This window comes from Xenopus laevis, chromosome 6L, assembly GCF_017654675.1.
Source record: "Xenopus laevis strain J_2021 chromosome 6L, Xenopus_laevis_v10.1, whole genome shotgun sequence".
Lineage (NCBI taxonomy): Eukaryota > Metazoa > Chordata > Amphibia > Anura > Pipidae > Xenopus > Xenopus laevis.
In genome coordinates, this window is record NC_054381.1 from 38,197,899 (window position 1) to 38,342,077 (window position 144,179).

Genomic DNA, 144,179 nt, shown 5'->3' on the forward strand with positions numbered 1-144,179 from the left:
AAAGTCATAGAAGCAGAATATATCCCTCCCAGAATCCTATAGTCAGAAAGAAAGTATATCCTTCCCAGAATCCTCCATGAAGCAGCAGAGAGGGCAGCAAGAATCCTGGGGAACTGTGGCTGTTTGAGCAGCAAAGAAAAGTTAATAATTTTCATTTTAGTAATGTTCGATTTATTTACTGTGGCTGTTGGTCCTTTAGAAAAGGGCTAAGCTTCTCTGGTATCCAGGACTGTCTATTTGCTACCCCAGAGACTTGGGAGTGAGGTGCAAGCTGCTACTACTGCTACTAAAAGAAGAATCTCAAAGAACTGTGAGCACAAGTGACACTTGTTTCTGTTGAACTTTTGTTTGCTACAACATTAATTGGTGCCCTCCCCAGGGCAATGTCCCTGATTTATGAAAAAGGCAAGCTGTTGAGCCGACTGTGAGGTCAGATAGGCAAACCTGTATTTGTTTTTTGTATGTAAAGAACAAAGGCACAGATTGCGTGTCAACCAATCCGCTGGATTTTGTCATTAAAAATGGGGCCTATTTACTAACATTCTGAATTCTTTTTTGTCACGAATCATATTTTCCCTCTAAATATTTGTGTTTTTAAACTGTAAAAATTTGAGAGTTTTATGAAAAACTCTAATACAAAACGTTGCCAAGTAAAAGCAGTCCACATAATATAGAAGTTAATGGGAGCTGTGCTGATCCTATTGGACCTTTTTTTGTAGCCATTCTGACTTTTAGAGGTTTTTGGATATTTTGTCTGAAAAACTAAAATGTTTAGAGGTTTTACAGGTTTTTTTTTATTACATAAAGCATTGTTCAGCTTTTTTTTCCCATTACCGTATATACTCGAGTATAAGCCGACCCGAGTATAAGCCGAGGTACCTAATTTTACCTATGAAAACTGGGAAAACTTATTGACTCTAGTATAAGCCTAGACACAACTACAGCCCTGTCTCCTAGCAGCGCACATTCTGCCAAAGCGACCCCCCCAGCGATCAACCGGACTTCTTTGCAAAGTTGATGGTGACAGAGAATTGCCAAACGGTTTACTGTGTGCATTGTCCCACTGTCCCACTACCATGTGCAGAGGGTGCTGTTTGATATTGCCATCACTGTTAATCTTTCGTATAACCAACAGAGGGCGCTGTGTGATATTTCAGTCACTGTTATTCTTTCATACAACCAACAGAGGGCGCTGTGTGATATTGCAGTCACTGTTATTCTTCCATATAACTAACAGATGGCGCTGTGTGATATTGCAGTCACTGTTATTCTTTAATATAACCAACAGAGGGCGCTGTGTGATATTGCAGTCACTGTTAATCTTTCATATAACCAACAGAGGGCGCACTGTTAATCTTTCATATAACCAACAGATGGCGCTGTGTGATATTGCAGTCACTGTTATTCTTTCATATAACCAACAGATGGCGCTGTGTGATATTGCAGTCACTGTTATTCTTTCATATAACCAACAGAGGGCGCACTGTTATTCTTTCATATAACCAACAAAGAGCATTGTGGGATATTGCAGTCTCTCCCCAAGTGTACTGTTGGTATAGGAATGATTAAAAGTGACTGCAATCTCAGCTACTCGGGTCGGGTACCGCTGACCCGAGTATAAGCCGAGGTAGACTTTTTCAGCACATTTTGGATGCTGAAAAACTCGGCTTATACTCGGATACGGATCTTTTAATTAATTTAATGGCATTTGTGATTTTAGAGAAAATGAGTATAATTGTGCTTTCAGAAACCTCTAATGCCACTAACATACGATATTTCATAAATGGGCCTCTATGTGTGTACCAAATCCCATGCAGTGCCTCCCAGTGCAATCACAGGAATGAGCAGTCGCCAGCGGATCTGCTCATTCTCCAACAGAATCAGCCCCATTTTGCAGTTGCGATTCCACCACAATATGTTCTTACCGAAAACTAAAGGAGTTGAAAACTAAAGGAGGTTCAAACTAGGTCAAAAGTTTGTTCTAAACCCCCATTTTTATTTTATATATTTATTTTTATTTTTTCCTGTTTTGATCTGTAACTGGGATAATGAGTGCTAGCAAGATTGAAGGTCTGACTCAGTGCACAGTCTGCCATATGTATGCAGATTTGGAACAAGAGATCCAAAATGCTTACCTCTGTGGTGGTTGTGAGCAAATTGCCACTTTGGAGGCTCAAGTTAGAGCACTAGAGCAACAAATTGCAACACTGTCTACCTGGTGCCAGGGTTCGGCATGTGGTTGATCGGATAGACAAATTATTGGGTGGGGCTGGGCATGACCCAGCTGTCTTAGTGCATATCGGTACTAATGACAAAATAAATGGTAGATGGAAGACCTTAAAGAATGATTTCAGGGATCTAGGCTCTAAGATCAATGAAAGGTCTTCCAATGTAATCTTTTCTGAAATTTTGCCTGTGCCACGTGCAAGTTTAGGAAAACAGCGGGAGTTTAGGGAGCTAAATGCGTGGCTCAAGTCCTGGTGCAGGAAGGAAGGGTTTGGGTTCCTAGAGCACTGGGCTGATTTTTCGTTGGGGTACAACCTATACAGCCGTGACGGTTTGCACCTCAATGGAAGGGGGTCCGCGGTGCTAGGGGAAAGAATGGCTAAGAGGTTGGAGGAGTGTTTAAACTAGGCAAGGGGGGGTGGGTGAGATAAAGGATTATGGGGAAGCTAGTGTACACGGGGCAGTGGGGTTAGTAAGGGGTCATGGGGGAGGAGTGAGGGGGGCATACAGTTTACCAGCTAAGGAGGTCCCTCTGTTACAAGGAAAACAGAATAATACTAACTTAACGTATAATTCTTCACTAAGTAATGCACATTTCAAAAGTAAAAGTAGTAACCTCCGCTGTATGCTGGTAAATGCACGGAGTTTGTCAGGCAAAATTGGAGACCTAGAATTAATTGCATGCTCTAAAAAGTATGATATAATTGGTATCACTGAGACCTGGTGGGATGAAACATGTGACTGGATTGTGAATTTAAATGGTTACACCCTTTTTAGGAGGGACAGAGGGATTAAAAAGGGTGGAGGAGTGTGTTTGTATGTAAAGCCTGAATTAAAGCCATGCGCTAAAGAAATATAAATAGCTGGCACTGGTGAGGGTGTAGAATCACTCTGGGTAGAGATTTTGACTGGGCAAAAGGTAACAAAAAGAATTATCATTGGTGTATGCTATAAACCACCTCGTATAAGTGTCGAGTATGAAGCCCAGCTACTCTTGCAGATACAAGCGGCTTCACAGCTGGGTCAAGTTGTTGCTATGGGTGACTTCAATTATCCAGACATTGACTGGGGTAATGGGGTTGCTAAGACAGAAAAAGCTAGTAGGTTTGTAAATATGCTGAATGACAACTTTTTATTCCAGCTCGTTCAAGAACCTACTAGGAATAACTCTCTTTTGGACCTTGTAATAACTAACAATACTGAACTCATCTCTAACATTTGTGTGGGTGAGCATTTAGGGAATAGTGATCATAACATGGTCTCTTTTGAGATTCTGTTGCAAAAGCAATTCTATAAGGGAGTAACTAAAACACTAAATTTCAGACGTGCAAACTTTGACAGTATAAGGGCATCTCTGCAACATATTAAGTGGGAAATGCTTTTCACAGGGTTAAACACAGAACAAAAATGGGAAGTCTTTAAAATGCTGCTTAATAAATATACTTGTCAGTATATTCCACTTGTAAGCAAGGAACGTCGTTGCAAAGCAAAACCTTTTTGGTTCAATAGAAGCGTTGGTGTTGAGGTGGGTAAGAAAAGACGTGCTTTTAAGGCTTTCAAGTTAGCTGGTACAGCCGAAACATTTATAAGGTACAAGGAGGCCAATAAATCATGCAAAGAAGCTATAAGGCAAGCTAAAATTGCTATAGAAAAGGATATTGCAGCAAGCAGTAAAAAAAATCCAAAATTATTTTTTAAATATGTTAATAGTAAAAAAATGAAGCAGGGAGGGGTGGGACCCTTACTATCAGAGGGGGGTCAGCTGGTTGATGAAAACAAAATAAAAGCGCAGATTCTGAACTCATATTTTTCATCTGTCTACACAAATGAGGAACCAGTAAGTGAAGGTTTCCTTCTTAACAGTCCCAATTCTAGTAATACAACTAATGATGCATGGTTCACACATGAAGAAATTCAAAAGAGACTTGAACATGTTAAGATTAACAAAGGTCCAGGGCCAGAAGGTATTCATCCCAGGATAATTAGCGATCTTAGCTCTGTGATTGCCAAACCTCTTTACTTAATTTTTCAGGATTCATTGAGATCTGGCATAGTGCCGAGAGACTGGCGAATTGCTAATGTGGTGCCTCTATTCAAAAAAGGATCCCGTTCTCAGCCTCAAAACTATAGGCCAGTTAGTCTAACGTCAGTGGTAGGAAAGCTTTTCGAAGGGTTAATAAAGGATAAGATACTGGACTTCATAGCAAATCATAATACTATGAGTTTGTGCCAGCATGGTTTTATGCGTAATAGATCTTGCCAGACTAACTTAATTTCTTTTTATGAGAATGTAAGTAGAGACCTCGATTCTGGGATGGCAGTGGATGTGATTTACTTAGACTTTGCTAAAGCATTTGATACAGTGCCACACAAAAGGTTACTGGTTAAATTAAGGAATGTTGGCCTGGAACATAGTATTTGTACCTGGATAGAGAACTGGCTAAAAGATAGACTACAAAGAGTGGTGGTAAATGGAACATTTTCTAATTGGACCAGTGTTGTTAGTGGAGTACCGCAGGGCTCTGTACTAGGTCCCTTGCTTTTCAACTTGTTTATTAATGACCTGGAGGTGGGCATTGAAAGTACTGTTTCTATTTTTGCAGATGATACTAAATTGTGCAGAACTATAGGTTCCATGCAGGATGCTGCCACTTTGCAAAGTGATTTGTCTAAACTGGAAAACTGGGCAGCAAACTGGAAAATGAGGTTCAATGTTGATAAATGCAAGGTTATGCACTTTGGCAAAAATAATATAAATGCAAGTTATACACTAAATGGCAATGTGTTGGGAGTTTCCTTAAATGAAAAGGATCTAGGGGTCTTTGTAGATAACACGTTGTCTAATTCTGGGCAGTGTCATTCTGTGGCTACTAAAGCAAATAAAGTTCTGTCTTGCATAAAAAAGGGCATTAACTCAAGGGATGAAAACATAATTATGCCTCTTTATAGGTCCCTGGTAAGGCCTCATCTGGAGTATGCAGTGCAGTTTTGGACTCCAGTCCTTAAGAGGGATATAAATTAGCTGGAGAGAGTGCAGAGACGTGCAACTAAATTGGTTAGAGGGATGGAAGACTTAAATTATGAGGGTAGACTGTCAAGGTTGGGGTTGTTTTCTCTGGATAAAAGGCGCTTGCGAGGGGACATGATTACACTTTACAAGTACATTAGAGGACATTATAGACAAATGGCAGGGGACCTTTCTACCCATAAAGAGGATCACCGTACCAGAGGCCGCCCCTTTAGACTAGAAGAAAAGAACTTTCATTTGAAGCAACGTAGGGGGTTCTTCACAGTCAGGACAGTGAGGTTGTGGAATGCACTGCCGGGTGATGTTGTGATGGCTGATTCAGTTAATGCCTTTAAGAATGGCTTGGATGATTTTTTGGACAGACATAATATCAAAGGCTATTGTGATACTAAACTCTATAGTTAGTATAGGTATGGGTATATAGAATTTTAATTAAAAGTAGGGAGGGGTGTGTGTATGGATGCTGGGTTTTCATTTGGAGGGGTTGAACTTGATGGACTTTGTCTTTTTTCAACCCAATTTAACTATGTAACTATGTAAATGATCACACAGGATTGCATCTAGAGTGGACACACAGGACTATAGAGTGCTGTGTGTGTGTTATTGCTCTCTGAAAACCAAATTTGGGAATTTTAGGTTAATATCTATTCTTAAACATGACATGCATCCAGATTAAAAAAACCATACAATATACAGTAAAAATAAACTAGCAATTTAAACCTAAATGTGCAATAAATTATATAGGGATGGCGTTATTCCCCTGTGTAGTAGATGTTCACTTGTTATGCAAGAATATAACTCCATCCCTATATAATTTATTGCACATTTATGTTTAAGTTGCTAATTTATTTTATATATTGTATGGTTTTTAAATCCGAACGCATATCATGATTAAGAATACATACAGTATTAACCTAAAATACCCAAATTTGGTTTTCAGAGAGCAATAACACACACACAGCACTGTATAAGCAAGACAACAGATGTACTCTCTGTTGAGCAAAAATGAAAAAGCTCTTTAATTGGCTTAATTTCCTAAAGCATTAGATGGTTTAGACTTCCAGGAACAATACATTACTGTTACCAAGCAGACAGAAATTCTGAGTATTAGATTACTATTCCTGCATTTTAGTTGACAGTAAACTCTATCCACAAAATTTCTCAATACATTGTTAAAATGTAGTACAACAGGAATGATAGTTGTTTGGAAAAAAAAACATATTTCTTTAACTTTTCTTACTTTGAAAGGGTCAGGTTGAAGGAGGCTAGTAAGAGGGGAAAAAAGTATTTTCAGTAAAAAAGCCTTCTTCCTTGAGTGAGAGTTATTTTTGATTTATGGTTACGATATGTGGATAGCAAGAGACTTCCAAACACTTTCTATTGTAAGAAGACTGCATTTAAAGGGTCCAGAAACTCTTGAAGCATCATTAAAACATTTGCTTTTAAGAAATGTGTTTATGAGACTATAAGACTAATGCAACTGGACTTGCCAATTAATCTTAAAAATGTTTCATTGATGGTTGATGAAAGAGGATGATTAATGGCAGTCTTATGTGGGTGCTAGAATGGATGGGGGAGTAAAGTGGGTGCTGGATTACAAGACAGAGGGCTGGGCAGGAGAGAGAACCATAATATTATGAATAACATCAGACTTTTCTGTTAAAAACAGGTAACAACATGCTCAGAAAAAAAAACAGGCATCAAGAGCCCAAAGGAAAGAACAGAAAGAACAGGGTACAAAGGAAACGAAAACTAAGGAGCAAGAATTAAAAACAAGCATTGCTGGCAGAACACACACAGGGGAATGTAATAAAAGTTGTTAACCAAAAAAATATGTGTAATGTGAACAATATTTCCTTTGTGCCAACAATTTTTCCATTAAGTGAATGTTTGGTGAACCTGTAGTGCCTCATCTGTCAATGGAAAAATACTGCATACTGTATATCGAGGAAGACGTCTTACTGAGAATTTTTTTTGCATTAAAAATGTTGCCACCTTTAAAGTATAAGGAAAGGTACAAACACATTATTGTGCACAAAGACTAAACTCATCCCATTGGCCTGAACCGTCATATTTTTTTATTATGAAATCCGTAAACTTCAGTGCGCCTGATATCTTACAGCAATGTCACTTCCTTCTGCTACTTGATTATCTCAGGCTTGCTCCAGCAGAAACAAATAATTGTAGGCATGCACTGGGCACAGGCAGATATTTGTGAGCATGTTCTTGATACATAATAGAGTTCAGGGGATGTAACATTGAGGTTTCACTGTATATAGGTTTAAAGTCTATGGGGCAGATTAACTAAAGGGCAAAGTGGCTAATGCTATAGTCAATTCGCTAGCTTTACCACTCAAAGGGACATCGCCAATTTACTAATGGGCACAGACGCCAATTTTCTTGCTAAAGAGACAGGCGCTAGCGGTCATTCGCACTCTATCGCCAGGCGACAATTCGCTCTGGCGAATGGATGTTACTCTGCAAATTCACTAAAATGCGGATTTTACGTTACCTCTTTTGCCAGACTTGCCTTCGCCAGTTAAGACCAGGCAAAGTGCACTGGAGTACATAGATCTTCCTCAATCTTATGTTACTTACATCATATTCTGTGAGTGGAACATGCATCAAAGTTCAAAAAATGCTGGTGGCTTACAAATTTATTTTTTGGTAACCTGTTTTTTACATTCATTTTCTAACATATAGAACATTAAGGGGCACATTTACTATTGGTCGAATATCGAGGGTTAATTCGAAGTCGTTGTCGAAGGTCAAAGTAGCCAATTCGATGTTTGAAGTAGCCGAAAAATCCTTCACTCGAGCTAAGTAAATGTGCCCCCTACTATACTATACAGCGGGCTCATGTGTAGGGCATTAAACAACTCTGTTGTCTTTATTAAGGTTCCCTGGACTTGTGTAATAAACAGTGTAAATGTAAAGTATTTGCTGCAACATATAACATAAAGAAGTCCATTCAACTTTAAATTTCCCACCCTATGCAAATTAACCTGGGCGCAAGATATCTAGCGAATTTCCGCTAGGCAGTAATGAACGCTAGCATATCTTCGCTTTGAAATGCTCACATTACTGAAGTACAGCTAGTGAAAAGTCACCAGCTTCTGCGCCCAGTATGAAACCCTGCATGTTATTGAATTGCCATTGTCTGACCGAATTTTCGCCTGACGATGTGTTGCGCTGGGTGCGAAGTGGATGCTGTAGAATTTTCGCAGGTTAGTAAATCTGCCCCTAAGACTGTAGCCCTTTCAGGTAGTACAACTATAAATACTGCCTAATGCTAGCTCTGCTTCACAGATTATTTTAGTAAAGGTTAGGTCAATTAAGGATAGAGTTCTGAAGACAACAACATACCTGCAATTCTATTCTTCAGTTCTGTGACAAAGGCCAATACATTTCCTTCTGAATTCTAGTTCATACAGGCCATGAAAACATTGTAATAAGTGGAAATGAGAAAGCATCATTAAATAGCATAGAACAAAAAGCCACAGTAATCAGTGTTTTGTTTGCTACCTCAGAATAGAATGTTGTTAATTTGCTTTGACTGGCAAGGCATTGTTGCCAAGTTGTCTTATAATATTAACAAAAGCTGTATTTTAGGGAGCTTAATACAAGCTTTCAATTACTATGTTCAACTCAGCGATCAGTAGTTTCCTTTCTGTTCTTATTAAGAGCTAGTGTAATGGTGCACAGTAGGATTAATGAGAAAGAAAAATTATCTAAATTAGTAGTGACAAAGCAGCTTTTATGCCAAAATGAAATTTTTGTACCAAGTCTAAGCTAATTGGTTTAATTATAGAGAAACAGGTGCAATATGAACTACCATAATGATGATTGTACAAAACAAGATAACACTGATGTCTAAATATGGATTTAATCTCATTTTCAATTAAAGACAGCAGATCAGACTGTCCAGACAGATAGATATTGTAGACACACATATCGTGCAGGATTAATGCATGTCTATTTACATGTATTTATGTGTGCTGCTCAACATAACAAAGAAATGACAAAGGACTGGCTATTTATGGACATTTTAGATTTCTCCTTCATTTCAGAGATTGCTGGATGTGTGGAGCCTTGTAAAGTGCTGTGTAAGCTCCAAACATTATTATTCTATTTAGGATAAAAGGGGAGGGAGAGAAAGGGGAGGATTGTGTCTCCTTCATAGCGTTGCAGCCGTTGTTTACTTTCAATCACGCAAGCCTAGTGAATGAGTCTAGAGTTGTTTCACAAACTGTGTTGGCAAATGGGAAGCAATCCTGGTTCCTCTTTACATTTGCTTCTTATGCATTGCTCACAAGTGTCATAGAATTATGGCTCGCTCAGGCATTTCTTTCTTCTTAGCTGAGAGCGTCTACTTCATTGTGTTACATTTATTTTAAAATTATTGACATGCCTATTGTGTTTCACATCCAGAAGTTTAAAATGGACTGCAAATTTAAATGATGTTACTTAAATGTTCCTAAATTTCTCTTTTTTAAATACTGTATTTGTTTAATTACTTTTTAAATTCTAAAATTCTAAATAGCACGGTGCAGTTGTATGTTATTAAATATATCCTGGTTTCCTATGATTAGCTTGAATAGCTTTCTTATCTCACTCTGAAACTATCAGTATTACAGAAAATACTCTAAACCAGAGATCCCCAACCTTTTGTAGCTATGAGATACATTTAGGGCCAGAAACACACGCTCAGATTCTGGAAAATAAGTCACCCAGCAACAAATCTCCTCTTCTTGGGGGCACTACTCTCCCCGAATTGCCTCCCACCAGCTAGAACAGTGATCCCCAACCAATAGCTCATGAGCAACATGTTGCTCTCCAACCCCTTGGATGTTGCTCACAGTGGCTTCAAAGCAGGTGATTATTTTTGAATTCCAGGCTTGGAGGCAAGTTTTGGTTGTATAAAACCAGTTGCACTGCCAAACAAAGCCTCAATGTAGGTTGACAATCCACATACGGGCTACTAAATGGCCAATCACAGCCCTTATTTGGCACCCCAAGAACATTTTTCATGCTAGTGTTGCTCCACAACTCCTTTTACTTCTGAATGTTGCTCATGGGTTCTAAAGGTTGGGGATCCCTGGGCTAGAATGTTAATTGCTGGAGGTATGGCAATCGGTGCTCTTCGTTTTCTGAAGTTGCCTCATGAGAAAACTTCGGCCAACTTCAGAAAACAAAGTGCTCCGAGTGCCATACCACTGGCGATTCAGATTCTAGCCGGCGGGAGGATGTTTGGAGAGATTAGTTGCCCCGAAGAAGAGACTAAATCTCCCAGAATCTGAGCATGTCTCTGCCCTTAAATGTAAATAAAGGTGGAGAGCACCAAAAGCATGCAAAAGTTCCAGGAGGTGCCAATTATGATCTAGTTTATGTCTGTTATCCTTCTATACCTTCTAACATATCAGCATTGCCCAATGAGGAGAATTAGAGGAGAAATGGATGTGCAAACAACTTCAATTAATCAATTATAGATAAAGAACTATCAAAAGAGTTATATTGTCTCACACCATCCATATACCATGATTAAAGTGTAATGAAAAGGAGAAGGAAAATTAATGAATACAATTCATAGTGAAAAATTGTTGTTGAACTTACGGAAAAAATTCATTGTGCATCAATTGCAAAAAATTAATTTGTATCAAGCTTGTCTGTATCATTCATGTCATTAAAATTTGATATAAATTCATTGTGTAAGTAAAAAAATAAATATAAATAAAGTACTTGCAGTGAATAAATTGCCCTGTATTATTGTGTTTCAATAAACAATTAGATCTTAACATCTGACCAAAAATGGGTTGTGATTGACTATTAATAGCCCCTATGTGGACTGACAGCCTACAGGAGGCTCTGTTTGGCAGTGCACCTGGTTTTTATACAACTAAAACTTGCCTCCAAGCCAGGAATTCAAAAACAAGTGCCTGCCTTGAGGCCACTAGGAGCAAAATCCAAGGGTTTGGTGAGCAACATTATGCTCAAGAGCCACTGGTTGGGGACCTCTGCTCTAAACGGTAATGTAGAACCTTCTGAGTGTGTGTCAGTAGTAAATTGCAAATTGCTATCTCATGCTGGAATCAGCCAGTTAGAGAAGGTTGAATTTGTCACTGATTCATAGCATTAGTGTGTTGGTTGCAGCCATGGGGAAAAGATCAGGCTGAGAAACCCATAAATAAATTGTTGGATATAAAAAGTATATAGACAATTCTAAAAAAATATATATTAAAAAATAAACAACTATATTAAATATATTGATGCAAACAGTGATGTAAACAAATTGATTCAGATAAGATGTTATACCACTGTGGTCTGAATGTTCTGTTATAAAGACAGAACAACAGAACTCTCTCATTATGAGAAAAAGGAGAATAAACCATTGGCTCTGACTTTCCTATTAAAGCACAACTGACTGAGTAACTTGCATGACAGTAGAATAGGTTTTTCAAATCTAATATAATAAATAAAAACCCAAACACAAAGTAAATGAATGTACTCACTGTCCACACTGATTTTCTCTTTCCTTTGGACATGATATTCCTGAACTACAACATTAATAAATCTATCCAGATGCACAAGCCCACAGTTAACAATGCTGAGCTATATTTCACAATACTCAAACAGGAAATACAGGTTTCCCAGTGCATCAACAGATATGGCACAAAAGAAAGCCTGATCATTATATTCTGCTGCATAACAGTGATGAATGAACTGACTTTTACTTGCCTGGAAGTGCTGAGTGATTAGAATTTTGCACTTGGACATTTTAAACAGTGTGAAAATTCAATAGCTCAGATGACATGACATTGTTGAGTACTGAACATTGTTTACTACATTATTATGGCATCAGTTGACAAGGCTTGCAAACAGGCTATGTTTCAACAGCAGCATTGATGAAAATCGTATTTTAATATTATGAGCAAAAAAAGTTCTATTTTTATTAAAGGAGACATATACCATAATTGTACCAATAGGCAGTATTGAATAATATATGGTGTTGCTGTTAATCTGGGCTAAAAATTATAATTATCTTTAACAAATGGCCCCTTTATTGGAGTTCCCTTTCTCCTATTGTCCCTTTGCATTTTTGAAATGAGGGGTGGGCGTGTCCTAATGGTCCCTCCCAGAAGCAGAGTAAAAGGGGGATAGCCAATCACAGCCCTGCATTCACACAATCAAAGACAGGCTTCAGTTCTTTGTCATAACCGTCTAATTGCTGATTGGTTCCTATCCTACAGTGCAGTGTGCTGAGTTCCGCTGGTTCCCCTGCCCAACCTGGGAAAGGAGGCAACAGGAAGTGGAACAGTTCCATTGGACTAGAAGGGTTTTGAAGAAATTTTAAATAAAGCAGTCTGAAACCACAATTCCTTCTATATTTAGAGGAGTATAACATACTTATGGTGCAGGGAGCTACCCTTCATACAGCTCACAACAGAGCAGATACAATGGGGGTCATTTATCAACACTGGGCAAATTTGCCCATGGGCAGTAACCCATGGCAACCAATCAGATTGCTGAATTCATTGTTCTACTTGCAGCTGGCTTCAAAAAGCTAAGCACTGATTGGTTGCTATAGGTAACTGCCCAAGGGCAAATTTGCCCAGTGTTGATAAATGAGCCCCAATGTGTTCATTGAAATACTGTTGTCCTTTAAATGTATAATTTTTGCATTTGGCCATACAGAATCCTCCGCAAAACATCTGGAAGAATATTCAACGAAATACAAACCTTAATGAGGAAAATCTCTGATGAAGTTTTTGGTCAACTCACTTATAAGGGTTGGATTCGGTTTTGCAAACTCCACTAGATATGGATCCTGTCTGATTCAAAAATTTAATGATGGGCTAATCTGTGCTGTTTCAATTTCGCCAGAAGATTCGGGAAATTGACCAATATAAGAGGTAAAGAGGTCTATGTACACAGGATCAGACTGGGGGGCCCACTGGGACCGCTGTCCAGGGCCCCCCTTCGGTCTCCCCACCTGCCCCCTACTGAGGCGGCGCTCGGCGTGCACACATGCATCAAGGCGCGGACGGCGCATGCGCGAACTGGGGATATGAGGTCTGTCCCGGTTGGGGGCCCACCTGTTTTTTTTCCGGTGTCCCGCTGGGCCAGTCCAACACTGTATGTACATCAGAGCTTACAATCTAAAGGAAGGATCTGTTTTAACACTTGATAAACATTGTGTAAAAGACATATGTTTATATTTTAAAGAGTTGTTTCAGATAATAACTTTGAACTCATCCTGTGGTTATGACAACCATAATTGTAGTCTAGAAGCAATCAAAAAACATGCAATAACTTTGTTTTTCAAAGTGATAAGTAACTGGGCAGACTAGATGTGCTGGTTTCCTTCTGCTGTAAAACGTCTGCCCTTTTCTGTCCAGTATGTTTTACATCTCTAGAAACAGATGTGAAAGGACTAAAGGACCATTCATTCTAGAGACTTATTACAGTTATTTTAGAATGGGCATAGATAGGTTGCTGGGAAGGCTATAAGGATTTTTTAAATTAATACCCTAAAAAAACACAGTTTAACTGAATTGTAGTAAGTGTTAAGTGTTGGAGCATAGTCCATCTCAGGACAAAGAATTAACTGAGGACTGTGGGTGTTATTAAAATGTCTTTGAGGTTGTACAATAAAAAACAAATAAGCTTCTACTTTGCATCTCATTTTCAGCACAGGTTTTAATTTTTATTTAATTGAAAAACATTTTCAATTAATTTTATTTTTAATAAAGTTACCAAAGTTCTGGAAATTATTTTACTTTTTTCTCTAAATCAGGCTTCTTAGCGTAAAAGATTATATTGTTTCTCAGAGTATCTAAGTCTACAATTGTTTCGTGGGTAGTGCCCAAGTCATAAAATTCCCGAATATAAAAGGACGCCAAAGAAAAACTGTCAGGTCACCTAGAAGTCAATGGAAGCTGCCCTTCTTTTCTTGCAAAGATCTGTCTTTCATTTGTGGTTTTAGAGACTTTCAGAGATCAATTCATTCGTTGCCGTATTAACGTTCATTCGATCACGAAAAATGAATGGCTTTCGGATCCCTCATTGGCTATTTTCGTTCATGCTTTTCATAATAAGGATCTTTTAATAACTTTCATGTCATTTGTGCTTTTAGAGGAAATTAGTTTAATCTTCATTAACAGCTTTAATACAATTAAAATTCAACCTTTAATAAATGGGCCTCACAGTTATAATATAATCGGAAAATTGATAGAAATCAGAAAAAGTTTTTCATTACTGAAACTGGAAGCATGGCCTAGTTATTAAAATATGTTTAAATAGTTTCCCGAAGTTGTGCCAAAGTTTTCTTGTGAGGCTACTTTGGGTGAATTTGGAAAATCGAAACGGCATTTTCGGGAGATAAGTCATCTGCAGTACCGTGTGCCACCACCCTTAAGGTGACTGGGGCTAATTAGTCTCAGCCACAACATTTCAAATTGTTAATTATTTAAAGCTAATGTGATTTTTTTTCGTCACCATGTCTTGTTCCATGCCTTATTGCATGATTTTGGTGGCATTTGCTTCGATTCTGTCCTATAAATGCATGCTTGAGTGTTTGGGCTGAAATAAGCAAAGTTACAGGCAGATGCCACTGGAGTCAATTACATGAGGCATGGGCAGTATTTGGGCATGTTCCTGTTGTTGTTTCCATGATACAATAGAACAAATATTTCTAAAATGCAAATATCAAAAAATATAAATAAGGCTGACCCAGAGAACAGAACAAACCTGTCATTACTTGCCACAGTCAGTGTGGTTGTTAAAGCTTGTTATTCCGCCATGCAGGTATTTAACTTAAAAACATTGTTTACATTGGTAGTTCCAGCCTCTATCGTTCAAATAATTTCCGTTTGGGAAGAAGGACAAGCTTTCGGCTCATATATCAAACACTAGGAGACACATGAAAACTGAAGGTGGTGTGTCATGCTTAGCAACCTCCAGTAGAATTCATGTAACTTACAAACAGTTCTATTTCTTTCATGCAGTAGAATCCATATAACTTGCAAAGATTTCTGTTTTTTTCTCCAGGTTTTTCTCCACTCTGCTGTGTGAAACAACATAGCAAATTCTACTTTATTTTAAACGGTGTCATATATGCTAGGATTACAAAAGAAAATCAGTCTTTTGGTGCTGTCATGAAAGAAATAGCTAGGATTTTGATCAGGGGGTGGGTGTAAGTTAATTTGGGGAGCTTTCTGGGAGAACTGGTAGTTAAGCACAGGTTGAGGACATAGGGTGAAGGAGAACTGTCAAATGTGGGGTTGATGGCTCATCTGTAGAACGAGAATATCTTATTCTTACATCATGCATTACCTTGAAAGAATGAAAATGTGAATTTTTTTAACTGCTGAGAAATGTTATTAAAATTACAGTCTATTACAGTCCTAAATAACTGTCATTTCAAGGCAGAGGGAGGAAGAGAGGATGTTCATTATACAGAGCTCATTATACTATTAAAACAAACAGGGGGATGAGTTAGCAAGGGTAAAAATAACATTTTTTTTAGCTAATAATAAAAAGCAGAACACATTTTAAATACAACTTCTATTTAGTTTGTAAATGCTGACCAAATGTGTACATAGGTGTATATTACCCCTTTAAAGGAGAAGGAAAGGCTTCGTGCACTTGGGGGTGCCAAATGTTAGGCACCCCCAACCCCCAAGTGATTGTATTTACTTACCTGAAACCCTGGGCCGGTGCTCCTATCAGCAGAAAACTGGACTGGCCCGGGGTTATACCAGTGAGCACCACGGAGCGATCCTCTTCTGGCTTCTTCTTTCTTCCGATTTCCCCGGGCAAACGCATGTGCAGTTAAACGAAATAGCCGACTTTTTAGTTAAAGTTCTTCTCTTCGCTCTACTGCGCATGTGCAGCCACGTGAAGAAAGAGGAAGACTGAAGAGGATCGGTCCGCTGCGGTTTCTGCTGATAGGAGTACCAGCCCGGGGTGCACAAAGCCTTTCCTTCTCCTTTAAGTGAACCAGTTTACTTTTTCTTTGAATCGAAATAGTCAAGCACATCCATTTCCTTGCAGAATGGTGTTTAATACAAATGAATGCCTATGCTAACATAGTTTCATGACACAGGCTATGAGTCATTCATTAAAGCATGGAGGCTTCCACAAAGCTAAAATCATTTTAAAGTGACACGCTCTTCCCAAATAATTACTTTTTTATACATGCAAACAATTTGTAATGTTTACTTAGGGGCACATTTACAAAGCTCGAGTGAAGGATTCGAATTAAAAAAACTTTGAATTTCGAAGTGTTTTTTGGGCTACTTCGACCATCGAATGGGCTACTTCGACCTTCGACTACTACTTCGACTTCGAATCGAACGATTCGAACTAAAAATCGTTCGACTATTCGACCATTCGATAGTCGAAGTACTGTCTTTTTAAGAAAAACTTCGACCCCCTACTTCGGCAGCTAAAAGCTACCGAAGTCAATGTTAGCCTATGGGGAAGGTCCCCATAGGCTTGCCTGAGATTTTTTGATCGAACGATATTCCTTCGATCGTTGGATTAAAATCCTTCGAATCGTTCGATTCGAAGGATTTAATCGTTCGATCTAACGAATAATCTTTCGATCGTTCGATCGCAGGATTTGCGCTAAATCGTTCGACTTCGATATTCGAAGTCGAACGATTTTAGTTCCTAGTCGAATATCGAGGGTTAATTAACCCTCGATATTCGACCCTTCATACATCTGCCCCTAAATTTCATTAGTATTGAAAAACTAATAATTTTAAATATTTCTATGAAAGTATAGCTATATTTCTAGTTGCACAAGAATTCTAGTTTAGAAAAAAATATAAAAACTCAGCACCTCTGCACAGTAAATACAATGGAGTGAAAACATGCAGTGAATGATTGCATAATGCCTACAGTAAGTGCAAAATAAACACTTTGTAAAATAATATGTTTTTCCTGAAAATCTGTACTGTAAAACAACAATATAGTTAAACTTCTTTGTTAGCACTGTTGTAGGACTGGTAAGCCATAAATCTCCCTGTGCTTCAGGCACCAAGCACTACAGCTGACCACACACATTGCTTAATAGTCATTGACCATTTTTGACAAATTTGCTGAGGGCCCTTGTACTCTTAGATACCACTTATCAAGTCTTACTGAACTCTGGGAACTGAAATTCTTTCTCCTTATAAACTCTGTGTACATGTGCAATGCTGCTTATTGCTCAGATATACTAGGTAAGAATGCCCAACAACCAATGGAAACTGTAAAATTGTTTTTCCACCACTACTGAGCAAAAAGCATCCACACCTTCATTTCTCCATGTTTCCCATTTAAATCAATGTAAATGGTGGGAAGTGGTCCCATTGGCCTTAGGCAAAGGTTAAATGGTCTTGCACTGAGATATTATGTAACTTTCATTTTCTTGATGGAAATTTGAAACAATCCTGTGACATCCCTGTTTGTTAGAAAGTAAAGTAAAGGGCTGCATCATTTTCTGCACAAATAAATGATGATGTTGATGACAAAGTATTTTTTTTAAGCAAACTAAAACAATAGCGCAAAAATGTCTCTTATAAATGAATAACACCTATCGGGGCTGATTGAAGTGTGAAATTTGAGCTCACCATAGGAAAAATTAAACCACATACTATTCATTCCTATGAGAAGAGTATTAATGAAATGGTGGACATTCACTTATTAATAAACACACTTTTAAAAATCCCATAGGAATGAATAGAAAGTCGGTGAGTTTTCTGTGTAGGTAATAATGTTTTATACATTATCTTCAGTATATATTTCTCAAGATACATACATACATATCTTGACAAAGGCTCTAGACACGAGCCGAAACGTTTATACTGGCATGAGATCAATGAAATATTTTTTATATGAATGTAACCCTAATTTGGTTACTGTCTCTTTAAATCAGAATTAACCCTTGGCAATCCAGGGGCCCGAGTCCCTTTTGCGTATGAAAAAGTACTGGGGACTAGGATTTACAGCGCTGTGCCTCCACCTAGGGAACACTGAGGAACACACCTCAGGGAACTTCCACTAGGACAAATAAAAAAACACAGTTTGCAAATGAAACAGATATAAACTTTATATAAACACAATAGTGAACTTGGGCCACCTAATACACAATGCACTTCTGCACTGGGGACATGTGGGACCTACCTAACTCACTATTAGTTACCTGACTGTTTCTCCAACAAAATCCTTTTTATTATCAAAGTCCCAATCCTCTGGAAGGGGTTAATAGCCACACAGTTCAAATAGAACGTCCCTTCCCCAGAGCTCTTATACCCCAGGTTGCGCTACTGTCCCCAAAAGTACCTCTCCCTTTGGAACTTAACAGCCGCTCCCATATAGTAGGTAAATGCACAAGACCTGTCTTCAAATTGGGGCCCGCATGTGTATCCTTGCCAGTATCCTCCCTTGGGTGGCTCACTCACCAGGGTGCTCTCAGAGGCAGTCATACTGGAAATTACAGGCAGCTCTGCAGTCTCTAGCAGCTTAGAAGGGAACAGGATGGGCTCTTTCTATATTCCCACAGATTCAACAGTTTGGACAGTCAGGCCCGGATTTGTGGAAAGGCCATCTAGGCTAGGGTGGCAGGATTTTAGGGGTGCGGCATGCTGTCCAACCACACCCACATTGGTTCAAAAACACTTGGGATGCGCTGGAGATACAATCATTTTTTTAATTTCCTATGCGCCAATCCCCATTGATGATGAAAATTTGCAAGAATAAAGGGGAGGGGAGATGAACGGCAGTGGGCCTAGGGGTGCCTACTATGTAAATCCGGCCCTGTGGACAGTTTCACAAGACTTGGTTCTGGCTGGATCTTAACCACGCAACCCCTGTTAAACTCTGTCAGAGACAGAGTACAAAAAGCTCCAAAGTCAGAAACTCTCTCTCTCCCAAGTATGCACTGGGTCGCCCAGCCAATCGGACGGCTCTCCAGCCTGTAACTGGGCTGGATGATGTCACAGATAGAAAAACAGGAGAAGGATTTCTCTGGTCTCCTACATGAGGACCCAGGAGTGTGCTTATATCCTTCTATGTTTGTATGATACCTCATTAAGCAGCACCCGGGCACAGTGATCCTTTGGATATCTGGATTGCAGATCATATAAAATTTGTCTTTTTGGAATATATGTTGTATTCTTATGTGAAACATGTGTGTGTAAAAATAATCTTGTGCTGTGAATTTTGGAAGATGTCCAAAAACCCAATATTAGAAGAATCAGATCAGTAAGAAATTAATAAATTCCAAGTCTGATCGATGATTGTCTGCAGTATCATTAGGAATCCAGCTCTGATGGGGTTATATTTATCAAAGAGTGAAAATACCGACTCCACAGTCCGCAGAGTGAAATCGATTCTCTCCATTCATTTCTATGGGATTTTTAAAGGTGTATTTATCAAAGGGTGATAGTGAAAGTTCACCATTTGTTAAATACACCTTTAAAACCCCCATAGAAATGAATGGAGAGAGGTGATTTCACTCTAGTGGACTGTGGCGAACTCTCACTTCACTCTTTGATAAATATACCCCCATACAGCTTAGGATTTAAAGAGGCAGTTCACTTTTAAAGGGAAACTATACCCCACATTTTGACATGAGTTAATTCAGTATGGCGTATGCAGAAAAGGTGCATAAACACTACCTGAACTTCCAGACATCAATATAAATGTATTTTACACAAAACCCAGCACAGACCACAAAAACTTCAAATTGAGATAGGTGCCTCTCCCATTGACTTATACAGGACCTCGACAGGTCTGAGGTGGTGGATTTTCAGATTCAGGCATTTTGCAGCATCGGGGTATAATTAATCGTAAAAAATTTGATTTATTTCCTCTAAAAATTCAAGTTTTCTAGTGAAAAAAATTATTTTTTGCGATTTTAACATTAGGACTTTAATAAATAACTGTAATGTGAATCTTCCCTTACCTTTCATTGTGAAGTGATGTATTCTGGGATATGGAAAGCAGCAGAACTTCAAGTCCCTGAATTTATCACTTTACAATGGAACTAATTCAAGGAAAGGTTGCATTACACTCAGCACAAGGGATCTCAGGAAATAGCTTGTTCTAGTTATCATTGTTATATATACATCAATGGTTGCTTTGCTGCATCACCGCCCTTTATAATGGCATACTATAGGCAACAAATGTTTTCTCAATATAATTATAACTCATTATGAAATACAAAGAGAGAAGGCCAGGGTGATACTTTAAAAGCGACCTGACAGCAGACAAACTCTGTACAGTATTATAAAAGCTCTTTTCAAATTAATTATGTACCTGTATTTTTGGTTGTCAATCATACATTGCCTTGAATTATATATATTGTTTATTTGTTGCACTAGACTAAATATGGGGGTTGTTTTAATAAATGCATAGGTAGCAGAAGATGTTTTTGCTTTCGGGGACAGGATATGAGGATGTGTGGTGTGCTACGTGCACCGCAATAAAAAAAGTTATACAGGTATGGGACCTGTTATCCAGAATGCTCTGGACCTGGGGTTTTCTGGATAATGGATCTTTAAAGTGGACCTGTCAGGCAGACATAAAAAGCTGTATAATAAAAGTCCTTTTCAAATTAAACATGAAATCCAAATACATTTTTTTTATTAAAGCATTCATAGCTGTTGTAAACTCATTTAAAAAGCTCAGCTGTCAATCAAATATTGCTTGCCCCTCCTCTATGCCTTAGGCATAGAGGCAGGGCAAGCAATTGCTTTCACTTCCCATTCAGCACTTCCTAGTTCTCACTGCTCTCCCCATATTCACCCAGTTCTCTTAACCATTTAACTGTGTAGCCAGGGCATGGGGATGGACATTGGGTCCCCAATCTGGAGCACAAACAAGATTCTGAACTGATGCAAGACTTGCCTTAATAACAGTGTCCACAAAATGGCTTATGGAAACGAGATTCAAATAATTTATACAGTGTAATTAAAGTTAATTTTGATTGACTAAAATGATAAAATAGGATTGTAATATTTTTTTTAGGTGACGTAAGTAGTTTGTATCTTTATACCTTAAGTCTACTAGAAAATCATTTAAACATTAAATAAACCCAATAGGCTGGTTTTGGTTCCAACAAGGATTAATTATATCCAGGGTCAGACTGGGGGGCCCTGGGCCCACCGTGGCTGCTTACTCAGGGCCCCCCTCCCAGCAGTCCCTGGTGGCCCTCTCCTGAACTACAGACCTCTGCCCACGATGCACGCCTCAACAAACACTCCGCAAGCATGTAAAAGACGCGTCACGTACGTACATGCGGAAAAGACGTGGTGCACCACAGCGTTAAGAACTTTACTTTATGGGGCAGCTGGGGAGCAGGTCTGGCCCAGCGGGGACCCATGAAGGCCAGGGCCCAGCCCAACATTTTTCCTGTCCATTCTTATTCATTGTCGTTTCCCCTTATTTTTTCTCTACTATTTCCTAGTTAGCTGCTAAACTAAACAGTAAATTGTAGAACACAGATGTTGTAAAACATATCAAAACAACAGTGTCTGACACTGCATTTCACATTTGCTTAAACTTCTCATCATTTGTTCCCCTTAATACTGTGCTTTCATCTAATCTGTTGTCTCCCCTATTTCATATCTTTTCTTCCCTTTTTTACTTTTCTACTCAAATTCTCTGCTTTGCACCATCACCCCCACATCTTTTCCATTTTTAATTTCCTCACTCCCCACTTTTTCTGCCCTTTTCTCCTCTCCCATTTTGTAGCTGCTATTTAAATTTTTTTCTCCCTCCACCGTTTGGGTCACTAGCAACCCTTTCCTCTTCCACCTTTATTTTGTAAATGTACACTATCCACTCCCATAACTATATCCTGCTTTAAACCCTTCTCCCTAGCTTCTCCTTATTTCCGGAATTCTGTCCTTTTGTATCCGCTGCAGCTCTTCTCCATGCTGCACTTGAAGACATATTCAGACCTTATTGTCCCTATCATTCTCTAAAACATCCCCCAAAAAAAACAGAAAGTGTGTGCACTACAGGGCTAATTAAACATAAGCCAATATACTGCCTAGATATTGTGCCTGGGACCTTACTCCTTAAGTTTGGATTACCTACTTTTCTTTGTCAACCTCTGCATAAACAATGTAGCACCATATAAAATGTATTTATATGTACATGAATACTGTTAAAGTAATTTCTCTGTAGACAGACCTTGTAAATTACTAAAGGCTGCATGGTGCTGTCCTAGTGTGTCTATGGTGGCAGATTATTGCAGGTTATATTATGGCATTTTGACTTAACATATGGGTTAGTGGTATAATAGTCACAGAAAGGAGAAGGAGTGCATTCTCATGATCACCTCAACTTCTAGCTTCTAGAATATATACATCAACGTTTATAAGATCAACGTTTCGGTCTACACAGGGACCTTTATCAATATAAAGGTCCCTGTGTGGACCCAAACGTCGATCTTATAAAATAAAATAAGTTTTATCTTTTTCTTTGTGCTTCATCTTTCTACATGGATATATAACTTTTTCTGAATAGCACCTGGGTCCTTGCTCCAGTAAATGTGTGCCACAGCCTCTCTACATATATAAAATCCTACTTCAGCAAGAAGTTTTCTGGATAAAAAAATTGAATACGATGGCCCCTTTAGGGTTAAATGAACACTGTTCCTTTACGTGTTTTTTGAATCAAAGGTGAAGTATTAGAATGTGCAATATATTTTAGCTGGGGTAACACCATATCTCTGTAATTGTGGGTTGTTCTTTTAGAGCTATTTATATTTGTGTACATGTAACCTGATCTGTTGATATAATTTCTCTGCTTATCAGTGGTTTTTTGAAACATTGTTATATGCTTGGTTTTTAACTTTGTTTCTTTTTACTTCCTGTCTATCTTTGGTTCAGGTTTTCTCCTTTTTCGTTTTCACACGTTTGGGCTATTCAGGTGATTGGGTTCTGTCACATGACTTGTCTCAACACACGTGATTGGATGAGTGCTTATGCATTTTATCTATATTGAGCTAATTCCCTATGACAATTCGGGTCTTGATAATAGTCTGAGAAGGAGACCGAAACGTTGGCCTGTTTTTAATATTTCAATAAAGTATGTTTAATTTTTAGTAACCTTGCCTTAAATGTTCCTGGTGTGCACCCATTTATCTCTACATTTATCTACTCCATTACGGGTAGCACCTGGGTCATTTGCCCTTTTTGGAGTGTGGAGAAAACACATAAACACATGGACTATATATATATATATATATATATATATATATATATATATATATATATATATAATATATATATATATATTATATATATATATATATACTCTTATAAATAAATTAGTGATTTCAACTTCTAGTGCTACGCAATATGTTGGCGCTATATAAATACATGTTAATAATAATAATAATAATAATAATAGTACTAAAGAACTCTCAAAAATTACAGTAGGATGCAAGAATTTAGTAACTATGGGTTTCCAAAGATATTTCTAAAGAGAAGCAGGCTTAGACATGCAGTTGTTTCCTCTAATGAATATAGCTCCAAAGGACATTGCTTTGCAGTCAAGGGAGACAGAACCAAAATGTTAAAAAAAAGTTATTTTTTTAATATAAAACAATACATATGAATTTCCAGGTATTTGAAAAGGCAAGCTATTGATAAAAGTAGCATGCATAATATTGCAATCACACATGTAACATGTAAATACCGCAGACGATGCTATGCCTAATCTTGCAAATTGGATTGTAAGCTATATGGCACAGTGATCTCCTTCCCATTGTGTCTCTTTTCTCCCTATTGTTATACTTATTTTATTTATTTATTTATTATAGTAATGCTTGTCCACCCTGTGTGTACTTTCTAAAGACTTGTACACTTTCTACATTGCATGATTTTTCAGCACTATGTATCCATGCAGTGCTTTATAAATTAAGTTTTACATACATACACAAAGACATACATACTTCTCCTTATAAGCAGGTCTGGATTTGCGGCGAGGCTGCAAAGGCCCGGGCATAGGGCTGCAAAAATTAAGGGGCAGCATGCTGCCCAGCCGTAGGTGTATTTGCCTTGATTCTGGAGCACTAAGCGCGCTAGACACAGTGCTCCACTAAGAAAATATGTGCATTCGAGCAGACTTGCACAATCTTGCAGGAGAGAGGGGGTGCTGGAGGTCGCTGGCCTCTGGGCGCCCTCTTCAGAAAGGAGTTGAGGGTTAAAAATGTGGCGAACTTGTTATGTTTTGGGTAGCCGAGGATGAGTAGAGTATAACAGTTCTTTATTAGCAGGCTCATGCAGGCATTACATAACAGTAACTTTCACTTTTAAGCTGTCAGGAAGTATGCACAGTATGAGTCTGGGCAGAGTGACATCTACAGGCCATTTGTTTAAACATCCCCCCTATAGTAGGAAAGCATTTGGGCAAATGTAATAAACAACAACAATGCATCTTAAAGTAATAATATACATTATTCACAACACATAGTCCTGGGTCCATGCAGGTAGTTTTCTGATTCTCTCAGTATGCCTTATAGGTTCACTTTCTTCAGTATTGCATTTTACATCAGAAGTAGGAAAATGTCCTTCATCAAATGGAGCTTCTACAAAGTCATATCTAAGAGGAGCAAGATGACCATCAGACAGTTCATATGTGTATGGTCCTCGCTGGTGTCTCATTTCAAGTGGTGTAGTAAATTTAGATTGTCCTTGTTTCAGTATTCCTGGTTTCTTAATTCTGACTAAAGATCCAGCCTGAAAGTGAACTTCTCTGGCACCAAGTTTTCTGTCAGTATAAGCCTTGCATTTGTCTTGGTGATGTGACATTTCACAATGTTAGTAGTAGATGATTTTGTAGGCACAGTATTTTGTGGAAGTTTGATGTCTGCAACATGTAACTTAATGTGCATCTGTCTGCCATGCAATAATTCAGCTGGAGATGATTGGGTTGTTGCATGCCATGTTGCTCTGTAGTTATGTAGGAACTCTGTTGTAAATAATTTCCAAGACTTCCCAGTAAGATTTGCTGTCTGTAGTGCTTCTTTCTGACTTCTGTTGAATCGCTCGATTTCTCCATTTGCTTGTGGGTAATACACTGAAGATTTCCTATGTACAATATTCCTCTCTCTCAGAAAGAATTCAAACTCAGATGAGAAAAATTGTGGTCCATTGTCTGATATTAACTCCTTTGGATTACCTTCTCTGCTGAAGACTGTAGACAGAAATGTTATCACTGTAGCTGATGTTATATGAGAAACAAATGCAATTTCAGGCCATTTACTGTAATAGTCTATCAAGGTTATAGCAAATCTGCAGTCCATAGGAGCATCTGTAAAAGGACCGACAATATCAAAAGCAAGTTTTTCCCATGCTGAATCAGGGAATGGTAATGGTTTTATATCTGGTCTCAACATAACTTTATGTACAAAGTTCTTTGCACTTGCTGTGTGGAGACACTGGTGCTGTAGTAATGAGACCATCAACTAACTGTAGGTTTAATGCAGCAAAGAGATCCCTTCCAAGTATAGCAGTACCCTTATTCACATTGTAAAAGTCACATTTTGCAGTATTTGATTCAAATTGTACAGTCACTGGCAAGCAACCAAGCACAAGGATTGGATCCTTTAAGTAACTGACCAGTTTCAGGGCAGGTGCAACAAGCGGATCTTTTGCAAAGAATTTCAAGAAAATATCCTTTGGTAGTATAGAAACAGCTGAACCTGTATCAAGCATCAGGTTAATGGAGTGTCCCTTGTCAGCAGAAGCAGTACTGACACTGACAGTGCATATAAACGTGTCTGGAATAAATGTACCAGCTTTATCCACACTTAATAATGTGACATTTGTAGTAGTGACTTCATGAACATCTTTAGCAGAACTAGGGCAGATCTTCACAAAATGTCCAACCTTTGTGCATTTGTGGTACCGTTTAGGACATGTAACATGATTTGCAGTGTGTTGTGTTGAACCACAGCGAAAGCATTATTTTCTATTTGTATTTGCTGTACGGTTTTGCAGTGTAGGTGAATCCCTTTCCTTAGCACTGTATTTTGCCTGTGACTGTGCATTATTAGCAGCGCCGTTTCTGTATCCATTGCCGCCTGAGGCGGCTCCAGTAATGCCGCCCCCCCAGCCCGATTCACGCTAGTGCGGAGAGCGCAATTGCGCTCTCTCGCCCTAGTAAAGCCGAATTTCCAGTTCAAAAACCGGAAATTCGGCTCTTAAAGGCACCAGGAGCGGCTTTTTGCCGCCCCTGGAAACCTAGCTGGCGATGCCGCCTGAGGCGAGCGCCTCAGCTCGCCTCATTGGCGGATCGCCCCTGATTATTAGGCTACAGTGTTGAATTCACAATCTGTACATTTCCAGCAGTTCCATGACTGAGAGTTTTAGCATCTGCCACTGCTGTTTCAATTTGGCTAGCAACTGTAATTAGCCTTTGCAAGGGTTAAATCCTAGAGCAGTCTCTCTCTACTGTGAGGTGAGTTTGTTTTATCCACTATTTGGTCTCTTAGCATTTCATCTGTTATATTCCCAAAGTCACAGGTAACAACCAGCTCTCTCGGAGCTGCTATATATTGTTCTGTGGATTCGCCATTACGTTGTCCACGTTGGTGGAATTTATATCTTTCAGCAACCACATTTACTCTTGGCACAAAAAAGTTCTTTATAGCAGTAAGAGCATTTTCATAAGTATCATCAGGTAATGGTAATGTATAGAATATACGCTGTCCCTCTGCTCCCAGGCAGTGAATAAGTAAAGCACGCTTTCTAGCAGCAGAAATCTCCCCTTGGTCAGCAGCAATAATGTAATTTTCAAACATACGGATCCAAGCAGTAAAAGGAATGGTAGGCTCACCAGGATTTGGAAGAAAAGGTGCAGGCTGCTGCAGAGGTAGAAGAGCCATCCTTGTCGCCATTTGTTATGTTTTGGGTAGCCGAGGATGAGTAGAGTATGTGCATACATCACAGAACTGAGTATAATTTACATCGAAATGTTGAACTAAACCCTTTCAAGAAGTCCCTCCCCAATAATTAAGATGGTCACTCAAACATTGCTCCTTGGTACACTTTTTAAGCATAACAAAAAAAAGACATTAGTGTACATCTTGAAAAATGTTGGCACAAGCATTTTATGACTTGCATATTTATCGTTTATTACTCAGTTTTCTCAATAGTGAAAAGGTTCAAGACGTTTTCTAATGACTTGGTAAAAAGAATACAGCGTGGAGTGAAAGAAGAGTTCACTAAAATTAAATGATGTTCTCATTGGTTTGATGGATCTCAACAGGGTGCAGCTTCAATTCAGCTTCAGTTTTTTTTAAGAAATCGGCTGTGACAATATCACAGAATACTGATAAATACTAAAATAGTTGAGACTATTGCTATTTTCTTTATGAACAAGCATCTCATTTGATAAAACTATACCATGGAGGCCTATTTTTCAACATTCTTATTTTAAACCATGAATACTCACTTTCTCTAAAACCCTGAATAATCTCACTTTCTATAAAAACATGAATAAACTCACTTTCTCTAAAACCACGAATGCCATGAAAGCTGTTAAAAGATAAAGAGTTTTTTTCTTTGAAAAATCGTTTTTTTTTTGGAAAAACTGAGAATCGAATTCGATCGAATGTACTATCCCTTCGATTCTTACGATTCAAATTCGGCCGAATATGGACCTATTCGATTGAAAACTGACCTATTCGTTAAAAAAAAAAAACAGACTTAATTTCAGTTGGTCTTTTTGATTTCAAATTTCGAAGTTTTTTCAATTCAAAATTAGACCCTTGATAAAAATGCCCCACCGTGTCATTGTTCAGATCATTTATCAGAGAAAAATTAGCAGATGTTTTTAATGTAAATTTCACAATCTTAGCCATTTAAATGTTATTACTTTATAGTTAGTAACACTTTTCAGACAGATGTGAGAGCACTGAACGAAGTGACACATTTATCAAAGCAGATCAATATATTCATTCATCAGAATGTGTTTAAATGCTTTGAACAGTCAAACACCATTGTGTGCTATGGGGCGTAAGAGCTCAGTAGCAGCTGAGAGTAACCAAAAAGAAGGAGACAATTAAGGGAGGCCAACAAGAGACATGTGGGAGACTCTGGAATCAGCTGGAACAAGGTTCCGTGTTTGGTGTAACCAAACACTGTATATTATCAAAAACACACCATCCCAACTGTGTAGCATGGTGGTGGAAGCATCATGTGGTGGCAATGCTTCTTTGCAGCTGACACTGGAAAGCATATGAGGGTTGAATGAATGAGGCAAAATACAGTAAATATTCTGGAGAAAAACTGATGCAAGCCTTAGTAGACAATATGTCTTGCAACAAGACAATGACTAAAAGCAAGAAGCTACTACTACACAAGAATGAATTCAAAACAACAATGTTAATGCCCAGAAATGGCAGGGTCAGAACCTGATGGCAATTTTTCTGATTGGGGGGAAATTGGCAACACTGGCCAGCATTGAGAAGTGAGAGCGAATTGGGGAATGCTGCAGGCATATATTTCATATATTTGTAATACCGGGCCCGGTGGCACCAGGTAGGCCAGTAAAATACTGGCAAGGTGGCAACCGTAGTCCAGATTTGTTCAAACAAAGGCAGGACACTGAAGGAGGGAGGTTGTCCATCCAATCCCATAGGGTTCTTGAAGATCCATGATCATAGTATCACAATAGCATTGTCTGTAACAAGTTAGGGGCATTTGCCCGGGGGGTGGGAGGTAGGTCGGGGAACAGAGGACAGAGACACATCCATCTGCTAAACACTGACTAGTTTATATATATGGTCACTGAATTCTGGGGTCTTCCAATATCTACATATCACACACACAAATTGGATATATCAGGGCACTGCTCCAGATGATTAATGAGTGTATGTAGGGATGCAATGAATCCAGGATTCGGCCGGGATTTGGCCTTTTTCAGCAGGATTCGGCAGAATCCTTCTGCCCGGCCGAACCGGCAGGCAGGAAATTGTGTGACTTTTTGTCAGAAAACAAGGAAGTAAAAAATGTTTTCCCCTTCCCACCCCTAATTTGTGTTCGATATTCGGTTCAATGTTCTGCTGAATTCAAAATAGTGGATTCAGTGTGCATCCCTAATGTGAAGTCAGGGTTATACTCCTCCAGGGCTGCCATCATCAGAGGCCATTGGGTTACTGCTGCCAGGGGCTTTATGGCAGAGGGCGACACAAGAAAGTAAAAATGTGATTGTGGTTTGCTGGAGAATGGGCGGATTACTGGCACAATTTTCCAGTGTGTCTACTGGGTTAGATCATCAGCATAGTCACACACCAGCAGATCATTTTTATTATTGTCTTTTTTTTTTTTATTCCGTCCCACAAACTGCGTATATAACTCATCCAGCCACATGAGCAGCAAATTCCGCCAAAAGTTAATATAAATTGCGCGCGCACGTCGCTTTCTTCCGCGCGCTCCAGTCGCAGCGCAGGCGCACGCCGACGTGGGCGTACTTCACTCAGCCTGACGTCACACCCTGCTATGCGCATGCGTGGGCTCGCATACGCTTCAAGTGACTTGAGGAAAAGTAGAATTCGCGGAAACTCCTGTTTTTTTTTTTTTCTCCCCCCCTCTCCTTACCGGAACTTTAAAACTATTTACGGATACGGCGCAATATTTCAGGGATTGGTTCTATTTAATCGGAAAGATTTAGCCCGAGGATCGCCTCTTCGCTCCCGAGGATTATTTTTACCCATGATTCCACAGCCGGGCAAAGCACTCGTGGATCCAGGCGTCTCTGCGGAGCGGTAGTAGTAGATGAAGATGTCAGAAAGTGGTTTGCGTTGCGCCTCTTGCCGAGTATCAGCAGCAGCAGGGAATTGGTAGGAAGTGAAAGAAGCCAGCGAATATTGTGCGTATATCCCGTCATCCCTCTCGCACGACGCTTCTCCACTGTGTGAAACTTTGCCACTAGCTGAGCCGGGCTTTACTTTCGCCTGCGCTGTTGAGCCCTAGTTGCATTCGCTCCGTGCGCCTCACAGCGTTTTGGCCTGACAGCAGCGAGGAGAGCCATTAAATATTTAGCTTCTACTTGGATCCCTTGGCGTGTCTCTGCGGCGGACGAGTAAAGGAGTAGGATGAACACGAACATCATGTACGCCAGCAGGAAGAGGAGAAAGCCCGTCCAGAAAACGTAAGAAAGCCCTTTTCTTTAGATCAAGCCTCCATCCCTTCTCTTCGGGCAATGAAATCCCTGCACTGTCCCTTTAACAACTACGGGCAATAGGGCAGAAGGGACATTGAAACAAGTGCAAAGCATTTGGTTGTACTTTCCCCCCGTAGATGGAGGGCTCCCTGTCTTTTTACACTTCCCCAGAACCCCTGTCCCTCTAGGGGAACTGATCGAAAAATCACCAGCAGCACAGCACACTGTTAGATTTGCAGAAAGTGCGCAAGTGTAACGTTTATTTAGCCCATAGCATACAAAAAGGCAACGTTTCGGGCCCTTTATCTAGGGGAACTCAGGCTTGATCATTCCTGCCATTGGATGTATTTGATGGGAAAAATAGCATATATATATATATATATATATATATATATATATATATATATATATATATATATATATATATATTAGCTCATGATTTCCCCCCCTAAAATTGTATTCTAAAACTTGACAATATTCTTCATTGTGAGATTTATCTGTGGATTAGTCTTTTCCTGTAGGTGGTGAAACCTGACATACTGCTGCCCCTGTCCAGGACAAAAATATTATGTATAGACGGCTAAACCAGCGCTCATCAGACACATCGAATCCTTGCCTAGCTTTGATCAATGTGACATTTGCCTGGTGCAGCTTTAAATGTCTTTGCAATGCTTTGTTTTGTTTACCAGCAGAAGGTTTATTGAATCAACCGTGAACATTGTTTAACCCGTCCAAGATCAATACACCGCAATATGAAATAGAATGCATTGCTGGTCCATATGTTGCCCGTGCCCATGCAAAGTATTTAATCTGTAGACTATTTAATTTTAGGATCTTTAACCAGTTTGTCTTCATGCTTGGCAGGTTCATCCATTTCCCCAGTGCCCACTGGGTAGCCCACCTATGTTGACAGAATGTATGAAGGGGAGATTTCTAGGTTTTGGCCCCAAAACTGCTGTTAAGCTTCAACTTGCATAACTGAAGGCTGTGTGTGTGTGTTTTGCGGGGGAGAGGGGGGGGGGGGGAAATGGGCAGCTGTATTAGTAGGCTACATTTAATACTTTCCTGGTTATAGGTGTCTGTATTCTGTTTAGTCCCAATGGTAGTAGTGTTTCTGGAGATGCTTTATGTTGTGCCAGGAGATCAAATAGTGAAAAAGCTCTGCTGTTATGTAACCTTTGCACAAACCACTGGTCTTTGGAAGAAATAAGTGTCTGGTTGGATCTGCATTGAAATCTACTAAATATACAATTTCGAAGATTATTTTAAGTCTGAAAACATATTAATTAATAAATTAAGCTAGGATTGTGTTTTGAGAAAGATTAAGATAAAAAAAAAGGCATGCAAGGGAAAATGATGCTTAAAATAAGCAAAAACTTGCTAATCACAATGACATTCAGTATCTCGGGCCAATTATTCCGCTTTAGTCAATCAATTGATTGCAATTAAGTATTTGTGGAATTTCTGTTCATAGTCCTATCACTTGTTGGTATCTGCTTTATTTCTATACCTTTTTTTTTTTTGTGTGTGTATGTGACTGGAATCATTAGAGTAATATGTATCTTGTGTAATTGTATTGGTTAACTAGATTAACCCGGAGCTGGACAAATCCTAGGAGCCAGAGAGGGTCTTAAATGACCTTCCTTTTTCCCTGCTTTGTGCCGTTGTACGTGATCTTTCTGTGCAGAAAAATTCTAGCTCTGGCAGACAAATCTTTTACTCCTCCAGTAGTATGACAGGGTCAAATCCACCTATAGTTCTGTTTAAACTGGACTTTTTTAAAAAAAATTGTAGTTATTTTATCTCCTATTGTTAAACTTTTTCTTTTGTAACGTTTAAAGAACATTTTGTGATTGAAAAATTACATATTTTGGGACGTAAAACCATGAATCCATGGTTAAAAAATATTTTGGAAGTTGTAATTTTTAAGAGAGCGCTGTAACCAATTGGGAGTTTTACAAGTCCCCCCCCCCCCCATCTATAGGCAGAGATAGAGTAGAGCTGTAAATGAAAACAATAAAAGCTGTATATGACAATAATAAATGTGACTGAGACACAAAGGAAAATGATTTTGTTGAGTTAATGCCAGCAGAGCTTGACTTGAATATGTGTGTATATGGCTTGTTCTGTTTCTTGTTTGGGAATGTGGATTCATAACTGCCACGCTCTTTCATGTTTGTGTTGTCCACTACAAGATTTTTGAGTTCCCATAATGTATTGTTTTTCTTAGAAAAGACCTGAACATTTTGTGTGCTTTTTGTGAAATCTTGCTCCACCCCTCATTGTTTCCTACCTTCTGCTTTTCTCCTGTATAATGTAATGTTCCTTCCTCCTATCCTTTAACTGGCTGTGTTGCATTATTTACTATGTTGTGTTCTGCTATCCGTAAACTCATAAGTGACTGACTTGTTTTGTTTTACCCCACACCTCGGCTTTCCTTACACGTTACTTGGATTGGGCTGCAGTCTTCATAAATGTATTGCATGAAGCTAATGGAATCCCTCATTACAGATTTTTTTTATTCCGTTTTTTTTATAGGCTAGACATATTGTCAGTTTCCCAGCTGCCCTTAGTCGTGTGACTTGTGCATGCATTTTATGATGGAACTGCTTTCTGGCAGGCTGTTGGTTCTCCTACTCAATATAACTGAATGTGACGCAGTGGGACTTGGCTTCTACTATTGAGTGCTGTTCTTATATCTACCAGGCAACTGTTATCTTGTGTTAGGGAGCTGCTGTCGCATTACCTTTCCATTGTTCTGTTGTTAGGCTGCTGGAGGGAGGGGGTGATATCACTCCAACTTGCAGTAAAGAGTGACTGAAGTTTATCAGAGCACAAGTCACATGACTTGGGGCAGTTGGGAAGCTGATAATATGTCTAGCCACATGTCAAATTTCAAAATTAAATATAAAAAAAACCTGTTTTCTCTTTTGAGAAATGAATTTCAGTGCAGAATTCTGCTGGAACAACACTATTAGCTAATGCATTTTGATTTTTTTTTCCCATGACAGTATCCCTTTTAGATTAAACTGCAAATATACATAGGTTGATTAAGTTCCACCTGTTTTCAACAAACTACAGTAACTTCGAGGCCCATTTATAAATGGTTGAATTTCGAATGCATGTGAATTTTTTTTTTTTTAATTTGAATATACTCACAATTCGACTGGAAGGTTATTTAAGAAAAAAATGTGAATGTCTAATATTCGATCTAATGCTTCTGACCCGAAAATTCTAATCGTATTCGATTCGTACGAATCAAGTTTTTCTCCCCAAAAAAAAAACGACTGTCAAGGCTATTAACATCTCCAACGGACCTCTGCCATTGACTTGTACATTAACTCTGCAGGTTTTAGGTGGTAAATTTACGAATTAGGACTGTTTCCATGGTTGAGGTGTGATAAATCTCACATTCGAAATAGGTGGTTAAAATTCAAAAGTGTGTATTTTGATACTTGAAAATTCGAACTTGAATTTACGATTTGACCCTTGATAAATCTGCCCTCTAGTGTTCCTGTTAATATAGGATGAATATTTTAAACTGTTTATCTATCCATTTTGTCTTAAGGTGGCCATACACAAGCAGAATAAAGCTGCCGATATCGGTCCTTTAGACAGATTCGGCAAATTATTTGCCGGTTTGTGGGGCGAAGGGCATCCAACTGGTTTCTCCAATCTATATCTGGCCAAAAACTGGCCTGATATCGATCAGACAGGTTTGATGTTTTTTCCTGTGATCGAGGGCCACATCGAATAGTTGATGTATAATCCGATCGTTTGGCCCTAGGGCCGAAAATTCAGATTAACCCGATATCGCCCAGCCGTTGGTGGGCATATCTGGGAAAGATCCACTTGTTTGTCGACCTCACCAAACAAGCGGATGTTATCGTGTATGGCCACCTTAAGTGATTCAATTTACAAAGATGTATCTGCTCTAATTGAAACGAAACTCTGTAGCCTTGGGACAGCTACTAAACAGTTAAGCCTAAAATGAACACGTGAGCTGTTAATATTAAGGGATGTCTGTTCCAACTGTTTCAGATAATTCAGCGTGATGCTGAACTTTCTGGTGAGATGTCCGAGAATAAGTTATTATGGAAAGTTGCTTTTTTTTTTATAATTCATTGTGCAAATGTAAAAAAAAAAAAAAAAACTTTCTGAAATTGGCAAATGCCTTTTACACTGAAGTTTTATGTATATTTAGCAAGTCATAGTTCATTTATTTACCTACAATTACTCTGCAAACAGAATATCCAAGTTGATCACCATGCATGTTAGAACAGTTTAAAAGGTAATATCTAGTACATGTATGGGACCTGTTATCTGGAAAGCCCCAGGTACCTGGATAACGATATTTCTGTAATTTGGGTCTTTATAACTTGTCTATTACAAAATCATGAAACATTAAATAAACCCCATAGGCATATTCTGCTTCCAATAAGGATTAATTATATCATAGTTTGGATCACGTACAAGGTACTGTTTTATTATTACAGAGAAAAAGGAAAATTTGGATTATTTGGATAAAATGCAGTCTACAGGAGACTGCATTTCTGTAAATCTGAGCTTTCTGGATAGCGGGTTTCCGGATAACGGATCCCATACCTGTACGTTGGAATGTCTTATAATAGAACGAAAGCAAATTGGTTAAAAATAAAAGATTGTTTAAATAGGACATTGTGGGTATATTACGTAATTTCCCCATGCAGTTCCGGGTTGTCCAGTAAACTCATATACACACAAATGAGATTTGTCCAGTTTTATGTTCATTTAGCAGTTGTGCAGTTGCAAATTGGTGTTAGTGGGACTCACATATTAAACTATAATTAGAGTTTGAGAAGTAGTTACTTCATTTTATAAAACAGACTCTGCTTTTCACTCCTCTTCTAATAAATATTTTTTTTTTTTTTCTTTTTTTAAAATGAAATCACTCAGGCTTGCTGTGTAATAGTGTCTCTAGTATTTGTAGGGGTTAATTATTTTCAATGAATGAAGAGTTTACTTGCTGCCAAAACATACCTGGGAGAGAATTGGTCTATTTCTTTTTGAACAGCAACCAAACCGTGATCTATAGTATTGAAGATACTGTGGCATGTTATATACTTCCCGCTCTCTATATTATAAGGAGGAGTTTCTTAGTTCATTATCCAGTGTTTTTACTGTTTGTAAATCAGATGTTTTTTGTTTTTTCAGCCCACCCCTCGCTGTTGTCCTTCACCACAGCAGCTTCTGTTCTATACTGACCTGCCATTGTTCATGACATCATTTCTCTGTTGGTGCCAATGGCTTTCATGTATTCAATTAGCTGCACTTAACTGTATAACAGGGCATTCATCAATGGGGAAGGCAGGATGGGTTGAAGGGAGATGCATGTTTTCTCTGCAGGAAGAATAAGTAAAATAGTAAAACGCCTAATCGGATTATAGATAACAATGTTGCTTTTCTTCAGGAATGCTTAAATAGTCAGTGCTGTAATTGAAACATTTTAAATTAAAAATCTAAACTTTAATAAGTGTTTTCATTTTTGTTCATTTATTTGTACGCATTCATTCATTATTCACTGATAATGATCTTAAGGGGGAACGCTGGCTTCCAAACCAAAACTTGATTCAAGGGGACCTGTCACCCTAAGAAATAATTTCAAATTATTTTCTATCATGTTAGTTGAGCAAAATAAACTTTACTTACATTGTATTTATTATTTAAATTTTGTGGACACGGTTATTAAGGGAAATTGTGTATCACCCCAAAATCTTTTGTATGCACCAGAATGGGGGACCTAATGTCCATGTGCATTGCCCTACACAAATATAGAGCCTGAGGAGGGAAGGGGGAATGTGAGGAGAGCAGTGACATCTAGGAAGTGCTGAATGGAAAGTGAAAGTAATTGGCTGCCCCTCCTCTATGCCACGGGCATAGAGGCGTGGCAGGTAATATTTGATTGACAGTTTAGATATTTAAACACCTTTATAACAGGCATGGATGTTTCAATGAAAAAAAATTTTGGGGTTCCATATTTAATTTGGAAAGGACTTTCATTATGCAGTTTTTTATGTGTAGGTGACAGGTCCACTTTAAGAGGCCAACATAACACAGAAACCCCTAATATAGAGTCCTGCAGCGTGTCGAGTACCCACGTGTTACCCACAAAAACCTGTGGTACCCTGCGGGTTGCCGGTAGAAGGTGCAGGTATAGACGCGGTTCTGTGGGTTTGCGGGTCTTCTCAATATCGATTTTAACGCCTTTTTTTCTGATCACGTCTACTTCTGATGATGTCACTTCCGGTTTACAATGACAGCATTTCCTGATTCTTGATGGTCAGCGTGTCGAGGGTCCGGGTTGCGGATAAGGTACTTGTGAGTCGGGTGGGGTAACGGGTCCAAGCAGGTAAGAATGCAGATTGCTGGTCCAGGTTGCCAGTACGGGTTCCAAAAAATGGACCCACGCAGGACTCTACCCTAATATACCCATCACAGTTACCTGTTTCTTCAAAAAGTATAAGAGCCATTTTCTATGCTGCAAACCAGCTGGTTAACAGTTCTTTCTGCATCATTTGAAATCCTGGCAGGGAAGGAGGGACTAAACACTGATGTCACTAATTGTAGCAACTTCTCCACAGCTTACAGGAACTACATAACCCATAATGCATTGCACTGTGATCTGTTCCTTATTGAAATCACATGTGCAGGGAATTGGGGGATTTGGGGGATGCAGGCTAAGGACAGCTGGCTGTTGATACAAAGTAACAGTAGTCAGCCAGCTCAGCAAAGTAGAAACCATTAAAAATCATGAAAATCTGCATATTTTTTAATTGATGTATATTGCAAAGTTGCTTGAAGTTATGTTTACTTTTCAAAAAGCTTAAGTTATGCTCACAACCCTTTAAGGTTGTGAGCAGAACCCTCTAGTTCTATTTTTATTCTGCATCCTTGTTTGTTAAATTACTGTAAAACCTTGTTAGGTATAAATTATTATAAATGTCTGCTTAACTTGCCTGCTCTGTATGCTGATTGATAATGCTGAAAAATATGCTTTATAGCAGCATACCAGTCTAAGAGGTGAATTAAAGGAACTCTAAATCCAATAGAATGCATGTACCCAGAGTGGTCATTTGAACACTTTTGCACTTAAAGCTAATTTTCTATTTTAAGATGTTTCAGAGCTATTAGCAATAATAGATAGTTTTGTAGTGCTAGAATGGTTTTCAGCTCAACAATACTTGTTGAATGCCCTGAGAGTCTCTTCGACCCTTAGGGGTTATTTATCAAAGGTCGATTTTAGAGTTTTTCATACCTCAAATGAACTTGAATGAATTCACAACTCGAATGGCATCTTATTTAAGAAAAAAACCTGAACAGAAAAAAAATCAGTTCTGCGAGTTGTGAAACCCGAAAACTCAAAATGATTGAGCTTTTGGCCGGAAAAGACTTGAATCTCTGGAATCATTTGCGTTTTCTGGCAAAACCCTCTGAAATAAACTGGAACATCATGCAGGCCAATAACATCTTCAAATTGTTCAAGGGACCTCTGCCATTGATTTCTACATGAACTCAACATGTTTTTAGATGGTGTATTTTCTGATTCAAGCTATTTCCAGGGTTGGGGTATAATAAAAAAAAAAAAAAACTCAAAATAATTTTTTTTTTAACCTGAAAAATTGAGTTTTTAATAAAAAAAACACGTGAAAACTTAAATTTTCTTGGAAAATACAACTCAGCCTTGATAAATGTCCATGCACTTCCTGCATTTGGTTAAACCTGAATCTCAGTCAGTAGCCTGCTCTTAACAGTCTAAAAATCAAATTGAAAATGTAAATGTCCAAAGTGCTGTGGAAGGTCACATCAATTCATTTTTTAGGGTAAAAAAAAAACAAAAAAACACCAACACTTTTTTCCACATTTTGGACCGTTAGTCCCAAAATAAAAAGTAAAGGCAGAGAAAGTTTGACCGGTGCTTTAATGGATATGAAAAAAAGTAGGCAAGCTTCCTAGGGCAAAGATTTGTATTTGCCATTTTCGGATGTAGCCTCTGGGATGGTCATTTCACGTCTTTTTACTCTAGATCCAGTGATTTTAAATGAGATGATGTTTATAGATGCTGTATGCCTATGTTTCTTTTGTAGTCATTCATTGTACTGAGTCATGTTGCAGCAGTGACAGAATAGGTTTTGAGGGAGGCAAGATATACTTTTAGAACATTAGATTAATTTGGGGTTAACAACCTGAAAACTCATATTGATAAGAGTTTTTGGTGGAAAAAAACCTCAAATCAATCAAATTGATTGAGTTTTCGATCGAACCCCTCTGAATAAAACATGATCAAATAGTAAGGGAGGGATCTCTGCCATTGACTTCTACATGACCTCGACAGGTGTATTTGGGACTCGAGTTATTTCCAGCTTTGGGGTATAATAAATCTCGAAAAAATTGTTTTGTTTTTTTTTTTCAAAAATTACAAACATTACTGAAAAAATACCCTCACAATCTTAATTTTTTCAATGAGAAACCAACTTGACCTAAATCTGCCCTTTAAAGTTGATTAGAATTGTGCTTCTTTTATTATGGGTGGAGGGTGCCTTACTGCCTTTAACTGTAAAAAAAATAAAAAAAAAATAAAAATAAAACATGCTTTCCACTAGCTAGAGGTATAAACTGATATTTGGCTACAGTAAAAAAAATTGGATGAGTTTAAGGATTTGATTAAAAACAAATTGCAATGTCCATAAAAAGAGAGAGCAGAATTGATTATTGCCATTAAAGTGGACCTGTCATCCACAAAAATCTGTATGATAAAAGTCCTTTTCAAATTAAACATCAAATCCAATTTCTATTATTTATTAAAGCATTCATAGCTGTTGTAAGCTTATCTCAGCTGTCAATCAAATATTGTCTGCCCCTCCTCTATGCTATGGGCATAGAGGCGGGGCAGACAATTACTTTCGCTTTCCATTCAGCACTTCCTACATGTCACTGCTCTCCCCACATTCCCCCGTTTTCTTTACCATTTAAATATGTAGCCAGGACATGGGGATGGTCATCGGGTCCCCATTCTGGTGAACAAACAAGATTCTGAGATGATGGAAGGCTTGTCTTAATACCAGTGTCCACAAAATGGCTCCTGCCTGCTTGCTATAATTTTGAAATCCCTGACTGAAGGAAACAAGATTCAAATGATTTATATAGTGTAATTAAAGTTCATTTTGCTTGACTAATGTGATAAAATAGAATTTTGAATAATTTTTTTGGGTGACGGGTCCCCTTTAAAAACCACGTTTGGAGGCATTGTGTGCAGCCTGTTCTGGCATGATTTACCTTTAAGAACATCCTGTAGTTTTTTATCTGTTTCATAGCAGCTTTGTGCTGTTTGTCTGTTCAGTTGTGTCAGTTAAACCCTGCCCAGTGTTTCCTCACTTGTGCCTGTACATGAAAGGCACTCCCACCTTGGGCAAGAGTAAATAGTAGTACTTCTGCTGTTGCAATGCTAAACTGATTCATTAAAAAGATCTTGAATATTTCAACTTTTTTTGCTGATCTTCTTTGAGATTACGCTGTAAAAATGTTATATCTCCAGGCACAGTATCTTTTTTTTTTTTTTTTTTTTTTTCCCAATTGAACATAGCAACTGACACTAATGTGTGAAAATAAGATTTCCAGAAGCATTTTTGGGCATAAGGGATTGTTTTCGGGCTGGAGTGCTGCAGCAATATGGCAGCGCTTTTTTCTTTCCTGTTTTCTTTGCACATGATGTCATTGCTTTTCTTCAACTCTTGGATTCTTCTTTCCAGCGTTATTTTTGTAGGCCAAATTGAGCAGAAATAAGATTGAATATGACTGTTCCATTATACGTGCAAGGAATCTATTATCAAAAAGCTTGGCACCTGGGTTTGTCGGAACAAGGGCTTATTTCTTTAAAGGAATATTGACACGATAATTCCGACACCTTACCAGGCAAGTTTGCGGCAGGAAATTGCACTTTGATTTTAAAATGATTCCATATAGTCTCATTTGGACTGAAACTGTTCTTCGATTGCCGCTTTCTAGGACATTCATCTTTTTTAGCTTTAAGTTGCTCCACTGTTGCTTTGGGTTTGTTTGGAATCAATAGGAATGTTTGCCCAAGCTACAGTTTTTAGCTGAACAAAACACTATGGGGTAATTTAACAACACTGGGAAAATTTGCCAACGGGCAGTAATCGATGCCAACTAATTTAAATTGCTGCATTCATTGTTCTACTTCAAGCTGGCTTTAAAAAGCTAATCACTGATTGGTTGATATAGTTAACTGCCCATGGGCAAATTTGCCCAGTGTTGATAAATGAGCCCCAATATTTATCTCCTAGTATTTTCCTGTGTTACACTGTGTATTCGACCTTCTGTTTTAACAAGATGCCCAAATGTTGCTGATGTAAAGTATCCCAACAGCATGACTACCACCACCATACTTCACTGTAGTAATTGTGGTTTTGGAGGTGCAGGCTGTATTTGAATTGTGCCTTATGCACTGCTTTTAACATCAACAAGCTGTTTTCTTGGTTTTATGAGCACACCATTTGCCCACATTGCAACTGATTCAAGTGCTTTTTACATGGTCCTTTTTGAGAAATCGCTTTTTTCAGACTCAAAATGCTGTGCTGAAATGCAAGCCTCAAAGTCTGTGATTTAAAACCAGGAAGAATAAAATTGCTTAAAGGGGTGGTTCACCTTTAATTAACTTTTAGTATGTATAGGATGATCAGTTCTAAGAAACTTTTCAATTGGTCTTCATTATTTATTTTTTATGTTTTTTTTTTTTTTACTTATTTGCCTTCTTCTTCTGACCAGCTTTAAAATGGGGCCCAGTGAACCCATCTAAAAACAAATGCCCTGTAAAGCTACAAATGTATTGTTATTCCAACCTTTTATTACTCATCTTTCTAGTCAGGCCTCTCCTATTCATATTCCAGTCTCTTATTCAAATCAGTGCATGGTTGCTGGAGTAATTTGGACGCTAGCAACCAGATTGCTGAAATTGCAAACTGGAAAGCTTCTGAATAAAAAGCTAAATAACACAAAAACCACAGATAATAAAAAGTGAAACTCTTGCAAATTGTCTCAGAATAACCCACCAACTCTGCACAATATGTTGGAGCTCTATAAATACATGTTAATAATACTAAAAATTTACCAAATTCAAACTTATCCAACGGAACTGGAAAACAGAAGGGTGGATACATCAAACACAAGTTACATACTATATTGCACAATAAAGAGAGCCTTGCTCATTAGACCTTACAGTGAATAATAGATTCATATTTACCTTAAAAGGGACCTTGAGGACCAACTCTCAATTTTGAAGATCATATACAGATAAATTATAGACACTGTCTCTTGTTTTTTTTTTTCTGCAGTGTTCTTTTTAGCCTAACATACAGCTGGATATTTATATTTTATTAACATCGGCTGAGTAAACTCTCTTCTAAAATATTTGGAGTCTGTCAGGAGAATGTTGATGAGAGACCTAGATATTATTACACTTGACTACTTCATAGCCAAGCCCATTCACTTTCTATCTAGAAAAATATTTTTTTTTTTAACATGAATGAGAGAATTCTTTATATGTATAGACTCTCTGAAAATGTTAAATAAAGGATAAACTTATAACACTTAAATAAAAAGGAATAGTCATAATTTGGCCAAGGAAATGGCATAGATCTTGATCAGTGATACTAACGCATTCCAGGCAGAAATATGTGGCTTTCAAGCGTTATAATCAAAAAGTGTTGGCTTTTAGTGCTGTGTATGTTCATAAATAAAGGGGTAGTTCACCTTTATGTTAACTTTTAGTATACAATGGCCAATTCTAAGCAACTTTGCTGTTGGTCTTCATTTTTTTTTTTTTTTAGTTTTTAATTATTTGCCTTTTTCTTCTGACCCTTTCCAGCTTTTAAGTGGGGGTCACTGACCCCGTCCAGAAATAAAATGCTCTGTAAGTCTCCAAATGTACATTTTATTACTCCTCTCCTGTTGAAATTCCAGTCTCTTATTCAAACCAATGCATGGTTACTATGACAATTTGGACCCCAGCAACCGGATTGCGGAAATTGCAAATTGGAGAGCTGCTAAATAACTCCAAAACCACAAATAATAATATATCTATATAACATATCACTCTCTAAATCACACTAAAAGTTCATTAAAAGTTGAACAACCCCTTTAGGAAAACAATGCAACAATAACTGTTCTCTACATTTATTAAAGGGGTCGTTCACCTTTAAGGAAACTTAGTATGTTCTAGAATGGCCAATTCTAATAAATTTTTCAATTGGTTTCCATTTTTTTTATAGTTTTAGAATTATTTGCCTTTTGGCCCCCTCCTATTCATATTTCAGTCTCTTACTCAAATCACTGCATGGTTGCTAGGGTAATTTGGACACTAGCAACCAGATGGCTGAAATTGCAAACTGGAGAGCTGCTGAATAAAAAGCTAAATAACTCAAAAACCACAAATAATAAAAAATGAAAACAATTGCAAATTGTCTCAAAATATCACTCTACATCATACTAAACGTTATCTCAAAGGTGAACAACCCCTTTAACCATCTTGCTCAATTTTAAATGACCTAGTCCACACAGTGCTTGACTATTTTCTTCCCAATGTGTTAATCCTTGCTTCTTGAAATAATAGTCCATTTGTGGAATAATAAAAAAAAAAAAAGTGTTGTTTCTCGTTGCATGAAACTCTGACTTGCCCTAATCTGCTCTGAGTAACGTAGACGAGACAGAAGCCGTTTCATTATCCTTCTAAGAATGTAGTGTGTGTTTAAGAACGTCTGTGATATTTTTTTCTCTCTCTCGAGGTTAAGGAATTAATATAGATATGGCATCATTTGCTGTTTGTTATAACTTCTATTACTCTCTAATGCAACAAATTTGATAAGACATTGATGCTGACTGTAAACATAATGTCTGATCTAGACCTGTTTTGAGCCTCAAGGTGACTATTTCAAAGTAGCATTTGGCAATCTGAATTTTTAGTCAATCTGTCCAAACTAAAAATTTCATATACAGGTATGGGACCTGTTATCCAGAATGCTCGGGACCTGGGGTTTTCCGGATAACAGATCTTTCCATAATTTGAATCTTCATACCATAAATCTACTAAAAAATCATATAAACATTAAATAAACCCAATAGTTGGATTATTTGGATAAAATGGAGTCTATGGGAGATGGCCTTTCCGTAATTCGGGGCTTTCTGGATAATGGGTTTCCGGATAATGGATCCAATACCTGTACTATTGTCACTTTCTGGCGCATAAATGGAGAATGGGCAGATACAGAAGAGCTGTAGTACCTTCTCATGTCTACCCAGGTCCACGTGTTCATTATGTTCGAGCACACAGTATCCCACAATTCATGTAGTTGGAAGTTGCGTGGATTGTTTTTCTGCTATCGTCTGCTATACATGCATACATACATCAGACATAAACATATTTCTGTTGTAGACTTGTTGCTGTTTGCACGATTTACAACTCAGTTGGTGATTGGATAAATAGGTAACAAATGCGATAATGGCGGAGCTCATCCAGCGCGTTCCAATCCCCTGGCCGACCGCTGCTCTACGCCAGTCACCTCCAACCGGCTCCAACATGCAGACAAGAGCTCGCTACGGAGCTCTGATCGGAATAATCCAGGAGACGGTATAATATCAATCAGGCTTTATTACAACGCTTAAAATGACATGGAACGGAGGGGTATGTGAATCTCTCTAACGCGTTTGGTGCCTACATCCTTGGCACTTCATCAGAGTGATTTGTGAACACCTGTGCCATAGTTAAATAGGCAAATGGTTGCATCTCATTAGTGAATTAAAGGCAACGTTCTGCTTGTGAACTACATAAAAATGTGTGAATATAGTGATCAATTACCATAAACTGAAAAACATTCACCATGAAAAAACTTGTATGTATGCACTAACAAAGTTTTTTGATTGTAAATATAATTAAAGAGGACTATCTGTACAGTGTCTGTCCATATGTGTACTTATGTGCATCAATGAATATGTGTATAAATATGTTATGTTACTAAACATATAAAAATGATAATATATAGTGTGTGTAGGTGTAAGAAAATTTAATAAATAGTGCATGATCAGTTAAAAACTGTATTTTTGTGACTCTATATTCACTTAAGTTCTATAACAGGCATTTAAGTGTTCAACAAACGTGTGTGTGTGTGTGTATATATATATACGTTTTGCAGTGATACATTAATAAATATATCAATAAAAATATATACATATCCCAATGTGAGTGTTTATACAAAGGTTTTAAAAAAAAACATCCACATGTATACTATAACACATATCATAATGCATACAATATGCATATTATACTTTTGCCCCTGGGATATGTTTGCTTATGGGGTACATATCGGCACCAGGAGGGATTGTGTTGGAAGTTTTTTCAGCCTGTGTATGGCCAGTTTTAGAAGTGTTAGTGCATTTTCCTTTCCCATGACTAATTCAGAATCTGGATTCTGTATCTGGGACACCTTTTGAATATCTGTAAACTCAGCAGATATAACATTTTCATATTTAGAACACTTTGACTCGGTAGGACATAAGGTGCTGTTGAGCAGATGTGTGAAAATGATATAAAATTCAGAATTCAAGAAATATTTGCAGCTTAACTGTTTTGTTTTTTAAATACATTTAAACACTTTTCTGAATGTCTTTTTCGAATCATATATGATATTGTGTGGATCCCTAAGTTTAATAGTATTCTTGATCATTAAAATAAGCTTGATGTGTTCTGTTGGCAGTGGTAAAGTGTCAGCAATGAAAATTGTCATGCACTGTTCATATTGTTGTCCACACGTCATCATAGTTTCAGTAATTTAATCCATATGTGGTATTAGACTTCTCTGAAGAGTGGTGGTACTCATATTTCCTTTTATTTTAGAGCATTTGGAAGATTTCCTGGGTGTGACTGATGATGATCTCCCTGGTTTTGTTGTAAATGTACTGGTATTTGCCCGGTTTGCTGTAAACATATTGGTATAATGAAACTCGTTATCCAGAAAACTACAAAATTACAAACTACACTAACAAACTACAAAACTACAAAAAAATTTGAATTCAATCTCCCATAAAGTCAATTTTAAGCAAATAAGAATAATAATAATAAAGATTTTTAAAAATGTCCTTTTTTTTCCCCATTTGTTCCTGTAAAAAAACAAAAACAGTACCTTGTACTTGATCCTAATTCAGCCGCATAAATCCATGTTGGTGGCAAAATAAAATATCTGAAATCTGGCAGTATGTCAGTTTTGCTAAAAATGTGTGCTACCACATAGTTTAGAAATTCAAATGACTTTAAAGGGATTCTGTCATGATTTTTATGATGTCGTTTTTATTTCTAAATGACACTGTTAACACTGCAAATTATTTACTCTACCATATAAAATTTCCTACCTACCTGAACCAGCAAGTTTATTTTTTTTAATTTATAATATTGGTGTGTAGGCAGCCATCCCAGGTTATTTTGCCTGGTCATGTGCTTTCAGAAAGAGCCAACACTTTAGGATGGAACTTCTTACTGGCAGGCTGTTGTTTCTCCTACTCAATGTAACTGAATGGGTTGCAGTGGGACCTGGATTTTTACTATTGAGTGCTGCTCTTCAATCTACCAGGCAGCTGTTAACTTATTGTTAGGCTTCTGGGAGGGGAATGATATCACTCCATCTTGCAGTACAGCAGTAAAGCGTGACTGAAGTTTATCGGAGCACAAGTCACATGACGGGGACATCTGGGAAACTGACGATATGTCTAGCCCCATGGCAGATTTCAAAATGAAATATAAAAAAAATCTGTTGGTTCTTTTGAGATACGCATTTTAGTGCAGAATTTGGTTGGAGCAGCACTATTAACCGCTTTATTTTGAAAAAAGAATGTTTTCTCATGACCATAGTCCTGTAAGGATGTTTTCTGCAAATTAAAGATATTTTTGGACATTATTACAGAAATAAAAAAACAGTATTATTTGTTTAAAATGTAATCTGTGGGTGATGGCCTTCCCGTAATTCGTAGATTTCTGGATAACCAGTTTCCAGAAATGGGATCCCATACCTTTACTGTACTAAGGAAGCATAAGCTGTCATGAAGAGAAAACAAAGTATGTTCTTTTTTTCTGTGCTGATAAAGTTCTCCACAAGCAATTCTGGAAAAAAAATATATATATATAATCCAAAATACTTAAGCCATGCAGTTGGGGATAGCATACGTGTTGCAGCCCCTTAATGTTTTATATTGGTTTGCCCTCCTTGCTTGGAGACTAATGGCTTTTACAGCAGACATTGGGAAATGCCATCTGTTTATTATGTTACTTTGAAATGAACTGCTACATGTTCACTGACTTCAGAAGAAATGTATTTTTACCCTCTCAAGTAATACCGCTCCTTATAACCCAGGAGTGTTCATACTTTATTAATGCGAGATCTACTTTTAGTGATGTTGTCCCAGTATGATCTACATACATAAAAGCATTGTTAGCATTCTGTTCCATGGAGAATATTACTTAAATATTATATTTATTTCAGAGAATTTACATAGCTATATTTAACAAACAACTATTTCTATGTAACCGTAACATAAATATCTGAATGAAAAGCATGAAATAGGACAGTGATTTAGACAATTGATTGTTGACAATGTCTTGAGATCTACTGGTCACCAGCTAAAGGTCTACTGGTGGATCCCGATCTACATTTTGGGCACCCCTGTTATAACCTATTCATCTCATCAGACTAATAGTATTAGCTATTCGGAGTATGATGGTACAGCACTGCTAAACATTTACCAGGGGGCAATGCAGTCCATGTTTTGAATTGGGTTCTATCTCATTGTCACGAGTAAATATTGTTAGCATAATTAGATTTAGATTTTGGAGCAGACATGCATAGTCACATGTTAAGGTGCCAAAATCCTCTCGATGTGTCAGCACCCAGGCCTGTCAATCACTGATTTTTGGTCTACATTTATACACATCCCCATGTGGCAATTCGGCTTTTTTCAGCAGCATTCGGCCGAACCAAATCCTAATGTGCATCTGTAAATTAGGTGTGGGAAGGTAAATCAATTGACTTTTTGTCACAAAACAAGTAAACATTTTCCTGCCTTCTTCCTTTCCTGCCTCTAATTTGCATAAGCATATTCAGCAGCTCTCCAGTTTGTGATTTCAGCAATATGGTTGTTATGGTCCAAATTATCCTAGCAACCATGCATTGTGATGCATAAGAGACTGGATTATAAATAGGAGAGGCCTGAATAGAAAGAAGATAAATAAAAAGTAGCAATAACAATAAATGTGTAACCTTAGAGCATTTTTTTTTCAGATGGGGTCAGGTACCCCCTGTTTTAAATTTCGAAATAGTCAGAAGAAGGCAAATAATTCAAAAACTATAAAAAAATAAATAATGAAGATCGATCAAAAAGTTGCTAAGAATTAGCGATTCTATAACACACTAAAAGTTAACTTAAGGGCCAGGGCACACACTGCTACTTCAGTAATTAGTCGCCCATCGACAAATCGCTTCTTCTTCGGGCGACTAATCTCCCCAGACTGCCTGCCGGCTAGTTAGTAATTCGCCAGAGGTATGGCAGTCGGATTGCTTTGGCTTTCCGACGTTGGCCAAGTTTCCTCGTGAGGCAACTATGGAAAATGATGCGCTCAGATCGCCACCGGCGATTTACATTCTAGCCAACGGGAAGGCAGTTGGGGGAGATTAGTCGCCCGAAGAAGAGGCGATTTGTCGCTGGGTGACTACCCAAAATAGCAGCGTGTGCCCTTACCCTAAAGGTGAACCACCCCTTTAATGAAACCATGAACCATTCAAAATCAGTTTATATATTTTGTGTGTAAATTAAAGTTGGCCCATTGGATGTTAAAGTGAGGTGTTGAGAATTCTTGTATCTTGCTTTCAGGCAAATGCTTCCAAAAATAGTGTTGGTTACCACAAAGATCTAATAAAACGTTTCTGGGTTTTTAGCAGTCAGGAGGAAGAGGTTAGTGGTTCCTGTCAGGTTGGGGGCAGCTTCCATATAACCAAAGATTGATGTGACATATTATTCTAGCTTTATTTGTCCCTTATAGCTTGCACTTTCACAAAATACTTTTTACACACTGGGTTGCTTGGTGTATACTGCAGAGGGATTATGTATTTTGGTGTCAAGGGACAAATGGCTCCTAAGCAACTACAGTTGCTAAGTTTTATCTAATTATTGTTAGCCCTAATTTCCTTTGGTCCAGTTTCCATGGATGTGATGACTTTGCATTTTGCTGTGCACATGTCATTATGTCTTCAGGACAACATGTGTTTGTAAGCATTAAAGGTATATACTGTATCTCCTCTCCCTTTTACATGAGCTCATTCAGTAGGGCTTGTGTAGAAAACACTAGCTGAACTTTTCTGGAGCTTCCTATCGATGCCCATCTCATTTTACCACATGCTAAGGTCTGTTTTATCAAGATCCGGTTTAAACTGAAAAGGGATTGTCTGTCCATATATTGCAGTATATATTCCATGCTAAGGTCTCTTTTATCAAGAGCCAATTAAAGGAAAACTATACCCCCAAAATTAATATTTAAGCAACAGTTTATATCATATTAAGTGGAATATTACCAAACTGGAATATATATTTAGGTAAATATTGCCCTTTTACATCTCTTGCCTTGAACCAATATTTCATGATGGTCTCTGTGCTGCCTCAGAGATCACCTGACCAGAAATACTACAACTTTGACTGTAACGTGAAGAAGTGTTGAAGCAAAAGACACAACTCTGCGTACGATCCCAGGGGACGGCCCTTATTTTTTAAAAAGTCAATTTTTTTATTTATGATTACCCAATGGCACATACTACTAGAAAAGTATGTTATTATGAAAATGGTTTATTTACATGAAGCAGGGTTTTACATATTTTTTATGCAATATCTTTTTATAGAGACCTACATTGTTTGGGGGGTATAGTTTTCCTTTAATGCTTTTTGAGTGTGGACAGAAAACAAAGTACAGGTATGGAACCTGCTATCCAGCATGCATGGACCTAGGGTTTTCCAGATACGGGATTTTTCTATCATTTGGATCTCCATACTTAAAGTTTACTTAAAAATCATTTAAATATAAACCTTAATAGGAGTGTTTTGCTTCCAATAAGGACTTATTATATCTTAGTTTGGATCAAGTACAAAGTACTGTTTTATAATTATAGAGAAAAAGGAAATACTTCTTTTAAATTTGAGTTACTTGATTATAATGGAATCTATGGGAGATGGCCTTCCAGTAATTCGGAACTTTCTGGATAACAGGTTTTTGTGTAATGGATCCCATACCTGTGTGTGTGTTCCCCCCCCAAAAAAAAACATCATACCTGATTGAAAAGAAATAACGACAAACACTTTCCCAGCATCTCTTGTTTCATTGTGACATGATGGATTCTGGGACTTGAAGTCTCATTCCTTTTTCTGTGCTGGTTCATAGATTCTCTGGAAAACAGAAACTTTAAAAGACCAGCAACAAAAAAAATTAAAAAAAAAAAAAATTAGTTTCTATATAACGAAAAAAAGAAACCACCAAGACACTTTTAACTTTAAATTGGCAAAGTCTTTATTAAGAAATTACTTACCGATTCTCTGCGGCGCTTGACTTCTCCTCCCTGGCTATCTCCCATAGAAGGCAGGGAGGAGAAATCAAGCGCCGCACGATGGATCGTCGGCATGTCACGTTTCTGAAGAGGAGAAACGGAGAATCTGTAAGTTATTTCTTAATAAAGACTTTGCGAATTTAAAGTTAAGTGTCGTTAAGTACAAAAAATTTTTTGTTACTGGTCCTTTAAGCCTTAGAATCCATTATTTAACAATGAAACAATATGGGGAAGGGTTGAATTACATTGTGAGCTGCAGGAGGACGGGGAACTGGTCCCTGCAGCATGGTTTCTGTGTATAAGGTTCTCTGGATAAAACTGTATCTCCAGACATCTCTATCTCTGCATAGGCCAGTCATTTTTGGGAGTGGTTTGTCTGTGTTTGAAAAAACAAAAAAATTGTTAACTTCTGGACGTTCAGATAGACATCTGTGCAAAAATGATTAATTTCCATCTCATGTTTCCCAATAAAGCTGCGTAGTAAGTATTGCAGCCAGTTGTTTAAATTGTTTGAATATGATACCTTACTTACTTGGTATTTTTCAGCAGCAGCTGTAATGGCACTTGGGCGTAGAGTCCTGCAGCGGGTCGGGTTCCCGCAAAAACCTCCGGTACCCTGCGGGTTGCAGGTAGAAGTTCGGGTGCATTTATAGATGCAGGCCGGCGGTTCTGCGGTAAGGGCAGCGGGTCTTCTCAGTAGCAATTTTTACTCCTTTTTTCCGATAATGCCTACTTCAGATGATGTCACTTTCGATTTACAATGACAGCACTTCCTGTTTTACATCTTTTTTTCTTCTTCTGACCACGCCTACTTCCCATGATGTCACTTCCGGTTCACAATGACAGCACTTCCTGATTGATTCTTGATGGTCAGCAGGTCTGGGTTGAGTATAAGGTACTTGCGGGTCAAAGCGGGTAAGAATGCGGGTCCGGGTTGTGGATTGCAGGCTGCGGGTACGGATCGGGTACGGGTTCCAAAAAATGGACCCGCGCAGGACTCTACTTGGGCATTTTGTCTGGCACTTGCATTCAGCAGAAAAGGGCAGCACACAATGTGTTACTAAGGAAGCTCAGTAGAGACTCCGGATTGGACCTTTGGACCACTGCTATTTTCCAGTGGAGGGCACTGCTAGTCAGAACTCCCTGTGTGCTACTAGTTTAGACCCCACTAAGCTTGCTTTATAACAGATTTTGGAAAGTTTCAAATATAACTTGCATTTATTCAGTATTGGTACAGCAGATTCCAATATGTTAAGTAACAGTTCTGACTCTTGGGCTGGACCACATCAGTTTTTTTTTTGTTTTTTTTTACACAGCTATATGTTTTATTTAGCTGTATGTTTAACTGTGAGAGTGAGCTATGCATAAAAACCCTTGAATACCCTCCACCCCTCCTTTTTTTTTTTTTTAACGTTTACATCTTGTGAGCAATGACACAGCAATAAATTTTGTTTGAACAAAAGATTACAGTTCTTTATATACAAACATATCAGCCTTCCCAGTTTTTGTTGACAAGGCAGAAATACTGAGAAAATGCTTTCCTTGTAAAAGAAGCCGGGGGGGGGGGGGGGGGAATGATGGCGCTTTAGAAATATGGAAAAAAAATAACAATACCAATATCAGTATAGTTTGGGACATGAAGACATTTTAAGCTACTAAAAATTCCCTCCCCTTTAAACTGAAAAGGGATTGTCTGCCCATGTATCATCCTATATAATAAAGTTGAAGTGTCTCTGTGTCCGTGGGATTTCGCTACTGCGCATGTGCCCCACGGACCGTCTCTGGCAAATTTTTTTTAGACTAGAACAATTCTGTTTTTATAAATGTTTTTATAAATGTTTGACTACATATGTTCTGGCGCCCGTTAATTTAACGGGCTTAATGTCTAGTTGTAGTATTATTCCATGTGGCCAGCTAAGTCAGTCATCCCTGCTATGGCCAGTCTTAGGGGGTTATTTACTAAAATCCGAATTTTTCTCATTTAAATGGGTGGTTCACCTTTTGAAATAACTTTTAGTATGATGTAGAGAGTGATATTCTGAGACAATTTGTAATTGTTTTTCATTTTTTATTGTTTGTTTTTAGAGTTATTTAGCTTTTTATTCAGCAGCTCTCCAGTTTGCAATTTCAGCAATGTGATTGCTATGGTTTAAAATACCCTAGCAACCATGTACTGATTTGAAAAGGAGACTGGAATATGAATAGGAGAGGTCTGAATAGAACGATGAGCAATAAATATTAACAATAACAATACATTCGTAGGCTTAACGAGCATTTGCTTTTTATAAGGGGTCAGCGACGCCCATTTGAAAGATGCAAAGAGTCAGAAGAAAAAGACAAATAATTATAAAACTATAAAAAATAATCAAAACCTTTTGTAAAGTTGCTTAGATTGGCCAATTTATAACATACTAAAAGTTACCTTAAAGGTGAACCAACCCTTTAAAAAAAAATCTTGACCTAACTGCCATGCTGGATTTTGCTTTATATATTAATAAAAAACCAACAAATATATTAAATCCTAGCAGTGCACAACCTGAAGTACGTTTGCAGTCTTGACACCCAAATTAATAAACAGTAAGTTCTGCATTTAAAAATGGAGCAACACATGCATCACAAGAGCTTACTTACTATCCAGAGGGAAATTACTGTGCTTTTCTGCAAACCCTGTTTACACTTGTACAGGACTCCAGTGTCTGCTCTGCATTCCCCCTGTGAAGCCAGCCTCGGCTCCATTGTGTCTGTGCTGCACACCCTATTGCATAACTGCACTGAAAATGTCTGTGCCCCTGATTCGTAAAAATAAAAAAAACAAATATATAGCAGAAGACAAAATCTTAGGTGAGTTTGTTTCACTTTGTAGATGTTGAGTATGTTGGGAAACCATTAACTTTGCATGATTTTGAAATTACAATTATAGAGGCCTATATGGGCAACATCTCCAGAAATCACTCCAGACATTTATCAGCATTGTTAGTAAACATGCCCAAATTTGATCTCCTGTGGATGGCAAGGCATTTAGTGTGACAGTAGATATAAAACAGTATTTACAGCACTGTTTATTGAACTCCTGTTGAACAAGGGGTATATTGCTTGCTCATTTAAGCTGCTACTTTCAGAAACATCACTTTAGGGTCTGGCCACACGGGCGGATTCGGGTAGATTAGTCACCAGGCGACAAATCTCCTCCTCTTCGCGGCGACTAATCTCCCCGGTCTGCCATCCGTTGGCTTAAATGAAAATCGCCTGGGGGCAGGCACACTGAATGCTTAGTTTTCCGAAGTCGCCCGTAATTGCCTCACAAGGAAACTTCGGGTGTCTTCAGAAAACAAAGTGCTCCGTGTGCCTGCCCCCAGGCGATTTACATTCTAGCCGGCGGAAGGCAGATCGGGGAGATAAGTCGCCACAAAGAAGAGGAGATTTGTCGTCTGGCAACTAATCAACCCCGAATCTGCCTGTGTGGCCAGCCCCTTACTGTATTTAGTAACGTTGCCATGTGCATTTTTATTTTGTAAATTACAAATCATCAGTTTTCATTCAGTTAACTGTAGTGCTTTCAGTTGTGGAATCTATCTCCGGGAATGGCTGCCACTTGGGCCAGTCAATCTATCCATAGGTTCGCACACTCAAAAATACAAAAATTCTAAAGCAAGAGTGGTATATAAAAAAGTTTTTTACTGTTGTGCAAGATAAGATACATATACAGTATACCACCCAATAGTATTGTTTATATTGTTTAGCAAAAAAAAAAAAGGACAAACAACAAGTAACGGATACACCTACCAAGAGAATGAGAATAGCCCCAACGTTTCGGCACTATGGCCTTATCAAGGGGATTCTGATGTGTTGCCAAATTTTATAGAGGTATGGAGATTTGCGCGCTTCTTATACTTTTGGATATGTGACGTCACATCCTGCCTACGTCACTTCCGCAGATGAGTAATCCGCGACTTTCTCTACATTCACTAGTATCGGGCACACTAAAGCAGAAGCAAGCGCAAGTGTTTACATCGTTTCCAGGCAACCTGCAGCGAGGAACGATGCACATCACAGCCTTTACTCACAGATCATTTCCAACCAGGACATCTAAATAATGTGCAGCGAAACTATTGCTGAAATCCACACAAAACTCATCAGTGCCATATACAGTGCAGTAATATATATAATAAATATCGTTAATTGATATCTTATAGAGCAATTCTAATCCTGTGATATTACTAAAGTGACTGTGCCAAAATTTATTCTAAAAAAGTGCCAAATAATCGATATAGTTATCTACTCATAACATGATCAATTTATATACATATTGCAAATCTAAAAAGTGCAACATCATATATAGTTAAGTAGAATAAATTCATCAATAATGTTCTACAAGATCTGTGAAAATAGTGACATATATAAAATAAAAAAACATGTATAATAAAAACATCAGAACAATTCTATAAACTCATTTCAACACTCAAATTGAGGTCACACCTCCTATTTTGCTCTACTGAATATTTTGCTAAATTGCTGTGCCCTCCATCCATTTCTAACTTTACATGGGCCAGTCAAGTCATGAGTAACGGTTTCAATTTGGTGCTGTCAATGCAGGCACATATCCCAAATAATTTTTCTATCATCTCTGAGTATTTTGAATGTAAATTTGTAGCATAAATTCTTATGCAAAATTCTATAACAGGGACAGGATAAACAGCTGATCCATGCTAATTTGTTTTTTTTCTTTTTTTTTTTCAGAATTAAGCCAACCCAGTCTGAAGGTGTCAAGTCCAACCCGTCAAAGAGGCACAGAGATCGGCTCAACACTGAGTTGGACAGATTGGCAAGCCTGCTTCCATTCTCAGACGAGATCATATCAAAACTTGACAAGCTTTCAGTGCTTAGACTCAGTGTTAGTTATTTGAGGGCCAAGGGTTTTTTTGAAGGTAAGAAATATAAATGTTTGTTTTTGTATTTTTTTCTTGTTCACTGTTAGACGACTTTTAGGGGCCTAGACTAAAAGCCACATAAAAGCCATATTGGTCAGCATATTGGTCATTTTCATCAAATAGTGGTTCTTAGTGCTTTACCTGAGGAAAGCTCTCAGAACCATTATTTGATATAAATGAGAGTAAGGAATATTTTAATAAAGAAGAGTAAAGTGAATAAGAACTGTGGATATGCCATGGTACTACTGTGGAGTTATTCTGTACAGAAAAGTCATAGAAGCCACCATTTGGAAATGTGGCTTAGAAAAACTCTGTATATTCCTGCAAAGTCATTCTTAAAGGGATGCTGTCATGGGAAAAAAATTTCTTTTCCAAAATGCATCAGTTAATAGTGGTGCTCCAGTAGAATTTTGCACTGAAATCCAGTTCTCAAAAGAGCAAACTGATGTTTTTATATATTAATTTTAAAATCTGACATGGTGCTAGACCAGGGATCTCCAACCTTGTGAGCAACATTCAGGAGTAAAAGGAGTTGTGGAACAACACATGCATGTAAAATGTGCTTGGGGTGCCAAATAAGTGCTGTGGTTGGCCTTTTGGTAGCCCCTATGTTAATTGTCAACCTACATTGAGACTCTGTTTGGCAGTACATCTGTTTTTTATACAACCAAAACTTGCCAAGCCTGGCATTCAAAAATAAGCTTCTGCTTTGAGACCACTAGGAGCAACATCCGAGGGGTTGAAGAGCAACATGTTGCGCACGAGCTACTGGTTGGGGAACAGTGGGCTAGACATATTGTCAGTTTCCCAGCTGCCCCCAGTCATGTGACTTGTGCACTGATAAACTTCAGTCACTCTTTACTGCTGCAAGGTGAAGTGATATCACCCCCCACCCCCAGCAGCCTAACAACAGAACAATGGGAAGGTAACCAGATATCTGCTCCCTAACACAAGATAACAGCTGCCTGGTAGATCAAAGAATAGTAAAATCCAGGTCCCACTTCGACACATTCAGTTACATTGAGTAGGAGAAACAACAGTCTACCAGAAAGCAGTTCCATCCTAAAGAGCTGGCTCTTTCTGAAAGCACATGCTCAGGAAAAAGATGGCTGCCTACACACCAATATTACAACTGATAAAAAATACACTTGCTTGTTCAGGAATGAAATTTTATATTGTAGAGTTAATTATTTGTATTGTAAACCATGTAATTTAGAAATAAAAATCATGACAGTCCCTTTAAAAAATCCTGTACTTTTATCACCATGGCCACTTGGCACTGTTCTTTCTAACTACGTAGAGATGAATATAAACAGAAACAGCATTTATCTAAAATGATGCAGAAACACATGCATACCGCAAACTGGGTGCATGATTCAACTGTCAACCATCAGAAATTGAAAACTGACCCACAAAACGGCTGCCTGAGGGCATCCAAAAGCTGAATAGTGCAGCCTATAGCAAAACCCCTGTTTTGATCTGTGAATACTAGTCAAAGCAAGCCCTTACAGAGAAGGTTGTGAAATGTAAAACTTCACCAGCATAGTGCAGCAAAGCAACATCTTTGAATGGATATTAATCATGTTCTAATCCGTTTAGATCAGTGCGGCCTAACTTATAATATATAATGGTCCAATTGTATGTCATACAACATGGTGGAGGGCCGTACTGAATTAAAAAGATGTCATATAGTGAAGTCTGTGGTGCCTGTGAGCAGACTGAGGGCCATAAAAATCCCTTGGAGGGCCACATCCTGCCCCGTGGGCCTCCAGTTGGACAGCCCTGATTTAGATGATGGATAGCAGGCAAGTGAAAGTTAAACATTTACTCGGAGTGGGTATTTTGTAAGAAGTCTTGAAGTGACAAAGGATTTGTTTTGGAATTGAGTTGCAGTTGCGTTGACACCCCCTGCTTGGAGAGCACTGGGCATTTTATTTATAGGTCATTGAAGTAAGTCCAATATCTGTTTATGGAACTTTACAGTAATAATTTGTCTTGCATATGTGTTCAAAAGGTGAATGCAAATTATAAATTTAGTCAAATATTTGAGAACTCATGGAAAACTTACAAAGTACCAGTAAACCCTTAAAGTAAGTCCTCTTGTCAAAAGAAATGCAGAATTTCTTTCCTTCTATTGTGTACACATGGGCTTCTGTATCAGACTTCATTAACCTCCAGGGCTAGGGTTTGAGCATGCTCAGTTTGCTCCTCTCACTCTCCCTCCCGTCTCTGCTGTAATCTGAGCCCGGAGCTATAAGTGAGCAGGGAGAGACTCAGGCAGGAAGTGATGTCACACCAAGTTAATATGGCAGCTGTTATCCTAAAAAAACAGAGAGAGCTTCTAGAACTTTTTACTCTAATAATTACTCTAATATTTACAGAATAAATATAGCATTCTAGCTTACACTATTGCAGCTAATATAAGGGCAGAGACAGACGAGAAGATTTGGGGATTTAGTTGCCCAGCAACAAACAGCCTTTTCTTCGGGGCGACTAATTTCCACCAGCTGCCTCCCCGCCGGCTACAATCTAAATCGCCAACGGGATGGCACTCTGAGCGATTCGTTTTCCGAAGTCGTCCGAAGTTGCCTCATGAGAAACCTTCGAGCGAGATCCATCGTGCAGCGCTCGTTTTCTCCTCCCTGCCTTCCTTATAGGAGATAATAGAGCGTTGTTTGATGGATCGCCACCCGGTCGCCTTTTCTCAAGAGGATTGTATTCAGAGTTTCAGTAAGTTATTTCTTAATAAAGACTTTGTGATTTTAAAGTTTAATTTGTCTTGCTGTTTTTTTTTGTTTTTTTTTTTCAAGGTATACTTACGAATTTTCATTTTTAAAAAATTTGATGTTACTGGTCCTTTAAGAATTCGAAATCACTGGTTGAAAAGAGCAATGCTTGAGAAGCAGTGTTAGCTAAGGTATTTTGTTACCATTTGGTTTAATCAGTAACTAGCACAGAAGCTGAAAAGCAAATAGCAGTTTGCTCCTTTTTGTATGTATTGCTGGAGTTCTTGATAAGAACACAGAGCAATATTATCTGGGTTCCCTATTAATGATTTGTGCACTGTGGTTAACTGTAATAACTTCTAGGCTAAGACTGAATCATCACTGTTTATTAGGAAGACTAGTTTGAACGAAATGAAGCACTCTGAATAACAGGATGCAAAGGGGGTGTGGATTCCTGAGGAAAGTCAGATCTAAATGTGCACTCATCTGGCTTGGAAGGAAGCCTATGTCTCTCTCGGTAACAATAGATATATTTTAAAGAGTAGAAATAAGTTTGAAGGGCATCATTTAACTCCTTCCTTATATAATCGTGGTTTGGCAATTGCCTATTTATTTATACAGTGCCTTGCAAAAGTCTTCACCCCTCACAACCTTGGATTAAAATGGATAGTTTCTTTTACAGAACAACTTTGAAGAATTTTTTTTTTTTATTTTATTGTAAAGCAAACAACAAATAGGACAAAATAACAGAAATATTCCGCGTGCAAAATTGTTCAACCCCCCCCCCCCAAAGTCAGTACTTTGTAGAGCCACCTTTTGCGGCAATTACAGCTGCAAGTGGCTTTGGATCAGTCTCTGAGCTTGCCACATCTTGCCACTGGGAATTTTGCCCATTCCTCAAGGCAAAACTGCTCCAGTGCCTTCATGTTGGCTGGTTTTCGCTTGTGAACAGCAATCTTCAAGTCTGACCACAGATTCTCAATTGGATTGAGGTCTGTACTTTGACTAGGCCATTCCAAAAGATTTAAATGTTTCCCCTTAAAACACTCGAGTGTTGCAGTTTAGCAGTATGCTTTGACTCATTGTCCTGCTGGAAGGTGAACCTCCGTCCCAGTCTCAAATCACAGGCAGACCCAGGTTTTGCTCAAGAATATCCCTGTATTTAGCACCATCCATCTTTCCCTCGACTCGGATCAGTTTCCCAACCCCTGCTGCTGAAAAACATCCCCACAGCATGATGCTGCCACCACCATGTTTCACCGTGGCGATGGTGTTCTTGGGGTGATGGGATGTGTTGGGTTTGCCCCAGACATAGGATTTTTCCTTGGTGGCCAAAAAAGTTCAATTTTAGTCTCATCTAACCAGAGCACTTACCTCCATACATTTGGGGAGTCGCCCACATGCCTTTTGGCAAACTCAAAACGCGCCTCCTTATTTTTGACTTTAAGTAATGGCTTTTTTCTGGCCACTCTTCCATAAAAAAATTTTATGCCGATCTATCACATTAAATAAGATTAAGAAACATTTAAATTACATGTTGGAATGTAACAAAAGAGGTAAAAAGCCAAGGGGGTGGGGGTGAATACATTTGCAAGGCAGTATATGTGTTCTCTGGCCTTTAGTTTGTTTGTAATGCAGTAAAAAAAAGTTCTTTTTTTTTTTTTTGCATTTTATGTTATTCTCTATATTATAATACTGTATGAGATATAAGCATTAGAAAAGCAAACCTTGCCCAGTCTGTGTCCATGTTACTGTTTATTCTTAACCTTCCCACAACCTTCCCACAACTGAAACTTGGTGACTTATGACTGCCCAAGCCAGTCCCTGACCATGTCTGGTTAAGCCTGTCCCTGCCCCCATACAAACTGGATGCACCTAGAGTGACCACCTGGCCAGTATTTTACCAGACTGGCCACTAAAATTTATACTTGTTACCACTGTTATTTGAAGGGCAGAAAGATAATGCTGTATAGCAGGGATCCCCAACCTTTTGAACCCGTGAGCAACATTCAGAAGTAAAAGGAGTTGGGGAGCAACACTAGCATGAAAAATGTTCTTAGGATGCCAAATAAGTGCTGTAATGGGCCATTTGGTAGCCCCTATGTGGATTGTCAACCTACATTGAGGCTCTGATTGGCAGTATATCTGTTTTTTATGTAACCAAAACTTGTCTCCAAGCCAGGAATTCAAAAATAAGCTCCTGAGGCCACTGGGAGCAAAATGCAAGGGGTTGGAGAGCAGCATGTTGCTCACGAGCTACTGGTTGGGGATGACTGCTGTATAGTAAGGCTGGTATTTATTTCCAGTTGCACTATTTACTTCTCTACACCAGAATATGGACCACATATTTGGGAGGGTTAGACCTTTTCTAATGTGAACTAGTTATTAATGTTATATCCAATCTGTTGCTGTTCATCTATTGCTGAACTGCTTTTTCCAGCATCCCAACAACACTCATTGGTTGTTATAGCCATGGAGGATATTGTAGTTTAGCAGTTAATGAAGGTCACTAAACTATGTCATGTTTGTAGTTGTACACTCAAAACAAATGGAGAACTTCTGATATCTAGTGGCAGTTAGTAGAATGTCACATAGGATGCTGGATGTTGTATTTCATCTTGTGAATTGGGTTATTCGCTTATGGAGGGAACAATTTACTAGTATGCATGCATCATGCTTTGTTCTAGTAAACTCCTCCACTATCTTGTTCCCTGCTGGTGATGTTATTATGCAAATGAAGGGCACACACTAACTTCCAGCAGGTGGCAGCACTACTGAACAGCAGCTAACAGAGGTTTGGCCGATTTGAAAATAGCTTAAAAGGGTTGCTAAGCAACCAAGGAATTTCAACTGGGCATGTGTGAGATTTTAGAGCTGTTGTTGGCTGGGAAGATATAGGTAGGAGGGGCCAGTGAAATCCAATGCCTGCCTGCCTCAGCTAGAACTGCAGTGGAGATTGTGCTAAACAGGGCAATGAGGGAAACCTAAGATACTCCTTGTTTGGTCTTTGTAAAGTAGATGATTATTAGTATACTTGATTAACTATGCATTGGTAACCTAATTATCTGGTGCCAAAGCAATGGTGTCCCTAACTGATATCTGATATGAAGACTGGAAATTGTCAGGCCAATGTTTCATGTGCACTTATGCCATCCTCTCCTGAATGTTCTGTAGAGAGCCTCCATATACTCCACATGGGTGGCCAAACACATGCATGGCCTTTTAAAATTCATGAGACATCAGAAGGTCATCTCCACAGGAAATGATACACCACTGTATAAACAAAGTGCTACAATAGTTTGTCCGGGATTTTGGTGACCTTTAAATTTTGTTCAGAGAATCCTCCTATATTAAATATAAAACAGTTGTTTATAAATTTGTGAACCTTATTTGCACATAGCCATTGAATGGAAAGTTTGCTTAAAGGGGTTGTTCACCTTTTAGTATGTTATAGAATGGCTAATTCTAAGCAGCTGTTCAATTGGTCTTCATTATTTATTTTTTATCGTTCTTGAATTATTTGCCTTTTCCTTATGACTCTTTCCTGCTTTCAAATGGGGCTCACTGACCCCATCTAAAAACAAATGCTCTGTAAGGCTACAAATGTTATTGATACTTTTTATTAATTGTTGTTAACCCCAAACTCGCTGAATCAAGCTTTTTTCATTCATTTTTATACAATGCAACCTTTGATAAATAACCGGCTGAATGTTGCTCTTGTCAGTTGTTCAACGTTATTTCTATGCACTTTTAGTGAGGCAAAAATACTGGAGTTTGTCGAGGTGTCATAGTTGCGGTTCCAGCCAGGGTGCGTTGGTTTCCTCCATGACTTGAAATACGCACTGCCAAATTCATTGTTCCCTGATTAATTGTTTATGTGAATTCATAGGAATCTCAGTCTGAAAGCTCCACTGGACATGAATGCTGTATAATTTCATTGCTGCTCCACATATATATGTGCAAATCATTTGTGACACTGTATGAGGACTATTACTTCTGTCAAAAGTACAGTGGACTGTTTTTTTTCCCTATGAAAATATTGATCTTTTTTTTGTTTTCCTATTGTTTTTTGACTTTCATCAAAGGATTATTGCCATAAAGATGCCTTAGAGATATTACTTGCATTGTGTATCAGGGCAGAGATATATTTGAGAAATCCTTAAAATGCATGGCTAGAGCAGCACTTTATGCATTGAAGCAGAAACACTGAGTGATTGTGTGTAGGGAATGCTTTTGGTAGAAGGGAGGAAGAGTATGCTGTTGTTGCTGTTGTTGGCCTCTGTGCACAATACACTTTCTTACTCCACAATCGCTCTAGTGTTCATAGCACATACTCTCACAGACCCGTCATAGAATATGAAAAATCTAGGCAAACAAAAATGAGTTGTACTGGTAGTTAGATGAGGAGATTATACCCACCCTTCCCCCCACTTCACCAAGAGTAGGATAGAAGTCATAACAGAGAAAACTTTGTTTAGCATTCTTTTTCATAAAGAAATGCAAGTTGTGGCATGTCGATATTCATGTCTAACAGAGCACAGGATTCTGGTTACATCTCAAAGCTTAATATACTGATTGTGTATAGTGTGTGTGTGTGTAGATAGATGGATAGATATATTCGATATATAGATGGATATAGATTAGATAGATGGATGGATGGATAGATGGATGGATAGAGGTGGATGGATGGATAGATAGATGGATGGATAGAGGTGGATGGATGGATAGATATATTGGATATATAGATATATTGGATTTATAGATATATTGGATTTATAGATATATTGGATTTATAGATATATTGGATTTATAGATATATTGGATTTATAGATATATTGGATTTATAGATATATTGGATTTATAGATGGATGGCTTGATGAATGGATAGATATATTGGATATATAGCTGGATGGATGGATAGATATATTGGATATATAGATGGATGAATATGGATGGATACAGATGGATACATAGATAGATATAGAGATAGATACAGATGGATGGATAGATGAATATAGATGGATACATGGATAAATGGATATAGATGGATACATGGATAAATGGATATAGATGGATACATGGATAAATGGATATAGATGGATACATGGATAAATGGATATAGATGGATACATGGATAAATGGATATAGATGGATACATGGATAAATGGATATAGATGGATACATGGATAAATGGATATAGATGGATACATAGATATAGATGGATACATATAGAGTTAGATAGATAGATGGACAGATAGATATAGATTGATAGACAGAGAAATAGATGGATTGATAGATATAGAGAAATAGATGGATAGATATAGATGGATAGAGATAGATAGATATAGTGATAGAAATAGATGGATAGCGAGAGATGGATGGATGGATGGATATAGAGATGGATAGCGAGATAGAGAGATATAGAGATGGATAGAGAGATGGATAGAGAGATATAGAGATGGATAAAGAGAGAGAGAGATATAGAGATGGATAGAGAGATATAGAGATGGATAGAGAGATTTAGAGATGGATAGAGAGATATAGAGATGGATAGAGAGATATAGAGATGGATAGAGAGATATAGAGATGGATAGAGAGATATAGAGATGGATAGAGAGATATAGAGATGGATAGAGAGATATAGAGATGGATAGAGAGATATAGAGATGGATAGAGAGATATAGAGATGGATAGAGAGATATAGAGATGGATAGAGAGATAGAGAGATGGATAGAGAGATATAGAGATGGATAGAGAGATGGATAGAGGGATAGAGAGATGGATAGAGGGATAGAGAGATGGATAGAGGGATAGAGAGATGGATAGAGGGATAGAGAGATGGATAGAGGGATAGAGAGATGGATAGAGGGATAGAGAGATGGATAGAGGGATAGAGAGATGGATAGAGGGATAGAGAGATGGATAGAGGGATAGAGAGATGGATAGAGGGATAGAGAGATGGATAGACCGATGGACAGATGGATAGACCGATGGACAGATGGATAGACCGATGGACAGATGGATAGACCGATGGACAGATGGATAGACCGATGGACAGATGGATAGACCGATGGACAGATGGATAGACCGATGGACAGATGGATAGACCGATGGACAGACGGATAGACGGATGGACAGACGGATAGACGGATGGATAGACGGATAGATAGACGGATAGATAGACAGACGGATAGACAGACGGATAGATAGACAGATGGATAGATAGAGAGATAGATAGACAGATGGATAGATAGAGAGATAGACAGATGGATAGACAGATGGATAGATAGAGAGATAGACAGATGGATAGATAGAGAGATAGACAGATGGATAGACAGATGGATAGACAGATGGATAGACAGATGGATAGACAGATGGATAGACAGATGGATAGACAGATGGATAGACAGATGGATAGACAGATGGATAGACAGATGGATAGACAGATGGATAGACAGATGGATAGACAGATGGATAGACAGATGGATAGACGGATAGACAGACGGATAGACAGACGGATAGACAGACGGATAGACAGACGGATAGACAGACGGATAGACAGACAGATGGATAGACAGATAGACAGATGGATAGAGAGATAGACAGATGGATAGAGAGATAGACAGATGGATAGAGAGATAGACAGATGGATAGAGAGATAGACAGATGGATAGAGAGATAGACAGATGGATAGAGAGATAGAGAGATGGAGAGAGAGAAAGAGAGATGGAGAGAGAGAGATGGATATAGAGATGGAGAGAGAGAGAGAGAGATGGATAGAGCGATATAGAGATGGATAGAGCGATATAGAGATGGATAGAGAGATATAGAGATGGATAGAGAGATATAGAGATGGATAGAGAGATATAGAGATGGATAGAGAGATATAGAGATGGATTAGAGAGATATAGAGATGGATTAGAGAGATATAGAGATGGATAGATATAGATAAATAGATATAGTGATAGAAATAGATGGATAGATATAGTGATAGAAATAGATGGATAGATATAGTGATAGAAATAGATGGATAGATATAGTGATAGAAATAGATGGATAGATATAGTGATAGAAATAGATGGATAGATATAGTGATAGAAATAGATGGATAGATATAGTGATAGAAATAGATGGATAGATATAGTGATAGAAATAGATGGATAGATATAGTGATAGAAATAGATGGATAGATAAATTTAGAGTTAGATGGATAGATATAGATGGAGAGGTAGAAATGGAGAGGTAGATAGATAGATATGGAGAGAGAGATATGGATAGAGATGGATGGGGATAGATTGATATAGAGATGGAGAGATGGAGAGATGGATAGAGATAGATGGATACATACCGTAGATAGATAGATTGATATAGAGATAGATTGATATAGAGATAGATTGATATAGAGATAGATAGATTGATATAGAGATAGATGGATAGATTGATATAGAGATAGATAGATTGATATAGAGATAGATGGATAGATTGATATAGAGATGGATAGATATAGAGATGGATAGATATAGAGATGGATAGATATAGAGATGGATAGATATAGAGATGGATAGATATAGAGATGGATAGATATAGAGATGGATAGATATAGAGATGGATCGATATAGAGATGGATAGATATAGAGATGGATAGATATAGAGATGGATAGATATAGAGATGGATAGATATAGAGATGGATAGATATAGAGATGGATAGATATAGAGATGGATAGATATAGAGATGGATAGATATAGAGATGGATAGATATAGAGATGGATAGATATAGAGATGGATAGATATAGAGATGGATAGATATAGAGATGGATAGATATAGAGATGGATAGATAGAGATGGATGGATATAGAGATAGATGGATAGATTGATATAGAGATGGATAGATAGAGATAGATGGATGGATATATTGATATAAATGGATAACTAGATAGATATATATAATACATGTGTGTGTCTATGCATATATGTGTATTGTGTGCCTGGCTAGGCTTCAACATACAGCGTCATTATTCTGCTATCTATTCTGGACTTGCTTTTCTTTTGGATCAGATAAAAAACACTTTGCTTAATTAATTTTTTGCTGCACCATCAATACACAATGTTAATTGGTCCCATGATAAAGCAGCCTTCCTTTCACAACAGCGCTTGTACACCCGCCACAACTTAACCAGCATATATCTTTCTCGAAGCATACTTTATAATAAGTTAAACGTTTACACCTTTGGTACATAGAGATCAAAAAGAAACAGGCACACAAAGGGTTTTATTAAAGAGAGCTTGTGTTTGCACATAAACGTGTATTATGCTATAATAGCTTGCTGTGTTATACCAGTGTAACATTAGTAAAGTTATTACATTCATGTTCTGTGTAACAACCAGTTGTCCTTGCATTAAACCATAAGCTTTCATTCCACTTATCACCTTTATCATACACTGCTTTCTGCCTGGTACTGAGGAATTCATCAGTATTAACCAGCTGCGGGATGTTTTGCTCTCTTGATTCCTACAATGCATTGCTTCAAGCTGATCTTTGCTGCTGTAACCAGGGCACGCAGAGTTAAAGGGATGCTCCACTGACCATTAAAGTGTTTTGGAAAAAAAAAATGTTTTGCTTTGCTTCTCTTGAACCAGACAAGAATTTCCACCATCTATTGCTTTTTGTTTTGTTAAGGCTGCTCCCACACAGGAGTACACACAAACACACACACGGTTAAATAGGACTCCCTTTGCAGTCACCTATAGTAAATGTGTTACTGAGAATTACTAATGTGTGAAAGTAAACCCTGTTTATGGATTAGAAAATTGTGCAGAGCCGTGGCTGATTCTGGCCTGTTACTGGTCTGTTTTCTATGATATTGTTTTGATTTAAAATGCTTACATTTAGGGGTTATTTAGTAAAGGTCGAGTTGTTTTTATGTAAAATTCGAGTTTTCAAGGATATTTTCCAGTCCAAACGGACATTTTGGGGTTAAAAAAAAAACCCACAAACAATTTTTGGGTTAATAAAAAAAAAAAAACTTGAATTTTTTGAGATTTATTACACCCCGAGGCTGGCAATAGCTCGAATCCGAAAATACATGGGCTAAAACCGTCAAGGTCATGTAGAAGTCAATGGCAGAGGTCCCTTGAACCAATTGAAGATGTTAAAGGGGTGGTTTACCTTTAAGGTAACTTGTATTATAGAAGGGCCAATTCTTATGACTTTTTGCAGCTTTCACATGGGCGTCGCTGACTCCCTTCTAAAAAACAAATGCTCTAATGATCCTTCTATTCAGACCCACTCCTATTCATATTCCAGTCTCTTATTCAGATCAATGCATGGTTGCTAGGGTAATTTGGACCCTAGTTACCAGATTGCTTAAGATGTAAATTGAAGAGCTGCTGAATAAAAAGCTAAATAAATCAAAAACATTCAAGAATAAAAAATGAAAACCGATTGCAAATTCACTCTCTACACCATACTAAAAGTTATCTCAGAGGTGAACAACCCCTTTAATAGCATTCATGATGTTCTGTTTTTTTTCGAGCAAATCGAGTTGCTTAATTTTTTTTTTTGGCGGGTTTCAAGCAATTCGAGTTTTCAGGGGTTTTAACCCCCAATTCACCAATTCAAGTTTTTCTTTTTAGAAAACATTTGAGTAGTGACTTAATTTGAGGTATAAAAAACCTCACGAACTAGATCTTTGATAAATAGTCCCCTTAAAATGATATCTTTTAATTGCAACATTGTTTTATCCTAAATTGCATAAGCATTTAATACCTCAGTAAATATACTAATACTTTGTGCAGTCAACTTTTATAGCAGCTATCGTTTCGGGGGTCAGCATTTATCAACTCTTTGTGAGTGATTTTTTCTCCCTTTGCTCCGGGTTCTTTAGGTTAGTCAGATGTTGCTTGCACCCATCCATTTTCAAACACATCCACAGATTCTCATTTGCATTGAGGATTAAAATGATGAATCTTTTTCTTGATAGACCCATATTAATGACTATTGGCTAAGATAGCAGAGTGAAACCCAACTCTAACAGAATGGGGGCCAAATATGTGCCTGGGCTTTCTGTTCAGACCCTCTCCTGTTTGTATTCCAGTTCCTTGATCAAACCACTTCCTGGTTGCTAGTTAAATTGTACCCTAGCGACCAAGCTTGATAGCTGCTGAACAGAAACCTACATCACTTTATTGAGCCTGAATTCAGACTTGTCTAAGATTGTTCCTGGTCATCTTAAAAGGGCTGCTAGAGTGGTTTTTGGGGGTCATTGGTTATTCATGCTTGAACTGTGTTTGAGGGCAATTCGATTACCTATGCATGAGATGTGTTTGGGGATAGGCATTGGCTGATTATCAATGCTGGTATTGTTTTGTGAGGAGCTTTGGTTTTACATTGCTGGGAGTGCGTTTTTGTTCCATTGGATTATCAATGCTGGGACTATGTTTGGAATCTAATATACTGTATTATATTAAGTGTCATTAAGTACCTTGTGATCATGGAGTCCTTTGTTAGCCTTGCAGAGAAATGATGCAGTATGATTTTTCTTCTGCCAATCTCCGTTAATGTTGACTTTAAAAAAAAAAAAAAAAAAAAAAAAAAATGTTTCAGCTTTTTCACAGGTTTATTTGGGGCACTAATGGGGTCAGGAGACTCAAAGTGAATTTCCAACATGAAAAGCTACTTAGCAAGCTTGGGAACTGCCTCCAGTAGCACTTGCAGTTAACAGAAGGATTATCCCTCATGCCTGTTGACTGTATGAGAACCATGTGCTAAGCTGCTCCTTTTTTTTTTTAAATATATTTATATATAGTAGAACCCCCATTTTACATTCCCTCATTACATTACATTGTTGTTTTGTGGGCCCACCTATATATTATATATAATACATTTCCCTGATTTTCCTGGATTTTACACCATTTTTTCTGGGCCTCTGAAAAACATAAATGGGGGTTCTACTGTATATATAAATGTTTTATTTAAAAAAAAATAAAATAAATATATATATATATATATATATATATATATATATATATATATATATATATACATACACACACATATTAATAAAACATTTATATATACAGTAGATATATATATATATATATATATATATCTAGATCTAGATAGATACATACATACATAGATATATAGATGGATAAGTGAATGCTGGTGCACACATGGATTTTTTCTTCAGTCTGTTTTTATTTAATCAACGTTTCAATCGAAACGTTGATTAAATAAAAAAGATAAGCATTCACTTATCTATATTTTGGAACTTCTGGGAGCACCAGGGTATGTGGCTGTGCAGTAGCCTTGGAAGATCATGTAAACATTAAATAAATCCAATAGGCTGGTTTTGCTTCCAATAAGGATTAATTATATCTTAGTTTGGATCAAGTACAAGGTACTGTTTTATTATTACAGAGAAAAAGTAAATAATTTAAAAAGTTGGATTATTTGGATAAAATGGAGTCTATGGGAGACAGCCTTTCTGTAATTTCTGGATCACAGGTTTTCAGATAATGGATCCCATACCTTTATTATCTTATTTAATCCTTGGCTTTTCTACTTGGTAGAATCTAATGTTTTTTCTTCAGTCCAGAGGAGGACCAAAATATAATGATAGGGTTGTTTAGCTGAGAAGCATAAGCTAGCTAGCCTTTCTGTGCAATAGAACAATTGCATTATATAAGTTTATCTGTTTTTCTACTTTGGATTGATGTGTTGTCCATCTGGTCAGTGTAATGGACAAATGTAGGGAAGTAGCAGAGTCTTGCACATTATTTACTAATATGATAGCAAGCTATGCTAAACTCATTCTAGGCTGCCTTCATCACATAGACCAGCATTTCAGTTCTATGTGATACTGGTCCATTGCTACTGAATAGGTTTGATGGCAGTATGCTGTAATACACAGCCCAGACTCCCTTCTCTATCTTTAGAACCCTAATACCAGTGCTGTCTGTTCCCTTGGAGGTGCTAAACTATCATGGGGAGTGGGAATGAACCTCAAATAGACTAAAGTACAAAAATGTAAATAGAACTCAATCTTGATTCCCAAATAAATATGTAGGTTGCATGTGTTTTTTATATATTTTTTTGCCTTAACAATTGCATTTTTTTGAGTTCTGCATATTTTATTAACTTTCTCTTTATGGCTTTTCAGCTGTTGCTTTTTTGGTATGTTTGTAATGATTTTTTGATGGCTTGATGAAGGTACAGGTATGGGAACCATTATCCAGAAACCCGATATCCAGAAAGCTCTGAATTACGGACAGGATGTCTCCCATAGACTCCATTATAATCAAATAATCCAGATTTAAAAAAAAAAATGATTTCCTTTTTCTTTGTAATAATAAAACAGTAGCTTGTACTTAATTCAAACTAAGATATAATTAATCCTCATTGGAAGGAAACCCAGCCTATTGAGTTTATTCCATGTTTACATGATTTTCCAGTAGACTAGATGAAGATCCAAATTACGCAAAGATCCATTATACTGAAAACCCCAGGTCCCGAGCATTATGGATAACAGGTCCCATACCTGTATTACAAGCCAGTGGTTTTCTGTATGTACTTGTCTTAAGTAATCACTTTTTTCTTATTTGCTAGCAGTTAAAGATATACTACTACTACTTAAAATGAATGCCAACAATTATCAATATGAATTAACTAGTAGGATAAATCTGCTTTATACTCGGCACTTGTGAACTAATTTGTTTCTTTTCCTTTGCCATAGACCATGACATGCAGTCATTAGACCTAAAGGCCACTTTTAAGAAGCATGAGTCAGGGTGCAAAAACTGGATTAAAGGGCCATGTTTTTTTTTCCTGCAATTTGCATCTTCCTGCGGGTTCTGCTCTTAGAAGCAAACATAAAGTACAAGGGTGCTTGTCTAGGTCTTTGCAGATTGCAGAAACTATTTCCATAGCAATGCTATGTGTGTGCACCCTAAAAATGAATATGGTTAAAAAGGCCATTTTTTATATACTTAACTTATTGCACCAGCCTAAAGTTTCAGCTTGTCAATAGCAGCAATGATCCATGACTTCAAACTTGTCACAGGGGGTCACCATCTTGGAAAGTGTCTGTGACACACACATGCTCAGTGGGCTCTGAGCAGCTGTTGAGAAGCTAAGCTTAGGGGTCGTCACAAATTATCAAGCAGAAAATGAAGTTTGTCTGTAATATAAGCTGATGCTACAGGACTGATTATTAAATTCTCATGTAAGTTCTAATCAGCCAAATATTGGTCCCTAAATTCAGTAAGTGACAGCAGCACAGAGTATGTGCAGTGAATCAACAGAAAAGAAGATGGGGAGCTACTGGGGCATCTTTGGAAACACCGATAATTACTGCTAAAGGGCTATGGTTGCCTTGGGCTGGTACAGAAGCCCAAAACATAATGTAAACAATGTATAGCTTACAAAATGCAGCCCAATAAAAAATGTCAGTCTCTTAGAATATTTCTTGCCGACCCCTTCACAGTCTCTCAACCGTGTGTAAATCCAAAAACAAGCCTATCCAAAACATAATGTACAACATTTCTAACTTACTTCTTTAGCTAGACTTTAGTACCCCTTTAAAAAAGCAGTTTCTTGCTGCCATTGAATATTCTGTATGCAGGATAGGAAACTGTGATGCAATAAGTTATCTTGTAACCTTGACAAGGTTAGTTGCTTGCACATAATGTAGGTCGAATGAAATCAGTGGAGTAGAAGACCACATTTATTATTTATAGAGCATTGCCAATGAAATATCTGATGCACCTCCATACAGCACTCAGCACATGCCAAGCCTTATTTGTCAAAAATGAAGAATGCTGTTGGTACACTCAAAAAGCTGTGTCCCTTATTTTAATGTTGAATTTATCAACATTTTCCTCCCTCTATTTTCTGCATTTGAGATTTTAAGTTGGCATTTCAATAGTGAAGAGTTTGCACAAACCTCTTTTTTTGATGGGAAGAGATTGCACAAACCTTTTTTATGGGTGCATTCATTGTGTTGAAGAGACTGGTAAAAAAAAAACCTGTGCAAAAATGGCTAAAAACTATTAAGAAAACCAAATCTAGCTCTTTTGGAAAAGCAGCAACTTGTACATTTTTGTTAGCTCAAACATATAATCAAACGGATAATTTTTAGCATGGTAAATAAGTGAAATTCTGGATCACCTTATTGAATGCAATGAAAGGAAAAATAAATACTGCCAAAATTAGGTAAAATTAACAACATATTTATGATGCTCTGTTGTTGCTGCCACATCCAAATTAATATTGTGTCACAATCCCAATAATAATCATTATAAAGTTCTGTTCATTGTATATCATTTTTTTAGTACAGGTATGGGACCCGTTATCTAGAATGTTTGGGACCTGGCGTTTTCCGGATAATGGATATTTCTGTAATTTAAATCTTACTAGAAAATCATGTTAACATTAACCCAATCATATTAACATTTAAACCCAATAGGCTGGTTCTGATTCTAAAAAGTATCTTAGTTTGGATCAAGTACAAGGGACTGTTTCGTTATTACGAAGAAAAAGGAAATCTGTAAAAAATTTGGATTATTTGAATAAAATAGTCTATGGTTCCGTTATTCTGAGCTTTTTGGATAAAGGGTTTACAGATAATGGATCCTATGCTTCTACCAGAATAACGCCTACATTTATATAATAATATATACATTACGTTACACAACTCTAGAGCTGGAACATAACCTATTAATGTTGAGAAATAGCAGAAATAAATCTAAGTTCATTTCCTGTTTTTTGGGGATTGGTCAACATTTATTAGACCTTTGTTTTGTAAATATTTATACAGTAGATTGAGAAACCAAGATTACACTTGTCTTTTGCTGAAGGCCAACTGGCAAACAGTATCATATTACCCATAGAAAGGAGGATTGGTGCTAAATATAGTCAATTACTCCTACATTTCTACATATCCAAAGTTTAGTAAAGGTTGCACTCTTGTCATCTGTATATTATACTCCATGTTGGCATTTGATCTAAAGTGGATGTTACACGTCTGTATTAGATAAAAGAAAAGTTACCATTTCCTGACTGCACACAATATTAAGTGAGAAAAATATTAAACTATTAATGTGAGAGCATAATCTACATGAAAAAGTGAGACCAGCGGTGCTAGCTGTTATAAAGGTAGAATGTAGTGGAAAACAATGGGGTAGTTCACCTTTTAGTATGTTATGGAATAGCCACTTTTTAATTATGGGGTCCCCAACCGCCGGGCTGTGGACACTCCCGAACTGGGTCATCAATTTGGGCGCCGGTGCGCCCGAATTGGACCCCCCTGGTTCTTGCAAAAAATGTGCTGCTACACCGGTCCCCGGGCGAAAAAAGGTTGGGGACCGCTGTTCATTGGTATTGGTCTTCATTTCTTCATTATCTAATTTTTTTTATATATATTTTTTCAATTGTTTGCCTTTTTCTTGTGACTGTTTCTAGTTTTCAAATAGGGGTCATTGACCCCATCTAAAAACAAACGCTCTGTCAGGCTACAAATTGTACTGTTATTGCTACTTTTTATTACTGATCTTTTTATTCAGGCCTATTCATATTTGAGTCTCCTATTTAAATCAATGCATGGTTTTTTTTTTTACTACTTGTCCGCCACACTTAAATATAAAAGCTGTTTGGGAGTAAAGCTTTTTCACCAGCTTTTCGGACATAACTTTCGTACGACTGCTGTCAGGGGCAGAACATCGGCTGATCTGTTATTTTACTACTTTATTTAAACTGAAGGTTAGTGGCAGGTTGGGAGATGTGGATATCCGATCGTTCGAGGATTCGAACTATTGGATCTTTGCGTCTATGACCAGCTTAACACAAGCAAGAAAAAATTCCTTGGGGATGCCAGATAAAGGCTGTAATAGGCTAAATGATAGCACCATGTGGACTGCAAGATGCTCTTTTGGAGTAAACCTTTGTCTTCATACTTCTAAAACTTGCACAGCCAGAAATTTAAAAATAGGCACTTAAGGCAGAGACACACACTGCTATGTTGGGAGATTAGTCGCCCAGCGACATCTTTGTGCAACTAATCTTCCCGAACAGTCTTCCTACTGGCTAGAATGTAAATCGACTGCAGGATGGCACTCGGGCATCTTCATTTTCCGAAGTTGCCTCACAAGGAAACGTCTGGCGACTTCGGAATCTCCCGAAAAAACAGTGTGTCTGCCCTTAATGAGGCCACTGAGAGTAACAGGAATGGTAACGGTGAGCAACATGTTTATCAAGAGCCACTGTTTGGGGTTCACTGCTCTATTTAATGAGTTGCTCTTTATCTAAAAAGATAGACTATAGCTGGGGAAGGGAGGGGTTTATTTATACAGAGGCGGCCATAGACGTGCAGATTTACCTTCACATCGGATGAACAATCGTGCATTCTCCCGACCTGCCACTAACCATTCAGATCAAATAAAGTAGTAAAAGGAGAAACCAGATTATATTCTGTCCCTGACGGCAATCGTTGAAAGTTATGTCTGACAAAAGCTGGTGACAGACAGTCTCCAACTCCTATCGTTAGATCAGCAATATATCGGTAGCCGACAGAAATTTTCTAATCTGTCTATCATCTGAACGACAGATCACCATGGCGTGAAAAATGTTCGGGACACTCAACACGGCCCTGAAAATCGTACAATCAAATCTTTGCATCTATGGCCAGCTTTAAGCCAGCCATAAACACACAGTTGTCATTTTCGGACACTGTGTGTGCTCTGAATAATTGCCCCGACAATTTTGGTACAACATTGATTGGTTGTTTAGTCGAACAGAGACGTTAGAACATTTCTTTTGGAGAATGATAATATCTTTGCATGTATTGTCTGTCTGACAATATCCAAGGGTTACTGTCCAGGACTTTAAAAACTTGTCTGCCATTCCTCTATGCCCTGGGCATAGAGGGGGGGGGGGGCAGACAATTACTTTCACTTTCCATTCAGCACTTCCTAGATGTCACTGCTCTCCACACATTCCCTCGTTCTCTTTACCATTTAATTGTGTAGCCAGGATATGGGGATTGACATCGGGTCCCCCATTCTGGTGCACAAACAAGATTCTAAAATGATACAAGACTTGCCTTAATAACAGTGTCCACAAAATGGCTCCTGCCTGCTTGCTATAATTATGAATTCCCAGACTGATGGTAACAAAATTCAAATAATTTATATAGTGCAATTAAAGTTTATTTTGCTTGACTAATGTGATAAAATAGGATTTTTTTTGGGTGATGAATCCCCTTTAAAGAAATGTACAGATGTCAACATCATTGACTTGTTTTGCCTTCATTCCTTGCAATAGCCTCCCGTTACACACAACATGTCATATCAAATTACATTAGTAATAGAGTGACCAGCAGAATGTTATATGGAATGAATAAAGGGAATTTGTTGAAAATAAAAACCTTGGTCATTCTAGTATTGAAATAGAACACATGCCCTGTCATTTCATATTTAATGTAGCATTGAATATATCATAAACAAGAGCTTGGAGTTATTCAGAAAAATCGGTTATTAAGTCACATGCTTGCTACTATTTTTTAGACTGGTGTCTGACCAATTGCCTTGTTCATGATTAGTTTTAGATATACATTTTAACTCTTAGAAATGCTAATATTTCAATATAGCAGTTTTAATAATATTCACAAACCAGATATGAATCGATCAGAGGACCTGCTTCCTGTTGCTGACCAAGTTGGTGGCTGTGATATGGTGGTGAGCCAGAGTGATGGGACAAGGTGAGAGATACCTAAGCTGAGATGCATCATGTTGAATAATTTAAATATTAGTTTTATAAGTTTTATAAAACTGCTTGCTATACTAAGTTAAACTATAATAAAAGCAATGTTGCCACAACATGAAGGTTGGTGCTGAGTCTTTATCTCCACTTGTGACCTGTGTCCAGATATGGACATAATGATGGGGGACTTACTCATTTATGTGGTCCTAGCTTTTGCGCCAGAATTGTTTCCACCTTTCCTTTGTTTTCGGGTATGTTTATTTTTTTATTTTTTTTTACTATGCGACTTGCAAATCCTTGATATGAATACAATCTCTACTTTTTTTGAAAATGGCATGATTTACAAATGTTTTCTTGATGTCAAGCCAAAAGTATTTATTCCTAGATATTTATTTATGTTTGTGACTTACTCAATTGGGGAAATCTATTGCACTTTATGTAACTAGTATTCACATTTAACCTGTGCTGGTACTGGACGACCCTCGTCTGCTTTTTGGGTCAACTGCTACATCCAAAGAAAGAAATCCAGTCACACACAAAGATTGATGCAAAATCCGTAGTGATTTATTTAGCCCATATATGAACAGACAAGGGCCTGAGACTCTGACATTAAAGGGGAACTATTGTGAAAATAAAAATTTAATATAAACTTCAGCAGACTGAAATTGGAAGTTTTATAAATATAATCAATTAAAAATTCTGTACCATTAATGAGATAATCAAGTTTATCTTCACTATTCCTCTCTCAGCATCTGATTCATTGACTATAGTGGGGCTCTTTTTGCCTAGACGATTTACGTATTAGAGCTCACTATTAGAAATCACAACACATCATATCTCTCTACATGCAGAATTTGTTCAAAAGGCAGTTATTGTGTTAGATTTTGTTTGAACTGGAATCCATTATGTGAGTGATCTAGGAAAAGAAAGCCCCCCCTTATAATATATATTGAATCTAACTGTCAATAAATATGACACCCAATTGATGTAAGAAGACAGAATGAAGAGAAGCAGATGCTGAGAGAGGGATAGTGATTATTTCAGAAATGGTACACAATATTTAATTGATTGTATTTTGAAAGTTTCTTATTTCAGTATGATGAAGCTTATATTAAATAGTTCCCCTTAACTTTATGCCACGGTTAAACAAAGCTGCAGAAAGTTACACAAAATGCTCAATAATCAATGAGTTGTCAAAATTTCTTTGAGAAGTGCATTGCACAATCTACCACGCGTCCTCTATAGACCACCAAAGGCTATATAATATCATAAGTATCCCAGTGCAATGGCCTGAAAGTTGCAACTCGTCTGTAGAAACATGGTGCTGAGGGCACATACCCCAGACCGATAGCCAAGGAAGTACTCCATGTACAAAATGATATACGACAGGCTCTCTACAAACAGATCTGAATAAAAGAAAAGAATCTTTTATAGCAAAAACACATTGGATACAAAGTTGATTGTGTTTTGTCAAAACATGGATGGCTTTTTGTAACCAGTGCTTTTGCAATAAAGAATTATTTTCTTTAAGTCACACCTGTTAGTGGGATGTGCGAGTGACAGCAGGCAAAGAGTAACTACTACCTTACAATTATAGTCTGTTTTTGCACATAGTCCATGTCTTTGAGCATACTTGTTACCTGAGGGCTTGTCTGTCTACCTCTCCCAACACAGAAAAAGCTGCATGATGCTTACAGGGAGATCACAGCAACATACAGCATTATGTAGAAATATTGCTTACTGATCATTAAGAACTATAGAAATCAGCAGTCCTCTATATCCCACCATTCTCCAAGATGGCAAAATTACACCCATCTTTCAATTGCCAGTCAGTAGGGGTTCTTTGTGCCTCACCACATTGTGTTTATCTGTGTCTGAATGTATGTATTTGAACAGCTGTCAGTGTTGAACAGTTTTGTGAAAAAGTTTTTCCTCCTTTGCATATTTTCCCATTTTTTTGCAGCTTTTTTTGATAGTTTCTTACAGCTAGTTCAGACAGTAGTCGGAGGAAGTATTTTTATCAGGTCATTTCCATGCTGTGGAAGATTATATTCATTGTATTCATCGGTGTGAAAAAGTAATTTTCACTGTACAAGTTGCACAACCAGTTTTGTGGTTTTTTTTTTTTTTAATCTACAGTGTTTAAGTATGTCCTACATGATCTTTTTAGCAATGAAATGACTAGTTATTGGGCCCCACAGCAAGATCACTGGGCACCTAAACATTGGACTCCGCATAGTTTCTTCCCACCCACCTCCAGCAGTTGCCAGGACCCACGGCTTTACCTGAGGATCAGACAGGTTTTGATTGACGGCTTCTACACAACTTCTTTGGGCTTCTTCTGCCTCTGCGCACCTCGATTTATATACTGCAGGCCCCACCCGCTTTCATAGTGTCATGGTGGGCATAGGTATATAAAGAGGGGAACGCATTGGGTTTCGGTCGGGTGCAAGTGGAGGAGTAGTGAGTTAGGGCCACTAGTATGTATCACAGTAGTATTCCCGCTTCCATCAAGTTCAACCTTTCTTCTCTGTAAAACTTACCTACCAGCTAGTTGAGAATGGCTAAAAAAATGTTGTGCTATGCAACTGTGTTCATGGGGTCATGCCTTTGTTTAACCAGTTCTTAAAGGTGGTCATAGAAGCACAGATAATATCGTACAAAACCAATTTTCGTACGATATTCGGTGCGTGTATGGTGGGAAAAGAGCCGAGCCAACCGATATTGGCAGAAGACTTGGATATTGGTCGGCTCATTGATCGGGCTTTACGGAAAATTTTGATCGGGTGCCTTTGAAGGAACCCAAACATGGTCCATTGTTAGTGCTGAATCGTGAGATACAGGTAGAATTCTATTGTTTCCACCTGTATATCTGACGATTCAGCTCTACATGTGTGTATTGAAACTAACAATCTTCCTTGGAAAGATCTTTTCCAAGAAAGATCGTAATTGTTACATCTATGGCCACCTTAAATCTTGCAGTTAACACACACCTACAAATAGTAATGGGCCCTTCCTGAAATATTCAGGATAAAAAAAAAGTCTGCTGCTGTATTAGTTCTGCCCCTGCACCACTTCTAGAACTCTGTATACCACTACTTTGTGAGGAATAAAATGAATGTTCCTGCCAATTAATTCTCCTTAATGCAATTTGTGTTTCTCTTAGGCTAGTGACACGCATGGCTGTTTCTCGGCCTATATATAAATCTGGTCTAAAAAAACAACCAATCTGCTGGCATCCTATTGCTTGTGCATCTGCTCTGACAAGCACTGCATTGGCCTGGGTGCAGGCATAAAAAATTGTGGGGAGGCCAGAGTCCCCTTTATTACTTTACTGTGTTTTCATAGGATAATAACCCCAGAATGCACAGAGTAACATAGAATTGGTTTTCAAAAATTGCATACCAACCAACATTTTGAAAATAGAAAGAGGGACAAAAAATTTTGAAACTTTCCTTTTACCATGCCCATTTATGACCACACCCCCTAATTAACTTGTTTATTTTACAAAATTTGGCTTTGGTCATGGAAAGTTTGAACAGATATCTAAACTGCTAAATTCTAAGACCATATACTATTGGACTTCCTTTCTCACTTTTGTGGGTTTTTTTTTTTTGGACTAAAAACTTTTATCTGGTTGCCAGAGGCATACAGCAGATCTTAAAACTGTGTGGCCTGGGCGATCATTACCTTGAGAAACCAGGTAACTTTTTAAGTCCTGTTAGAGTTAACCCTTTCACTGCCAGCCAATTTGGTCACTTGCAATCTTTTATTGCCAGATTTTGTGCTCTTTCACTTTAGAGACCTTTCCTGGAGGGGACTTAGAGTTTACCCAGCAAAATGACATATAATTTTTTCAGGACAACCGTAGCTTTCAAAATATGCTATAATTTTGGTGTAATTCCGTTCCTGTAATAAGTTCTAGACTGTCAAAAAATGTTTCCATAATATAAACAGATCCAGTAGTATTTTTTGCACAAAATTACGACAGGTTTGGAAAGGCTTATGTTTACAGAATGCACCAATACCAAATATGTATAGTTTTATGGAGATTTCTGATTTGTATAGGTCAAAAACTCCTAGCAGTAAACTACCACATTTCCAAAGTGCTGCTCTGGAAACCTGCATACTTCTGATTCCATGGCCAAAAACTCCTGACTAACAGTAGGTTTACGATACATTTTTGGAAAGAAAAGATACTGATGAATCCAAAATTAGTGCATATGTTTTTCTGTTCCAAACTGCACAGCCACAATGCTTTCCTACAATTACCGGTTTTTATAAAATATTCTGACATTTTTGAAAAATTACAAAGCTTCTAGTACATTATCTCATATCCCATATAACATTAGGTACCAAGATAAATCACCCTACGTAGAAAGGGAAACCCAAAGTATGTGGTATGTATGGACCCCAAATGAAAATGGTGCATATGAGTTTACTCACCTGGCAACTCAACTTTTGCAATCTGAGCCCCCTGACTGCGTATTATGTGCTGCAAGACCCCCTAACTGTACAAAGACCCCAGAAAACTGTATATTTTTGAAAAGTACACATTCTGACAATTCCAACAAGGGAAAAAACACCTTTGTATACCAAAGCACCAAACTGCAAAGCAATGCAAAAAAAAAAACATAAGGAACAATAATGCAGGGATTAAATAACAATAAAACCACAAAATTGCGCAAACCAACGAAACAACAAAATAACTGATCCGACGGCGTAATTCGTGGTCATAATACCGGAGTCAATAGTCATGCTGCCAAAATAAACCGTTTTTAGGTGAAAAACTTGACAAATGGGTAAAATGAATAAGTAGTGGCACTGCGGGGAGAAGTAAGCCTGGAGAACGATCCAATCGCGTCTGCTGTTAGAGGTCGGCCCTGCGACAATTGCATTGCAGGACTGATGTGAGAGCTCCCCAGCCTTGGTATACCTCCTGACTCTACGGAGGCTCCAATGCAGAGAGAAATGCTCATCTGCAGAAGAATGTACATGCTTGGCAGTCAAAGAGGTTATGAAAATGAGCAATAGAAATAATAGAAGTGCAGCTGCATAATTGTTTTTGTTGCTAGGGTCAGTAACTCCAGCAACCAGATGGCATTTAGATTTGCACTCTTGAAAGAGACAGAATAGGAAGTCTATTAAATCAACATAAAAAGCGATTTAAAAGTTGCTTAGAATACAGTACTGACATTTATATAACATTCTAAAAGATATTGTAAAGTTGAGCTTTCCCTTTAGGAACTGAGAAATTAGGAATTTGAAGGGAGGATAGCAAAAGAGAGAAGGCACTGGGATTGTTAATGTTTTTATAATGAAACATTTATAAGTGATAAATGGGACATGCTAGTGAATTCCCTCAGAGAGAAGACATGTAAGGCGAGATTACAGCCTTTTCAATACAATAGCCAAAGACATGCTGGAGCAGGCACAGAGAATCACACGGAGCTACAGCCAGAATGACACACACTGAGTCATGGCCAGAGAGGTTGGACTGAATGCGTAGGGAAACAGTCAGGTAAGACACGGGTTAGACACAGACACCTATACAAACATACACAGGCAAGGCAACATGGAGCTTTGAAATTAAATCAAAGAAACAAAGCACCACTAGGATAGAGGTTGAAAGAAAAGCCAGAACACAGGGAACAGTTAAACTCAAATTTATCTTATCTTTTTATTAAACCAAGCTCGACCAAACTCCAACAACAATTTTATCTTCTTTGTCAATAAAAACTAAGTGGGGAAATAAAATTGAGGGAAAACTTGAATTCTATAGGGTATACCTATCAAAAAGTGAAGTTAGAGATCACAACAAGGAGTATTCATCAAAGGATGAACTTTCAGTTTCACCCATTGATAAACACTCTTTTAAAAATCCCATAGAAATGAATGGAGAGTGGCGGAATTCCACTCTAGAGGACTATAGCGATATCTAACTTCACTTTTTGATAAATATATCCAAAATGTATAAATATATTACCCAAAAACCCAGAATTTTTCGAATTATGGGACGAAACCCAGCGCAGATCACAATATCTTCAAACTGAAAAGGAAAAGGCTTAGTTAGTAACCCCCTAAGATTAGGATTTAGGAATCTGCATTTGAATTCCTAAATTTCCTATTGGAAATTCAAAACTCATAAGCTTTAAAGTGATACTGACACCATTAAATCATCTTCATGAGTTGTTTCAGTCACGCTGGCCTGGGGGCGGGGCGATTCCTCCATAGGCTGCAGTACTGTTTTCATTCTTTTCACTGATATCGACACATTCCTATTTTTATAGTCGCCGTTATTAATGTTCGCCGGGCTGGGGCAGCTTTGGGGAGCTTTCAGCTGCTTTATATTTCACGTGAAGCTTCTTTTCATTGATACCGACACTTTCCTGTTTTTATAGGAACGTGTCAGTATCACTTTAAGGCCAGGGCCAGATGATTGCGCATCTCTATTTGTGTTTTTCTGTAGGAGGAGAATCTGCTGCTCTTTTGCATCTGGTCTACCTGTACCTAGATACGCAGACGCGGTGGATTTCTGTGACGAAACTTGACATTTTGCATTTCGCAACTAAATCCGCTAACAGTTCAAAAAGCTAGGAGCACAGTAGGGCAGCGTATTTTCCGCCTGTGGTAGAGTCCTGCACAGGTCCATTTTTTGGAACCTGACCGGTACCTGCAATACGCAACCCGCATTCTTACCTGCTTGGACCTGCAACCTGACCCGCAAGTACCTTATCTGCAACCCGGACCCGCTGACCATCAAGAATCAGGAAGTGCTGTCATTGTAAACCGGAAGTGACATTGTCTGAAGTAGGCGTGATCAGAAAAAAGGAGTAAAACAGGAAGTGCGGTCATTGTAAACTGGAAGTTACATCATCGGAAGTAGCCGTGATCGGAAAAAAGGAGTAAATATTGCTATTGAGAAGACCCACGGCCTGACCCACAACCCTGCAGAACTGCTGACCCGCGTCTATACCCACAACCGGAACTTCTACCCGCAAACCCGCAGGGTACCGCAGGTTTTTGCTGGTAACCCGCGGGTATCCGACCCGCTGCAGGACTCTAGCCTGTGGAGAATGCACAGTGTAATACATCGTCTGGCACTAGCCTAAGAGTTACCTGGGGGGGTATTTTAGGACTGCCCCAGCCAAAGTGCCCCCTGGGGCAAGGATCTTACCCCGATGGCTGACGCACCGCACCCTCTGCTTAAGTTGAAGGAAATTAGTGTTGCTCAATATCAGCTTTATTTAAAAGGTATTTTGTGCAAGTTCTGCTAAAGCGAGTTGTCTAAACAAAGCTTGTCCTCTTGCTAGAAATCAAGAGGAAGTATGAGCTGAAGGGTTGAAGGAAATATCTGTCATGTATATTATGTGTGTGCCACATTTGGAGAAAATGTGCAGAGTTAAAATCGGAACTCGGAAATGTGAGTTTACCTTGATAACTCTAAAGCTAATGTATCTTTACAGATTGTTTCACATGTCAGGAAGTGGACTCCTTTAGAGTGCAAAAGTGCAGGCTTTAACTCATTCCTTGCTTTTGATGCACAGTCTTCTATATTCATTAACCTTTACTTCACAATTTATTCATATTCTGTATGATTTTATAGGCATTGAATATACTCACATTTTTCTCTCTGATTTTAATGAAAACATTATTAAATTAATAGCTTTAACCATTCATTAGTGGGATGCATGGACTGGCTGATGATACATTTTTTTTTAAGAAATTAATTGCATGATTTGTGTGTGTGTCTTAAAGAGACACCATTATACTGAAGAACTAAAAGAATCTTTATCCTTAAAAAATATTTTCTTAATGCAGTCCCATTTTTCTGTTCAAGTTACTAGATTTTGGGGGCAGTATAAACTTTAGCATACCTCCCAACTGTCCCTTTTTCGGAGGGACAGTCCCCCTTTTGACAGCTCAACCCTCAGTCCCTTATTTGTACTGGAAAGTCCCTTTTTTCTCTGCACTGAACAGCCAGAAAAAGAAACAAAGTTTCCAACTTAATTGGCTTTTAGCAGAGAGCACAGATCAGCTGAAAATAAGATACTTTGTAACAATTTTCAGACACTAAAAAACAATTTAGAAAAGGAGAAATATTTTCAAACTTTCATAACCTGCCAAATTTTGTAAAATAAACATGGTAGTTAGGGGGGTGTGGTCAAAAATATATTATAATATTTGTTGCGCTGTGTGCAGAAATTTTTTTTTTGCCCCTCTTTTTACTTAAAATATTGTGTGGTATGCTTTAGTGCCCTTGTCGTTGTGATGTCTGACTGATGCCTGTTCGGTCCATGAGAGTGCACAGCAGCTCTACTGTCAGATGTGGACTTTATGCTGTTATGGTAGGCATTTTGTGCATTTACACATTGTATCAATTTCAGTGCTCTGCAATTTATTACATGTCGAGGGACAATTATTTCTCATACACCGTGTTTAAAGGCTGGAGTATATGAAAATAAGTTCATACAATAAAGTCTATGGAGCCCATGAACAGACTAGGGGTCATAAAAATCCTTTGGAGGACCACATCAATCCCCTGGCCTCCAGCAGGGCAACCTGCCTGCTCGTAAGGCAACTTCAGGCGACTTCGGAAAATGAATCGCCATCCCACCGGCGATTTACATTTTAGCCGGCGGGTGGCAGTTTGGAGAAGTCGCCCCGAAGAAGAGGCGATTTTGTCGCCAGTCGACTAGTCTCCCTGAATCTGCCTGTGTGCCCTGACCCTTAAGCTGGCCATAGACGCAAAGATCTGATCGTACGAATCGAGGATTCGTATGATTTTCGGATCGTGTGTGGAGAGTCCCTTCATTTTTCGTCCGGCGGAGATCAGTCGTTTGGTTAATCGGACAGGTTAGAAAATTTCTGTCGGCTGCCGATAATATCTCTGCGTGTATTGCCGATCGTACGATTTTCAGTGGGAGACTGTCACTAGCTTTGGTTGGACATAGATATCGTACGATTGCTGTCAGGGGCAGATCTGTTCTTTAACTAATCTGACTGGTAAGACTTTGATCTGAATGGTTAATGGCAGGTCGGGAGCTGGGAAAGTCCGATCGTACGATGATTCGTACGATCGGATCTTTGCATCTATGGCCAGCTTTAGGCTAAACAGCAAGGGAGATTTTGCTCAATGTTGTGGGTCAGGTTTTATCTGATCTTGCCACGCAACACGATCCTACAAAATCTGATCCCCCGTAGCTCTAATGTTAAGTCGAATCAGATAAAGGATGTGATCTGTCGATCCAGCACCATCCTACAAAATCACCTACATAGTTTACCCCATAGCTTATTAATATACCAGGTTTTGTGTAAATTGCAAACATTTTGAGAAGATCACTGTGAGTTGACATAAGATAAATGGCAGACACCTTCAAAAATGTTAGCCATTGTCTTTCTGAAATCTGATTTTGTCAGTCTCTGATATGATGAATTGAAGCTTCTCTTGCTTTTGTAAGTTCTCTTTTTTTGTAATCTTTTTTTTTATATGTTTATGTTGCAACTTTTTGAACCAGGCCAGTCGAGTTGTGTTTTCCACAAGAAATTTCGAGGTTTTAAAGGTTAAAAAAATTATTTAAAAATTATTTATTTATTATATTCCGACACTGGAAATAACTTGAATCTGAAAATACACCATCTAAAGCTTGTCAAGGTCATGTAGAAATCAATAGCAGAGGTCCCTTGAACCATCTGAAGATGTTAATAGCCTTCATGATGTTTGAGATTTTTTTTTTGTTGGTTTCGCTTGAAAAACGCCATCCGTTTGAGCGATTCAAGTTTTTTCCGCCGAAACTCAAATCAATATGAGTTTTCGGTTTGTTAACCCCGACTTCACTGATTCGAGTTTTTTTACATTCAAATACATTTTCTTAAATTGAAACCATTTGAATTGTCGGTTCATTCGAGGTCTAAAAAAAAAGCTCACATAGGGGGAAATTTATCAAAGGTCAAATTTTAGTATTCATTACTTCTTTAGTCAGTTGTTTTAAACTTTTTGCCAGAAAGGCCTTTAAAATAAAAAAACAAAAACACCCACTGTACTGTGATGGACATAATACTGAGTGCATTAATCTGGGGTTATAAGTGGCCAAAACTAAACAGTTCTGCTTTGGATCGCTTGAATCCTGGCTGTTTGCACTGTTTTCCCCCCTTTCTCTAGGAAATTTTATTTGCTCTGTAAAATATGTTTTTCCATAAAAACAGAGTGCCTCTAGAAAACCGATAGGAACTTTTTTCCTGCTTTCTGAAAAGATGTGTTTGTTCCTGTACTTAATTATATTGCATAGTCTATCTGATATGCAAGGCACAGTGTGTGGTCTTTTCTAACAAAGCATTTTCCCTTAAAATGCACTGAACATGGTTGTCGTCTAATCCTTGATTGTATTTTGTTGCATGAAAAGGTTTTGTTATTACAAATCTTAAAAGAAAATTCATTTTTGAAAATATAATTTTTCTTGTCAGGTGGTTATATAAATAACACAAAATTAGAACTCCCTGTTGTAATCGTAAAATCAGCCCATGTATTTTACAAAAAAATAAGCTAGCATTGCGTTTTTAAAGACTAAGTAACATTGCACTTTTCAAGTAAGCAAGCGTATGAGATACTATTAAGATCTTATCAGAACGGAAAATGTTTAGTAACAAAATGGGTTGGCAAAAACTTTCATTGTGATACTCTTTCCTCTCTAGGTGCAGTCATTTTAAAAGGTCTTTATGTGCCACAATTTGTGGAAATTCTTTTTGGTGGGTAGAAGCTCTACCAACCACAAATTATAAAGAGCTAAAATTACACTCATACTCCACAGATAATCTAACCATACATAGCAGCCCAATAGAACTCCTTGGTCCGAAAGCCACAGTCTGTCACACAGTGATCTCCAACCAGTAACTTGTTCACCGACCCCTTTGATGATAAAAATATCAGGGGCCTCCGAGCAGGAATTTGGAGTCAAGGTGCTTGTAGGCTGCCAGTCCACATAACCTGTCATATCTTTTATTTGGCATTGGTTTTTTTTTTTTTGTTAATGCTTGTGTTGCTCCTCAACTATTTGTAAATGTGAATGTCACTCACTGCTAAAAAAAAAAAAAAAGGTTGCTGAACCCCAGTCTACAAAAAGAAATGAAAGGAACAGATTGTGAGAGCCAGTAAGCTGCTAATTGGTAGGGGAAACTAAATTCATTTTTTTAAAATTGTAAAATTCTTTGGTTTTAATTAAAAACAGAGGAATATGATGAAGTAAACAATGCTATGCGAAACTATCAGTTTTCTGGCTGAAATTCGCCCTGTGTGAGCACTGACAGGTGGAATCTGTACTTGTCAGTGCTGCTAGTATGTGGGGAGGATGGTGGCGGATTGGTGGTTTTTTTCCAGCAAAGACTATACACAGACTGTAGACAGGATATTACTCATTTTCCTGCTTTTCTTTTTACAGTGGCACTGCAGCAGAACAAGAAAGATGGTAACAGCAGAGCACAGAAGCAATCAGATTTGCGCTCACTGGAAGGTGAACTCTTGTTGCAGGTTAGTTTCCAGTTTTCTGGAGTTTAATATACAGTATATCTGATGAGAAAATTAAAAAAAAAATGACTGAATTATATCTACAGTGGGCTCATAATGTTCAAGGAATGTTTGTCGATAAGAAATATTCACCATGAACGGAGGATAAACAAGCAAGTGCAGCCCGACAGTTTGTACTGAACTGCAAGTGCAGCCCGGCAGTTTGTACTGAACTGCAAGTGCAGCCCGGCAGTTTGTACTGAACTGCAAGTGCAGCCCGACAGTTTGCACTGAACTGCAAGTGCAGCCCGACAGTTTGCACTGAACTGCAAGTGCAGCCCGACAGTTTGCACTGAACTGCAAGTGCAGCCCGACAGTTTGCACTGAACTGCAAGTGCAGCCCGACAGTTTGCACTGAACTGCAAGTGCAGCCCGACAGTTTGCACTGAACTGCAAGTGCAGCCCGACAGTTTGCACTGAACTGCAAGTGCAGCCCGACAGTTTGCACTGAACTGCAAGTGCAGCCCGACAGTTTGCACTGAACTGCAAGTGCAGCCCGACAGTTTGCACTGAACTGCAAGTGCAGCCCGACAGTTTGCACTGAACTGCAAGTGCAGCCCGACAGTTTGCACTGAACTGCAAGTGCAGCCCGACAGTTTGCACTGAACTGCAAGTGCAGCCCGACAGTTTGCACTGAACTGCAAGTGCAGCCCGACAGTTTGCACTGAACTGCAAGTGCAGCCCGACAGTTTGCACTGAACTGCAAGTGCAGCCCGACAGTTTGCACTGAACTGCAAGTGCAGCCCGACAGTTTGCACTGAACTGCAAGTGCAGCCCGACAGTTTGCACTGAACTGCAAGTGCAGCCCGACAGTTTGCACTGAACTGCAAGTGCAGCCCGACAGTTTGCACTGAACTGCAAGTGCAGCCCGACAGTTTGCACTGAACTGCAAGTGCAGCCCGACAGTTTGCACTGAACTGCAAGTGCAGCCCGACAGTTTGCACTGAACTGCAAGTGCAGCCCGACAGTTTGCACTGAACTGCAAGTGCAGCCCGACAGTTTGCACTGAACTGCAAGTGCAGCCCGACAGTTTGCACTGAACTGCAAGTGCAGCCCGACAGTTTGCACTGAACTGTGTATCACATTTCATGTGTTAATGCTTCTATCCTTTTAAGGACATTCAAAAAAAACTTTTAAGGGGTTATTTATTAAAGGTCAAATTGTTTTTTTACCCCAAAAAGGGGTAAGAGGGTATTTTTCAGTCAAAACTCGAATTTTTCAGGTTTTACATACATACATACATACATACATACATACATACATACATACATACATACATACATACATACACAAAAACTCAAGTGATTTTAGTTTTTTTTTTTATGAAAACTCGATTTATTAGAGTTTTTTTCTTAAATCAGAAAACTTTCAAGTTGTGAGGTATTTCGAGGTGCATAAAAAAATCCTCACAAACCTCTAAAACTCGACCTTTGATAAATAACCCACCAAGTGTTCGGGTAATGGTGGTTTCCTTGAAATAAACTATTGAAACAAGTGTCTCAATGAAACTTTAGTATATAGCATTATAGTGATGGTTATGCCCCTTGAAAATCATTATTGCCATAGAATATGTGCAGATGATATGGTTTCCAAGTCATTATTTTGACTTCTGATTACCTTTTAAAGTGATATAATAGTGCATTCTAATATATCTTGGTACAAGTATGGCACCTGTTGTTCAGAATGGTTGGGACCAGGAGTTTCTGGATAAGGAATATTTCTGTAATTTGAATCACCATACTTTGCCTACCAAATAATCCTTTAAATATTAAATAAAACCAATAGGATTGTTTGCCTTCATTAAGGATTAATTACATCTCAGTTTGGGTTAAGTACAATGTACTGTTTTATTATTACTGAGAAAAGGGAAATTTTAATTATTTCATTTAAATGGAGTCTATGAACAATTGCCTTCCCGTAATTTAGAGCTTTCTGGGTAATGGGGTTAACGATAAGGGAATCCCATACCTGTATATGAAAAATAATGTATACAGGTATTGGATCCTGTTTAAATTTCACACTCAAAAATCAACAAATGGTATGGGTTAATGTGTTTATAGTCGACAATTGGGGGTTTAATGGCATTGTAATGTGGAATGTTGTTCTGACATGGTGAATACTTTTTGAAGAACATGAATAGACATGGTTTCTGCTAATGTGTAGCCATGACTTTTTTTTTTTGGTCATTTTTTAGTGGTTGAAGAAAGGAAATTAACAAACTCGTGTGAAACTGATGCCTTTTTCTTAAAAAAAAAAAACACAACAATTTTAAATTTCTAACTTGCTTTGTTTCTCAACTTGTTATACAGGTTCCTTTGGCTTTCTTCACAGTTTCCATTTCTGTTACTCTTTTAAACTTGTCATATTCGTTTGTGTTCTGACACCCCTGTGTCATAATTTACAAATGTCTCAATATCTTTGTATATGTTTCACAGAGTTGTTTGCTGAACACATTCAAAACTCTTCTTTTGTTTTTAGAAACACATTTTTTATTCTTTACAATAACTAAACATGCGTTAATCCCACCCTCCTATTTGACTGTTGCTGTCCATCAACTCTTGCACTGAAATGCCTCATTCAGGAGTCTGCTTGCGTTTTCCTCAGCCTGCTATGAGATCCTCTGCTGTCCCAGATGCCATGGGTCATTTAGGGCCCAAAATATTTATTTTATGTAGATTTTACCTTTTAAAGAGTTGGATTACCTTTGAGGTAACTTTTAGAATACCCAGTTCCTAGCAACTTTGCAATTGGTCTTTATCATTTTTATTTTATAGTTTTTGAGTTGAATTGTCTTTTTCTTCTGACTCTTTCCAGCTTTCAAATGGGGGTCACTTACCCCATCCAATAAAGAACAAATCCTCTGTAAGGCTACAAATGTATTATTATTTCTACAGTACTTTTATTTCTCATCTTTCTATTCAGGCCTCTCTTCTTTCTCGTAATCAGATCAATACATGGTTGCTAGGCTAATTCAAACCCTAGCAACCAGATTGCTGCAATTGCAAACTGGAGAGCTGCTGAATAAAAAAAAATAACTCACAACCACAAATAAAAAATAACCAATTTCAAATCATACATGCATCATCAATTTCAAAGTGAAGAACCCCTTTAGGCCAATAACTCACCTTTTCACATTTCACATGTGGTGCATGTTTGCAGCTATCAGATTGCACTTTACTGCCCTGTTAACCTCTGGATTTAGCTTGTTCATGAATAAGAAGTGGTTATATTAGTGATGTGCGGGTCGGGCTTTTCCCGCCCGAACCTGACTTCTGGGTCCCTTTTATAGACCCACGCTGCCCCGCCGATGACGTCTATAAAAACTCAATCTGGAAGTTGGAAGCCGGGATTTGGAAGGTCGCGGGCGGGCAGAGTGGGTATTGGGTGAGTCCCGCCACTATCTGGTCGACCAGCACATCACTATTTTCAATGCCACACTGCAGGCTGTAACATTTTCTATTATCCATTTGCCTTTTTGGGTTGATTTTGCCACCCCCCTAATATTAGTATATGTATGGGACCTGTTATCCAGAATGCTTGGGACCTTGTTTTCCTGATAAGGCATCTTTCTATAATTTGGATCTTATATCGTAAAACAATATTTTTATATTTTAGTTAGGATCAAGTACATGGTACTGTTTTTTTTTATTATTATTATTATTAAAAAAGAGGAAAAAAATAAATAATTTTTTTATTTTCAAATTTAATAATTTGATTAAATTGCCTATTGGAGATGGTTAGTACTTCTCAAGACAGCAGTATTAGGAAAAACATTAAATTAAATGCTTCAGGATCAAGCAGTAATTAGGGCTGCTCTCTATAATATGGAACATCCTAATGTTATGTTTCAATTTTTTATATTTTCATGCTGTGACATGTTGAGTCATACTGGGCAAATAAAAGGTTTACTCTGTTGAAATACTAACAAACCGTCTCAAAAAATAGGCATTTCTTTTTGAGAAATGGTTCAGTGTCCAACTACAAACAGTTCAGCAGTGCAAAAAGATTTCAGTTCTAACGGCAAAGGGTGGCAGTACTACAAAGGAGGTACTTGATATTACTATATTAGGTGTTGCCAAGTTATACTCCTTTGTTTGTTGCCAGCAAGTCAAAGGTCGTGTAGATTCTAAGTTCAGATAAAAGGCACTTTTTTAGACTTCATCAAAAGTGCTGTTTTATGCACATTACCCATATCATTTAGGTAAACTGAATGACTTATTATATTATATTTTATAAAAGGAGCTATGTTATTATCGCTATGGTCTATTTTTCCTAAAGTGGTTTCCGTTTTAATTGGTATTTTTTTTCTTTACCTAGGGCATGTATAAAAAGTCATAATGCCTTTTCCCCTTTGTCTAATAGAAATTTAAGAGGGTACTCTGAAAAGTTAAAGGTATCGTTTACCTTTATAAGTTAACTTTTAGAATGTTCTAGAATGGCCAATTCTAAGCAACTTTTCATTGATTGATATTATTCATTATTATATTTTTTTTTATAGTTTTTGCATTATTTGCCTTCTTCTTCTCTTTCCAGCTTTCAAATTGGGGTCACTGCCAAATACGAATTTATTGTTATTGCTACTTTTTCTTACTCCTCTGTCTACTAAGCCCCTCTACTATTCTTATTCTAGTCTCTTATTCAAAACTAGGAATGCACAGGATTCGGCCTTTTTCAGCAGTATTCAGAATTCTTCTGCCCAGCTGAACCAAATCCTACTCCTAATTTACATATGCAAATTAGGGGCGGGGAGGGAAATTGCATAACTTTTTGTCACAAAACAAGGAAGTAAAAAAAAAAAGTTATTCCCCTTTCCACCCCTAATTTGCATATGCAAATTAGGATTTGGTTCGGTATTCGGGCGAATCTTTCACAAAGGATTCGGCCAAATCCAAAATAGTGGACCTCAAAAGCAGGTGCTTATTTTTGAATTCCAAGCTTGAAAGCAAGTTTTATTGAATAAAAACGAAGTATAGTGCCAAGTAGAGCCCCCTGTAGGCTGCCAGTCCACATAGGGGCTGCCAAATAGCCAATCACAGCCCTTATTTGGCATTCCAAGGGACTTTTTCATGTTTTTCTTGCTCCCCAACTCTTTTTATATTTGAATGTGGCTCACGTGTAAAAAAAAGGTTGGGGACCCCTGCTCTACATCATACCAAAACTTAATTTAAAGGTGAACAACCTCTTTAAAAAGCAGTTGGTGTTATAGAACACACTGGCTTGTCTTGTAGTGACAGGATGTGAGTAGGATTCCTTTTTGTTTCCATCATATTTGAAGTATAATTATCATTTACAGTGCCAGATTTGGACGCTAACAACACTAAAAATTTGGATTTCATAGTAAAAAAAAACACGAATTCATCGGGTTTTTGGCATTTGGTTTTGTTACGTTTTGTAATTTGCACAACTTAATTACAACAAAAATATAATTCAAATACAAGTAGGAGACCTGTTTTTTCCATAATGCAAAGGATTTCTATACTTCAACTAAAAATCAATTCAAACATATAAACCCAATAGGATTTTTTTTTTTTTTTTTTACCACAAGTAAAAATTAATTCTATCTTAGATGGGATCAAGTACAAGGTACTGTTTTATCATTACAGAGATAAAGGAAAGCATTTTTAAAATTGTGCATTATTTTGGTTTAACTGCAGTCAATGGGAGATGGCATGTAAATCAGAACCTTCTAGAGAATTGGAATATCAAGGGTCGAATTTCGAATTTAAAAAACTTCGAAATTCAAAAAGACCAACCGAAATTACGTTTTTGATCGAATAGGTCCGTATTCGGTTAAATTAGAATCGTACTAATCGAAATAACAGTGCATTAGATCGAATTCAAATCAAAGTTTTTCCCCAAAAAAAGTTAGATTTTTCAAAGTCCACCAATTGGCTCCAAATAGGTTCTAGGAGGTCTCCAATAGGCTAAAACAGCAATTTGGCAGGTTTTAGATGGTGAATGGTCGAAGTCAAATTTTTAAAGAGACAGTACATGATAAATTTCGATATTCACATTTTCAAATTCAAATCGAATTTGGACTATTCCCTAGTTGAAGTACACAAAAATGGGTCGAAATTAGATTTTTTTGACTTTGAAAATTCACCCCGACCTTTGATAAATCTGCCCCTAAATGTCAGAATTTTCCATTTTGCAAATGTTTAGGTGAGGTAAAATGAGACATATTTGTTTATTACTATTGGGGACTACACAATATATTTTATAAAATTCGATAAACCCAGAGGGAGGGAGATATGTGATATTAAGAGAGTACGGAAGTGAGAAGTTTTGGTAAAATTTTTACATTCTTTAAAATAAATACTGTTATATAATGTGTGTGTGTTTTTTACTTCAGCGAAGTAATTTGATTTAGTATATATATTTATTTATTTATATATATATATATATATATATATATATATATATATATATATAATATGGAATTTTGGGAGGAGGGTTACTTACTTTAAGTTCATTAAATAATCTGTTTTTTGTTGTTTGAAAACACTGTCGTTTTTTGCTTTATTGTGCTTAAACACAGCTCCTGTCAGCTAGTGTAGTGTTGGTATGACAGGAAGCTGTGACAGCTTTAAATTTTCCCGCTTTTAGTAATGTGTGTAGTTTTATTGAAAAAAAAACTACATTTCCCATGATGCATTTGTGTAAATACGCATGCGCGCCAGTAATTAAACGCATGCGCACTTTGTTGGGGAAATTGTAGCAGAGCCGTTAGAACTTCGGGACTTAGAGCGGTGCCGGTTCTTTTGAATTTTAACTTTTCCGAATGCAGCGGATCGGGTGTGCGTAATCAGTAAGTGTATGAGAGTTTATTTTGAAAGCTTTGCCGACATCTTATTTTATTTGTTTTGTGAGTGTATTAGGTATTTTTTTTTTACGTACATTTAGTAGTGCGTCACCTGCATATAAACAGCGCGTTCTGGCGTCAGAACGCGCCATTTATAAGGATATTATTTACAGTCCTGTCAATGGGGAAAATGTTCACTTGTAGATTATAGCAGTTTATTTTACAGTTTATTCATGGTTCGTGTGTATTCTGTAATCCTATGGATCCATGGGCCAGGTATCTAGTAGGTACCACACTTGTGTGTAGGGCTTTTAATGCAGATGGTGGTAATGCGGAAATATTTAACATTGTATTGTGTTTAACAGCTGAATGCAATGCGTGAATGTTGGATTAGCCTCACATCAAATCAATTAAATATTCCTAATTTTCTCTTGCAGGCTCTTAATGGATTTGTCTTGGTAATTGCCTCTGATGGATTGGTCTTTTTTGCATCTTCCACTATTCAGGACTACCTGGGTTTCCAGCAAGTATGTACATATTGTTTTTAGAATGCTTGTTTTTTTTCTGTTTTATTTTACATGTGGTACAGCACGACAAATGATAAACCAAGGGAATAATTTTGCCCACTTTGCTCTATATCAGGGTAGGCCTACTGCATCAAAGACGAACTAAAGAAGTAGGTAGAAATGTTGTACATTATGTTTTGGGCTTTATACCAGCCCAAGGCAACCACAGCCCTTTAGCAGTAAAGATCTGTGTCTCCAAAGATGCCCCAGTAGCTCCCCATCTTCTTTTCTGCTGATTCACTGCAGATGCTCTGTGCTGCTGTCACTTACTGAGCTTAGGGACTGACTCACAATATACAGTACACATAGAATTGAAATGTCACACTATAAGGCTGACTAGTAATTAATACAAATAATTACTACATAGCAGCACAGAAACCAATTACCATCAGAATTTAATAACGTCTTCTATGACAAACAAAACTCATTTTCTACTTGATGATTTGCGACAACCCCTAAGTTTAGCTTCTCAACAGCTTCTCCGAGCCCACTGAGCATGTCCGTGTCATAGACACTACTAACAAAATACAAGATGGCAAACTCCTGTGACAATTTTGAAGGCCTGGATCATTACGACTGATGCTGAAACTTTAGGCTGGTTTATAAATTTGATATTTAAAATATGGAATTTCAAACCATGTTCATTTTTAGATTTTAGTTCTCTTTTAAGTGTTTTATGACAATAGATTTGTTGCACATTATAAATCTCCTCTTCACAGTGGAGGACGAACGTTTCTGAAGCTACTTTGCTGCTCTGATCTACTGCTTGAGATGTACTGGTCTTTTTTTTGAGTACCCTTGCTGCAGGTTTAACTCATAGTATAACGTTTTGCCCTTATCTCTAAATCCATGCATGGTGCTTTTTTGTTTATTGCGCAACACCGTAGCTCAGAACTGAGGCTACCAGTTTTAAGTATTACTCCACCCCACAATACACACACATAGAAATTAATGTAAATTTCTCATCTTGGAATTAGCATGAATTGTATTTTTTTCATGATCAGTTTCCTGAGTAATTGCAAGTGTAACATGATCACCCCCCCCCCCCCCCACCAGGCCCCCCTCCCCCCCCCTTTGTTTTTGTGTGGTTGGCTAGCCATGTTACAGAAGGTTAAAGGGATTCTGTCATGATTTTTATGGTGTAGATTTTATTTCTAAATTACACTGTTTACGCTGCAAATAATTCACTGTACAATATAAAATGTCATTCCTGAACCAACAAGTTTATTTATTTTTTTTTTTTAGTTGTAATATTGGTGTGTAGTAGTGATGTGCGGGCCAGCCCGATACTGGCAGGACCCTCAGGTTTGGCCCGACCTCACACCCCCACATGCAGATAGCAGGCACTGCCGGGTACCAACTTCCGGCATGTTGTTTTGTTTTTTTTTTATAGATGCGCGCCTGCTCTCCTCGCCCCTTTTGTGACGTCATGAGCAGGGCAGGCACGGTTCTATAAAATAAAACCGGAAGTTGGGCGGGCTGATGGAGGGCAGGTTAGGGTCGGGTGCGGGTCGGATTTTACTACACATCACTAGTGTGTAGGCAGCCTTCTCAGGTCATTTTGCCTGATCATGTGCTTTCTGAAAGAGCCAGCACTTAAGGATGGAACTGCTTTCTGGCAGGCTGTTGTTTCTTCTACTTAATGTAACTGAATGTGTCTCAGTGGGACCTGGATTTTACTATTGAGTGCTGTTCTTAGATCTACCAGGCAGCTGTTATCTTGTATTACGGGCTACTATCTGGTTACTTTCCCATTGTTCTGTTGTTAGGCTGCTTGGCGGGGGGGGAGGAAGGGGAGTGATATCACTTCAAATTGAAGTACAGCAGTAAAGAGTGACTGGAGTTTATCAGAGCACAAGTCACATGACTGGGGCAGCTGGGAAACTGACAATATGTTTAGCACCATGTCAGATTTCAAAATTGAATATAAATAATCTGTGTGCTCTTTTGAGAAAGGGATTTAAGTGCAGAATTCTGCTGGAGCAGCACTATGAACTGAAAAAAAAAAACATTTTTTTCCCATGACAGTATCCCTTTAAGCTTACTTATGCAGGAAGAGGCTTCTGGCGCTTCTCTGCTAAGTTTTAGCACTAAATGTGATGAGTCATTTAATCTGTTGCTGTCCTGTGCTGCCAACAACCCTGACAGAACAGCAGGGGGTGCCCATGTTACACAGTTATTCACTAATTTATAATACTGGCAGCTAAAAACTGCTAAAATAAAAACATATACATGTAAATTACAAACATGTTCAGAAGCACGCACAATAAGTTGTTGGAGAGGTTTAGGTCCCCTTTAAGAGTATTCCAAGGATTATATCTGGGCTATATAAAGAATTATAAGATGAATAATTGTGTATTTTCTCAAGCACCATGCATAAGAATGTCACATTCATTGAATCTTATACTGTAGCCCAGTATGCCACTAACAGTGATGTCAAAGAGCAGTGTAAAATGACTGTTTAGTGATTAAATTAGCAGAGCAGATAACCCACGTCACTGAAAGGGTTAACACTCCATATCATTTTTCAGGTATTTTGTCCAAACTATAAAAAGTTGCGTGTTAATATCTAATTAAGTCCTTTGACTTTGATTGCTTTGGTATTTCCTTAGTATCAGCTGGCACAAACTGTGCTTTCAGATGCCAAGTAAAATATTTTTTCCCATCTATTCTTTTCTACAATGTCAAAAGCCGGGAAAAAAAAAAACTTAAGAAAAACTGCAGGTAGACTTGCAAACTATTTTATTTTCTACATGATAACAAAAATAGTTCAAATGGTTGTCCAAGCACGGTCTAGCGTGAACGTTTGTTGAAAGAAAAACCTGAAAACTACAACTAAAAAGTAAAAGCCTGAAATTAGATTAGTGCTAGAAGTTACAAATGCAGTCAGTTGCATGGCTTTCCATACGGTATTTGGATAAAATTAATGTTTTTTTTGCAGGCTGAGTGAAGCAGATCCTCTCCCTGACCCAGCTCCATCTTGCTTGTCATTTTTGAGCCAACAGGAAGTGGATTCGATTCTTTTAGCCTGAAAAAGGGCCAGAGGAAAGGGAGTGTTGGCTCTGCTGCTCTCAGCTGCAATTTTTTTTTTTTTTAAAGCATACCTCCCAACTCCATTTTTTCTCTTTTGACAGCTCAACCCGCCGTCCCTCATTTGTACTGGAAAGTTCAGTTTTTCTCTGCACTGAACAGCCAGAAAAACAAAAAACAAAGTTTCTAACTTACTGGCTTTTGGCGAGGGAGCCCAGAACAGCCACAGCAGAAAATACTTTTGTTACAATTTCGAGTTAAGTAATTGTAACGATATAAGATAACAGGTCTCTTGGGAAAAGTTAGACTCAGCTTAAAGGACAATTCACCTTCATTAGCAAAACTGTAATAACTGGAAAAAAAAAACTTAGAAATATGTTCAAACTTTCAAAGTTTTTTAAAGTAATACAAATATAAAGCAGTGTTGCACTGCACTGACAAAACTGTTGTTTGCTTCAGGAACACTACTATTGTTTAAATAAATAAGCTGCTGTGTAGCAATGGGGGCAGCCATTCAAAGGAGAAAAGGCTCAGGTTACACAGCAGATAAGCTCTGTAGAACATAATGGTGTTATCTGTTATCCACTATTTAACCTGTGCAATATAGCCTTTTCTCCATTTCTGCCATTGCTACACAGCAGCAGCTTATATAGTAGTGTTTCTGAACAGATCAGTTTTACCAGTGCAGAGCAACAGTACATGATATTTCATTACTTTAAAACTTCATTTTTTGGTGCTACTGTTCCTTTAAGGCTAACCCTTTTTTTGTCTTTTATTTTTTTAAATACAACATCTAGGTCTTCATTTATCACTCAAATGTTGAATGACTAGACAATACTGGTGACATTGCAGGGGTACTTATAAAAGACACTGTGACTACTGTAATAAATCAACATATATGCGAGTCACATTAGTAAAGGTTTCCGACCAAAACACTTTACTTGAAATGTTTCTATGAATTATTATTTCCTCAATCTATAAAACCTCCCAGCGGTCTTGTTTGCTGTTCTAACGTGACAATTATTCTCTGCATCAAGGCATTAGCCTGCATAGTTGTGCTAAAACAATGGGCCGTTTAGAATACATGCATGCATACTTAATATAAGGCAGTACTTTGCAAAAGTATTTATATTCTGGACACATTTCAGTTTATTTTGGGGGGGGGGGTTGTACACTATGGGTTATTAATGGCAGATTTATGTATTTATGCCATTTTATGAGGTAAATTACATAAAATCCAAGCTAAATCCGGTTTAATTCTACATTGTAACACAGCAAAATGTGGACAATGACAATGCAGGGCAATACTCATGCAAAGCACCATATGATAGTAACATTGTTTATATTACTAGAATGCAAGCTGTACAGGCAGCTGTTAGAATTGATACAATACTTGCTAATACTCTAGAAATGCTGCTGAGAAATGGATCAACTAAATTTAACAGTTTAGAGTCTGCGCCTGAATTACTGAGCTGTCAGACTCAAACACCAGAGACACGAACATTCACCTTTAAATTCCCTTTAATGCTTCAAATTTAATCTTGAATGTGACTTTTGAATTTATATATTTTTTTATTATATTGACCTGTGACTATTCTGTTATTGTATTGTACATCCATGCATGTGGTAAATATATTGACCCCCTCTTGTAAATTATAAGGATATTATATGATACCGAGGAGTTTCATGGCCATATACAGGTCATGGAACTCCAAGGTAACTTCTAAGATCCTCATATTTTGCAACAAGGGGTACCTTATTTATTATTATACACAAGTTTCAGTGAGTCATGTGACAGAAATTATATCACTACTCACCATTTATAACTGATTACATCAGTATTCACCATTTATAAAGATATGCATGGCTTTTGTGTATTATATAGTGAATAAAGTACCCCTTTTGTAAAATATAAGGATATTATAAGTTACCGAGGAGTTTCATGACCATATAAAAACACGAGGACGAAGGCTGAGTGTTTTTATAAAGGTCATGGAGCTCTGAGGTAACTTCTAATATCCTCATATTTTGCAAATGGGGTACTTTATTTATTATAATACACAAGTTTCATTGAGTCATGTGACAGAAATTACATCAGAACTCACCGTTTATAACTGATGACATCAGAACTCGACCGTTTATAAGGATATAATTTACAAGATATTCATGGCTTTTGTGTATTCTAAAAATATACATGCATAATAATTTTTCCCTGGTTGAAAAACAGCATCAAATGATGATTTGTTTAAGAATTAATATCCACACTATTGTGCTACTATAGAACACTTTTCGTACCAGTGACATCTGCTTTATTTATTTATTTATTTTTTATATTTGTGGTTTTTTTTTTTGTTTTTTTTTTGCATTTTGGGGTCAAAAACACTGGCAGGCAGATGTGGCTGTGACATTTTTAAAATCAGGGCTTGACTGTTTGGATCTTAAAGAAAAGAACAGTTATTATACTTAGCAACCGCCATTTCATTTTATGATGATATTATCATTACTCTATACTAATATCTTTTTTCTTATTTTCCCTGTGCAATATTAGTCTGATGTAATTCACCAAAGTGTTTATGAGTTAATACATACCGAGGATCGCATTGAGTTCCAACGTCAGCTTCACTGGGCTTTTGACCCAGCCCATCCCTCAAGCTCTTTACAGAGATCCCCAGGCAAGTACTCTTCTTTTGATGAGTTTCACTTTTATTGTGAAGACCACAATAATAAATTGGGTGTTTTTCATTATTTAACGTTCACAAATTCACTTTATTCAACTTAAATATACAGCTGTTAGCAAGTTTAGAGCAACGTTCTAAATGGAACACTATAACCTAACCTGTCTGTTCCCAAAGTATGAAACATTTACAGTTTTACGTTTTTCAGGGGATCAGAAAAAAATGGTATAAAATCCAGGAAAATGTAAAATCAGGGAAATTTATTATGCATAATATATAGGTAGGGCCACAAAACAACAATGTACAATGAGGGGAAACTTAAAATTTGGGAATATTCCACTGTATATTCTCCATACTCAAGTAAAGGCTTCATCTGTCATGGGTTGCACTACATTTCGCGGTTTCACTTACACTATATTAATATATTTTTATGATACATAAACTGTAGATAAGGTTGTTATAGAGGTATTATTTTTACTGAATATCATTTGAGTTGTGGCAAATCAGGCAACCACAAGCGCCCCCTGGAAAAACGCAGGGACATTAGAACCCCCTTTTCCCATCTGTCAACAATTTCCACTGAAATCAATAGGAAACATCTGGTTAAGTGAATGCACCCTCATATTTACACAGGCCAGCAAGTTATGTAACAATTTACATTTATCGTATAATATGGGTCTTGAGATGAATTAAACAAGGGTTACACAATGAAATATTAGCATCCGTGTTTGCATGAACTTACAGTATAAAGTATGCGGTTCCATTTAGGTATTCGTGGTAAAACGTATGGGTTTTTTTGTTTTTTTTTGGCAATATTCTTCATAGATTGTGTTTCACTCAAATGAGCAGCACAGACATATACTGTTTAATCCACAGTGGATCAGTTTTTACAGCCTAGCTGAAATGTTGGTCTCCTGCATAACTCACAGCTTAGTGACCGGCCTTGCAAACAGCTGTTATGAAAGTTTGCAGGGCTCGCATGCCAGGAGGGAAAAGATTGCCACACTTTTTTTTAGCAACTATGAGTAAAAAATCCTTCAATGTAAACAACATTTATTCAGCGCTTATACTGGGACGTCTTCAGTTGGTTTTAGGTTTCTTGATTGCAGCTGCCCCTTTTTTGATCCACTCTGTTGGACTCTCCAACACAAAACTCTGCAGGTAAGCACAAAAATAGTTATGATGTTACTGATGTTGCAGTACCCTTACTTATGTATAATAAAATGCGAATTGCAACAACACACTGTGCTATGTTAAACTTGTTATCAAAAAGTGCCATGTGCTAGAGACCCTTTAGGCAAGTTAGACCAAGGATGAGAAGTCTGCCACCCTATGGTATAATTGCCTACTCACCAAACTTGTAAGTACACAACAGGCAAGCTCATGCTGAATCCAAGATGTCCTCAAATATTCATGCAATATTCATGAAAAGAAAAAATAAATATAATCGTGCACATATTTATTTAAGAATAATGTGCTCCAACAACTGGGTCAACTCACACAATAAAAGAGAATTGAGAATGTTGTGCAATTAAAACAAGTCAATTGCCACTGCTCCTAATCTTTAACGCGTTTCACGTGAAGCGCCACACTTCTTCAGAAGTAATATTTACTTCTCCACTCTCACTCTAGCTTTCAAGAAATTTTGGTTTAATACACATGTGGTCAAGTATTGGTAACAACTTCACTTGAAACGCTACGTAAAACCCGTTAGGGATTAGGAGCAGTGACAACTGACCTGTTTTAATTGTACAATGTTATCAATTTCCTGTTACTGTGTGAGTAGACCCAGTTGTTGGGGCACATTATTCTTAAATAAATACTTCTGCACTATTACATTTTTGATGTCTGTTCCGCCATCCTGGATAGTTGTAGAGATGTTGCGAGGTGTACCGATCTTCCCGGCTTCTTCCTGTGATTTTTACTTCGGTTCTTCTCGGCTCTTTCTGGTGCAGTTGTCTTCAGGTCTTTGCGGCTTCTTCCGACAGCTTCTTCCGACGCACTTCAATTCGGGTCATCTTGGCTCCTTCCGACGAGTTTACCGAACTCAAATCTTGCGCCTGCCAACTCTGTGCTTCTCTAGCTGATGAGTCAGAATGACTTAGAGAAGTAGGGAAAGGGGTGTGTTTTTGGGAAATGGGTATGACTTTTGGGGGCGTGGTCTGGGAGTGGGCATGGTCAAAAAATTTGCCGGCACTTCACGCAGTGAAACTTTTTGTCCCATTTTCTTGTTCTAAAATGTTGGGAGCTATGCTATTATATATATTTTTTCTTTTCATGAATATTGCATGAATATTTGAGGACATCATAAATTCAGCATGAGCTTGCCTGTTGTGTACTTACTTTGAAAGTTTGGTGATTAGGCAATTTTAAAGGGGGTGGCAGTCTTATCATCTAACTTGCCTAAAGGGTCTATAGCACATGGTACTTTTTAAACAAGTTTCACAAAATTAACATAACACAGTGTGTTGTTGCACTTAGCACTTTATTATACATAATTAAGGGTACTGCACCATAGTAACTATTTTTGTACTTTCCTGCAGTTTTGATTTAGGAGTAAAAAATGTCCATAGAAACGAATGTATTAAAAGTGCTACTGTCACAGGTAAGCATGTTTCCCAAGTCACCCATGGCAGACAATTCACCAACATGGGTTAATCCCGCCTATCAGGTCACTGGACAGGAAAGAGTTAACGATCGGTATAAATACCTTGCTCCTCCCAGCAATCCTCGTCTTTTTTCCTGTCCAGGTCACGACAGGCTGCTACAGACTGCTACAGGCTGCTACAGATGGCTAAAAGGCTGCTAAGCTTACCATACCAGAGTGGGTCTCTCTCTCTCTCTCTCTCTCCCCTCTGATGCCTCCAAGTGCACCCTATACGGGTTGTGGTGAGAAGAACCCGTTGGGCAGGGTTGTGTGCTGGAGCTGCTGTAAGAATTCCCTCCTAAAGGTAGAGAGGAGGATGAAGCAGTCCAGAGGATCAGCCGTTTCAGATGGATTCGAGGCTGGGTAAAGTGTTTTGTTCCATGGAAGAGCACACGCGCCAATACTGACGCGGACGCGCGTCGAGTACGGACGCGGAAGCGCGTGTAAGACGCGCGCCTGAGTTGACGCGAACGGAGTGACGCGTGCCGGAAGTGACGCACGCGGAAGACGCGCGCTCAAAGAAGACGCGCGCCCGGAAATGGACGCGCGCGCCCGGAAGTGACGCGCGTCCGGACTGACGCGCGGGAAAACGGCGTCAGGAAGTGACGCAATAAGAAGACGCTGGCAGTGTGTGCAAGGCTGGCGTTTTGGCTGGATGTGATTGTACACTTCGCCGGAAGTTGGAGAGCGTTGGTTCACTCGGCTACAGACTGTGAGTGCCTTTCCAGTGGAATCTTGCTTTTGTAATTGAATTTATGCTTATGGAATAATGTGTTACAGGTTACTATGGATCAGCCTGGCTCTGGAAAAGGATCTCAGCCCAAAGGTCCTAGGTAAGCTGGCTGTGGATATATGGATGTAATGAGAGAGAACGATAATTAGTGGCTGATGGTTGTCTTTTCCATTTTCAGCCTACATATGTCAACTGAATTGCAGAAAGGGGAGCCTACTCTCTCAAAGAAAGCGGCTTCAGCTACGGACCCAGTAGCGTCTGCAGACCCTCAGCCTTCAGGAGCCCCACAATTGGATGCTCTGGTCTCCATCATCAAGCAAGCTGTAGTACAAGGCATGCAAGAGGCTACTGCTTCTACCTCTGGGGTACAGAGGAAAGCTAAGAGGGTCAGAGATTTGCCATATGAGTCTCTATCAGATGTGTCAGATGAAGAATTGTATTCTCCAGGGGACGCACATTCAGAACTCTCAGAGGAAAAAGTATCCGGTGGAGGAGTCTTTCTCTAAATTGTGGGACAATCCGCCTAAAGTCGACGCTGCGGTGGTAAGGTTGGCAAGAAAGACGACGCTGCCAGTGGATGATGCAGCAGCTTTCCGTGATCCAATGGAGAAACGGATCGAAACCAACCTCAAGAAGACGTTTATAGCGGCAGGAGCAACTTGTAGACCGGCAGTAGCTATGACCTCCACATCAAGAGCTATGAAGGTGTGGTTGAATAACCTGGAAGATGCCATTTCTTCTAATGTCAAAAGGTCTGGGTTACGTGAAATGTTGTCTGAATTGAAACTAGCGGTGGATTTCATGACCGATACCTCTCTAGATCTGGTACATCTAGCTTCAAGAACTATGGCACTTTCGGTGTCCTCAAGAAGGGCTTTGTGGTTGAAGCCATGGCTGGCGGATTCAGCCTCTAAGGGGAATTTATGTCAGTTGCCGTTTGAGGGAGAGATGCTCTTCGGTGAGAAACTCGATTCCATCATTAAGAAAGCTTCCGGGGGCAAGAGTGTATTTTTGCCGCAGGAGAAGAGATTCAGGCGTCAAGGGGGGAGGCCTAGTTCCCCCATTAACAGGTCCTTTCGGGGTTCAAGACAGCCTAGATATGGAAGGACTGCCGGAAGACAGACTAATTGGAAGCCCACAAGGGGGGAAAGTAGGCCTCCCAATAGGAGAAGTTCTACTTTCAGCTCGAGCCATACGGAGAAGAAGCAATGAGATCAGGCCGGCTCAGACCAGCAGAGTGGGGGGCACGTCTAACATCCTTTTATGCGGTCTGGGCCTCAAAAATCAGAGACCAATGGGTCCTGAGGGTGATTCAGGAAGGATATCAGTTGGAGTTCCACAGGGTGCCGTCTCGCAATGTGTTCAAGGTGTCTTCAGTCCCGCAGGTACCAGGTTCGGACCAAGTGTTACAGGAGTATGTAGATCAACTCCTGAACTCGGGGCAGTGGAATGGGTTCCGAAGTCCCAACAGGGCTTAGGTTTCTATTCGAAGCTCTTTCTAGTCCGGAAGGCCTCGGGGGCATTCAGACCAGTACTGGATTTACGCCCTCTGAATCAGTTTGTCAACTGCAGGCGCTTCAAAATGGAATCACTGACGTCCATCCTACAAGCAGTTCCTCCACAATCATGGCTAATAAATCTGGACTTGAAGGACGCATATTTCCATGTACCAGTGCACAAGACACACCGGAAGTATCTTCGATTTGTTTTCAGGGGTCAACATGTCCAGTTTACCTGTCTTCCCTTTGGCCTCTCAACGTCCCCAAGAACGTTTACAAAAGTCCTGGTCACGGTCGTGGCTTTTCTAAGAGTAGAAGGTGTGCCTATATTTCATTACCTGGACGACATTCTGTTGGTGGCTTCATCAAGAGAGGAAGCTCTGAAATTCAGGGACAGAACAATCCTGGTACTCCAACAGTTCGGTTGGGTAATAAACTGGGAGAAGAGCAGCTTACTTCCGTCACAAAGGATGGTCTTCTTGGGTGCACACCTGGATACGCAGGAAGGAATAGTTTCACTTCCTCAAGAAAAGATACAGCATATATTGAGACAAATAAGACAGTTCAAAGAACAACAAAGAGTCTCAGTAAGATCATGCATGTCGGTCCTAGGTCTCATGGCATCTACGATCCAGATGGTGAAGTGGGCCAGGTGGCACATGAGGCCTCTCCAACAATTCTTCCTGAGGGAGAATGCTTCAAGACAGTTGAAACTAAATTCACGAATTGTAGTTTCAGAGGACGCCAAAGACAGTTTAAGTTGGTGGCTGGTTGTAGGAAATTTGACTCAGGGGATGGTCCTTGCAAACCCCCCGTATGTGGTGATCACGACAGACGCTTCAGAGAGAGGCTGGGGTGCAGTACTGGAAGGCCGCAGTGTTCAAGGTCATTGGAACCTGCAGGGTGTCTCCTCAAACATTCTGGAACTACGGGCCGTGAAAGAGGCATTGCTGGCCTTTTCAGAAAAGATTCTACATGCCTGGGTAAAGATTCAGTCAGACAATGTTACAACTGTGTCTTATGTGCAGAAGCAAGGTGGCACCAGAAGCGCCCGACTGCTAAAAGAACTGGCCCCAATAATGACGTGGGCAGAGGAAAATCTAGAAGGGCTGACAGCCTTACATATTCCAGGCAGTCAGAATACGGAGGCAGACTTTCTCAGTCGCAACACCTTGCAACCAGGAGAATGGAGTTTATGTCTGCTAACCTTTCAAGGCGTAGTACAGAGGTTCGGAAGGCCAGAAATCGATCTTATGGCCACGGACAAAAACCACAAGTGCAGCAGGTTCTTCTCCAGGGCACCATGTCCTCTGGCAGAAGCAGTGGATGCACTCCTCCAGGATTGGAGCAGGATATTTGGTTATGTTTTTCCGCCCTTTCCAATGATTTGGAGGGTGTTGAAAAAGGTGGATATCGAAAAAGCCTTGGTCATAGCCATAATTCCGTATTGGCCGAGACGCCCTTGGTTTCCGCTCCTGCAGAGTTTGGCAGTGGAGCCACCTCTGAGACTGCCTCTTCAGCCGGATTTGTTATCCCAGGGCCCAGTGGTCTACGAGGGAGTGGATTCCCTGTCACTGACGGCATGGAAATTGAAAGGCAGAGGCTAGCAGAATATGGTTTCCAGGAAGATCTGGTGAATTTCTTATTGAAGGCTCGGAGGGCTTCTACCTCGGCTCAATATTACAGGGTCTGGAAGTGTTTCGCAGAATTTGCAGTACAACACAAGTTTGACCCAAAAGATCCTACTGTCCAACAGGTGATTCAGTTCCTGTTTGTGGGTTTCCAGAGAAAACTTAGCACAAGCACCCTGCGAGGTCAAGTCTCCGCATTATCTGCATTGTGTGGTCATTCCTGGGCGGAGGAGCCTCTGGTTAACCGGTTCTTCAACGCAATGAGAAGGGTGTGTCCTTTCAAGAAATCCAGAGTTCCACCTTGGGACCTTACGATTGTCTTACGAGCCTTAATGTCTTCACCTTTTGAGCCTTTGCGGAAAGCCTCGGACTGGCATGCGACATTGAAAGTCCTGTTTCTGGTCGCTATTACCTCAGCTTGCAGGGTTGGTGAGATTTCTGCTTTGTCAGCAAAAGAGCCAGACACAGTTGTCTATCCGGACAAAGTGATTATGAGACCATCTTTTGAGTTTCTTCCAAAAGTAATCTCCCAATTTCATGCCGATTTGGAAATTACACTACCTTCTTTCTGCCCGTCTCCAAAGTCTAACAAGGAGCGAGAATGGCATACTTTGGACTTGGTGAGGGCCGTTTCGCATTATCTGACGCGAACGAAGGATTGGCGAAAATCTGACAAGTTATTCCTGATTCCGAGGGGCCCTAGAAAGGGTATGGCACCAGCTAAATCTACGATTGGCCGCTGGATTGTCTCCTGCATTGCTCTAGCTTATCGGTTGACAGGCAATGAGATTCCTAAGGACCTGAGGGCTCACTCTACAAGAGCCATGGCTACTTCCTGGGCGGCGGAAGCCAAGGCCCCGCCAGACCTCATCTGCAAGGCTGCGAGGTGGACATCTTCTTGTACCTTCATTCGTCATTACAGACTGAATGTGATGCTGTCTCAAGATGCAAAGTTTGGAAGAAAGATTTTGCAATCTGTTGTTCATGCTAAATAAAGTTTTTTGGTTGATCGATAATGGTCCCTCCCTTCTTTAAGCTTGGGGAAATCCCATGTTGGTGAATTGTCTGCCATGGGTGACTTGGGAAATATAGAAATTTTTTCATACTCACCGTAATTTCTATTTCCAAGTCACTTCCATGGCAGCATTCACCAACTTCCCTCCCTTCTTCTGGAGCTTGTTACTAGACGAGGATTGCTGGGAGGAGCAAGGTATTTATACCGATCGTTAACTCTTTCCTGTCCAGTGACCTGATAGGCGGGATTAACCCATGTTGGTGAATGCTGCCATGGAAGTGACTTGGAAATAGAAATTACGGTGAGTATGAAAAAATTTCTATATTTTTTTCATGTATTTGAGTACCATTGTTTAAAGGAGAAGGAAAGGTTAAAACTAAGTAAGCCTTAACAGAAAGGTCCATCTAAATATACCAGTAAACCTCCAAAGTAATGTTGCTCTGAGTCCCCTGTCAAAAGAAACACTGCATTTCTTACCTTCTATTGTGTACACATGAGCTTCTGTATCAGACTTCCTGCCTTCAGCTTAACCTCATTGCCCTGGGCAAGAGCATGCTCAGTTTGCTCCTCTTCCCCTCCCCCCCTCCCTTCTCTACTGTAATCTGAGCCCAGAGCAGGGAGAGACTCAGGCAGGAAGTGATGTCACACCATGTTAATACCGCAGCTCCTATCCTAAACAAACAGAGAGTTTCTAGAGCTTTTTACTCAGGTATGGTAAAACATTCTACAGAATAAATATAGCATTCTAGCTTGCACTATTGCAGCTAATCTATTGGCAATAAAATGCCTCCGTAGCTTTCCTTCTCCTTTAACAGTAAAGAAAAAAGTAAAACGTTTTGGATACTTTACCAGGTGTACCAAGTATAAATATTGCATTCATCTATCATCTATCTGTCTGTCTAGTGATATGTAGGCAAAACTTGTTTGAAAATTGTATTAAAAAAAGTTCGTTGTGAAAGATGAAATATTTTTTCTTTGCAGAAGCTTTATTTAAACATTTATAGAAAGTGCATGTCAGCCCCTAATTTATCTTGCAAGTGCATATATTCTTAGCTTTATTTTAAAATACAGTAGAACCCCCATTTTACGTTTTTCAAGGTACCAGAAAAAATGGTGCAAAATCCAGGAAAATGTAAAATCAGGGAAATGTATTTTTCATGATATATAGGTGGGACCACAAAACAACAATGTAAAATATTGGGGAAACTTAAAAATCAGGGGATGTAAATTTGATGTTTCACTATATGTCTAACTGAAGTCATGTATATTTTCTACACAGATGATACAGCACTAACATGCTTTAAACCAGAACAGCTCCCTCCTGAAAATTCTTCCTTCATGGAAAGGAATTTTGTCTGCAGGTTAAGATGCCTTCTGGATAATTCTTCTGGATTTTTGGTATGTGATTCTTGTTGCAATATTAATCTTTTGAAAAATTGCTTACACGGAAATCGCAAGAATACTTTGGTGACAAGTAAAGAAAAAAAATCCCCAGAGATGCTACTTCATTAGGCACATCCCAGCAACCAAAATCTCTAACCTGGGCTGATGCCTCTCCTACCTCAACATTATTAAAATAATGCTCAACATTATTTTATTAATTAGGACTTAGCTGAAATCTTTTATTACTGTATTAATTTTCCTTCTCCGTCTTAATGTGGATTAGGTTTTAATTGTACTCTCTAACTAAATGAATTCCCTGTTTTTAAGATGAAAAGGGACATGAAATTGCAGGCCTTGCACTAATGTGCTCTATACGGACTGTGAAAAGTGGGGTTATACTGGGACTAGCTTTTCCTATATTGTATGCTAATCTTAGGACCTACCACATATCTACTAGTTAAATTATATTAAGGTGAATATTGTACCCCATATTGTAAAATATAAGGATAAGTACAGAGGCGTTCATTGACTATATAAAAGCATGGGGAAAGGCGAACAGTTTTTGTTTTGGGGAAGTTTTTAGATACAGTGTATAATGTGTGTGCAGCACAAGATTTGTCGCTGAATTTGTATTGGTGTTCTGCATTTAAAGGGGAACTATTGCGAAAAGGAAAATTTAATATAAGCTTCATCATACGGAAATAAACTTTCTACATACAATCAATTAAAAATGCTGTACCGTTTCTGAAATAATCAAGTTTATCACTGTCCCTCTCTCAGCATCCGTCTCCATTCTGTCTTCATGTATGGGTTGGCTGTCAGATTTTCATTGACAGTTAGAGCCAATGTATCTTATAGGGGGCTCCCTTTCCTACCAGATGTACTAGAGCTTATTTAAATTGATTCCACTAAAAACAAAATCTAATAAAATAACATTGGCACACATTCTGCATGTAGCGAGACAGGATTTCTGGTGATTTTAATAGTGAATGAGCTCTAATACATCTTCTAGGCAAAAGGAACCCCCCTTAAAGATATGGATCCTTACACCTTAAGAGCTCTTACTGACAAGCGGTTGTAGCTGCGCTCCCCTGCGTTCCGTTTTTCTGCGTTCAGCCGCAGGGGAGCGCAGGAATAGACGCATTACAGTTTTTCCAATGGGGCTGTACTCACACAGGCGCGTGTAGGCGCCGAACGCAGGAAAAATGCAGCATGTTACGTCTCAACCTGCGTTCGGCACCTACACGCGCCTGGCTGAGTACAGCCCCATTGGAAAAAATGTAATGCGTCTATTCCTGCGCTCACCTGCGGCTGAATGCAGAAAAACGGAACGCAGGGGAGCGCAGCTACAACCACTCGTCAGTAAGAGCCCTTAGACTACTATAAAATCATGTAAAAATTAAATAAACCCAATAAGCTGGTTTTGCTTCCAATAAGGATTAATTAAATCTAAGTTGGGATCAAGTACAAGCTACTGTTTTATTATTACAGATAAAAAGGAAATCATTTTAAAAAATTTGGATTATTTGATTATAATGGAGTCTATGGGAGACAGCCTTTCTGCAATTCGGAACTTTCTGGAGAACGGTTTTCCGGATCCCATACCTGTATTGGACTTCACTGTCATTTAAAATCAGACTCCCAACTCCTTCATGAACAGGGACTGAAGAGCGACAGATGCTGAGAGGGGGATAGTGAAAAGTAACTTGAATATTTTAGAAACAGTTCAGAATTTTTAATTGATTATGTTCAGAAAAGTTCCCTTTTAAATATGGTAAAGGGTTCTTGTTTACACCATAAAATCTGTGCAGGCAGCAAAGGCGTTTAGTTTGATTCCCTTAGCAAGAGAACACTTGTCGAGTATAATTTTGGAGGCTACGGAGCATTATTTTTAGGGCTATCATTCCCCCTGGCCTCAAGTTGGGCATCCCTTACTTTAAGAATAGAGACACTTGATGGGTTTTTATAAAAGTTACAAAAGCACTGCCATTAGATTTTAATTGTATTTTTTTGTGAAATGTAAAATATGCAAGAAACAATATAGCACCCAATGGCAATAGATTTTCTGCTTTATCATACATTGCTGTTTATTGAATAGTCTAATGGAATTAATTATTCCATACTAGAGAAGCTGTCTGTCCCAATTATGCAGCTCTTATGTGTAATTGGAAATGTGATCTGGCGGATATATACAGTAGATGGTCACATCTTAAATGTTTCATGGGATTGAGATAGTCTTGTAGTTTTTTGTTGTTTTTTTTTTTTTTCTGTGCAGTTCAATAGAGAGGGGGATCTCAAATAAAATGCTGTATGTTGCAGTCTGTCTGACCCTCTAATTGGGTCTGATCATATAGGCTGAATGCAAGCCCTAATTTGCATATTCAAATGTGAGCAGGTTTTTAAAAATTGCATCAATCATTCAGAGCTTTAAAGTATAACATGATTTTAAGGGTTCAGATTCAGATGAACACTTAGGATTTGGCTAAATCCTGCCAAGCACTGGAGTTTTCTCAATTCACAAACTAAATAGTCGAAGTACTATTCCATATTGGGCCTAAAACAGATGTTTTCTTATAGCTGTCTTTTTTTTCTTTTTCTGAATTCTTACTTTGCAGGCAATGAACTTTCAAGGTCGGCTGAAGTTTCTGCATGGACAGAATAAGAAAGGGAAAGATGGGTCCACGCTTCCCCCTCAGCTAGCGCTATTCACATTGGCGACTCCATTACAGTCCCCTTCAATCCTGGAGATACGAACCAAAAACTTCATTTTCAGAACCAAGCACAGACTAGACTTCACACCAATTGGCTGTGATGCAAAGTAAGAACTACTACTGACTGTCCATATGTAAACTTTTGCTGTGCTCCCCATTGCTAGTACAGGATCCATTATCCAGAAATCCATTATTCAGAAAGCTCCGAAATACGGAAAGGTCATCTCCCATAGACTCCATTATATCATAATTCAGATTTTTTTTTTAAATCATTTCCTTTTTCCTTCTAATAATAAAACAGTACCATGTACTTCTTCCCAACTAAGATAGAATTAATCCTTCTGTGAAGCAAAACAATCCTATTGTGGTTAATTAATGTTAAATTTATGTTTTAGTAGACTTATTGTATGAAGATCCAAATTACGGAAAGATCCCTTATCCGGAAAACCCCAAGTCCCAAGTATTCTAGATAACAGGTCCCATACCTATAGATCATGAAAGTGCCAGATACTTTCTTTAATATCTTTGTTTTTTTGTATATTGTGTTTTTCAGAGGCAGTGTGGTACTGGGATATACAGAAGCTGAGCTATGTGTGAGAGGAACTGGATACCAATTTATTCATGCTGCAGATATGCTCTATTGTGCAGAGAATCATGTCCGAAGTATGTAACTTTTTTTTTTCCAAAGTGTTATTTTATTCACATAGGTGTAAATTTACTTATGTAGTAACCCAGAGCAACAAATCTGCAATTCGTTTTTAAATTTGCCCTTTGTAGTGGGACAAATATTTTCTTGGGCCCTCATTCATTTTCTTAGAAGTCTAATTTCATTTTTATCAAAAAAAGACACTGTTTGCTGTGTCCCACTGAAAGAGACCGAGAACAGAGAACTGTGGTCTGAGGTTTCACAGTTAACGGTTTATCAATTTTCCAGTTTTGTTTATACACACAGTTGATGCATCGTGTGCTCATGGCACACCTTTAATTTCATTTAGAGAAGTTTGGCCATGCATCAGGGAAACCTGCGTCATATTTGTGTATAAACCGTTTATACAGTTATGAGTTAAAGTAAGCATGTAACCTCCTAAAACATATATGGGGGAATGTAATAAAAGTCGCGAAGAGAAAAACAATTCATTCTAATAAGAATAAAAATCCACACTCGCAATGTAATATTGTTCCTTAAAGGAGAATTCAACCCTGTGTAAAAAAAAAACCCCCGTACCTCCCACCCCAGGTAGACCCTCCACCCCTCCCCCCCCGGGAAATGCCCCATACTTTATACTTACCCCTCGGCGCAGATTCTGCCAACGGAGTTGCACGCATCCATCCGTCTTTGTTAAGATGACTGGGAGATTGGCAATTCCCTTCAGTTTCGGCGCATGCGCAGTTGTCAAAAACCGGCAAACTGCTCCAACTGCACATGCGCCAACATATCGATCTCCCTGTCAGCTTACAGTGGAGCTGGAAGATGGATGTGTGAAACTCCGCTGGCAGAATCTGCGCCAAGGGGTAAGTATAAAGTATAGGGCATTTCCCCGGGTGGGGGGTGGCGTCTACCTCGGGTGGGGAGTATGGGGTTTTTTTTATACAGGGTTGATTTCTCCTTTAAACTGTTATTGCATTTTAATTGCGCACTCTTAAGAAGTGCTTGATGGTGTCAAACTCTTGGAGCAAACATAACGACTTTTTCAGTAAGAAGTTTTATTACATTTACTGTGCATTGGCACAAGCTAAAAAAATACACTTTCAGTTGAGCATCAGTTATCTGACAGATGGTCTCACATTATCCTCAAGTACCTTCTGATACAATTTATAGATTCTATGATCATGAGCTGCCCAGTTCCTGATGCAACAAAGGAGCCCCAAACTGGAATATTTCCACTTCAATGCTTTATAACGTTGGTATCCGTTTCTTCCAGTGAAATGCCGTATGAACTGTCCAGATTAATACTACCTTTTGCCTTTTTTGTCCAAGCACAATGTTGCAGGATTCCTGGTCTTTGCCTAGGTGTACATGTGACTTTAAATCAGTAGTGACAAGAGTTACCCGTTGAATACATGAGTCAATTCTGGGCTTCTTAGAGACTTTTTACCTTTTTCTGTTTGTAGATTGTGTTTGCTAGGACAGCAAGGCCTTGGCAAGTTGCCAGTGGTTTAAAATCTTCTCCACTTGTAGATGATCTTCCAGACAGTGATATGATTGATGTCCTATTGTTTGGCAATATTTCTTTTTTTTTTAAATGACTTCCCTTCCATTAATTTCTTTTCTAATGGCTTTAGAGAGTGCTTACAGTCTAGTCATGGTGATACCGCACACTTTACACAACAACAAGTTTCACTCAAACGAAATGTCTGAGGTTTAAATAAGGCTGGTTCTTCTAAGACAGAGGTGCTCAAAAGGTAGATCTAGATCTACCAGTAGACCTTTAGCTGGTGATCAGTAGATCTTAAATAATTTACAACAATCAGCTTGTCTAAATCACCCTCCTATTTCATTCTTTTCATTCAGATATTTTTTATTTTAAGGTAACATAAGAAATAAATGTTTAAATACAAGACTATACATTTTTATTTTCATAAATCAATATTTAAGTAATATTTTCCATGGAACAGAATGCTAACAGTGCTATTATGGATGTAGATCATAATGATACAATATCGCTAAAAGTAGACCTCACATTAGTAAAGTATAGGCACTCCTGTTCTAAGATCTTTGCTAATCATCCTGTAATCATGGGCACTTGATGTGATGCACTGGAATCTAATTTTAGGTATCTGAGCTAGTGATAAATGTTGGAGTGTACATGCAAAATTGGCCAGTTACACAGTGGACTACAAAATGTAAATGTTGCTTGATATTCTGTATTGTATCAATCTTATCTAACAATATTGTTGGAATGAAGATCTAATATCTGATGTTTAGCGCTGAATTCTCCTTTAACCGATCTTGATTTCAGTGCAATTGATTAAAGGGCACCTGTAACCTCCAAGCTGTTTCCTCTAACCCGAGTGCAAGCTCTATTAGCCTGCACCTGCAGTGGGAGAATCAATTTGGGGTGATTGGTGCCATTTAAGGAGTTTTAACAGATAACAGTGTATAGCTTTTTTAACAAGCTTTTTGTTGTGGATGTCCTAAATTCTCCAAATTATAGATACTCTTATGGATAATGCAAAAAAATAGCACATCTTGCCATATTAAATGTTTACTATTTACATGCCCTTTTTTGGAGACTGCTTTTCATTCTTTGTTTTATTTATTCATATAAATCTAAACTTCAGCCTCTTGTCTTTAAAACTAGTGATCAAGACGGGGGAAAGTGGCATGACAGTGTTCAGACTCCTTTCTAGAGATACTGGATGGATTTGGGTTCAAGCAAATGCTCGCCTCGTTTACAAAAATGGGAGGCCAGATTATATAATTGCAACACAAAGAGCACTAACGTAAGTAATATTTTTACGTAACTCAATTAAACTGTACAGTTAGGGGCATGTTTATTAAGATTGGAGACAAACGTCACTGGTGGTGTTACCCATAGCAACCAGATCTTTGCTTTTGTTTTCGAACTTGTGGGTGATATAGGTAGGTAGGTGATGTTAATAAATATGCCCCATAGGCTACAGTAAGGGTTCAGTGATTGTAGAAACTGTTATCAAAGTATCCAGGTTATAATTAAAGTTTAAAATGTTAAGAATATATTTTGCAGTTATAAAATTAACAGTCATTTATAATATAATCATAACACATTGTGACAACACTTTTATCAGCCTCCCAAATAAGTGCTTTAGGAGAGTCCCAATTGCTATGTGATGTTGCAACTAGTTTCAAATACTTGATCTTTAAGGGTAGGGACACACTGGGCGATTTGGGGAGTTTTAGTCGCCTGGCGACTAATCGCCGCGACTTTTCTCCCCGAATGCCTCCCCTCGCTCTGCGCCTGGCTAAAATGAAAAATCGCCTGCGCTAATCACACGCGGCGATTCGTTTTCCGAAATCGCCCGAAGTTGCCTCACGAGGAAACTTCGGGCGACTTCAGAAAACGAATCGCCGCGTGTGATTAGCGCAGGCGATTTTTCATTTTAGCCAGGCGCAGAGGGAGGGGAGGCATTCGGGGAGAAAAGTCGCGGCGATTAGTCGCCAGGCGACTAAAACTCCCCAAATCGCTCAGTGTGTCCCTACCCTTAGGGGGTTATTTATCAAAGGTCAAATTTTGAAGCTTTGTGAGGTTTTTTTATACCTCAAATGAGCTTACAACTCTAATGGTTTCTAATTTAAGAAAAAACTTGAATGGAAACAAATCGAATCAGTGAATTTGGGGTTAACAACTAATAACTCAAATTAATCAAGTTTTCAGCTGGAAAAAAACCTCAAATCGCTCGAATTTATCGAGTTTTCAAGCGAAACCCATGGAAAAAAACCTGAACATCAGAAGGCTATTAACATCTTAAAATGGTTCAAGAGACCTCTGCCATTGACTTCTATATGAACTCAACAGGTTTTAGATGGCATATTTTCGAATTCGAGCTATTTCCAGCTTTGGGTATAATAAATCTCGAGAAAATTCAAAGTTGTATTATTTATGTTTTTTTAACCTGAAAATTTTAATTTTGACTGGAAAATACCCTTGAAAACGCAAAAATTCCGGGTAAAAAAACTACTCGACCTTTGATAAATGACCCCCCTTAATGTTTTATTTGTAAATGACAAAATGCAGAGTAGTACAGCATCTCACACTGCCTAGGATCCTTTTCAATTGGCAACTTGTGCAGTTGAAGGCAGTCCAAGATCGACTTGAACTCAAATTCTCCTTCAGCAAGCTCACGCATAAGTGCATCTGAAGCAGTATAAAATGGCACTGGCCAACCCCACTGCACTTTTTTGCCAGGTGCATAGAATGGACCATTTGTTAGACTAATGAGTGGTGCAGGGAGGGGGCCTGGGGTTTTTGGTAGCATTTTGTTTTCGTATAAGTCTAACCAAAAAAATGAAACCGTTTTTGGTCAATATGTAAGCTACTGTATGGAACCTGATTACTTTATTTGTTTGGTATTTCTTTTTAGAGAGGAAGAAGGAGCAGAACATTTGCGGAAGAGAAGTTCCAAACTGCCCTTCCTTTTCACAACTGGAGAGGCAGTTCTTTATGAAGCTTCATTTCCTTTACAGACCATTATGGAGGTTACACCAACGAAAGCGAAGACAACCTCCGCCAAAGGCAGTTCTTCCAAAAATGAATCTCCAGTAAATCCTGCCTCGCTCTTGGGGGCTATGATGAGACAGGACGAATCTGTATACAACTGTCCACCCGCGTCAAACAAATTTTCTTTTGACGCTGGTTTTCAAGATCTCACAAGTGAAGTGAGAAATAACTTTACCTGTAATTGGCAAGAGAGTTGTTTACCCTCCCTAAAGCTTGAGGGAGGAGCTTGTTCCCAGGGAAATTTGGCACATACCTCGGATTGTCCAGAAGTGTTTCCTGAAAGCAAAAATGACGAACTTTATAATATTATGAATAGCCTTGGCATTGATTTTGACGACTTGGAAATGATCCAGCAGGATGAAGCATTTTTTAGGAATGAATTTGATTATCCGGACCTTATGGATATTGATGTGGCAGATGAAATACTGACTTATGTTCAAGAGACTCTAAACAAAAAAGCAGACTGTATGTTTATGAACAATGTCCAGCCAATGCCTTGTGTGCAAGAGCCGTCCAGTATGACACAGGATCCTGTGGTGAATCCACCACAAATACCTCACCCAACCATAATGATGCCCCAACAACTGTGTCAGAAAATGAAGCACATGCAAGTCAATGGCATGCTTACAAACTGGAATTCTTTGAGCAGTGTCCCTCCAACTTTTCAAGAGCAGCAGTCCGAGCGATACAATATTTCCAGTATAAACAACATGACTCATGAACTTTACAAATCAGAACTTAGCAGTGCCCCCTATGCTTGCAAGCAGGAGTATATGCCTTATCAGGAGTCCTTGCCCTTAGTGCCACTACCTTCGAACCTTACTCAGATGGACTTTGATCTTGAGAATGTGGAAAGATCAATTTATCCTAATCCTTCAAACATGGAGGGGTTTCTGGAATGTTTACCACAGAACTCTGGAATCCAAGAATGTGGATTAGATTCACAGGCAATCATGGTGACTCCCCAGTCTTGCTATTCTGGTGCTGTATCAATGTATCAGTGCCTACCTGAATCATCCCCGGCAACGTGCCTGAATCAAATGCAATATAATGCAGTCATGGCAGCTCAGCAGCCACTATTTAACAAAGTAAGTTTCAATCTTAAAGGAAAGCTACCAAAGCAGTTTATTGCCGATAGATTAGCCACAATAGTGCAAGCTATAACACTATATTTATTCTGCAGAATGCTTTACCATACCCGAGTAAACCACTTTAGAAGCTCTCTGTTTATTTGGCAGCAGCCGTATTAGCTTGGTGTGACATCACTTCCTGCCTGGGTCTCTCCCTGCCCACTCGTAGCTCTGGGCTCAGATTACAGGACGGAGGGGGGAAAAGAGAGGGGAAGAGGAGCAAACTGAGCATGCTCAAACCCTGGAGGTTTATGCTGAAAACAGTCTGATACAGAAGTCCATGCATATACATTAGAAGGAAAGAATTGCATTGTTTCTTTTGACAGAGGACTTATATAGACCTTTCTGATGAAGCTTACTTCATTTTAGCTTTTCCTTCTCCTTTAAGGAAGCAAGTTTTCCTTTTTATATATTTGACTGAATTTTGAACTAAGTATTTATTGTATAAAAAATGTTGGTAAAAGAAAATGGGCTATTAATTAAACATTTCAAGGTTCATTTAGGAACAGAGCCAGTGTTGCGATGACTCTTACACACAATTATTTCATTATAGGACAACTTAAGCTCATTTTTTAAGTCCCACAATCCTTGCTTGAACCTTTTAAATTGAATTTCAGTACTGTTAAATACCTTTGCTTTTATATGGTAATATTCTTTGAGGTTACATGTCCTGCTGTGCTGTGGTCAAGCATCTATAGTGTTATTGCTTCATTGGCCTTCACTCGCAACTTTGCGCAAAAGTTGAAACGGATAAATAGTCCTTAGTTAGCATTCAGGGCCGGAACTAGGGGAAGGCAGAAAAGGCACCTGCCTAGGATGCAACAACAAGGGGACACTTGGCAGTTACCTCTTAAACTATCTTCTGCCTACACCTAGTCCGTTATCACAGCTCTCTTTAGTTTCCCACCCTCCGTTTCTCTCTCACCTCTGTCGCTCTGCCCCCTCCCCTCTTACCCTCTGTTGCTCTGCCACTTTCCCCTCCCCTTCGACGCTCTCCTCCCCTGCGTCCCCTCCCCTCTGCTGCTCGCCTTTTCCCCGCCTTGCACATGTGCAAGTTGCCATTCATCTGGGGCGTGCGCGCTCATACGCACGTGGTGAGAGGGGAGCAGGTGGCCGGCCGGGCACCCTAAGCAACCTTGGCCCGGCCCTGTTAGTGGTTATCTGGAAGTGAAAAATGACCAATATAAAAATTTTGAAATTAGATTTTAGTTGCAGTAATGATGGAAATAAGCCAGAGAATTTAGCTCACCATTTGCATGGAAACATCCCTCTAGACTTCTGAAAGTGGGCTTGTTGAAAGTTTTTTTAGTGATTTAAAAAAAAAAAAACATGTCATGAAATAATACCAGTTTTCCAAGTTCCATACTTATGCTCGCAGAAACTGGGGGAGACCTCGTAATTAACCTGGGGCTGTATTTGCAGCCACTGCGGTGAGCAAATGAAGTAGAACTTTTCCCAGCCATAAGAGTAACATGAAATTAATGACATCCAAGATAGGTTGCCTAATTATCAATTGCAAATAGTGAGCTCCTCTTTTAATTGCTTGGCTGGAAAGGCCTTGTATGAGTGCAGTGTTTCTTGCCTTATGCTGAGTTTTGCTCCAGTTGGAATTCCACCTGCAGTAGACCAGTATATGCCTGTAGTGGGTGTTGAATATTTTTGAAATCTGCAAGTTCTTCTGTAATTACCACAAGGTCCATCAGATTAAGAGTGGTTTCCAAAATCCGAACACTAGTTCTGCCTTTTCCCAGATTGTGTTACAATTTGTGGGATGAGAGTAGACTGTGTGCTTTTTGTTTAAAGGAGAAGGAAAGCCATGGAGGCATTATATTGCCAATAGATTAGCTGCAATAGTTCAAGCTAGAATGCTATATTTATTCTGTAGAATGTTTTACCATACCTGAGTGCCTACCTGAATCATCTAGAAGCTCTCTGTTTGTTTAGGATAGCAGCTGTAGTATTAGCCTGGTGTGACATCACTTCCTGCATGAAGAAGTGGGGCGGAAGAGGAGCAAACTGAGCATGCTCACGGCCGGGGCAATGAGGTTTAAGCTGAAAGCAGGAAGTCTGATACAGAAGCCCATGTGTACACAATAGAAGGAAAGAAATGCAGTGTTTCTTTTGACGGGGACTCAGAGCAGCATTACTTTGAGGGTTTACTGGTGTATTTAGGTGGACCTTTCTGATAAGGTTTACTTAGTTTTAACCTTTCCTTCTCCTTTAAACTAAAGATATTTTTTTTTGTATTTTTACTACAGTTTATTAGTCTGCCACATCATCTATACAGTACATTGCTTTTGGGAAAAAATATTACATTTATCACTGACAAAAGAATATATGTAATGAACATTGCTGTTTGTGTTTCTAACCTCAAAATCCCAAAGACATTTGAAGTACCTCCTTAGTTCTCCGTATAATGCATTTTGGCTAATATTTTTTTCTCCCAACAGTTCCAAAATGGATTTAATAGAGACAATGTTAATGAGACGTATGCTACACCCGTAGATATTGTAAACAGTGCCCCAGCTGCCAACCATCTTCCGCCTCATCACCTCCAACATCACCCAGCGGATTCCAAACATTTCCCTGATCTACAATCAAGTGGATTCATGTAAATAACTGTGAGGAGAGCACCATTTTCTTCTGCCCTAAATAAACAAGACTTCATACTGAAAATGCTTTAAAAGCTTTATCACATCCTAAAAAAAAGTTTATTTAGGCTAAATGCACTTTGTAAGCCACAGAAGCTAAAGGCTAACATGATGAGCTAAGGCTGGCCAGACCCTAGCTGGATTTGGAAAGCGCTTATTTTGCAAAAACAGAAAGAGCTGTTGTTTTCCCTTACTCCTTACATTCAGTGGAGTTTTTATGTGTATTTTTTCAATACATGTGTGTTATAAATATAGATATTCTATACAGTTAAAACATAAGATAAGGCAAATGTTTTTTTTAACCCTTCACCGCTGTATAATGGTTTGCTTAACTTTGAAGCACTTAGGGCCAAAAATCTAATTGCTTGGTACACTTTTTATTTATGTAAAGAGACCGTGCTTTTGGAAACATGCATGGAATTTCCAAGAGATAGAGCGATTGCTGCAATATCGTTTAATTACAGCACTTACTTCAAGCAACAGTTTCATACTGTGCATTATTTTAAACTGGCAGGTCAGTTTACTATGCATCTTGAATTGCACTAAACGACGGACTCAGAAAAAAATGGAGTATACTGTTTTTCATCCACTGCCTTCTGTGCTGATATTGGATGCATTGTAATCCTGCAGTGTCTTCTTTACCATAATATGTGTCCCTTTAGCAGCACTTGTTTTTTTAGGGTTTAGAGAAAAGGCCAAAGATTTAGATCTGATCAGCAACATATCGCAAGATGTTGAGCTCTCTCTCTCTCTCTCTCTCTCTCTCTCTCTCTCTCTCTCTCTCTCTCTCTCTCTCTCTCTCTCTCCCTCTCTCTCTCCCTCTCTCTCCCTCCCTCCCTCCCTGTCCATATATGCTATTTCTAACAAAGTGACAATCATAATGCAGCCCTTATTATTGTGTTGCTGCTTTCTCTCTCTCTATGCTTTTTCTAACAAAGTGACAATCATGATGCAGCTCTTATTATTGTGTTGCCATTAAGATGAAATCATTTTGGGGATGCTATTTTTATTTAAAACAGCTATGTACTTCCCAGATACAACTTTTCAACGTTGTGTCTTTTTATATCCGAGTTCTAGAAGGAGACAAATTTAAAAGGTAAAAATAAGCCTTTCACCCTTAAAAATGGGATATGCAATATCATGTCTCATACATTTAACTTAAGATAAAAACTACTAAAATGGACAGTGTATACTATAGTTCTGGGTTTTCGATCTCCTCAAACCCACTCACAAGCCTTTGCAGGCAGATGGAAGAGGCCGCGATAAGTCATTAGACCATATTAGGGCAAAGAGTGAATGTCTCGCAAATGAGGAAACATTTTTAACAAACTATTAAAGTATATTTATTGAACATATTTTTTAATAAGCATATGCTTTTAAATGAGCTCACTTATAGTTACTTGCCAGCATTCCCAATAGACAGCGTACCCCTTACCCTTTTTGCAAAGGATTCTATGATTTCCTTGTAGAAGAGTATAGTTGGCTGCTATGCTTGCTGTTTGATGATAATGCCTCTCTCATCACCATCGTTATCTCTGCCCTTCACACAGGTCCATTTTATCTCCATACATTAGCCCAGGGGTCCCCAACCTTTGTTACCTTTGAGCCATATTCAAAAATAAAAAGAGGTGGGGAGCAACACAGGCATGCAAAAACTTCTTGGCGAGCCAAATAAGGGCTGTGATTGGCTATTTGGTAGCCCCTATGTGGACTGGCAGCCTATAGAAGGCTCTCTTTTGCAACTTGCCTCCAAGCCAGGAATTTAAAAATAAGCACCTGCTTTGAGACCACTGGGAGCAACATCCAATGGGGTTGGTGAGCAACATGTTGCTCGAGAGCTACTGGTTGGGGATCACTGCATTAGCCCCAAGATTTTTACCTCCTTACTTGTCAGTGGCATGACTTTTAAGCTTTGTGTTTTTACTTTTTTATTCTCCTGTAATGACTTTTTTTGGCAAACTTTTTTAAATTGCACATTTTGACTTTGTTTAGAAAAAAACACAGCTTTATAGTAAAATACATGTAAATAGAAAGTTTTCTTCCAGTTTTTCCTTGCGCACATACATATATGTATACATACACACAAACAAGTCCCTGATCTGTACAGTTTGTAATCTAAGATTCAGAGACTTGCCCGAGGCCTGAGCTCAGTTCTGGGATTACTGTATCCCACAATGCATTGCCACACAGTCATGCACATCAGGCAAAAAATGGTAATCCGAAATGAAACGGATGTATAATAAATAAGCAGATGGGCAGATTAAGCACAGATATAGATGTATAGATATACAGACTTACAGGCTAACATATGTATTTAGATATTATCCAGATTCATTCAGAGCACAGAGATTTAGATATATATATGGACAGATAACTACAACTGTATAGGGAAGTACCTAATTAGTAAGTAGTAGACCCTGCACTTTCTACATCTGAGTAAATATTCAGAATAACAAAGCAGACATAAAATAGCACTGTGCATGGCAAGACTCCTAATTTCTGACACAAGCCTATCTGAATTAGGTGTTCAGCTATAGCTAAGCTTGCTGTGTGCAACAGGGTAGCTATGAAAGCAAAAAGAAAGGGTACATATACCCTTGTTCATGATTTCATCATACGGGGAAACACTTTGTCCAGATTTATTATGTGTCAAACACCCTCCACTGTAAAGCACATGGACATAACACTTGCACTCTACGGCAGAAACCATCCAAACTATAAGATCCTTTATAGTTGGCTTGCTATGCCGTCAATATCTTCACATATAGCCACAGGCTGTTCAGTAATCAGAGGTCTAGTGTGTAGTCTTGCAATAAAATTTCATGTATATGCACCGCCTTTTAGATAAACACTAGCTTCCAGTTGTTATGAAATGCTCTAAGACACTAGTGTGCCCATAAGGTAACACGAGTGCAGCCTGACCGACCTATTTTGTTACATTGTACAAACTGTTATCTCGCTTTAGTCTACAGCAAATTATATATTGCAATGTCTGCTTTTAGTTTGATTTAAAGGGATTCTGATTTGGCAGTTTATCTGCCCGTGTGTGGGGGCTTCTGAAGGGCCTCCCAGATCGATATCAGGCCAAAAATCCGCCATATATAGATCAGTTTGATTTAGATCGCGAGCGAGGACAGCATCAGCTAGTTGATGTGGTCGAACAACCCATCGGCACCCATTTCCTTCATATAATCCCATTGTTTGGCCCTAGGGCCGAACGTTCGGATTACACAATATCACCCTGCCGTTGCTGGGCATATCGGGGAAAGATTTGCTTGTTTGGTGACCTCACCAAACAAGCGAATCTTATTGTGTATGGCCACCTTAACTCAGTGTGACTGGAGAAGTCGTGGTCCTGCTTGGGTGTTTTACTATTGAATGCTAGTCTCATATATCTACCACTAGGGGATGTCTGGGAGCATTTTTTTTAAAGCAATGCAGGTGTCACAGAGCTGTTATCTGGTTCCTTACCATTGTTTTACTGATGGGCGGCTGGGGGGAAAAAGTGAGGGGGTGATATGACTCCAGCTTGCAGTGCAGCAGTAAAGACTGACTACAGTTTATTAGAGCACAAGTCACATGTCTAAGGAAATCTGGGAAACTGGCAACATGTCCAGAACCATGTCAGATTTTAGAGTTAAGATTTTTATCTCGAATTTCTTAAAAAAAACATGTTTTACCATGATAGAACCCCTTTAAGTATGAAACAGTGAATCCTCTTCATCAAGAGCTTTTTAAAGAAGTTACTGTTGCAGGTTGCCCAAGCATTAAGGGTTTTAGCACACGGGCAGATTCTGGGAGATTTAGTCGCCTGGTGACTAATCGCCTCTTCTTCGGGGGCGACAATCTCCCCGAACTGCCTTACCATTGCCTTCCGCCTGATAAAAATGAAAAAACGCCTGCGGCAATGCAATTCATTTTAGCAGCCGGAAAGCAGGGAGAAGGCAGTTTGGGGAGATTGTCGCCCCGTAGAAGACGCGATTAGTCACCAGGCGACTAAATCTCCCCAAATCCGCTCGTGTCCTTAAACCCTAAAGGGAAAATCTACACTTCCTTCACATGTATTTTTTCATTTGCTTGACAAATAGAATTTATAAATATTATATCCTTTCAGTTTGTTTTGAGCGAGAGCATCTATTCATATGTATCAATATAAAATGCAAAGAGAGAATGCTGCATTTAGTGCCCCCCCAATCATGTATAAATTCTTTATAAACTAGGTGTCGCTTCCATTTAATTACTTCAGATCACTTATATTTCAGCATCTAATCACGAAACTACTAAAATCATTGCTTTAGCGTAATCTGTATTTCCTTCCAGCATTAATGTGAATATTTTTGTTCTTTTATCTGCATTTTGTATGTTCAGGATTTAGTGTTTGTGCTGAGATGACTGATATATTGTCGCTTATGGAATATACTTTGGCTTTAGTGTTTATATTCATAGTGGCGGAAAGGCAAACACCATGTTATTATGATGAATGTCTCTGTGCAACAGCCTAATAGTAACAGGGGAAATCAGCCTGTGCCTTATCTTGTGTTCTTGTGTTAGTTTTATATCTGGTTCTATACAATGTCTCTCAACAATGTCCGCCGGTCCGCTCATCACGGATGGGATTTGCATTCGAGTTTTGTGTGTGTAGTAGATGAACGCAGTATTCAGAACTTCTTTTCTTAACGTATCCGCAATGAAATGGATGTTTTGTTAAAGCAGTAGCTTGTTATGATGTACAAAAAATAAAATGTATCCTAAAATTGCACTTACATGGAGTCCTAGATTATATGTAATGAAGGATTCCCTGCTTGCATTTAGTTTGTGAATGAATACCGTTGCATTAAAGGATTTTAGTATTTGATGCTTGTTTACTTCTATCTCCATGTATGATGCTTATGACCGAGATTACAGTTTCGCTGTATTAGGCCTGTTACAAGTGGAAATGCTGCATGGGTGACTTTCTTTACGTTTTACCTTTATTTATCTTTAAACCACACTTTGCTCAGGAGATGTCTTGCAGAAATATTTCTTCAGCCATGAAGTGGAAATTGCCATATTGTCTACCTTCATTTTTCCTGCCCACTTGACCATGGCCGTTTTTCCACTCTTGTATATATGTATGGAATATTATCAAAGCCTGGGCTTTAATACTTCCCTGGCCTGTTAATATAAAATGGGGAGTTGTTAAAAGGACTGTATACCCCATTTTTCAACCTTAGTAATTTCAATATAATAGGCTTTCTGCTTAATATATTTTTTTATTAAATTAAGCGATATCTCTCTTATTTCTTGCACTAAGAAAGGGCAGAATTTGAAACTTAAAGTAGTCACATTCTAAATTTCTTTCTTCAGAATTGTAACAAAGCAGCAGTCCACTAAGAAGCCCTCTGTATAAACATCCCCCTTTCCCCAGCTGTAGCCTTAGGTATGCTTTAAAGGAGACGTAAAATCCCCTACACTACATAGACCCCCTCCCTGCTCCCCTCCAGACTAGGTGGTACCTTTGCTTAATGCCCCTTACTCTTTACTTACCCCTCGGTGCAGATTCAGGGCATCGAAGTTCACGGCAGCCATCTTCTCTTCGGGAATAGAGCGGCATATCGGCACATGCACAGTTGAAGAAGACCGGAAGATTACCGAAGCGGCTTAAGATGGTGCCCGTGAACTCCGCTGAAAAGAATCTGCACCGAGGGGTAAGTAAAGCCTTAGCGGGTACCACTAGGCTGGGGGCGGGAACAGGGAGTGGGGTCTATGTAGTGTAGGCGGGTAGGGGATTTTAGTAGCAAGAGTTTTTCTCCTTTAAGAACAGAAGCAACTCATACAGACAGTGGACTGCTGATTTATTTTAGTTCTGTTCCAAACTTAAAGCAGAACTAAAATGTGACTTGACTTTTACTTTCAGAGTTTGCTCTGTTTTTTGTTCTTTCTTGGACTACAGATATTTACTAATTAAAGTGAAAAGTACATATAGCACAAGTCCATTCATTGATAAAGGGGGTAATACGCTCCTTTAAGCAACATGGGCAAAGTTTTCCCCATCTATCCTTCTGAAAATTGATTGATTTTGCTCTACTGGGGCAAACGGCATATCTTTTAGTAATTCATTTAAAATGTTTATATCAGATTTTATGAAAACTCTAGGCCGCAGCAAGCACTGTGCATGTGTTGCTCTGCAGTTTTTGCCAAGAAAGTCGCCCATTTAGCACGACCCTAAACATGCCCAAAAACCACATTTGTGATCCTGAATCAGTTCTGTTCATGCTTAATAAAGGAAAAAGGTCAACAACTAATACAAAAAATTCAGCTTAGACCTAATTTTTATATTGTCTCATTTGAAACAGATTCACATGTCATATACTCTGCTAACCACATTATAGTGAACAAACTGATTATTCACAGTAAATGTCGCTGCTTTCACTTTAAACCATAACAGGTGTGTTAATTGTTACATGTTATATTATACCTGCTGAATTATATCTTGTATTTTTTTTTTTTTATAAATACAAATATTTTGTTCCATAAAAACATTGTAACATTTAGTGCTATATATATATATTCTTTTTTGTTTCTTGTCTTGTCATTCACAAAAGTAGATAAAAAAAAGGCAAAATGCTAGATAAAATTATTTCCCCCCCCCCAATTTCTTATGGATTTTGTGCAGTCGCACCATTGTTTTGGGGGAAATTGTTCAAGGAAAAAAATTGTACATGTTAAAAAAAAAAAAATGTTGTGTGTGCAGTGTAATTTATATTCATTGAACAAAAGTATCTTCTTATGTAAAATGTATGATTCTGAAACTTTTCATTTTATGGCAAACTAAACAATTTCAGACTTTCAGAATTTCAGAATTTGTGTTCTGTGTAATTTAAAATGAAACAGAAAACAAACAAATTGTCGAGTTTTATGTTTTGTTTTTTTTTCTTTTTGTATACTGTTTAATAAAAAGGCAATCGTATGGACTGGAATGAGTTGACTTTGGAATAACAATACCGTGTGAAATGTAGGATTTAGTTTCGTGTAAATAAAGGCATTCACTCGTGAAATAGACCATTTAATCAGCCATTTAATCCCCCTCAACTGCAGCATTACATTAAGAAATAATATTGAGAACAAATTTTAATGTATTTGTAATTCTTTTTTGAAAACGTTGAGCATTTAAAGTCGGCAATGTTGTAACACTATTTAAATAAGGGATGCACCAAATCCAGAATTTGGTTCAGGGCTCAGCCTTTTTCAGCAGGATTCGACTGAATCCTTGTACCTTGCTGATCTGAATCCTAATTTGCATATGTAAATTAGGGACAGGAAGGGAAATCACATGACTTTTTGTCACAAAACAAGTACAATTTTTTTTCACTTTCTACATTCCTAACCCTAATTTGAATATGTAAATTTGGATTCGGATTGATATTAAGCCGAGTCTTTCATGACGGATGTCAGGGATTCAGCCAAATCCTAAGTAGTGGATTTGGTGCATCTCTAATTTCACTGAAGGGTTCATTGAAATAAATGCTTGTGAAATGTCACAAATACAGGTAGCTAGAGTCAAAACAGACCTTTGATGATATGGTTGCCCATCTGGCAAGCCAATTTTATTTTGCCTATATCACCAAGTGCAAAGCATTAAGTACTGTGGCTATATTCATGTAAAATCATGCTTGTTAGTGCTTGCTCTAGTCTAGAGTCCTGCAGAGGGTCGGGTACCCGCAAAAACCTGCGGGTTACGGGTAGAAGGTGCGGGTATAGACGCGAGCCGCGGGTTTTCTCAATAGCGATCCGATGATGTCGCTTCCGGTTAACAATGACAGCACTTCCTGTTTTACTCCTTTTTTCCTGACCACGCCTACTTCCGATGATGTCACTTCTGGTTTACAGGAAGTGATTCGGCCAAATCCTAAAATTTATTTCAATAAACCCTTCATTGAAATTAGGGATGCACTGAATCCACTATTTAGGATTTGGCCGAATCCCTTCCTGATCCCTTCCTGATTATTGATGGTCAGCGGGTCGGGGTTGCAGATAAGGTACTTGGGGGTCGGGTAACATGTCCAAGCGGGAAAGAATGCGGATTGTGGGTCTGGGTTGCGGCTTGCAGTTTGCAGGTACGAGTTCCAAAAAATGGACCCAGGCAGGACTCTACTCTAGTCTAGCCTTTAATGACCATTTTTAAAAAATACTTATATACTGATATATAGAAAATGTATATAAACATTTGCTTAATTTTTCTCCCTGTAGCGTGACAAGTGCAGTATGTAGCAGTATTATTTTCATGGATTTGTCACATTTTGTTTTCACATCTTCTACCGTTTGCATTATTTGCAAACCCCAGCATTACTCTATTTTGATTCCTCCTTTCAAGGTATGTTCTGTACTACTTTTCTTGGCCTTTAGATACAATCTGTAAGACCTAAAATGTAGTAATAAAATCATCACAGAATGGAACTGGTTGACGTTTTTTCAATGTTTTAATTGTATATTTAATTGTAAATACAGTATATACTTCACACCAGTCTATTTGGATTTTAACTATTTGTGTATTTTTTATGCAGACTAGCTTGCAGATTTTTACAAAAATACATGTTTTGTATGGCTTTCTGTGAGTTGATGGAAATATTTCTTTGTGAATGGAGCAAGCATTCGATTTTTGATGACTTGGGAGCTAATGGACACTAATTATAATGCTTTGTGGCTGATTTGATTGCATTTGTATTTAACCTTGTTAGCAAGTACTAAGCCAGCATTAGGTATATATACATTTATAAGACAATAACTGATGTCCACATTTGAAGAATATGAGAAATGTGTTTGTGTATTTATTATTATTCAAAATGTAAATACAGTATGGGACCTGTTATCCAGAATGCTCGGGAACTGGGATTTTCCAGATAATGGATCTTTCCGTAATTTGGATCTTTATACCTTGTCTACTAGAAAATTATGTTAAATCACATTAAATGAACCCAATAGGTGGGTTTTGCTTCCAATAAGGATTAATTATATTAATTATATTTTAGTTGGGATCAAGTACAAGCTGCTGTCTTATTATTACAGACAAAAAGGAAATATGGATTATTTGGATAAAATGGAGTCTATGGGAGATTGCTTTTTCTTAATTTGGAGCTTTCTGGATAACGGGTCCCACACCTGTATAATGAATGCTGATAGCATGTCAATTTAAATGTCAAGTAGAAATTAATTCTCTTCTTCCAACTGCAGTAGATTTAGTCATGTCTTTTGGGAAAATCTCTCTCTCTCTCTCTCCCTATTAATTCTTTGGAGTTTTATCATTGGCTGAGCTTTCAAAGTAGCAACTTCCTTTTAGTATTTTTCTTGGCCTGCCAGACCTGGGTTTTACAGCAACTGTGCCTCTGACCTTCCATTTCCTGATTACATTCCTTACAGTTGAATCTGACAGTTTAAACCTCTGACCTTTTTGTAGCCTTCCCCTAAACCATGATACTGAACAATCTTTGTTTTCATATCTTTTGAGAGTTGCTTTGAGGATCCCATGCTGTCACTCTTCAGAGGAGAGTCAAACAGAAGCACAACTTGCAATTGGTCACCTTTAATACCTTTTCTCATGATTGGACACACCTGCCTGTGAATTTCAAGGCTTAACGAGCTAATCCAACCAATTTGGTGTTTCCAGTAATCAGTATTGAGCAGTTACATGCATCTAAATTACATTTGCACAGCCAAAAATAACGCTTCACTAAAAATCTTTGTTCAGAAAACACCTCAGAACACAAATGTTCCTGGGAAAGACATACCACTGTTTTTTTTTTTGTTGAACGCAAATTAATTTTTATGCAGGCTGAGGGGGGTTCCCAAGCTTTTTCATATGACTGTAATAATAATATAAATATATAATAATATAAGTAAATTCTCAGAGGGTTTTTTTGGCCCATAACTATATTATGTACAAATATGCCTAGTTCTTTCACAGAAAAGGGGAACATTTCTAATTTTGAAGGGGTAGCCCACCATTGAGAACCTAAGAGACAGAATTATAAAGCTGGGCGAGATGTTGTATTGTGGTATATTTTTTGTAGACCTTGTGTGCAAAATAATGCCTTGCATAGTGATCATGGAAATGATTCTTACGAAGAGCTAATTATGCAATAAATAAAGGTACGTATCACCATTAACACTGTAATTATCCCTTAAACCTGTTTCAATTTAAATCAATTAAAAAAAAAAAGTCTGGCCCTAAAAATCCTATATAAATGAATAGAAAGTTGGTGGGTTTACCTTAATAACTAATTTGTCTTGTTTTTTCTTCATTGTGCTGTCATAGTATCCTTGTGCTGATCAAAGAACACCCCCAGCCTCCGAAGAAGGTTTATTATAAAAGGATTTTACAAGGTGTCTCCTGGTTAACATATATACCGTATATAAATGGTAGTTGGCCTTTTTAGGAGGATAAGGTATTGTATAAAAATTTTACTTAAGTTGTAAGAGCTTCTTGTCCCAGACTACAACTACATTTCCAAAACAGTGTAACCCAATAGTCTGTTGGTAGGTTTGTGCAGCGCTAGATTCGTTTTTGTGCACAGTAGTATAATCAGATTACCAGTCTATAGATCATTTCCTTGCATAACAGACTCCTGCTAACTGTATGCTTGGAATCTATTGCCTCACAGGGACTAAACATGGAGTAGCTTCAGTTTAGCCCCTTTAGTTCTTTCCAGAAACAACATAAACTTTTTTTTCTTCTTGCGAAACAATAGGTAAAATGTTTTTAAAGTACAAGCCCTATTCATTTCACTCATGTTGAATAATGGGGTGTATTGCAACTTGAAACAGGGTGATAATGGTGTCTTTCTATAAAAGTATAAATGTGGCCTGATGCGTTTTCAAGCATTCCAGCCCTCATTCAACACAATAATTTACAGCAGGCAGTCGCTTAGCTGCCAGCAATAGTGGTGCCGTCTTTGCACTCGTTCTTTTTTTTCTTTCAATAAGCAGCATTTGTAGGCAAGGGATCCTGAGAAATGGCAGCAATCCAAAGCAAACACAGAATACCTAGAGTGCTAAGCTGCTTTCGCTTGGTGCTTTTTACATGGTGGGCTTTAATGTGTGATGTTCTTCCCTTTTACCAGGAATATAACTTTCCACTTTAAAGAGATAGAAATAAACACTTTAATAGGAAAGAGGGAAATCTTGATGTTTTGTCTTATTTCATATTGCCTCCAGCTGCATTCACTTTTTATGATATTTTTAAAGCAAGAAGCGACTTGCTTGAGTAGCTAAAAGGAAACTGCAAGCATTGCAGCTTAGAGAATCAAGGAGTGTTTAGCAGGCTCAGAGGGGGCTTATTGCTGTTATATTATAGTTATAGCTCCCAGAATCCGCCACTGAAAGTATTGTGGTAGTTCAAGAAATTGAGAGACCCACAGATACTCAATATTAGAGTTCCCCAAAACCGATGTTCACTACTTCTGAGGAGATCATTTGGAACCATCACTTTTGTGTAAATCAAATGGACATGATTAGGAGTAATATGATATTTGGTGCTAGGGATGCACCAAATCCAGGATTTGGCCTTTTTCAGCAGTATTCGGATTCGGCCGAATCCTTCTGCCCGGCCGAACCGAATCCTAATTTGCATATGCAAATTAAGGGCGGGGAGGGAAATTGCGTAACTTTTTGTCACAAAACAAGGAAGTAAAAAATGTTTGCCCCTTCCCACCCCTAATTTGCATATGCAAATTTGGGTTCGGTATTCGGCCAAATCTTTAGCGAAGTATTCGGGGGTTTGGCTGAATCCAAAATAGTGGATTCAGTGCATTCCTATTTGGTGCAAAGTGCTAGTCACTCATAGCAAGTAATTAGCATATAGCATTTACTGATTAGCTGTTTAAGAGCATAAATGTTACCAGCATATGTTACTAGACCTGTATATGTTACTAGACATTAAGTGACTATAACCCCCCCCCCCCCCGAAAAAAAAGCACTGATTTCCTGCCCCAGATCACCCCCTCCCCCACGAAGGGGGCTTAAAGCTATGGGGGGGTACTTTGTTGTCTGAGGGAAATTGCCTCTCCCACAGGAGCCCAAAAGAACCTTGCCATTGGAAGCCAAAATCATTGTGAAGAATATCAATTGCTTTATTGCCTTTTCCATTGGAGTTCAAGTATTGTAATTACGGCAGTCCCCAATGGCATGCTATTTTTGGGTGCTTTATCTCCCTGGGAAGAAAAATTATTTCCTACAGCTGGAAAAGCACTCCATGTGCCAACACCCAGCGGGCGAGCTTTGGGGAGAATCCTTGTTGTTCTCTTAGATATTAGGTTTCTTAGTCAGCACCTGTAGCCTCCCAATTCTTAGGGCCTGATGCACGTACAGTTTCTACCATGTATCCGTTCACTCACAATTTTCAGATATTGACAACACCAGTCATGGATTCCTTTGCTTAAAATGCCTTTATTGAGACATGGGTTCAGACCCCAATACACTTGGCAATGTTTCAGACCGCCATCGGTCTTTTATCAGGCTTGATAAAGACCGATGGCGGTCTGAAACGTTGCCAAGTGTATTGGGGTCTGAACCCATGTCTCAATAAAGGCATTTTAAGCAAAGGAATCCATGACTGGTGCTGTCAATATCTGAAAATTGTGAGTTCTCCTAGATATACCTGAAAGTCCAGCTTGTAGGTACAATATTGTGAAATTTCAGATGAAAGCTTCTGATGCCCTAGCTATTCTTAGAACCATTGCAGTTGGTGGAAAGCCATACTTTGTCCTCAGCCTTGTGCAACTTGTAGCCCTCCAAATGTTCTTATACTGCATATCCCAGAATTCCAATGCCAGCTGAAGGCTCTAGCTGGGGTGCTGGGAGCAGGGCAGCCATCAGGGGGGGACAGGGGGGAGAGTTGTAGGGGGCCCCGAGGGTCTCTGCAAAATAGCTGCTCAAGGGAACACGGCACAAATTCATTTAAACCATATTTTTCTAGTGTAACGTCCCTTCTATCACAGTCTTTTGTGTCCGTTTTTGCTTCGTATCCCGGCCGTTTGTATTAAAGCAGGACTTCTGCATAAATGGAACTTTTAGAATATTGAAAGTTCTGATGTGAGATAGTGTGCACTTGTTTTTATTGTTAATTTAGTGAATTATTTTTAACTATTTCTTTACTCTTGAAAAGCTAAATGCTATCTTGTGGGTTAGTGTCACTGATCCCAAAATAGACATGAATCCCGAGGTTAATTAAATTCCAAAAAGGAGTGCTTTAGTACGGAAAATTTAAAAACCACGCACACCAAAAATGAAGCCCACTGCCTGATCTTGCAGTTGGCTTCATATAGACAAATACAAGAGTCCTCTGCACTCAACCCATTATAGATATATTAAGGATACTGAGAAATGTTGTGCCGTCAGCTTCTAAACAATCACTGAGAGAATTCAGGAGCATAGTAAGTCTCAATGTGGGGATAGTTTTCTTGGAGTTTTTGATGCACAAGCCAAGGACAAATAAATATGGATGATAGATTGAGCATTATTAATTTGGTTCAGGCCCCTCCATCAGGTATTTTGCTTGATGAAGAGGCCTTTGTGCTCAGAAAGCTTACAATGTGTTTGTATTGTTAGCCAATAAAGGAATCCCTTCTACAATACAAACCTCTTACTCGGGCAACACTGTACTTGTTCTTTGGAGTACTTTACATTTAAACAATATTTATTTCATATAATGCAAGCAGAATACTGTAGATGTAACAATTTTAATAAATGTTCATTTAAGACAGAAAGCATTACAAAATAATTTTTTTTTAAAAAAATATATATTTATATATTTATAAACACATTTTTAAAAAAGTATAGCTATATAGAAAAGGTAAGTATAGAGCTAAATCGCACAGCAATACAATTCTACATAAAATAATATTTAAAAAAAATAAGGTTGAATGGCTCTTCATTTATGCACTAGCTCTGGCAGGTAGCCATACTGCAGGGAGATGTCCTTGTCGCGCTGCCACTGTTTAAAGTACTGTACTCTTCCCTTTGCTGTATACTGGCAGGCCTCTTCTCTCTCCTGTTGAGCTTTTCTTTTAAGAGCTTCTCTCTCCTCTGGTGGAAGTGGAATAGAAAACTCCAACTGCTCAAGGAGTTCATCCCAATTGTCTTTAATCTGAGGAGGTGATTTCTGTATTGGTGTCTCATATGGGGCTATTTTGCTCAAGCTTGGAGCTGATCTTATCGTCACACCTACACATTTTCCCTTTGGTAGGTTGCTGTAGGCTTTAACTTGACCACGCTTTGGTGAAGACGGCTTTGAACGCTGATGTTGTGCTTGTTCTTCAGGTTCTCTCATCTGTTGCCGTTGACTTGTGACAATAGGTTTGTTGCCAAGAGCATGAAATGCATTAATTGACTCAAGCATATTTTGCTGAAGTTTGCTGCAATGCTTTTTGGCAATTGTTTGGTCAGTGGGATCATCAGTTTTTCTCTTTCTCTTTTTTGTTTCTTCAGAAACACTGCTGACCTGCTTAGGTTTTCTTTTGGTGTCCTTTTTAGTCGTCTTCTCACTCACTGCATTGGCATTTGTATCATCAGTGGGATCATCAGTTTTACTCTCTTTTGTTTCCTCAGAAACACTGCTGGCCGGCCTAGGCTTTCTTTTTGTGCCCTTTTTAGTTTTCTTCTCACTCACTGCATTGGCATTTGTATCATCAGTGGGATCATCGGTTTTTCTCTTTTTATTTTTTGTTTCCTCAGAAACACTGCTGGCCGGCTTAGGTTTTCTTTTTGTGCCCTTTTTAGTTTTCTTCTCATTCGCTGCATTGGCCTTTGTATCATCAGACAGTTTAGTGCTCTGTATAATAGGTTCCTCTGTAGATAAGGGCATAGAGGTAACTGAAGTAGCAGATACATTAGGCTTTGGTGGAGTTTTCTTTTCCACAAATTCTTGGTAAGATTCTGGTTGGCCACTCTCTGTAATGGAACTTACAGATGGGTTCTGTAACTCAGAATTCTCTGTATTATAATTTTGCTCAGGTATACCAGGTGTTTGCATAAAATGTTCATCTTGAAGAGACATGGCTGGTGCAGGGTATGCCTGGTTAACCACAGGATAAGCCGTTCCATATATGTCATACACATAGGAGACCATGGGAAGAGCCTGTGGCATTTGCTGTTGGTTTAGTGGTTCTCCTGCTGGCAGAAATTGTTGCATGCCATAGCCAACTTGTTCTCTTGCAGCATTACAACAACAACAATTGCAACTTGCATCAAAGTCAGTAGAGTAGTTATAATTGTTACAATTGTTATGATGGTTTAGTGGTTCTCCTGCTGGCAGAAATTGTTGCATGCCATAGCCAATTTGTTCTCTTGCATCGTTACAACAACAACAATTGCAAGTTTCATTGAAGTCAGTAGAGTAGTTATAATTGTTATAGTTATAATCTGGAGGGATAAATGATAAAATTTAATTAATGACTTAATCTGTAGGGTATATTCATGGTACAATTTCACTGCTGGAATTTATTTATCTAAATCAGTGGTTTCCAATTCCCCACTGAGGTTCATCATGTGGCAAAATCCCAACTTGGATAATACAATTTTTACACAAATTTGAAACCATTGTCACAGCATTCACTCTATTGAAATAAGGAACATGTAGAAAAGCAAAAGGGCAACCTTGACTTCAACATAATAATAATAATAATCATCATCATAATAAATCTGCTTGTAAAATTGTCCTCTTTATTAGGAGGTAATATTAGTCCTACCTTCAGTGATACACAGTGTTATCCAAACTAGAAATAGAATATCTCTAAAAAAAAAGTGTCAGCTCTCCTGCGCTCAGACTGACTGGACTAACTGAAATGTCTGAGTAGCACCATCTCAGCAGTGTTGAATAATGTTACCCATTTTGTAGCATTACTACTACATTACAGTACATTACATCTCTTTGGGGACTGAAGCCTCCTTTCAACTATGTATTAAAATTCCTGGCACTTACATATTTATTATCACAGTATGTTTTATAATAACTATAATTTTTGGTGAAATTACTATATAAATAAATACAATACAATATATCCAGAAGGCTCAGAACCTGGGGTTTTCCAGATAATGGATCTTTCAGTAATTTGGATCTCCTTACCTTAACTCTACTAGAAAACCATGTAAACATTAAATAAACCCAATAGGCTGGTTTTGCTTCCAATAAGGGTTCATTATATCTTGGTTTGGATCAAGTACAAGGTACTGTTTTATTATTACAGAGGAAAATTAAATCATTTTTAAAAATTTGTATTTGGATAAATGGAATCTATGGGAGACAACCTTTCCATAATTTAGAGCTTTCTGGATAATGGATTTGCGGATAATGGATCCCATACCTGTACTCTTAGCTTAATGTCACACAGGTTGAGGAGCTGCTATTCTCCACCTGTATAAAAACACAGGCAGAGACATATGGAGCAGATTTTGGTACAAAAAAGCAAAAGTATATATTTTTACACTGAAATTGGTGTATCTGTCTTAATGTAGAAAAGATGGAGCTGATAAGAGCTGATCTGCTTTTCTCCACCTATGTACAAAAGAGAAAAGCCAATCCCCAGGTCTGTGTGACATTAGACTTAGTATAAACTTCATGGAAGTTGTTACCCTCTTAACATTCATGAACACAGGTACAAATTGGTCCTACCTTCCATAATAAATGTTCAGTTGAATGTAGGAATCAAAAATCTTGTTCTAGAAAGTGTTAGTTCTCCTTCTCTCAGGGTCAGGTTGAACTAACTGAAATGTCCCAACTGTATCTCAGCTGGTTTACTGGTCACTATTATGATGTCATAATGGAACTTATGTGGTCTCCATGGAGATGTGTCCAGTATCTTGTTTGCAAAGAAAAAAGATTTTCAAACCTTCATACTACTTCAAGTACAGGTGTAATCCAGTCCAATCCAGTCCTCTATCATAACATTGTCTTTGCAAGCTATTTATAATTTTGCCATAAAATTATTTGCCCAGAGCTTTTACATTACCCATGTTCCTTAATGAGGGTGCTACCATATTTGTGCAGCAGCAGTCCATTAGCATTAGAAGTTATAACTGACAGGGACAAAAGCGTCTATCCATGAAAAACAATCAACATTACCTATAGGCATTTTTTAACATACATTCATATTTTATTAGGTTTTTATTTTAAAAAGGGTGCAAAAAAAAAAGACAAAGGGAGGGGAAAGCAAAATATATTACTTTTTATTTTGTACACAGGCAAGCACAAGCAGTTTTCAAGAAAGTTATAACAGCGGCAGTTGTCAAATATAAATTGTAAAATTACACAGTTAAACAAAAGTAAAAGGTAATAGTATCTAATACCAAGTGAGTCTCTCATATAATTAGGAGTAACACAGTTGTTGGGTATATATATGTGCTTTGTCATCACAAGAGTGATTAGGAAATGGAGTGTGCTGCTCTTACTGATGCACAAAATTTTCATAATAATATCAACGTTGTAAATTAATGGGGTGGAGTTTGCAGGGATTGTGGCTGGCGTTTTGGCAAAATGGTGGGTGAGTGGAGTGGATCAGGAGCATGGTTGTAATTTTAATGGAGTCCCCATTCTGTCTTTTGGCAAGGACCTCCGCCCAGGTTAAGAATGGGCTAATAAGTGGCCTCCTCTTGATGTTGTGATTGATTACTGATGGAGGCCCTGGCTACTCAACAGTGATAATAGAATTTAGTCATATCAGCTGGAGGCTAATGGCACATGGATAGATTGCTGTTCACCGGTGAGGGGCAAGTGGAGTCATCAAAACAACCCTGTCCACTGACAACTGCTTCCTATTGATCTGTACATGATGCGGTATCTGTATGACTGACCCTTGTGACAAAATGAAGAGATCACTGATGAAAGTGGCTCAGACAGTTCTCTTCCATTTACATGAATGGAAATCAGCTGATTTGATTTGTGCTTCTCCATTTAAAAAGGCAGAAGACACTGGGACTCATTTATAAACATTTGGCAAATTTGCACCTGGGCAGTAACCCATAGCAACCAATCAGTGATTACCTTTTTTAGCCATCTGCAGGTCGAACACTGAAAGCAAGCATCTGAATGGTTGCTGAGGTTTACCGCCCATGTGCAAATTTGCCCAGTGTTTATAAATAACCCCCAGTGAAAAGACCTTTAGCTTTATAGAATTTGATGGTAGCGTGTCTAATTTTTATGGGAAAACTCAGGATAAGGCATCTGGAAAGGCTGCAGGTTGCTTCTCCAAGTAATGAATGAGAATAGCACAGTCAGCATACATCACCTAAATAAAAATGCACTGGTAGGCAATAATAGGAGGCCACTTTCTCTTTTGAACCAATTCACTCTAAGAATGAAAGGGGTCATAATCCAGATATAAGTCCATTACATCAGTTCACAGCATCTTTTCCTTCTCCCAGTGATCTGAGGGTTTCATGTAAAGAAGGTTGACATTCCCTGCTAAACCACAAGATTGCACAAAATGCAAATACTTTCATATGAAAACGTTTGGGAACCCCTCTTAATTCTTTGTAGTTTTATTTATCATTGGCTGAGCTTTCAAAGTAGCAACTTTCTTTTAATATATTACATGCCTTATGGAAACAGTAGTATTTCAGAAGTGACAACGTTTATTGGATTAACAGAAAATATGCAATATGCATCATAACAAAATTAGACAGATGCATAAATGTGGGCACCCCAACATAGAGTTTATTTCAATACTTAGTTGAGCCTCCTTTTGCAAATGTATCAGCCTCTTGACACCTATACCCTTTGATGTCTGGATGGCGGTATTTTTGACTATTGAAACATAAAAAATCTCACCAGTTCAGTTAAATTTGATGGCTGCTGAGCATGGACAGTCTGCTTCTAATCATCCCATAGATTTTCCATGATATTCAAGTCAGGGGACTGTGACAGCCATTCCAGAATATTGTACTTGTCCCAAGTGTGTTTAGGGTCATTGTCTTATTGGAATATCCAACCCCTGCGTAACTTCAACTTTGTGACTGATGCTTGAACATTATTTGTTGACATTGGGTTGATTTCATCCGACCCATGACTTTAACAAGGGCCCCAATCCCTGAACTAACCACACAGCCCCACAGCATGATGGAACCTCCACCAAATTTGACAGTAGGTAGCAGGTCTTTTTTTTTCGGAATGCAGTGTTCTTCTTCCACCATGCAATGCTCTTTAAGGTATGACCAAATAACTACATTTTTGTCTCATCAGTCCAAAGCACTTTGTTCCAAAATGACTGTGGCTTGTCTAAATGAGCTTTTCCATACAACAAGTGACTCCATTTTTGGTGTGAGTACAGAAAGGGCTTCTTTCTCATCGCCCTGCCTTACAGATGTTCTTTGTGCAAATTGCGCTGAATTGTAGAACGATGTACAGATACACCATCTGCAGCACTATGTTATTCTTGCAGGTCTTTGGAGGTGATCTTTGGCTTGTCTGTAACCATTCTCACAATCCTCTGAATATGCCGCTCCTGTATTCTTCTTGGCCTGCCAGCCCTTGGTTTTACAGCAACTGTGCCTGTGGCCTTCCATTTCCTGATTACATTCCTTACAGTTGAAACTGACAGTTTAAACCTCTGACCTTTTTGTAGCCTTCCCCTTAACCATGATACTGAAAAATCTTTGTTTTCAGATCTTTGGAGAGTTGCTTAGAGGATCCTATGCGTCACTGTTCAGAGGAGAGTCAAACAGAAGCACAACTTGCAATTGGCCACCTTAAATATCTTTTCTCATGATTGGACACACCTGCCTATGAAGTTCAAGGCTTAACAAGCTAATCCAACCAATTTGGTGTTGCCAGTAATCATTATTGAGCAGTTACATGCATTCAAATTAGCAAAATTAAATTTTTGCACAGCCAGTTTTTCACATTTGATTTCATTTCATACAACTGAATATTGCTTCACTAAAAATCTTTGTTCAGAAAACACCCCAGTACTCAGATGTACCTGGGAAATAAAAGACATACCACTGTACTCTTTTTTGTTGAAAGTGGAGTAAATTATTATGCAGGCTGAGAGGGGTTCTCAAACTTTTTTACATGACTGTATATAATCTTTGATTTGGAGGACGAACGGTTTTAACATTTGTATAAGTACCTTACATTAATCTCCATAAGAAATGTATCATTATGGAAAAATTGAGCAAGTCCCTGCTTTTCAGTTTAGATTAAGATCTGTCTGAGCCTGGGGGCAGGACAGCAAAAATACCCAGTGATACAGTGCTTTGATTTAACAGCAAATTTTAGAGATCTGTGAAATAAATTGTATTATTAGGGTGGGGATAAGGTAGAGCAGGACACACTGGCACCTCAGATGCTGGGTTGTATTGTGACTACAGAGGAAGACTTTGTTTAAAAATGTGTTATTCTGGATTATTATCAGTCACAGCTTGGTTTTGCTCCCCATCCCTATCTATATTGTGTTTATACAACCCACACCGACTAACGAGGAAACACATCTAAAAGACATTGACCATGGGTTATGAGAATATATTAAAAAAAAAAAAAACTATCAATTCTGTAAATAAAATAACACAAGCCTTAAGTATAGAACAGGATTTAGACACAATTAAGTAAGACTGAGATTGTATAATCATTACGATGAAAAATGACAGAAAGAAATCCTTGGCTTGGAGTAATCACACAGCAGAGATGTGTATATACACTTTGTTACACGGCCTTTGATGTTACATGATTTATGTCTCCGGATACAAGAAATGCCTCGAGGTGAAGCACTGCTAACTTATTCTTGGAAGCTGACAAGAGGAGACATGCCTCACGTGTCTAATTTTGAGACCTTGCATTATTTGTAAGAACAGTTTTTTCCTATAAATACATTTTCATATGTATTTGAGAGGCTTACTTGCTTTGCAAAGTTTCCAAAGGTCTGAAATCCACCTATAAACCTTATACTGCCCCTCTCAACCATTCTGAGGAGACTGCCATTCTAAAAAGGTGCCTAGAGGATCTTCTAAATCTCTCTGCTGTAACCTCAAAGGGGTTGTTCACCTTTGAGTTAACTTTTAGTATAATGTAGAGAGTGATATTCCAAGACAATTTGCAATTGGATTTTAGTTTTTTTATTATTTGTAATTATTGAGTTATTTAGCTTTTTATTCATCAGCTCTCTGATTTTCAGCAATCTGGTTGCTAGGGTCCAAATAACCCTAGCAACCATGCATTGATTTCAATAAGGAAGACATGAATAGGAGAGGGTCTGAGTTGAAAGATGAGTTATAAGAAGTTGCAATAATAAGGTGACTATACACTATAAGATCCGCTCGTTTGGCAAGGTCTCCAAACAAGCGGATCTTAACCCGATATGCCCACTAACAGCTGGACAAGATCGGGTGAATCAGAACGATCGGATTACAATGCTGGGTAGCAGGACTGCATCAACTAGCCGACGCGGTCCTGGATTGTATAAAATAAATCAAACTTGACCGATCGATATCTGGCCGATTTTCTGATATCGATCTGGAGGAGCCGTCGGGATCCCCCACACATGGGCAGATAAGCGGCCGAATCATTCTAAAGGACCAAGCTTTAATCTGCCCGTGTATGGCCACCTTTACAGAGCCTTTGTTTTTACAAGGGGTCAGTGACCCTCATTGCAAAGCTGGAAAGAGTCTGAAGAAGAAGGCAAATCACTAAAAATACATAAAGAAGACCAATTGGAAAATTAGAACTGGCCTATAACATACTAAAAGATAACCGAAAGGTGAACCACCCTTTAAGTACGTGGACATAGTGTAAAGTGATATTAAAATACAGTTTTCTTAATAAGTGTATCCCATAAGGCCATCACTTAAAGGTACAACTATGTGTAAAAGAAAAACATGAGCCCTGCAATTGTGCACCACTTGATCTGCTACTAGAGAGTGCTTATAAGAGTATGGGATTCAGAAAACCATCTAGCTTACATAATGGTTACTGTTCTAAATAGCATTAGTTACAGTATGCCCTTTACTTTCAATTCTTTATGCCAATGGCCTTGTGTCTTTGCATATGATCACCCAGGTCATCCTTTTCCTTCTGCCTCTTTCCAGCTTTCAAGTAGGGGTCAACCGAAACAGTATTGCTGTGTGAGGTTACAATTTTGTTGTTACTGTTAAATTGTATCGTTTGGCTTTCTATTCAGGTCCTCTTCTATTAATATTCCACCATCTCATTGAAATGTATGACTGGTTGCTAGGGTAATTTGGACCCTAGCAACCAGTTACAGTATCTGCTGAAATTGCAAACTGGAGAGCTGCTATATAAGAGGCTAAACAATTTAAAAACAAAACTACAGGTAATAAAAAATGGAGACCAATTGCAAATTGTCTCAGAACATCACTCTCTGCATCATACTAAAAGTTAACTCAAAAGGTAAACAGCCCCTTTAAGATGCTCATGTGAGTTATAAGGAAGTGAATGGGCAGCCTAAGAGAAAGGGAGAATTTTTGGGTTTCTTCACCAGTGCCCAGGCTTGTTAGGTGGCGAAAATACCATCAACATTTTTGCAATTTTCATATTTCAGGAATAATCTCTAAAATAACAATGCCAGGCCATCACAGTGTTAAAAGAACTTTATTTTCTTGGCAGCAACTTTACATTTTCTGCTGCTTAAATAAGCTGCTTCGTGCGTGGCCAAGAGTCCACTTACAGATATTCTTTCAATGGTGAAGGAATGTGATGAAATCAGTATGATTCCTTTAGTTAGCACAATAAAAAGCATGTGTATTTTGCAGTCTGAGAATAAGAACCATCCAAGATAAAGAGCTATTTATGCAGTGTTTATGGATTAATAATCTGAAATGTCAGTTCTGGCTCTGGAGCATTTATTTTAGGTTCTGCTGCCTGTGGGTTTAGAATAATCAGCGTTTATTATCCGGTCAATTTTTGACTATTATTCTACTGTAACCTATGTGAAAGTGTTTCCATCGAATGCACATTTGCTTTCATATCATGAACGTGCAGTCCATTTAAGCCGAGTTCTGGGCAATATACTTTTGGAGTTTTTATAGACCGATTATTTTATCAAGTCTGATTCACTGGCAGAATGAAATACTTGTGGATATGCCAACATGGAAAATGTTTTATCTGCCTCATCACACTAAACACCCAAATCTACTGCGTTTATCCATCTTTCCATAATGCTGTTTCACCATGACGCCTAACAGTGCTACTCCACCTGGAGCTTTTCTCCTTCAGCTTCCTCAGGCTCTGCCCTTTTTATACTTTAGGAAGGAATAGGCTAAAGTATTCAGTGAGTTAATTTGTGGTACAACGTGTGGTCAAATCCTTTTACTCCACCGTGCGTCATGAATATATTTATGCCATTTCTATATTCACGTACATTTGCTCCAGCCAGAGTTGTGGAATGCCCAGTGCCTTTAAAAGGGGCTTGGATGTTTTTTTTTTGTCAAACATTATAACCAAGACTATAGC

General features: G+C 38.4%; 1 protein-coding gene across 1 annotated transcript; it reads left to right on the forward strand.

The window, feature by feature from the left end:
* The first annotated feature begins 29,747 nt into the window (after positions 1-29,747).
* ahr.L (aryl hydrocarbon receptor L homeolog) lies at positions 29,748-120,806 on the forward strand. Its single transcript, NM_001171912.2, is given in 11 exon segments — positions 29,748-30,415; positions 54,844-55,031; positions 86,953-87,041; positions 94,317-94,406; positions 100,024-100,147; positions 108,955-109,073; positions 111,674-111,876; positions 112,323-112,432; positions 115,072-115,213; positions 116,831-118,055; positions 120,548-120,806. Coding segments are annotated over 11 exon segments (2,511 nt in total). The 5' UTR covers positions 29,748-30,359; the 3' UTR covers positions 120,713-120,806.
* Positions 120,807-144,179: the final 23,373 nt, after the last annotated feature.